At 62.3% G+C, this 123,200-nt stretch overlaps 12 protein-coding genes and 1 non-coding gene across 34 annotated transcripts in view; 8 read left to right on the top strand and 5 right to left on the bottom strand.

Annotated features, from left to right (window-relative positions):
• Nucleotides 1-1,675: 1,675 nt before the first annotated feature.
• CEND1 (cell cycle exit and neuronal differentiation 1) lies at nucleotides 1,676-3,829 on the bottom strand. The gene is made up of 2 exons (XM_047877818.1): nucleotides 3,743-3,829; nucleotides 1,676-2,361 (listed from the first exon to the last, which is right to left on the bottom strand). The coding sequence occupies exon 2, from the start codon at nucleotides 2,261-2,263 to the stop codon at nucleotides 1,814-1,816; it is 450 nt and encodes a 149-aa protein (XP_047733774.1). The 5' UTR covers nucleotides 2,264-2,361; nucleotides 3,743-3,829; the 3' UTR covers nucleotides 1,676-1,813.
• Nucleotides 3,830-4,177: 348 nt separating this feature from the next.
• On the bottom strand, nucleotides 4,178-11,810 carry SLC25A22 (solute carrier family 25 member 22). Of its 3 annotated transcripts, none has more exons than XM_047877813.1 (11): nucleotides 11,750-11,810; nucleotides 9,628-9,798; nucleotides 8,443-8,603; nucleotides 8,216-8,341; nucleotides 7,950-8,005; nucleotides 7,232-7,322; nucleotides 6,623-6,741; nucleotides 6,340-6,514; nucleotides 6,078-6,232; nucleotides 5,893-5,968; nucleotides 4,178-5,822 (listed from the first exon to the last, which is right to left on the bottom strand). In XM_047877813.1, the coding sequence occupies exons 3-11, from the start codon at nucleotides 8,460-8,462 to the stop codon at nucleotides 5,669-5,671; spliced, it is 972 nt and encodes a 323-aa protein (XP_047733769.1). In that variant the 5' UTR covers nucleotides 8,463-8,603; nucleotides 9,628-9,798; nucleotides 11,750-11,810; the 3' UTR covers nucleotides 4,178-5,668. The 3 variants fall into 3 exon arrangements, with proteins under 3 accessions (XP_047733769.1, XP_047733770.1, XP_047733768.1); XM_047877814.1 differs by having other exon boundaries at nucleotides 11,664-11,767; XM_047877812.1 differs by lacking the exon at nucleotides 11,750-11,810 and adding an exon at nucleotides 10,253-10,395.
• Nucleotides 11,811-12,361: 551 nt separating this feature from the next.
• Nucleotides 12,362-18,346, bottom strand: PIDD1 (p53-induced death domain protein 1). 3 transcript variants are annotated; one of them, XM_047823400.1, is made up of 16 exons: nucleotides 17,948-18,346; nucleotides 16,882-17,233; nucleotides 16,186-16,599; nucleotides 15,658-15,867; nucleotides 15,513-15,567; nucleotides 15,140-15,341; nucleotides 14,929-15,054; nucleotides 14,646-14,825; nucleotides 14,421-14,568; nucleotides 14,157-14,292; nucleotides 13,922-14,072; nucleotides 13,726-13,831; nucleotides 13,506-13,624; nucleotides 13,314-13,427; nucleotides 12,988-13,193; nucleotides 12,362-12,724 (listed from the first exon to the last, which is right to left on the bottom strand). In XM_047823400.1, exons 2-16 carry the CDS (start codon nucleotides 17,192-17,194, stop codon nucleotides 12,481-12,483), a joined length of 2,724 nt encoding a protein of 907 aa, XP_047679356.1. In that variant the 5' UTR covers nucleotides 17,195-17,233; nucleotides 17,948-18,346; the 3' UTR covers nucleotides 12,362-12,480. The 3 variants fall into 3 exon arrangements, with proteins under 3 accessions (XP_047679356.1, XP_047679355.1, XP_047679354.1); XM_047823399.1 differs by having other exon boundaries at nucleotides 13,708-13,831; nucleotides 16,882-17,270; nucleotides 17,948-18,345; XM_047823398.1 differs by having other exon boundaries at nucleotides 13,708-13,831; nucleotides 17,948-18,344.
• Nucleotides 18,347-20,097: 1,751 nt separating this feature from the next.
• RPLP2 (ribosomal protein lateral stalk subunit P2) lies at nucleotides 20,098-22,424 on the top strand. 2 transcript variants are annotated; one of them, XM_047823402.1, is made up of 5 exons: nucleotides 20,098-20,258; nucleotides 20,401-20,524; nucleotides 21,102-21,150; nucleotides 22,129-22,227; nucleotides 22,314-22,424. In XM_047823402.1, exons 2-5 carry the CDS (start codon nucleotides 20,402-20,404, stop codon nucleotides 22,385-22,387), a joined length of 345 nt encoding a protein of 114 aa, XP_047679358.1. In that variant the 5' UTR covers nucleotides 20,098-20,258; nucleotide 20,401; the 3' UTR covers nucleotides 22,388-22,424. The 2 variants fall into 2 exon arrangements, with proteins under 2 accessions (XP_047679358.1, XP_047679357.1); XM_047823401.1 differs by having other exon boundaries at nucleotides 22,311-22,424.
• On the top strand, nucleotides 21,183-21,316 carry LOC125147296 (small nucleolar RNA SNORA52). Its single transcript, XR_007145124.1, has one exon. It is a non-coding gene; the product is annotated as a small nucleolar RNA SNORA52 (small nucleolar RNA).
• Nucleotides 22,425-25,815: 3,391 nt separating the features above from the next.
• PNPLA2 (patatin like phospholipase domain containing 2) lies at nucleotides 25,816-31,122 on the top strand. Its single transcript, XM_047878489.1, has 9 exons — nucleotides 25,816-26,133; nucleotides 27,853-28,085; nucleotides 28,174-28,239; nucleotides 28,594-28,803; nucleotides 29,061-29,121; nucleotides 29,232-29,408; nucleotides 29,522-29,654; nucleotides 29,871-29,993; nucleotides 30,087-31,122. Exons 1-9 carry the CDS (start codon nucleotides 25,947-25,949, stop codon nucleotides 30,355-30,357), a joined length of 1,461 nt encoding a protein of 486 aa, XP_047734445.1. The 5' UTR covers nucleotides 25,816-25,946; the 3' UTR covers nucleotides 30,358-31,122.
• Nucleotides 31,123-31,616: 494 nt separating this feature from the next.
• On the top strand, nucleotides 31,617-37,195 carry CRACR2B (calcium release activated channel regulator 2B). Of its 5 annotated transcripts, none has more exons than XM_047878491.1 (10): nucleotides 31,617-31,799; nucleotides 33,894-34,085; nucleotides 34,163-34,274; nucleotides 34,752-34,926; nucleotides 35,229-35,375; nucleotides 35,493-35,583; nucleotides 35,715-35,807; nucleotides 36,040-36,206; nucleotides 36,441-36,512; nucleotides 36,748-37,195. In XM_047878491.1, the coding sequence occupies exons 2-10, from the start codon at nucleotides 33,900-33,902 to the stop codon at nucleotides 36,926-36,928; spliced, it is 1,224 nt and encodes a 407-aa protein (XP_047734447.1). In that variant the 5' UTR covers nucleotides 31,617-31,799; nucleotides 33,894-33,899; the 3' UTR covers nucleotides 36,929-37,195. The 5 variants fall into 5 exon arrangements, with proteins under 5 accessions (XP_047734447.1, XP_047734448.1, XP_047734446.1 ...); XM_047878492.1 differs by lacking the exon at nucleotides 31,617-31,799 and adding an exon at nucleotides 31,874-32,618; XM_047878490.1 differs by lacking the exon at nucleotides 31,617-31,799 and adding an exon at nucleotides 32,752-33,073.
• A 125-nt stretch (nucleotides 37,196-37,320) lies between these two features.
• On the top strand, nucleotides 37,321-39,350 carry LOC125176700 (splicing factor, proline- and glutamine-rich-like). 3 transcript variants are annotated; one of them, XM_047878495.1, is made up of 3 exons: nucleotides 37,321-38,388; nucleotides 38,849-39,005; nucleotides 39,213-39,340. In XM_047878495.1, exons 1-2 carry the CDS (start codon nucleotides 37,678-37,680, stop codon nucleotides 38,996-38,998), a joined length of 861 nt encoding a protein of 286 aa, XP_047734451.1. In that variant the 5' UTR covers nucleotides 37,321-37,677; the 3' UTR covers nucleotides 38,999-39,005; nucleotides 39,213-39,340. The 3 variants fall into 3 exon arrangements, with proteins under 3 accessions (XP_047734451.1, XP_047734452.1, XP_047734453.1); XM_047878496.1 differs by lacking the exon at nucleotides 38,849-39,005 and having other exon boundaries at nucleotides 39,213-39,350; XM_047878497.1 differs by lacking the exon at nucleotides 38,849-39,005 and having other exon boundaries at nucleotides 39,208-39,345.
• On the top strand, nucleotides 39,190-43,087 carry CD151 (CD151 molecule (Raph blood group)). The gene is made up of 8 exons (XM_047878498.1): nucleotides 39,190-39,427; nucleotides 40,298-40,379; nucleotides 40,489-40,680; nucleotides 41,014-41,088; nucleotides 41,549-41,653; nucleotides 41,761-41,919; nucleotides 42,036-42,122; nucleotides 42,211-43,087. The coding sequence occupies exons 2-8, from the start codon at nucleotides 40,299-40,301 to the stop codon at nucleotides 42,268-42,270; spliced, it is 759 nt and encodes a 252-aa protein (XP_047734454.1). The 5' UTR covers nucleotides 39,190-39,427; nucleotide 40,298; the 3' UTR covers nucleotides 42,271-43,087.
• Nucleotides 43,088-44,310: 1,223 nt separating this feature from the next.
• On the bottom strand, nucleotides 44,311-45,921 carry POLR2L (RNA polymerase II, I and III subunit L). Its single transcript, XM_047877090.1, has 2 exons — nucleotides 45,755-45,921; nucleotides 44,311-44,589 (listed from the first exon to the last, which is right to left on the bottom strand). Exons 1-2 carry the CDS (start codon nucleotides 45,847-45,849, stop codon nucleotides 44,481-44,483), a joined length of 204 nt encoding a protein of 67 aa, XP_047733046.1. The 5' UTR covers nucleotides 45,850-45,921; the 3' UTR covers nucleotides 44,311-44,480.
• A 182-nt stretch (nucleotides 45,922-46,103) lies between these two features.
• TSPAN4 (tetraspanin 4) lies at nucleotides 46,104-68,263 on the top strand. 7 transcript variants are annotated; one of them, XM_047877084.1, is made up of 10 exons: nucleotides 47,604-47,690; nucleotides 48,035-48,130; nucleotides 51,236-51,335; nucleotides 54,983-55,062; nucleotides 64,386-64,577; nucleotides 65,775-65,849; nucleotides 66,781-66,882; nucleotides 66,978-67,109; nucleotides 67,207-67,290; nucleotides 67,824-68,263. In XM_047877084.1, the coding sequence occupies exons 4-10, from the start codon at nucleotides 55,000-55,002 to the stop codon at nucleotides 67,890-67,892; spliced, it is 717 nt and encodes a 238-aa protein (XP_047733040.1). In that variant the 5' UTR covers nucleotides 47,604-47,690; nucleotides 48,035-48,130; nucleotides 51,236-51,335; nucleotides 54,983-54,999; the 3' UTR covers nucleotides 67,893-68,263. The 7 variants fall into 7 exon arrangements, with proteins under 7 accessions (XP_047733041.1, XP_047733042.1, XP_047733039.1 ...); XM_047877085.1 differs by lacking the exons at nucleotides 47,604-47,690; nucleotides 48,035-48,130 and adding an exon at nucleotides 46,104-46,216; XM_047877086.1 differs by lacking the exons at nucleotides 47,604-47,690; nucleotides 48,035-48,130 and adding an exon at nucleotides 46,857-47,000.
• A 2,400-nt stretch (nucleotides 68,264-70,663) lies between these two features.
• Nucleotides 70,664-97,006, bottom strand: CHID1 (chitinase domain containing 1). Of its 3 annotated transcripts, none has more exons than XM_047877081.1 (14): nucleotides 96,860-96,908; nucleotides 94,164-94,313; nucleotides 90,371-90,524; nucleotides 89,692-89,841; nucleotides 89,300-89,432; nucleotides 88,535-88,579; nucleotides 87,960-88,066; nucleotides 87,516-87,577; nucleotides 84,649-84,741; nucleotides 79,858-79,959; nucleotides 79,147-79,302; nucleotides 71,319-71,399; nucleotides 71,033-71,075; nucleotides 70,664-70,846 (listed from the first exon to the last, which is right to left on the bottom strand). In XM_047877081.1, the coding sequence occupies exons 3-14, from the start codon at nucleotides 90,479-90,481 to the stop codon at nucleotides 70,748-70,750; spliced, it is 1,182 nt and encodes a 393-aa protein (XP_047733037.1). In that variant the 5' UTR covers nucleotides 90,482-90,524; nucleotides 94,164-94,313; nucleotides 96,860-96,908; the 3' UTR covers nucleotides 70,664-70,747. The 3 variants fall into 3 exon arrangements, with proteins under 3 accessions (XP_047733037.1, XP_047733035.1, XP_047733036.1); XM_047877079.1 differs by lacking the exon at nucleotides 96,860-96,908 and adding an exon at nucleotides 94,680-94,735; XM_047877080.1 differs by lacking the exon at nucleotides 94,164-94,313 and having other exon boundaries at nucleotides 96,860-97,006.
• Nucleotides 97,007-105,150: 8,144 nt separating this feature from the next.
• AP2A2 (adaptor related protein complex 2 subunit alpha 2) overlaps nucleotides 105,151-123,200 on the top strand; it is an 84,910-nt gene continuing 66,860 nt past the window's right edge. For 2 of the 3 annotated variants that reach the window (XM_047877870.1, XM_047877869.1), the window contains exon 1: nucleotides 105,151-105,365. In XM_047877870.1, coding sequence (XP_047733826.1) covers nucleotides 105,299-105,365 — 67 coding nt within the window. In that variant the 5' untranslated portion in view covers nucleotides 105,151-105,298. Of the gene's footprint in view, nucleotides 105,366-112,460; nucleotides 112,550-123,200 lie in introns of those variants that run through there. The other variant, XM_047877871.1, reaches the window with a different exon arrangement.

Below are 123,200 nucleotides of genomic sequence, written 5' to 3'. Positions count from 1 at the left end.
AGATGGGGTGCGCACCCTGGGAGGGCGGGCATGCCAGCTCCACGAGGCTGGGGGCAGGAGGGGCCCAAGGTGGCAGACCCCCGGGAGCACTTCTGGGGCCTGTGGCACCTAGCTCCCTCAGCCCACGCGCCTGCAGCCTTGCCCACAGCCGGGGTCAGTCCAGTGGGACGTCTGGCCAGAGTGGGCTCAGGGAGCTGTGGGCAGCGGGGCGGTAAGAAGGGGAAAGCCCCCCTCCACGGTGTCCTCTGTGCCCCCCACAGACGGGGAGCTCACTGCAGAGAGTGGCGGAGAAAGCACCCCCCACCCGCCCCGCTGGCCAGAGGGTCAGCCTGGGGAGCAAGGTCCCCCTGCCGCCTCCCGTGTCCTCGCTGCTCCAGTCCCAGCCCTGCCCTGTGCACCGTGGCTGGCAGCCCAGGCCTGCGGGCAGGAGCCCATCTAGGGTCAGGGTGGGCAGCGAGGCCTGGCTGTGTGTGCCTGAGGTGGGGCAGGGCGCAGGATCAGAGGCATAGGGGTGGCAGGAGGGGCCAGGGAGGGCCACCTGAAGCTCCCCACTCCTCCCTGGAAAGCCTGCTGGTGTGGATGTGACCACCCCCCACCCTGGATGGGAAGCCTTCCCCCGGCCCCATGCAGGTGAGGACACCAGCCCAGCCATTGAACGATACAGTTCATTTCAGACTTGGCCTCCACTCAGGCCCGGGGTTCCTGTGGTTGGCTGGCCAGGCAAGGACACGTCGGGCTCCCGCAGTGCCCAGGGCCACCCTCCAGAGCCTGCCCGCTGTCCCCGTGCCAGGGGCCAAGCTGGGACCAGATGTGCTAAGGAGGGGCTGCACAGCAGTGTCCCTGCGGGCACAGAGGGGCGATGGACGTGGGTGCTGATCACCCACCAAGCAGCTCTATTCTACCTGTGTTATTGCATGTATACGCTTGTTGGAATCAAAGGGCGCTGGGAGAGGCGGGAGGGACCCCTCCATGCGCCCCCATCCCCGTCCTCCCCGCCAGGCTCCCAGCTGGCCCCAGGGCAAGGAGGAGGCTCAGGGCAGGAAGCGAGGCGGTCCCAGCCTCGGGGGCTCCCCTGGAGCACAAGCCGGGTGAAGTATGGGAGCCCCCCTCCCCAGACCGGCCTTTGGGCTGTGTGTCCACCCAGCCAGGGTTCAGGTGATGGGCAGGGGTGGCATGGAAGGTCTGCCCCTGTGACTATTTGAGTCAGGGCAGCCCCACCACCGGCCCTGCCCAGCTACAAAGGGCAGAAATGGGGTCCCACTGCACCGGCTCCGCCCAGATGGACCTCCCCCAACCTTGCCCAGCTACAAACAAAGAGCAGAAATGGGGAGAGTGAAACAGCCGTACCCTTTAATGTCTCCACACGGGCTGGGCCCTTGCCAGAGCCCGTCCCAGACCCCTACCCGGCCCTGGGGCCTCTCGGCACAAGCTGGCGCACATGAGTGGGTCCGCTGTGGACGCACCTGCCCAGAGGCGGTGGGCCACACTCACAGTCCACTCTTTCCACTGCCCCCGGCCAAGACCCCTGCCCCAAGCTGGAGCTCTGTCTTGTGTTCCTCAGTAAACTCTGGAGCCTGGGCTCCTTCTGCCCCAGAGATTGGGAAGGGAAGGTGCTGGGGGGCCAGTGAGGGGGCCTGGTTTCCATTGCTCGCCTGTCCAGCTCTCTCCCTCTGCATGTATGTGGGGGTAAACGCATATATATATGTATATCATGTATGTACGTATGTATACATAGCTGTGTGTGAGCTCGGCATGCACTACATTCCTGAGGTCTGTACAGGAAGTGGCTGGGCCCCCACCTGGGCACCAGCCATCATTTTTTCCGGGCCAGGAAGGCCACACCAAGAATTAGGGCTGCGGCTGCCACAGCCACACCCCCAGCCACCAGGAACGGGGTCAAGTTCTCAAAGGGGCAAGGGCCTCGGCCCCCTGAGCCCCCGCTGGGGGCTTCGTCCTCCTCAGCGCCGTCCCCGGGGCCCTTGGGCTCGGGGGTTGCATCTGGGCTGCTGGGGGCTGCAGGGGCCGGCTTCAGGTTGCTGTGGTTATTGAGAAGCGTAGGGTCTGCCTTGGCAGGGGTCTTCTTGGCAGTCGGTGGTGTGGGGGCCGCTGGAGGCTCCTGCTTCTCTGCCTGAGCCTCCTTCTTCCCAGGTTTAGCCGAGGGAGCTTTGCCATCCACAGCTGGCGGGGCTCTGGCCTCAGCAGCAGCCTGGGGAGCCTTGGTGTCGGGCTTGGGGCTACTGGTGGACTTCCCTCTGGACTCCATGGCGGATGGTGCTGGCAGGCTTCGTGGGGTGTGCGTGAACAGGCAGGTAGCTGGACCACAGCGGCTCAGGACAGCTCGCTCCTGGGCATTATCTAGGCCTGGAGAGAGACACAATGAGGCTGTGGCCAGAGACTCAGCCCTCCTGTTCAGCCCCTACCACCTTGCCCCCATAGAGACCCTGTCCAGTTCTCCGGACTAACCCCCAGCTCTGGATGCTTGCTCTCCATCTCCCCTCGACCACTCCCTGAGAAGCCCCTCCAACCACACAGGCAGAGCCTCTGGGCCCTGAACAGGCTGGGGGTGCCGGAGGAGACCGGCCAGAGACCTCAGTTTCCTCCTTTGCAAAATGGTCCTGCCCATACATGTGCTGTTTCCATCTGATGCCAGGGTAGGGAGGCCCTTGATGGGGAAGTGAGACCCCACCCGGCCCCGAGGAGGGTATGTGGGCAAAGTAGGGCATGGCAGCTAGGGTGCGCCTGGGGCAGAACCAACCAGATACCGTCTCAGGAAGACTGGGTCCAAGTAGAGAGGGGGCAGGGCAGGAATCCAGAGTCTGGGCTCTCTGGTGCCAGCAGGGTGGGTGTGGGCCCAAGGCTGCCACAGCAGGGATGCAACACACCTGAGGTGTCTCCCCAGGAGGCTGGAGAAGCCAGTCAGACAGGCAGTGACAGGCCTGTGCCTCCTGGAAGGCATCTGCCCCTCCCCAGCCCCTGGTACCCACCCCAAGGACAGCTTCGCCTGCTCCAGTTCAAGGGCAGGGAGTCCTTCCCGAGTCTGAGGCTGTGCCTGCCTCTAGGGCAAGGGGGGCGGTTTCCTGGTGTGAGCCTGGAGTGGACAGACCACGTCAGTCAGTCCCAGCACCCTCAAATCTGGGCCAGGGCAGAGCATCGGGGCTCGGGGCTATAGGAGAGGCCTGGCCCAGACCCTCAGTGTTTGAGTTGGGGGTACCGGCGACACTGGGCTGGGCCCGAGTCCGCTCTCCCCAAAGACCCGGACACCAGCCGTCTGCCTCTCCTCCGTGAGGATTAGAACCCCCCAGCCCCTCCTCCCGCCTCCACCCCCACCTGCACGGGGAGAGGGCGCCCACTGGGAAGCAGCAGCCCAGGTTTTCCACCCAGGCCAGGCACACTAACCACACCTGAAGGTCACCTGTAGGTCACAGCATGATGGGGGTGTCCTGAGAGCAGCCCAGCTGCTGGCCCACTTCCCAGGGAGCTCCAGCGGCCCCGCAAGCCCTGCTGTTCTGGATGGGCATCCAGCTGCTAGGCGCCAAGTTTGCAAAGGGCAGGTGGTCTGCCTCCCCACCCCCCCCCACCCCGTTATTTTTGTCTCACACTGACGTCACCCCCCTCCCCCTCCCAGGAGCCGCCGGGCTGGAGCGAGCCAGGGGCCCGGCACGCGCCCCCAGTGACCTTCAAGGCGAGAGCCCGCGATCCGCCCCGCGGGGCCGCCCCGGCCCCAGAGACCCCAGTGCCTTACGCTGCTGCTCCCGGTGCTCCCACCTCGGCGCTGCGCGCTCTCCGCGGGACCAGGGCCGGCGGCGGGCGGGCGGCGGCTGCGGCTGCGGCTGCGGCTGCGGGGACTGGGAGTTTCCCACAATGCACTGCTCTCAGCGCAGCGAGCCGAGGGGGCGGGGGCTACCTCGCCGCCGGCTCCGCCCGCCAGCAGCCACCCGGGGGCCCCCAAACCCAGCTCCGCCCTTGATCCCTAAGGCGGTTTGCAGTCAGGAAAGCAAGGGGTGGACGCTGCCCTTCCCACACCCCCAACCCAGCCAGAGCAGGAGTCCGGTGGTTAGCCCAGGCCCGGTGCCGGTCAGCGGGTGGGAGGACAGAGGGAGGTCTGCAGGAGGGAGGCCAGTCCCAAAGAGAAGGCTGCCCTCCCCCAGTCGGTTCCAACAGTTCTCAGAGAAGAGGGTATCTACTTAGAATATTTATTTATCTTCTTACAGGACAAGACACAAAAAGTTACAACTTCTTAAATCTCTTCAAAAGAAAAAAATATAATTCTGTAAGCAGCAGCAGCAGCTTCCAAGGTACAGATGTGGTGGGAGAGGACAGCTCCCAGGAACAACCGTGAACTCGGTGGGGGGGGCCCAGGCCTGAACCCCAGGTAGTGTCACTGGGAAGGGGCCTCCGGGGAGGGAGCCCGGGTGGGGGTACACAGCACCAGCACATCAGGATCAATCACCAACACAATCACGTGGCCTGGGGTGGGGCGGAGCAGGGGTGGGGGGCAGGCCGGCTTCAATTCACAACATCAATGAAAGAGGGGGGTTCCGGGAGGGCAGAAGTTCTGGAGTGTGGTCAGGGGCCTTAAGAAGAGGCCCAGAGAGTAGGGTGGGCCCTGGGAGGGCTGAGGGGGCATGTACTGCCCCCAGAAATAAAGTGGGTACCCCCAGGCTCCTACTGGTCCTCATGCCTGCCCTCCCCACTGGCCAATCCCAGACCCAGGGTGGGAGGCAGGGGGGTGTCTCTGAAGAGGGGTCTGCTGAGAGGCAACAAGAACCAGGCTGGAAAAATAAATGCCTGGATGGGGTCAGAGGGGAGCCTAGAGCACACGGCACAAACACGCACACATTGCCTGGCCACGTGGGTAAGGCCGGCGGCCCTGCCACAGCCCCGTCTCTGAGAGGCCAGGCCGGTTGAGGGCTGGTGGACACGATCTGCCCCCCAGAACATTCTCACATGCACACAGACCTTATACACCATGGGTCCCCAGCCTGGGGTGGGGGTAGAGAGGCCCCACCAGGAGGGATGCTGGGTCCCACGGTAGAGTAGGGGGGCTTGCCCTGGGAGTCAGAACCCAGTGACCCCCCTGCACCTGGGACTCCTGGCTCAATATGGGGGGCAGGAGACCTCCTGCAAGGCTGGCTGGGGGGCAATGTGGAGTCCGGGCTGAGGCGAGAAGGGCAACGGCAAGGGGAGGCTGGACGGACGGACACAAGGATGGACAGAGCACTTGTGCTCAGCAAGTTAATAAATAGGTTTGTGCGGGGTCCCCTTTGTAGACTAGGGGCCAAGCCTCGGGGACGAGAGCTGGTAGACTGGAGGGTAGGGTCCCGCTTGCCCAGCCCAGGCCTGGGGGCCCCAGCCCAGAGACCAGCTCTGTCCCTGGGGGTGTTCAGGCCGGGGCGGAGCTGTGGCGGGGGCTGGCTCCAGGAATGTAAAGATTTCTGCGCTTTCTACATAAATACGACGTTGATCCCAATGGTCGTGCAGGCAGGACCCCTCGGGGGCCCCTGTGTGCACCACCCACGTGGACCCTGTGCCCCTCCTCTGCTTCCCCCCCCCAATCCATGTGCGGAGAGGCAGACAGAGACTTCCTCTCGCTCAGTCCTGGGCAGGCCACCCGGCTCCGGCCCCGCTCTGGTCCCACGCGGCTGGAGGGCATGGGTGGCCTCCGGGCTCAGTGCTGGGGTGGCTGCAGCAGCCCCAGCAGGGTCTCGGCGATGCCCAGGAAGTAGACCACTTGAGCGATGCCGAACAGCGGGGCGATGACCAGGGCACGGCAGTAGGCACCCTTCAGGAAGGCCGAGGGGCCCTCGTGCCTCAGGATCTTCCTGTGGGGGACGGGGCGGTCAGGGCTGGGGCCGGCCCACCCCCCACCCCACCCCCACGGGGCCTTCCCACCTGGCACAGTCCAGGAACCCAGTGTAGGTGTCCTCGTTGACTCCGCGCTGCAGCGACTGGAGTCTGGTCTTCACCACTGCGGGGCGGGCGGGGGGAGAGGCGGGTCGTGCAGATCAGCGTGGGGCCCTGCCCACCACCCACCCCGCCCCTGGGCCTGCATCCCCAGCTGTGGCCCCGGCACTGACCGTCACAGGGGTTGACAGCCACGGCAGCCGTGCTCCCAGCCACACAGCCAGCCAGGAAGGACACGTAGAAAGGAGACTTCTCCGCGGATGCCGGACGGCCCAGCTGGTTCAGGTTGGCAAAGAGGGGGAAGTAGACGATGGAGAAGGGGACGTCCCTGTTGGGGGGGGGGGAGGGAGGGACGCTGGTGACCTGCGGGTGTGCGGTGGCCAGGCCTCCCTCCTTCCTCCCCTGACCCTCACCGTCCCCCCCCCCCCCACCGACCTGAGCAGCGTGGCCCCCAGTCCCTTGTAGAGGCCGGCGATGCCCCGGCTCCGAAGCAGGTCCCGGGTCAGCTGGGTGGCTGTGGGCCGGGGGGTGGCCGTGGCCTCCACGGAGGGCTGGGCGCCCCCTTGGGCCGACAGCTGGGCCTGGGCAGCCAGTATCTTCTTCTGGGCGGCTGGGGAGAGAAGGGATGGGCCTGCTTGCGAGGGGGGGTGGGGCGCCGGGAGCAGGGCCCTGGCTGTTGCCCCCGTCCCAGCTCTGCGTCCCCGCCCTGCACCCTCACCGAGGCGGCCGGCGTCCTGAAGCTGGATCTTCAGCATCTCCATGGGGGTGGTCACAATCACCTGGCAGGTGCCAGCTCCACAGCCCGCCAGCATCTCCTTAAACAGGGTCAGTTTCTGCCTGCGGGGAAGGAGTAAGGCCCGCGGCGCAGAAGCTGAAGCCCCTGCCTCCCTGGGGGTGAAGGGTACAGGGAGTGGGAGAGGCGGACGCAGTCCCGTGGGGGTACAGCGCCCTCCAGCCCTGGCACCGAGCCCAACAGACAGATGGCCCCACGAGCAGGGCCTGGGAAGGTGGGAGGACCGTTCTCACGCACGCAGCCCTGGGAAAGCTGGGGGTCTCGAGTACCCAACGGGCCACCCTTTCGGTCCCACCCTCGGGGGATAGGGGAGCTGGTCAGCACCTCCCAAATCCCACCCCGCAAGGGGCAGTTCACAGTGGCCGGGGGCCAGGACCACTGGGGCCTAAGCACCACTGACTCAGCATCCGCTTCCCTCCCTGGGCAGGAGGCGGAGAGGGAGTCGAGGTGAGGGGCACAGGAGGGCAGAGCTTTTGTCCTTTGTCAGGAGACACACACCCCTCCCCCTCACGACCTTGGCCCCCAGCCCCTCACCCGTCCTTGGAGAGCTGATATCGAAAGAAGTCGTTGGCGGCCAGCTTGATGGCCTTCTCCGGGGTGACGAGGGTCAGGTTCACGGCGGCTCCTGTGGGGTTGGGGAGGCTCTCAGCCAGCACTGGCCTCCCAGCTGGCAGAGCCCTGCCCCCGTCACTCCTTGGCCCGCTTCACCTGCCCTCTCACCCACATTGGTGCCAGGCGGGGCAGGACCGGGCAGGGACAGGGGCAGTGCCTCCTCCAGGCTCTCTTCTCCCCCTCCCAGAGGAGCACCTCCCCTGGAGGACGGGGTGCTCACGCTGCTGGGGCCAGGGCTGCTGGGGAGGCAGCGGCGAGCCCCTTGAACGGCGTCTGGGCAGATCCGGGCCTGAGGATTGTCTCCTAATCGGCTTTGCAGCAGCACCCCCACCCCCTCCCGTCTCCCGGCACAGATGGAGCCCCACCTGCCCAGAAGACGAGGGACGAGGCTGCAGCCACCATGGTAGAGACACCGTGTCCTGCCATGCTGGCAGGCAGTGGGGGTGGGGGCGATGCCACAGAGGACTGCCCTCCCCGCGGGTCCCACCCTGTGTCGTTGGCCCAGCACCCAGACCCCCGTGGGTCACGTCCACACCCACACACCTGGCCTAAGTGTGCGGCCCTGCCTGGTGCTGCCACCTGCCTCCCAGCTCCTACAGCCGGGCCCCTCTACCCACGCCTGCCCCACCCCCGGCCTCACCTCGGTACATGCCAAAGTAGCCCTCCGAGCGGACGGTCTTGATGAGGCAGTCAGACCTGCAGCCAAGGGGAGGGGGTGAGCTGGGGACCAGCGACAGAGCTCCCCAGGCCTGCCCTGCCCTCAGTTTCCCCTTTTGTGGAACAGGGTGAGGGAGGCAGGAGCAGGGCTTAGGAGTCTGAGCCTCACCGCACTGCCCGCCCCCCCCCCCCCCCCGCCCCCGCAGCCTCACGAACTCCCCCCCCACCCCCTCCCCCTCGCACACTCACATGCTGCTGTACACACGCTGGCCATTCTGCTGGTTCTGCAGCCTGGTCTTGGCCAGGTCGATGGGGAACACGCAGGTGACCCCGATCAGCCCGGCGATGCCGCCATTGATGAGCTTGGCTGGCAGACTGAGAACAGAGGGAGCGTCAGGAGAGTGGCCTCCCCGGCCATAGGTCAGGACACACGGGGTAGGGTGGAGCCAAGACCAAAGGCAGGGTCGCGTTCTGACCTGATCTGCTTATCAGCCATTTAACTGAGCGCGCCCAGGTAGGAGCCGGAGAGGTGGACGGTGGACGAATGGACGAGGTAGAGGCGGCAGAGGGTGGGCGGGACAGAGGGGGAGGGGCGGTCCTCCACTTTCTGGGGAATTTCAAAACCACCACTTCTCTTCTAGAAGAGGGTGAGGAATCAGCAGAGGGAGGAACAGACCACACAGAGGCACATCAGGGAAGTAAGCTTCCCCCCCAGGCGCCCTCCCCAGCTCTCGTGCCGGGTCACCAAGCCCCTCACCCACCCGTGGCCCCATCTCTAGGGCCACCTGCTTTCCCCGCAGCCACCCCCCTGCCTGTGAGTCCTCCCAGCTGGCCTCGCTCACGCTCACACACACACACACTCACGTGCACACTGAACACACACGTGAGCGCACTCTGCCTTTAAAGGGCCAGGCGCCTCTCCGGGAGTCAATTTCCCGGCCGGCTGGGCGTCTCAGCCCTGGACTGCGGGTGACCCCCTCATCCTTGAGCAGCGGTGGCTGGTGCCTGCCCTCTTCAGGATGGGGCTGGAGGCGCCGAGGAGCCCCCCAGCCCGAGCTCAGCTCACAGCTACCCAGGTAGATGACACCACGCCAGGAGCCGGCTCCACTGCTGTGGCTCCTCTAGGACAGACCCCTCCCCGCGGACAAGCACCATGCTCACCCACCCCAGCCCTGCACCCACTCTCCTGTCCACCCTTCCCAGGAATCTCTCTCCCAGACACACGGACGGACACACACACACACACACACACACACACACACACACAGACCGGGGCTTCGGAAGCTTCAGGGTGTTTGGGGCACAGGCTAGGGGGCAGCTGGGAGGGGATGGCTGGCTCTCTGAGGCTCAATGTGGTTGGTTCCCCCATCCACCCTAGGGGTTGGAGAAGACAGGGCCCCTCTCACTAGGCGCAGGGCAGGAAAGCCAGAGCCGAGCTCAGGAGCCTCCTGTCGGGGGCCCCCCAGAGTCCTGGGGCCGGCCCCGCTGCCTCTGCCGGGGGGCCCCCACCCGCAGCACTGCCGCCCAGGGTCACAAGGCTGGCTCACACCCGTGGTCCCTCTGAGGACTGGTGACCTTCACCTCGGCTTTCCCAGGCCAGCCATCCCCCGTGTCCCCGACCCTCCGACCCCATCACCTCCGAAGCCCCCAGTCCCGCTCACCCCGAGGACGGCACTCAGCTCCTCCAGGACTCCAGCCCGCGGGGCTCACAGAGGAGATCCAGTGGCCGAGGGAGGTGCCGGCGGCACGGATTGGCCGCTGGGCGGGGCGGGGCCGGCCTTGGGGGGGCGACTTTCTCTTTCACTTTGGGCGCGCCTAGGCTCCCCGCAGCCCTAGGAGAAGGGATGGGAAGGGGTGTGACGGCTTCAGAGAGGCAGGGCCAGCCTCAGAGATTTGATCGGCCCAAGGGGCGGTGGGCCTGACTCAAGCCAACCCGGCCAAGTCAAGCCAGCTGCCCACGGCTGCCGCGACCCCAGCTGCCCAGTGGCTTTCCGTCTGCAGCCCACAGGCTGGATTTGTCTAGGACTCCGGGACCCAGAGAATGGGGCGCTCCCTGTGCCCAGGCACCCTGGGCACAGATATGGAGAATATCTGGTCCCTAGGGGGGTGGGGGGAGGAGTCTGTGCCCACTCCTCTTTGTGAAACTTGTGTGTATGTTGGATGAAGACACGTTTCGTGGAAACCTCATCCTAGGGCACAGGAAGACGAACCTGTTTACTAAAAACACCAGAGAAGGGGTGGCTAGGTCTCCAGAGGCCACTGGCTGCCGCCCATAGGACCACTCACCTGCCAGGTCCAGAGGGCATGAGGACTGGCACTCCCAGAGCCCTCTGCCCTGCCAAGGGCCCCCGACGCACACGCCCAGGGCCTCAGTCCTCAGGACCTGCTTCCCCAGGCCCTATCCTACAGATAAGGGTGTGACCTCTGAACTTCAGCCTGACCTTTCCCTCCCCACCCCCACCCCACCCCGCCACGTATAGGCTGGCCACAGCCAGCTCTCTGCCGCCCTAGGCTGTCAGGGGCAGGGTCCGGGTTCTCCCTCCGGTCTCCCAGAGGTCTACTCCTGCCCTCTGGGGAACTGAGTGAGCCCTGCCTCCTGGAGCATCACCAGATCCCACCTCCCATCCAAGGGAAGGGACACCTGGGTGACGGGGGTCCCGAAGTCAGACAGACCGTCAAGATGAGGAGGGGAGCAATGAGGCAGGCCCAGAGATCCCAAGCCTGAGAAGAGAGTGAGTCCTGGGGCCCCACATCACAAGCCACAGGCTGCAGAATGGAACAGGGAAGACGGTCGCTGGACCGACAGCCGTGACATGGAGGGGCTCTGCCTGGGGAGACTGGCCAGGGGTCCAGTGGACCCGAAACCCCCTCTGTCCGTCCTCACTCCGTGGTTCCCACCCCTGCTTATGAGACAGCTGCGGAAGGCCTTCCCTCTGCCCCTCTCGTTGCCACAGAAACCCGGCCTCCAGAGCCAGGCCTGAGGCCCAGGGCTGTCCGTCCTCACTGTCCCCTTCTCCACTTGTGCGGCCAGGTAAACTAAGGACCTGAGCAGGCTGGGGCGGGTGCTGCCCACAGAGACCATTCACGGGATGATTCCGCTACTTCCAGACCCACCCGGGGAGAAAATCTCCCCCCAGGGAAGTCGCGGAGCTCCCCTACCCCCACGAAAGGCGATGCGGGTGACGCTCAGTCTGGCACTGGCCGCAGGCTCCCCATTCAACCCCCCCCCCAGTCCCGTCCCCGTTGGAGGGGGCGCTTTCTATCCTGTCAGAGGGGCCCCAATCCGCAGACAAAGGAGGCTTGGGTTGGGGGCTGCGGACTCCAGCTCAGAGGCCGGCTCAGGCCCCCCTGTCCCTTCCTCTGGAGGGGATGCAGACCGGGCCCGGGCGGTCACGCTGCCCCCACCAGGCGATGGCGACTCCAGCCACGCACGTGTCCACACAAGTCCGGCGGGGGTCCCACGTGTGTGCCCCCCCCGTCCCCGTCCCCCCCCCGCGGCCTGGCCTCTACTGCTTGGGCAGTAGCCCCAGCTGTACCCACCCCGTGGGGACACGTGTGCGCGGGGAGCGCGCCCGGCACCGCCCGGGGTCGCGCACGGCCTCCCACACCCGGGCGGCAGCTGGTCGGAGCATCCGCCGGCCCGGGACACCCCACCCCCCAACCCCGGAGGCGCCTTGTCGGGGCAGCTGTCACCTACCCCGGCCACCTCGGCGCCCCTCGCCCCCGCAGCCGGGCCGCACTCGGGTGGACGCCGCAGAAGGGACAGGCCGGGCGGGCACTCACCGCGCGCTCTGCCGCCGCCGCCGCCGCCGCCGCCGCCGCGCTCGCCTCCCCGCCGTGCCGCGCGCCCGGCTGCTGCGAGGCGCGGAGACGCGTCCGCTCGGCGCTGCGCGCTCCGCCCCCTGCCCCCGGCCCTCGGCAAGCGGGCTCCGGCTCCCCCTCCCGGCCGCCGCGGCCACTGCGCCCGCCCGGCCGCGGCCCGGAGGCCCCAAAAGGCCCTTCCTTCGTCTCTGGGCCTCGCGCCCCCGCAAGGGCCAGGGACCCAGTGATTAGTCCTGCCGGGCCAGCAGGTGGCAGAGAATGCTGCGACGGGGGTGTCCTAGGGCAGGGTGGTGTCCCGGGCCTCGCAGTAGGTGCTTGGAGAGATGGGAGCTGGCCCGGCACCTGCCCGCCAACAGGGCTGACGCACCACCCCGCACACAGGTGACCCTACCCACCGGTGCCTCGCCGTTACTTTGCAGCTGTAGCCCCTCTCCCTCCCGGGCACATGGGAGCAGCAGGCGAGCAGGTAGTGAAGTCTTCACACAGGGCCCCATCCCAGCTGAGCCCAGGCCTCTGATCTCAGGCCACCCGCCTTCCACCCAACAAATAAACTGAGCTCTGAGAAGCCGCCAGAACAGTACATATGTGTTACACGCGGTAGGGGCGAGGGGAACAGGGAGTCACTGTGCCCACGCACAGGGAAGGCACCCACTGGCCAGGGTGCATCAGGGGCCAGCCCAAAGTCATGGGGTCTAGGCCCGGGCAGACTCTGGGGACGGTGATGCTGAAGGGTCCGGTGGGGCCAGGCCTGCGCGCTGGATGCTGTCCTCATACTTCTGGCGGCCGAGCTCCAACACCGCCCTCACCTCTTCGGCTACGTCCAGCCGGTCACTCTGCTCCAAGGCCTGGACGAGGCGCCCCACGGCCCCCGGCTGCCCGGCCTGGCGCTCAGCCCAGGAGAAGAGCATGTGACGGATCTGGCCGTCCAGGTCGTCCCTTTGGGGGGGGGGGGGGGACAGGGGGAGTGGTGACCCAGAGGCCCAGCCACCACACCCAACGTTCTGCTCGCCCTCCTAGGGCGGGTTCCCTGCTCCCCAGGTGGAATGTGGCCAGACCCTCCCTTTCCTGCCCGTTGGCCCTGTCCCCACCCACCTGGGGCAGAACTTCAGCCAGCCTCAGGGAAGGTCCTCCTGGCGGCTGCCAGGACCCAGGCCTGAGGCTGGTCCAAAGCCAGCATTAGCAGGCCCGGAGGAACTCACCGGAACTCATGCCTGATGCGCTGCAGCTCACGGTAGGGCATGCCGAGGTGCAGGGCCACAGCTGGCCAGTCAGGGCCCAAGCGTCCGGCCACATTCAGCAGGTTGCTCTGGGTCAGGAAGCCGGTCTCAGCATCACCCAGGTTCAAAGGTGCCAGGGAGAGGCTAGTCCCCTGCCCCTGCCCTGGCGCCTTGGACCCCCGCAGTCTCTGTGAGGAGGAAGGGGTGCAGTGAGCCCTGCCCTCTGCCCCCCCCCCGGCCTCCCCGCTCCCGGCCTCTGTGCCTCCCCTGCCCCCTTCACACACACTGCCCCCCACCCCAGGCCACACCGGCAGCTTGATGGGCAGAGTGGCCATCCACGGGCTGTCTGTGCCCTTCCGGTGCCGGGCCGCCTCGGCCTCCTCGGCCACGTCCTCGGGCACTGCTCCCCGGTAGAAGGACACCTGGGGATGGGACGAGGTGGGGCTCAGCGTCCTGGCCTCTGCCCAGGCAGCCGGGGGCTCCCTGCCCACTTGGCCCACCTGGCCCCTCACAGCCCGAGCCTGTCGGTCCAGGGTTGTGGTCACATACACCTCCTTCACGTTCTTCAGGTGCGAGTAAAAGACAAAACAGACCCTGCCCCGCACGCAGTCTGGGCGGTCTGGGGGCGGGGATGGGTTCAGCGGGGAGCCTGGGGAACAGACCCCAGCGTCCACCCACCGCCCCCAAGGAGGGGGGGCATACCAGCATCCACGTCAATACCCTTCTCGAAGGCAGCGAAGAATTTTTCGCCCTCGAACATCTCCACCGTGTCAGAGGGCTCGGGGCCTCGGTACCGCTCCAGCAGCCGCCGCAGGGTGGCATCCACCTGGGGGGGGAGGGAGCGCCCGCCGGCTCGGAGCTCCACGCCCGCACGCCCGCACCCGGACCTCACCCCTCGGCCCTGGCAGACGCCCACCTTGCTGAGGGGCAGACACTGCAGCAGCACCTGCTCGGGGTCGCGGCGTCGCTGCAGCGCGATGAGGCTCACGCGGTGCAGCCGCAGCCGCTCCCAGGCCTTGCGAGCCAGGCCCTCCACGCGGGTCTTGGCGGTGTACCAGAGCCAGTACCTGCGGGGCTGCGCGTGAGTGCGGCCGGGACGAGCGTCCTGCGGGGAGGGGCCGAGGGAGCGGGGGGGGGGGGGGGGCACTGACCAGGAGAAGTGCGTGACCCGGAAGCGAGCATACAGGTGGGTGAGCTCCAGGGCCACCTGAGTGGTGATGTCATCCCACGTGGCTTCGGGAGGGGTCCGGTACAGCAGGTGAAGGCACGAGCGATCCAGACTGAGGCCTAGGGACGCGAGGGGGTGGGAGGCTGAGGCCACCCGCGCAGGGGCTCCCCGTCTGAGCGCTGCCCCCTCAACCCAGCGGCCAGGAATTCAGGTGGGCCGGCCGGCCGGCCGGCCGGCCGCCTCTCACCTGTGACGCCGGGGGGCAGAGGCAGCTGCACTGTGACCGGCTGGAGGAAGCTGGGGGGGCCGCTCTGGGAGAGGCAGAGCAGGGGGCTGGCCGCCGCCCCGGGCTCCTCCAGCAGGGCCCGAAGCTCCCCGCTGGCCACGCGCACCACCTGGGGCAAAGAGGCCACCTGAAGGCTCACCTTTGTCTTGAGGCGGCCCCCACCGCCCGCCCCGGCCCTGCCTGTACCTGCATATAGACCTGCCGAGGCTCGTCAGTGGCCCCAGGGGGGAATGTGACCTTGACCCCAGGATGTCCCGAGGAGTACAGCAACGTCCCCTCTGGTGGCACCAGGCAGGCATTGGACGCAGGACGCGAGACCACGAGGAACCATGAGAAGTGGGGCACCTGGCAGTGGGCCCAGAGCCGCTGGGCACGGGGGACGGGAGTCAGAGGGAACAGGGTCAGAGCGGGGACGGGGTCTGGGCAGAGCCGTCGGGCGGAGGCGGGGGAGGGCCACAGTGGCTCTCACCTTGGGTGTCTCTTCTTCCAGATGAGTCTCCAGGTCACTCCAGCTGTCATCATTCAGGGTCCTGACCACCACCTCACGGCAACGCCGGGCCCGCGGGGGCACAAAGAGCAGCCACAGGCCCACCTCCTGCCAGGCAAGGGTGGCGTGAGGGCTGGGCCCAGGCCTGGGCCCTCATCACCTGCACCCCACCCCTGACTTGTTCTGGGCGTGCCTGCTGGAAGGCCACCCCGTGGGGCTGCAGCTCCAGGACGTGGCTGAGCAGAGAGTCGTGGGGACCCAAGGGGACGAGTCGCGGCTCCGGCAGCCGTAGTCGATAGCGGATGCTGACAGGGGTGGCAGTGGCCCCAGCAGGGAACTGCAGGCGGACGCCACAGGCCAAGGTCACCGAGCAGCCTTGGGGGGTCACGAGGAAGCTGCATGACAGGGCGGACATCCAGTCAGACACAGAAGGCATGTGTACATCTGAGTCGGGCACCCCTAGGAAACCGTGGGAGACCCCGGAGGCATGAGCAAGGTGTCCATCAGGGACAGGGTGACAGGGCCAGGACATGCTTGTCTGGCCCCATCTCTCCTCCCCAACACACCTGTCCAAATCTGAGTTCAGGAACAGTCTGGGCATTTCTGGGATCGTCGGTGTCCCTATGGAGGGACAGGAAAGCTGTTAGAACAGCCCTGGCACCTGCCCCCTCGGCCTGTCTGTGGCCTGACCTCCCCCAGCAACAGGCCTACCTGGGGGACTGGGGAGGGCAGGCGGGGCCTCGCCCAGGGGGTTCCCCCGAAGGCGCACAAAGGGGGCGTCCAGTAGCTCAGGGGGCACGTCCCGGAGCTGGTTGTCCCTCAGATCTAGTCGGGTGAGCAGCGGGAGGTGGGCCAGGCTGGTGGGCACCGAGGTCAGGAGGTTGCTGTGCAAAACAAGCAGCCGCAAGGACCGGAGCCCCGCTGCGGGCAGGTGCCAGCTCAGGGCCAGCAGAGGGCTGCGCAGGGCCACCCCAGCCCTGGCCAGGACGGGACACTCGCACTAGTCCTGTCTCTGCCCGCTCCGGCCAGACTCAGGGGGCTTGGGAAGTCTGTGCAGGGGCCTCCACAGCTGGGGAAGGGAAGGCAGGCAACGGTCACCTAGGGGGGTGGAGGCTCCGAGGTGGGCCAAGCCTGTGTGTGCAGGGGCCCCTGTGGAGGACAAGGGGGCCCACGTGAGAGTGGAGGCCAGGCACTCCCCGTCAGGCCCAGGGAGCCAAGAGGGCCACGGCTCCTACTCACCAAGGGAGGCTGGGAGGCTCTGCAGCCGGTTGGAGGCCAGGTTGAGCTCGGTGAGGCTGCTCAGGCCTCCAATCTCAGGGGGCAGAGTGTCCAGAAGGTTCTGTGAGAGATCGAGGCACTGCAGGGTGGACAGGGCTCCCAGCGCTTTGGGCAGCGTTCGCAGGCAGTTGTGGGTCGCATAGAGGAAGGTGAGGGCGGGAAGGGCGCCCAGAGCCTCAGGGAGCTCTGAGAGGTGGTTGTGGGAGAGCAGGAGGGTGCTCAGACCATGCATCTGGGGGATGCAGCCCGGCAGCGTCTCCAGGCTGTTGAAGCTCAGGTCTAGGTGGGCCAAGTGGGTCAGGCCACTCAGGCCAGCAGGCAGTGTGGTCAGGGAGCCCCGGAGGCAGGCACCCAGCACATCCCGCTGTTGCCCACCTGGAAAGGGGAAGAAAGGGGAAAGGGGGAAGGCAGATGTGGCCCTCAGAGCCAGAGTCAGGTCCCCGCTCAGAGGCACAGACTTCTCCTAACCCCACCCACACAGGGACAGACTGAGACGCCAGCAGACGGACACTGCAGGCTCGTCTGGGCTGATAGCCATCACCCACGATCTGCCCCAGGAAAGACAGCCACGCTAGGGTCGGCTGGGAGCTGCGGTGTCCAGGAGCCCGGGCCCAGCCAGCTGCACCCTGTGAGGGGGTGGGACCAGGTGGGGCTCACCTCTGAGGACCAGGGAGCGAAGATGCCGCAAGCTGCACGGCACCTGGGCCAGGGTGGTCTCTAGCAGCCGAGGGTCCTCGTGGCTGCTCAGTTGCATGAACTGCACCTCCAGCAGCTGCGGGGACTGCCGGGCACACAGGTGTCGCAGCCGCTGGCAGCCCCCAGGGTACAGGTCCAGGCTCAGCCGGCTCCCAACCAGGAGAGGGGGGTCCCCGGGTTCTGCGTCCACAGCATCCACAGCATCTACAGCATCTTGTGCAGCATCTTCTGTAGCAGCTGCCTCGGGCTCCAGCCCCTCCGCCACCGCAGCCATCGCCCACTGGCCGTCCTCGGGGGCCAGACATGTCCCAGCCTGCCAAGCAGGCCTGCTCAGGCAGGGCCTGGGAAGGCTGCAGAGTCAGGGGGAGGAGTGGGAGGGAGTGGGACTGGGCCCTCCTTCTGCTCAGGGGAATGGAGACTCCGGCTGGAGGGGAGTCCTTGAGCCAGGCCAGCCGACCCACAGAGCCCAGGGCCTCGGCTGCACAGATCTTTGCCGGAAAAGGGCTGGGAAATGAGGGCCCTAGAGCTGGGCACGGAGACCTGTGCGCGGAGGAGCCTGGGAAACCTGCTGGGCAGGGGTAGTGGGAGAGGAGGGAGAAGTGAGGCTTCCCATCCCAATTCTGGACATTGGCACAAGGGACTCCTCGAGCTGTCAGCTCATCCTGGCTGTCTCCCTTCCCCGCCCCTTTCAGAGTTCTGGGTCCAGCCCCACCTCCAGCCTTCACACCCAGGAGCTTTGACCAGAGGTCAAGGACTCTTATCTGCCGCGTGGAGGCAGTGGCCCAGACGTGGAACAGGGTGATTGTGCTGGCATGTGTCAGAGAAGTGAATGTGTGTGTGGGGTGATGGGACCCCACTTCGTGACCGCTGGAGGAGGGTTCTCCCACGCTTCCCGTTCGCATCTCGGTCGGAAGATGAAGGCAGTGGTCTGCACACTCAGAGCTCCGACCGCCTGGGGGCCGGTCCTGGCCCCGAGAGCACCCCCGACCCCCACCGTCCCCACCGCCCGCCAGCGCCCCGCGCGTACCTGCCTTCCAGGCTGTGCGCGGTCCCCGGTGCGCGTCCGGCGCCGGGTTTCCGCCGGTGAGTTCCCGGAGCGGGCCGGGACTCCCGGTCCCGCCCAGTCAGGACACCCCTAGCTCTGTGGTGGGACCGCAGGCAACGGCCTCGGGGTCCCTCCCCGCCCCGCCTGCCCTCTGCCAGCCTGCAGCCCTGGAGACGCGGCCGCGGACCCCAACCGGCAGCCGCCAGCCCAGCTGCACTCGGCTTCCTGTTAGTCCGTCTCAGTCCAGCCTCTCCCGCCGCGAGGGCCCGCGTAGCGGCTGGGAAACCCGCCCTTTCAGAGGTTCCTGGCCCTCAGGCCCGCCCTGCTCCGGAGCTGGGCATTCTGGGCCCCTGTCAGAGTGAGCTGGTGCAAATCTCGGCACGGAGGAAGGCTTTGGGGGCCGATTGCAGCTGCTGCCAGAAGCCAGAGCTCTAAATGGGCCACTTCCCAGCCAGCCTCAGGGGCCTCCTTCTCCCCGGAGCCTTCCTGGGGCTCCTCTAGAGACCTTGTCCCAGCTCCTGTGATCCCATTAACTGGCAATCGCTCTGGGCCAAGTGACCCAGCAGTGGGCTTCCCCGCACGTTGCCTTTTTCAATCTTTGCACCTCGAAGGAAAGGAAATGGAGGCTATGACAGATTAGATCTTGCCTAAGGACTCATAGCCGGTAACTGCCAAAGCCAAGAACTTCAAACTAGGTCTGACTCTCAGAGCCTGCCGTCCCTGTGTCCATTTGCCCACACTGCCGCACCCTCTTTCCTCCGATTCCCTAGCTATCACCGTCCCTTCCCCCAGGATGGGCAGTTCTGCCAGGCCCCCACTCAGTTTCTACATAGCTGCCGGAAGTCTTAAATGAATCACAGGAATACTATTCAGCTTTAAAAGGGAACAAAATTGGGATACGCGCACACACACATTACAACGCGCATGAACCTTCAGAAGATTGTTAAACGAAATGTCAGATCCAGAAGGGCAAACGCTGTGTGCTTTCTCTAATACAAGGTCCCCAGAGTAGCCAAATTCAGAGACAAAAAATTAAAATGGTGGGAGCCAGGAACTGGAAGAGAGAATAGGGAGTTACTGTCTAATCCAACTTGGGAAGATGAAAAACGGTCTGGTGATGGATGACGGTGACAGTTGTGTAACGTGAATGGACCCAATGTGACTGAATTGGGTGATTAAAATGGTAGGTCTCATGTATTATTTTATCTCTAAAAATAAAAATCACAACCGGCCACTTCCCTAGGTATTGCAAGTCCCCTCCTTGCACGGAGTTTCCCCACTTTACCCCAACTGTGAGACCTTGAACAAGAAAACCTTTCTGCGCCAGACAGCGAGGCCGCCCACAGGAACCGTGTGGTTTGCATGAACACACCCGTGCTTGATGCACTACACCCGAAGGTTGGCCTCGCTGTGACAGCCCCCCACGGGCTGGGCTGGCTCCTGCTTCTGGACCCATCCCCAGCCACGGTGAGGCCTTTGCACCTGACCCTTCTGCCTGGCGCTCGCCCCAGTTCTCAGGGCCACCTCATCCCTTCGAGCTTATCTCGGTCTGGATCGACTCGTTTATTTACTCTGCGTGTTCGCGCGCTCTAAACTTAGGTTCCGGAGAAGCAGGGCCAGGCCTGCTTCCCCTCGCCACGCCAACCGGCGGCGGGGTCCCGGATACCGTGCAGTGAACAAGTGGCACGTGGACACAGAGGTGAGTTCGGAGTCCACACGACCCCGCAGGGGTGCAGCCACCAGGCCCAGGCCGCTCGGCTCCGCAGTGTGAGCGCGGGCCGGACTCGCCCACCTCATTGGCCTGGGTGCGCGGGAATACCGCGGGTCCCCACAGTCCCCGCGGCCAGGAACCAACCGGCAGCCAGCCGGCCGCGTGCGTCGGCACAGAAAGCGCGCCCGCACTTCCGGTAGTGGTGCACCATGGGACTTGGAGTCCTCCCACGGCGACGGCCACGTCTGCCGCACAGAGATGTGTGGCGGGAGTCGCGGCCGCGCTGCAAGCTCGCTCGCCCCGCCATCCCAAGAAGGTCGGGGGACACTCGTCCCCGCGTGGTACAGGAAGGCGGCCCTGGAGCTGCCCTTCGCCTTTGCTGCTGCGGGACTGTGCGAAGCGAGGCCTCTTCGCCTCCGCCGCCTGGGCGCCCTGTGACGTCACTCGGAGGCGCCCTCGCGGCGCGGCACGCGGATCCCGGGGGCTTCTGGGTAGCGGATTACCCCCGCCCCCCGCGCCTGCGACTTCCTTTCCGTCCCTGACGCCGCCGAGGTCGCACGCGTGAGGCTAGTCCGCCGCCGAGTGAGTGGGCGGCGGGGCCAGGGCGCGGGCCGTGGGGGCCGTGGGGGTCCCGGGGAGGGGCGGACAGGCGCCGGCCGGGTCTTGGAGGGGGCCGGGGCGGACGGCCTCCGAGTCACGCCGCCGCCGTCTCCTCCCGCCTCAGGATGCGCTACGTCGCCTCCTATCTGCTGGCCGCCCTCGGGGGCAATGCCTCCCCCAGTGCCAAGGACATCAAGAAGATTCTGGACAGCGTGGGCATCGAGGCGGACGACGACCGGCTCAACAAGGTAGCCGCCCCGCAGGCCCCGCAGCCCCCGCAGCCCCCGGATGGCCCGACGCTGTGCATATGGAGGCCTGTGGCCTCGGCGGCGCGGGTTTCACCCTTGAGAAAGCGCGGCGTGGTGTGCTCGGGGCGGGCGTGGGGCTGCTGCGACCCCAAAGAAGGGACAGTGAGGCGGGGGGGGGGGGGGCGTGAGGCGGACTCCAGCCTGGTTCCGGGGACCCGAGATGGAAGTTACAGCGCAGTTTAAAACGTCCAAGTGACTTTGTGTTAGAGAAGTGGAAAGGGCAGGACGCGTTTTAATGACGTTGTCTTTCATCCGCCTCGCTAACAACGTTCCGGCGTGTGGCTAGGATAAACCGAGATGCTGTGCGATTCTTGCTCGGGAAATGCCGGGAGTGGTCCGGTTCTCGCTAGCGACAGGCTTAGATTAGAGAACGCACGTGCGGGCCATAAGGGTTGGGCTGGACAGGGCAGGGCTTGAGGCTCGGGGGCGTTTTCTCTGTGCTCCTTGGTTCCAGGAGGTGAAGTTAGGGTGTGGGGCGCAGTAGTGAGCCTCTGATAACTGCTGGTTGTGGTTCTAGGTCATCAGTGAGCTGAACGGAAAAAACATCGAAGACGTCATTGCCCAGGGTGAGATTGTGTGCTGGGGGGTTTCGTTCTCGTGGTCCATCCTAATCCCTGCCGGTCAGCCTGTGGCCTGCCAGGTTTCGCTTGTGGACCAGAGCACTCGAGAAGCCTCACCCAGAGAAGTGAGCAGGCTTCAGTGGGCTTGTGCCAGGGATGCTTCTAGACATTCTTCGTGGGAGGGCAGCAGAGGGTGCTGGTGCTGTCACCCGGCCGGCTGCCCACCCCACCTGCAGGGTTCGGAACTGGGTATCATTTCCATCTTTAAATATATTTTTTAATGTTTGTTTCTTTTTTAAGAGAACGTGAGAGGGAGAGGGAGACAGAGGATCTGTGCGCTGTCGGCACAGAGCCCGATGTGTCATGAACTGTAAAATCATGACCTGAGCCGAAGCCGGATTAACTGACTAAGCCACCCAGACAGCCGGGAATTGGGGTTTTATGAACAGATCTCACCATGTGTTCTCGGGGGGTTGGGAGCACCGACTGGGTGTGGGAGAGACCACAGGTCCCTGCCCCTCTTTGCCGGGCAGATGGTTTTCTGGTGGCATGAGGCTGCAGCTGATGGAATTGTTTGGAAGTGGTGCTGTTGGGACGGTGGTTCTATCCCTGTGTGTGTACTTCATGGGGCACAGCCAGCTCGGCAAACAGCTGGGGATGAGGATCTGGACCCAGGTAGCTGACTTAGTCCTGTCCCGGATGTAAATGCATTTGTCCAGCTTCCTTTGGGGTGGGTGCGGTCACCCAGGGGTGTTTGGGGGGGGGGGGCAGGGAGGGATTCCTAGACAGTTTCCAGACAGGACATTGTAGGGGGCTGGGGTGCGTGTATGTGGCAGAGGCAGAGCCGCCTGTGTGGGAGGACAGAGAAGCTTGTGACGCTGGCACTTGGTGATGTCTCCCTATATCGGGCAGACTGTCTTGTCCACCCCCAAGGGGCCTTCAGGCGAGCACCTGCTCTGATCTCCTCTCCCCTGACTTCCATAGGTATTGGCAAGCTGGCCAGTGTGCCTGCTGGTGGGGCGGTGGCCGTCTCTGCTGCCCCAGGATCTGCAGCTCCCGCTGCTGGTTCCACCCCAGCTGCAGGTAAGTGGAGGCTGGGGCAGGGTCTCTGCTGGGAATCTGGCATGCGCTGTGAGCCTTGCTCACTGTGCCCTTCCTCCCCACAGCAGAGGAGAAGAAAGACGAGAAGAAGGAAGAATCAGAGGAGTCGGATGATGACATGGGATTTGGCTTGTTTGATTAGAGTCCTGCTCTCCTGCAAATAAAACCCTTTTTACGTATCTTTTGAGCGACCTGTGAGTGTTTTGTGAGAGTGCGGCCTTGGCACAGGGCAGGTGTGGGGGAAGAGGGGGTCCCACAGTGGGTGGGCAGGCCTTCATCCCAGGAGAAACCCAAACCCTTCCTGGTGACGTGAGGAACTGGGGATCTGGTGCAGAGATGGGTACCTGGGATGGGGGGGCACCTCCTACGGATCTAGGGTGCGCCAATCCTTGAGTAGGCTCTGGAGGGGACGTAAGCCTTCTTGGGCACAGTCCTGACTCCTGAGGACTGCTGGGGCCTCCCCAGGAAGTGAAGCCTTCAGGGGACACACAGGAACACTTCAAAGGCAGCAGTGGGTGGTCTGCAGTGCTCTCAGGGGGCTCTGGCTGGTGGAGGCCAGCAGTTGGTTGCCCCAAGACTGGTAGCATTTTTCAGTCACACACGAGAAAGAGGTGTGGTGGTGCGTGTGCGATCTGTAGGTTTTCCTGTGGAGTCTGGGCTCCAGTTCATGTTCAAGCTCCACTTTTATTTTTTATTTTTTTTTTCAACGTTTATTTTTATTTTTGGGACAGAGAGAGACAGAGCATGAACGGGGGAGGGGCAGAGAGAGAGGGAGACACAGAATCGGAAACAGGCTCCAGGCTTTGAGCCATAGCCCAGAGCCTGACGCGGGGCTCGAACTCACGGACCGCGAGATCGTGACCTGGCTGAAGTCGGACGCTTAACCGACTGCGCCACCCAGGCGCCCCTCAAGCTCCACTTTTAATCTCGGCACCTCGGGGCAGTCACGTTCCTGCTCTGAGGCTTGGTTACCACAGCTATCTGACGGTCTGGCCAGATGAGGAAGGGGCTCGTAGGCAGTGTTGTTGGGCCATGTGCCCCCTAAGTCCAGGGGCAGGCCTGCCCGTGCCCACCCAGCCACCATCCTGGCCCTGCAGTGGTTTATAGTCTCCTGGGCCTTGGGTCCTCTGCCCACCAATGCCAGACCACCCAGTAGACACTCTGATTCTCCCTCTGATGGCTCTGGGTCAGCGCCGGGCTGTACTGTATGTACATCTGGTGCCAGGCTACAGCTCTGACGTCCTCGTGGGTTGTTCTGCAGGGAACAGGTAAGGAAGGAGCACAAAAGGAACGTCTGGGGGTGGAGGGCCTCTCTCAGGGAGGGAGGATGAGGCCTGTGGGACAGGAGTGTGTATGGGATGGATGTAAGAAGGCCTGAGGCCCTCCTGGTTACCCAGAGGAGTGGGGACTAGCGTGGGACTCGGGTTTGGGGGAGGAGGTAGAACCCGCTCCTGTGGTCGGTGGGACACGGGCCACGAGGCATCACCGCACGTGTTCCAGCAGCATGTGCTGCAAGGGGCAGGGAGGGTGGCGTTGTGGATGCCCCAGGTTCCCTGGAGGAGGGGGCCTAAAGTCCGTGGGCAGACCTCAGACCGGGAAGAGAGGGGTCCTGTGTGGGATTGGAAGCATGACACCCGCCTGGCAGAATGATTACACGGCAGGTCAGTACTTACACGCTCGGGTCCCGTACCTCCGCCTGAGTAAAACCACCTTTCAGGGGCGCCTGGGTGGCTCAGATGGTGGAGGGTCCTCTTGATTTCAGCTCCGATCATGATCTCACAGTTCCTGGGATCCAGCCCCACGTCTTGGGATTCTTCCCCTGCCTTCTTCCCCACGTGCTCACATGTGCCCTCTCTCAAAATATTTTTTTTATGTGATTACACAGCAAACAGCAGGGTTTTCATCCACACTGGGAGGGAGGGGGGCCACCTCCCACCCCCAGCCAGGGTTCCTGGAAGTGCTGCTATGTTCCTGGCTCCAGAGCAGACAGTCCCAGGGGCCTGGAGAGAGGGATGTGTATCCAAAACAGTGCAACTCTGATGTGGAAATGGGGGCAGAGGTCTCCCGGCACTGGGGCAGGGCCACCCTTCAAGGCCCCACAGTCCCTCAGAAGCAGGAAGGGCCTGGACCCTGGCTTGTCCTTGGAGCAGGTCCCTGGCTCAGCCTGCACCTCTTGGTGGTCACCCTGGTGAACCCCTGGGCTTTCCAGGCCAGCTTTGGGGTGTGCTTCATCCCCACTGTACCATACCTTCTGCCCCCGGCTGCTTCCAGCAGCTTCCCCAAGGTCTCAGTCAGAAGGGGCCTTGATCATCCTGCTGGGGCCATAGTCTCTGCACTGTACATCCATCCAAGGCACTTGGGGGTTAGGGTCCCCATGTGCAAGAGAAGGTCAACTGGTCTAAGTCAAAGTCCGATAAATATCTCCTGTTTTCCTCTCTTCCAATACCCGGGTCTGGGCTCCCCTCCGCACCCCTTTGTGCATGCTGTCCCGCAGCCTAGGCAGTCCTGTGCCCTCCGCTCCCGGTCCCCCATCAGTCCTCATTTTGAACTTATGTAAACAATGTCTCCCCCGCCCCTCAAATAGGGCTGGGTCTGGACTGACCCTGCTCCACTGCTCTATCCTGTGCAGTCCCTCTGTCAGACACACCGTTGGTGCCAAGTATGGGTGGCTGAGAGCACAGAGGCTGAGGGATGGACAGCATGACCCAGATGGTCCCGTCCTGGGGAAGCCCTGCTCTGGCTTCTCAGCCTGGGCCTGAAGGGGGTGGGGGGTGCAGTCCTGAGCCGCAGCCCAGACCTCCATAGCCCTGGCACCGGCTTCTGCCTAGGGTGTGGGTGTTGCTGAGGAGGCAGAGGCATCCCACCACCCCAGCACAGACCAGCCCCTTGTCTGGAAGGTGGGGTGAGGTGCAGGGCTGGCTCCTGGATTCAAGCCAGACTATGCCTGCCCTACACTCCAGGAGAAAAATGCGGAAGGGTGTGAGGGTGACATCACAGGAGTGCTCCACCTGCTGGGGCAATTAGCAGGGGCGGGGGGGGAGGGGAGGGCCTGACTCTTACCCACGTAGAACCCTGGTTAGCTCCTAGCTATGGAGGGGCCGCCCCCGCGGGCAGCTAGGGCCTGGGCGTCAGGTTGAGGTCTATAGCACTAGTGTTAGCTCTGGGAGTTGTGTGTGATTCGCCTCCAGCCCTAGATACTTATGAGTCAGTCTGTGGATGAGTCCTGGGGTCCCTGCCCTGGGGCAAGCTCCTCAGTGTCCCGAGTGGGTGTTGTAGGTGGGCCCCTCAGGAGCGAGGCGGTGACTGCCCCTCGCAAGTCTCCGGATTTGTACGAGGCTCTCGGGCCCCCAGACTCCGCGCGCCCCAGGCCTGCGCTCCCCCTCCCTACACCCCTGGGCCACTGTGTGTTCCCTCCAGCTTCCCGGCGAGGCCGGGCACTGGGTCTCGGGCCCGGGGGCGGGGCCCCAAGGCCCCCGGAGGGCGCGGCCGTTCCCCGCGCGCTCCGATTGGGCGGCGCGTGCTGGCCCCGCCCCCGCCCGCCCCCACTAAAAACACCGCCTCCGCCACCGCCAGGCACAGCGTCTCCGCCTCCGCAGGCGGGGACCCGAGCTAGAGCGACCGCGGGCCCGGCCCGGTCCGGCCCCGGAACGAGCGGGAGCGCGCGGCGCGCAGCGAGCCCCGGAGCCCGGAGGGCCGCAGCGATGTTCCCCAAGGAGGCGACGTGGAACATCTCGTTCGCGGGCTGCGGCTTCCTGGGCGTCTACCACATCGGCGTGGCCTCCTGCCTCCGCGAGCACGCGCCCTTCCTGGTGGCCAACGCCACGCACATCTACGGCGCCTCGGCCGGGGCGCTCACCGCCACGGCGCTGGTCACCGGCGCCTGCCTGGGTGAGGGGGCGGGGCGGGGATCCGGCGCGGGGTCCTGCCTGGGCGAGGGGGCGGGACAGGGGGCCTGCCTGAACGAGGGGGCCGGACAGGGGTCCTGCCAGGTAAGCGGACGGGACAGGGGGCCTGCCTGGGTGAGGGGACGGGGCCGGGATCCGGCGGGGGTCCTGCCGGGGTGAGCGGAGGCCGGGCGGATGTTCTTCCAGAGGGTAGAGCGTCCCCCGCCCCGCCCCGCCCCGGCCCGTCCGCTCTGGGAAGCTGGCAGGGGCGCGGGTCGGGTGGGGAGGGGTCTTTTGCCCGCGCCCAGGACCCGGGGGGAAGGTCCGAGCTCGGGCGCCGGCCCGGGGGCGGGGCCTGGTTTGTTTTGCATCGAGGTGCCCAGGGATTGGGGTGGGGCCACGCGCGCCTCTGGGGCCGAGGCTCTGGCCTTTCAGGGCGCAAAGGCTGGAGGACGGACAGGTGCAGCAGAAGGTATTTCATTGGAAAGAGAAAGTAACTCGTGGGCGGGACCGTGAGAGTCGGGGGAGGGGCCCCGGTAGCCCGGCAGTGGCCCAGGTCACTGTGTCCTGGGGCTACGCTGTTCCTGGGGCCCTGTATGGGGTGGCCTCTGAAGAGTCTTTGGGTACCGTAGCCTGGTGCCTCCCAGGGCATCTGGAGGAGGAACTTGGCCGGTAGGGCCTGGGCAAGGCAAACTCTTCCCCGCCCTCTCCCTCGTTGCCCGCCGCCCACTGAGGGCCTGGGTTCCCCGGTGTGGCCAACGCACTCTCCTGGGGTGAGGGGTGCTTCCGGGCCCCCCAGCCCCTCCAGCGGCGGTGCAGAGGTGGGTGTGCACCGGGACGGCCTTCTCTGCTCGCAGGCACTTCAGGCAGGCGCGTCAAGTGCTGTTTACGGCACACTGAGTACTTCAGGAGTCCTGGGAGAGGTGCCCAGCCCCCGGCTCCTAGGGCAGCCAGGGTGACAGAAGGGTCAACAGGTCCTTGAATGCCCTGCCCAGCAGGAGCCTGTTCGGGGCTCTCCGCTGCCCCTTCCAGTGACCTTTGCCCTGAGGGGCTGGGGTAGAGCACAGCTCCGCATCCTTGGGCCCCGGGGGCCCTGCCCCGCCCTCTCGAGGCCTTCCAGCCAGCGTCTGTCTACCTGCGTGCTGGCCTCAGGCCACACCTGGCTTACTGCTGTGGAGGTGGCTCCCAGGACACCCCCCCTACCCCCAAGGAGCCTCTTTTTCAGGAGCGGTCTTGGGCAGCTACAGTCTCCACAGCGTGGCGGGCTCTGTCCAAGAAGAGTGTTGGGGGAGCTTTCTCAGGGGCAGTGGGACCCCGCTCCTTCCAATCCCATGCCCACGGGCCTGTGCGGGACTCCCTGGGTCCGGCCAAGTGTGTGAAGGCTAAGGCTGGTCAGGGTTGAGCCTCTGCCTCCCCCCCACCCCCCCTTCACAGGCCGGGGGCCACGCCAGGTCAGGCCCAGTGACTCATGGATCGGGGCAAGCAGTTGGGAAATACTGGGCAGAGGGAAGGCCTTGGCCCCAGCTGTCTGCCCTCCAGGGGTGGTAGCCTACCTCTGTCTCTCTGGGGGCAGGAAGCAAGGTCCCCGTCATGGGCCAGGCCTCGTGATGGATACTGGGAGTTCTCCAGGGTAGATGGCGGTGCCGTGGCTGTGCGCGCTGTGGCTCTGGGCATGGAACCATGGGGTGGTGGCAAGCCCTGACTGTTGGCCCTGCTCACCCAGGCGAGGCAGGTGCCAACATCATCGAGGTGTCTAAGGAGGCCCGGAAGCGGTTCCTGGGTCCACTGCACCCCTCCTTCAACCTGGTAAAGACCATCCGTGGCTGCCTGCTGAAGACCCTGCCTGCTGACAGCCATGAGCGCGCCAGCGGGCGTCTGGGCATCTCCCTGACCCGCGTCTCTGATGGCGAGAACGTCATTATATCCCACTTCGGCTCCAAGGACGAGCTCATCCAGGTGGGCCGTGGTGGGCCGCATCCCGCGTCGGGCACCGTAGGAGCTCAGGGTCCCTGCTCACCACGCCCTCTCTGTCCCTGCCCCACAGGCCAACGTCTGCAGTACCTTCATCCCTGTGTACTGCGGCCTCATCCCTCCGGCCCTCCAGGGCGTAGTGAGTATCCCCGGGGCACCTTTCCTGGGCGACCAGAGTTGTTCCCTGGGCAGGCGGTGGGACGAGGCAGTGGGGAGGAGGAAAGGCAGCGGTGCCTCCCCCCCCCCACCCCCCCCAGCCTGTTGCCTCACTTCCACGTTACTCAAGAGCCAGGCGGGCCCCCTGGAGATGCATACTTCCTGTGGCTGTCTCTGCCCCTCCCCCAAGGTCTGGCCATCTGTTCGGCAGCCCGTGGCCAGTGCCCAGTGGGTGAAAGGCTCGAAGGAAATAGCCACGGGGTGGGGCCCGAGGTGGCCCAGTGGGTTAGCCAGCTCAGTCCTCAGGCCTCTCCCTGTGTGGCCGTGTGTCCTGCAGCGCTATGTTGATGGCGGCATCTCAGACAACCTGCCACTTTACGAGCTCAAGAACACCATCACCGTGTCCCCCTTTTCGGGAGAGAGTGACATCTGCCCACAGGACAGCTCCACCAACATCCACGAGCTCCGGTTCACCAACACCAGCATCCAGTTCAACCTGCGCAATCTCTACCGCCTGTCCAAGGCCCTGTTCCCGCCCGAGCCCACGGTGAGCCCTTCGCCAGGGGGCCCGCTGAGCCTGTCCCGGCCCAGTGCCAGGGGAGCGAGCTGCCGCAAGGCCTCTCCTGAGGGACCAGGCAGAGGTGGGCGCTGCACAGACTCTCCATTGAGGCCCCCCATCCAGCAGCCCGGATCCCTGTCACCTTGACGGAAGGAAGGGGCTGTGGGGGCTCCAGAGGGCGGAGCAGGGCACCCCGGCTCTCTCCTGGTGCCTCCCCGCTCCTATTCATCGTCCCCCTGCCTTAGGTGCTGCGGGAGATGTGCAAGCAGGGTTACAGGGACGGGCTGCGTTTTCTGAGGCGCAACGGTGCGTGGGTGCCCCCTGGAGCAGGCGTGGGTGCGGTGGGCGGACGTGGTGGCTCCTCGCCTTTGCCCCTGCTCCCGTGCTGATCACCTGTCTGGGGGGTCCCCACCCAGGCCTCCTGAACAGGCCCAACCCTCTGCTGGCGCTGCCCCCGGCCCGCCCCCGTGCCCCCGAGGATGAGGATGTGGAGGAGGCCCAGGGGGCCACAGAGAGGGCCCTAGCGGAGGGCCCCTTGCAGCCACCCCTGGAGGACCACATCCTGGAACATCTGCCTGCGAGGCTCAATGAGGGTGTGTGCAGCTGGCGTGGGGGATGGGGGTCCCTGGCTGGTGGGGAGCAGAGGAGCGGGGAGGGCCTGGCTTCCCCGGCTGCTGGTCAGCGTCCCTCCTGCGCCCACCCCCAGCCCTGCTGGAGGCCTGCATAGAGCCCAAGGACCTGCTGACCGCCTTCTCCAACATGCTGCCTGTGCGTCTGGCCACAGCCATGATGGTGCCCTACACTCTGCCGCTGGAGAGCGCTGTGTCCTTCACCATCCGGTGAGGGGAGTAGGGGGCTTGGGCGGGGACCGTGGGGGACCAGACTTCGTCATCCGTGAGTGGTGGACACCGTGGGGAGAAGGCCGCTGGCGGGGGGATGCGGCAGAGTTGCCGGGTTCGGGGTCCCAGAAGCTGGGGCGCAGGCCGGGGTGGGGTGGGCGTGGGGGAGGGGGAGGAGCCATGGGCCCTGAGGCCACGCCTCCCGTCCCCGCCCAGCTTGCTGGAATGGCTGCCTGACGTCCCTGAGGACATCCGGTGGATGAAGGAGCAGACAGGCAGCATCTGCCAGTACCTGGTGATGCGTGCCAAGAGGAAGCTGGGAAGCCACCTGCCGTCCAGGTGAGCCCCCCTCACTGTTGTGTCTCCCCCAGGCCTGAAGCCCCAGGGGCCGCCTCTAAAGCCCTCCCGCCCTCCATCCCTCCCCACCTGCAGGCTGTCGGAGCAGGTGGAGCTGCGCCGCGCCCAGTCACTGCCGTCTGTGCAGCTGTCCTGTGCCACCTACAGCGAGGCACTGCCCAGCTGGATGCGCACCAGCCTCTCGCTAGGGGACGCGCTGGCCAAGTGGGAGGAGTGCCAGCGCCAGCTGCTCCTGGGCCTTTTCTGCACTAACGTGGCCTTCCCACCCGATGCCCTGCGCATGCGCGCCCCCGCCAGTCCTGCCCCTGCGCCCCCACAGCTCCCACCCGGCTCGCCCCCTTGCTGAGTGTTCCCCCCACCCCACCCTGCTCCGCCCTTCCCCAGCCCCCTGGGGTCCCGGTGCTGAGGGCTGGGTCCCCCAGCTTCCCTGCCCCGTGAGGTGGGGGCCCTGGGGCGGGCTGAGATCCCCCCTCCTGGGCCTCTCTCCATGACCAGCGCAGGAGTCAGGACAAGGGGCCCCTCACAGCTGCTAGAAGGGGACTTGCTGTCGACCCCTCCACCGACCACTCTGTTGCTGCGCTGAAGAAAGAGGGGTAGCGAGTACCCCTCCCCTCACCTGTGCCTTTATCTCCCCCTCAGGCCCTGCCCCAGGGCTGGGGAGGAGGGCTGGGCTGTACCCCCCCACCCCCCCCAGCCCAGCCCAGCCCAGCCCAGCGTCCCCCAGTCCATGCAGTATTACTCCCTAGAGCTTTGCACCTGCGCCTCCCTCATTCGGCAAGTTTTGCCAGAGAAAAACGTTTGTGAAGAATTATTTATTTTCGCCAAAGCAGATATAATAAATGCCACAGCTCGGCCCGCCTCTCTCACTGCGTGTGACTCCCGGGCCACAGGGGCCCTACTGTCCTCCAGCCTGGCATTCCGGGCCTGAGGCCTTCCCCTAAAGGCCCTGGTGGGCCCGGGTTCTAGCCCACTTCTCCGCCTGGGACTGCTGTGTTTGCCTCACTTTGCCCGGAGGTGTGCTGCCCGACCCTTGGGCACAGCTTTCCAAGGGCCAGCGGAAATGCCGGGACCAAGATCCTCACTAAATAAAAACTGAGAAATGCTTACCAAAGGTGGTGTCCGCATCTCCACTCCATGGTGACACAGGTGGTGTGGGGCTGACCTCAGGCTGGGAGGGCGGTGGAGGGCGAGGTTCCCAAGCTGAGGCCTGGGGACCTGGGAGCCACGGGCGGGGCCTGCCCCACTGTGGGCATGTGGCACAAGGCTCTTCGCAGGGCGCTGGGCCTCCCCTTATCAAGGCAAACCTCACCGGCCAGTGCACACACATTCTCCATCGCGTGTCCCCCTCCCACCACACCCCCTATGACCCCTGCAGATATGTAGGTCGGGTCTGGAACGTCAGGCAGGGTGAGGTCTGACCCAGAGGAGGCTGGACCTTGTTCTGTGGGACATGGTTTCCTGAAGGCATCCTCTGCCCTGGCCAGTCTGAGGGGGTGCAGCCAGCCCTTCCTGGTGACCAAAAAGGGCCCATGGGGGAGGGGCACTGGAGCAGAGCCGGGTGGTTGGCTGGCTGTCCGGAGCTCTTGGGCGCTGGCAGGCCCCGGCCAACAATAACGGTAGGGACTGCACGACTGGGAGAGCCGGCCGGGCAGGTCCCCGGTGCCGGGAGCCGCCCCCCCGCTCGCTCTCCAGTTCCCGTCCCATCCCGTAGGCCCAACCTGTTCTAGTTCAGCAGGATCCCAGGCCCCTGCAGGAGCAGAGGCCTCCAGACCCCCGACCACCTCCCAGGTGGGTTCAGGGGCGGGGCTGGGGCTGGGGCTGGGGCGGGGGGGGGGGCCTTCGGCAAGAGAATGGGGTCTCTCCCCGGGCAGGAAGGTCAGGTGCAAGAGAATGGGGTCTCTCCCCAGGCAGGAAGGTCAGGTGCGAGTCCCGCCCAGCTCCGTCTCCCAGCTCGCCCGCAAGGGGAACCCGAGTCAAGGCTGTGCCCCAAAAGGACAGCTTGGGGACAGGCCGCGGTGGGTGGGGGTGGGGGCTCCTTTGTGCCCCCACCCCACTTGTACACGCCTTACGCCGAGGCAGCGGATGCACGCACCATTTTGTAATATATTCCCTGCTAACTGTTGAACCACGGGAAAGACCACAACTGGGGAAGCATAGGCAGAGTGCCCGCCCCCACTCCTGGCGATGACCGTTGAAAATACCTTGCTCTGCCTCCTGCCCGGCTTGGTCCTGCACACACTTTTTGGCGCCTTAAATCGGGATCCTCGGGACAGCCCCACCCTCCTCGCCTCGGCCCTGCTCAGGAGGGGTCCCCAAGCCACCGGGGTCATCTCCGCCCCGACGTGAACTCAGCTCTGCCGGGACAGACGCGGGGGGCGGCGGGGGGCCGCACGCGGGGGCCGGGCAAGGAGTAGGCGGCCGGGGCCGCGCGGAGAGGCGGAGACACGGCGACAGTGGCGGCGGCGGCTCCGCCCGGGGCCGCCCACGCCGGGGTCTCCGTTTCCCGCGGGGCAGCAGCAGCCGCTCCGCGCCCGCGCCCCCCGCGCGCCGCCGCCTTCCCGGAGGAGCCGCGGGGCCTCGCGGCAGGTGCGGCGGCGCAGCTCGCAGGTAGGCGCCTCGCGGGTCCCGCCGCCGCGCCCCACCCTGCGGTCGCCGAGGGACGCGCCGACCCTCCGGTGCCCTGGAGGGCCGAGCGGCGGTGCGCGCGGCGGTTGGCGGGACCCGGCCGGCCAGTGGGCCCCGCTCGCCCGGCCCGGCGCCGCGCAGCTTCCGGCTGGGATGGACCTCTGGCCCCGGGGAGCCCGCGGGCCGCCGGTGGGGGTGGCGCTCCCGCAGGGGTGAGGCGACGGCGTGCGGGGGGAGACGACTCCGGTCCCCCGACCGCCTCCTCCCGCCCTTCCTCACACCTGCCCTCTTTGGACACTGCGCCCTCCTGCCGCTCCTGGAGTATGGGCGCGGAGGGAAAATTAGGGTCCCGGACGGAGGGGAGAGGACCCCAGAATCCCCCAGGCTGGGGGTTAGCTTTGGGAAATCCGGGGCCTGGGCGCCCGGGGGGACCACAGGTGGGTCTGATTAGGGGGCGGAGCGCCATGCGGGGGTGGGGGGGGGCCGCTGAGGAGGTTGCAGCGACCCGGAGGGGGCAAGTCTGGCGGAGCAGAAGGGCCTCGTGCCGGGGGGAGGGCCATCAAGCCTAGAATCTGGCGCGTTCCCGACAAGGCCAGTGGAAGTCACCGGTGCTCCAGGCTGAGACCCTGCACCCGCACCCCTTGGGGCCCGGGGCCGGAGGGAGGGGCGGCGGCAGAAGGGCAGGAGCAGACGCCGCCTGCCGGCCGCCCGGAGGCCCGGACTCGGGGGCTAGGACCCGGCCGGGACTGTCTGAACGCTCCAGCTGGCCCGCCCGGTCAGCCAGGTCTCCAGGTGCCCACCTTCAGGGCCTGCTCGGCTCCTCCCCTCGCTGGCCAGTCCGTCACCCAAGCTCTCTCCCCTCAGCCGCCCCGGAGCCCCTACCTCCTTATTTTGCATCACAAGTTTCTCCTGTAGCTGCCTCCCCACCCTCACCACTCCTGGCCACCCCACGGCGGTTGCCCCTCCCCCAGGTCCTCTCCTGAACCGGCTTCCCCCCCCCCCAGGCAGCCTCCACAGGCCGTGAGCCTGCCCCACCCCACCCACGACACCCCTGTCTGCAGCACGGTTCTGCCCCCAGCTACCTTCCTCTCTGGACCTCTGTGGAGCCTTCTCCCGCCTTCCCGCCTGGTGGAAGGAGGCCCCGCTGCTCACTCCGGGACCCCAGCACCCCAGCTTAGCCCTCACCCACAGCCTCTCTGCCTTCCCTTCTCCCTTCTCATTTCTGCTTAGGCCCCGACTCTCCCTTGGCTTTTGCAGCACGTGATGGCCGAGACCCCCACTCCCATGGCCAGGCCCGGGAAGCCCGGGGCCGGGGAGGACCGGCAGGAGGAAGGAGAGGAAGAAGGGGGCTCCGGGAGGCCACGGGCAGAGACGCTGGAGCAGGCCCAGGAGCTGTTTCTGCTGTGTGACAAAGACGCCAAGGGCTTCCTCACACGGCATGACCTGCAGGTGAATCCCCAGTCCCAAGAGGCTGCCCAGCCGGGGGCGACCTCGGCTACTCAGCCCTGCCACCCTTGCCTGGCTAGGGCCTGCAGAACGACGTGCCCCTCACACCGGAGCAGCTAGAGGCTGTGTTCGAGAGCCTGGATCAGGCCGGCACCGGCTTCCTCACCGCTTGGGAGTTCTGCCTCGGCCTGGGTGAGCAGGGCCCCCCTGCCCCGCCCCACCCCGCTGCCCAGAGACCCTCCGGTGGCACATGTGGCTCTGGAGCCCACAGCAGACACAGATGGCAGCCTGTGACTCTCCGTCGTGTCCCTGCGGAACACACACTGGTGTCAGTGCACACAGGCCCCTGAGGAAGCCCCCCCCACAGCCAGGCGATGTATGGAGCTGCCCCTCCTGCTGCCCGACCCCCTCCCATCCGTGCCAAACCCAGGTGGGGCCGGGTGCCAGGCTTGCCCCGTTCTGGCCCGGCTGTCACCTCCCATTCCTAAGCCGCGAGTCTGACCAGGATAAGGAAAGAAAAACAGGAAACTGGGCTCAGAATAAGGACAGGATGTGTGTGTGTGTGTGTGTGTGTGTGTGTGTGTGTGTGTGTGGTGGGGGGTGGTGAGTGGCGGCTGAGCCAGGGTGCTAACCTACAGCTTTGATAATCTTACCTTCCCATGCCCACAGGGAAGTTTGTGGGGGTGGAGTCAGCCCAGAGCACACCGCCCTCCCAGGCTCCAGAGGAAACCTTCGAGTCGGGCTGGTCAGATGTGCAGGGCACTGGGGGCTCCCTGGAAGAAGAGGAGGAGGAGAGATTCCGGGAAGCGCTGGAGCAGCTGGGGGTGGCCCCAGTCCTGGGCCAGTGAGTTGGCGCTGACTCGGCCCCCAGTTCCCTCCTCTGCTGCCTCCCCCTCTGCATGCTGCCTGTCCACACTGCCCGCGTGTCTGTTCCAGGCCGGGGTCCCTAGGCTGAGACGGGCCCAGTCGTTCTCCGTCAGCTGTGACACCTGGGAGGGGCTGAGCGTGATTTCCCGCAAAATTTGCATTTCAGGAGGCGAACGCGGCTGGTCTATCCAGGGCTGCAGGTGTCTCCAGACGGCTTACCCTTAGGGATGGGGTCAGGGAGCCCCAGCTTCAGCCTCAGCCCCTGTCCTCCCCCTGCAGGCAGCGAGCGGTGCGGACATTCTGGACCCGATTGCAGCGCGAGCGACCCGAGCTGCTGGGCTCCTTCGAGGACGTTCTGGTGCGCGCCTCGGCCTGCCTGGAGGAGGCAGCCCGAGAGCGGGACGGTCTGGAGCAGGCGCTGCGGCGGTGAGGAGTGGGGCCTGGGAGGCTGGGGTCGGGAGGCGGTAGAGGCGAGACTGGGGTCTGTGGTGCCGGCGGGCTCAAACAGCAGTCCCCCCCCCCCCCCCGCCTCCGTCCTCGAAGGCGGGAAAGCGAGCACCAGAGGGAGGTGCGGTGTCTGTACGAGGAGACGGAGCAGCAGCTTCGCGAGCAGCGCCAGCGTCTCCGGAGTCAGGTGGGCCCAAAGCCCCGCCCCGCCCCGGCCCAATCCCAGACGCGCTAGTCTCATGGCCCCGCCCCCTCAAATTGGCTCCACCCGGCCCCTCCCCCGCCCGCCTGGGCTCAGGAGCTCCGCGCACATCCCAGGACCTTCCCCGGGAGGAGCGCACAGGCCTCCTGGAGCTGGAGCTGCAGGACCGCGAGCAGGAGCTGGAGCGGGCAGGCCTGCGGCAGCGGGAGGTGAGTGGCCCCCCACCCGCCCCTGCAGGGTTGGGGTGCTGACAGACCCAGCGCGGGGCCCTATCCCCGCCGTCACCCGTGCACTCTCTGGTACACTTGAGGTCCCGGTGCCTCAGTGTCCCCGACCCTGGAATTACTGGGAGTCAGGGGCAAGCGCAGCACCCCGAAGAAGAGGTGGAGGGGTCCTCCCCAGCTTGCACTGCCCCCCCACCCCCCCGCCCACATCCCGCAGCTGGAACAGCAGCTGCAGGCCCGGGCCAGCGAGCAGCTGGAGGTGCAGGCGCAGAACGCCCAGCTGTGGCTAGCCAACGAGGCGCTACGAACGCAGCTGGAGGGGACGCAGGAGCAGCTCCACAGGCTGGAGGGCGACTTGCGGAGCCGCCAGGAGCAAGCCCTACGGTGCCTGGGAAGCGGGGGGGGGGGGGGGGGGGGGGGCGGACCATCAGGGGCGGGCCCGGGGAGGGGCTGCGGCCGGCGGGCGAGGCGGGGCGGGAATAGCTTTGGGGGCTCGGGTCCGGGCCACTCCCATCCCCATCCCCCGGCCCGGCCCGGCCCTCAGGGTCTGCGTGGGTCAGGGTCGTGGGGCGCGCCGAGGAGCCTCCCAGCACCCAGGTCACCACCTCTCTCTTGCAGAGATGTGGTCGCTGTGTCGAGGAACATGCAAAAGGAGAAGCTCAGCCTCCTGCGGCAACTGGGACTCCTCAGGTGCGGTCAGGCGCAGGCCGGAGGGGAGGGGCCCCACACAGTTTGGGGTATCCTAGCTCTCAAACGTTCCCGACCACGGCCTCATCCTGTTGGGAGGCAGTGCGTCCTCATGTCTGTCCCCCATCCCTCGGGGGCATCCGCAGCCAGGCACCCCGTCTGAGGGACAGCAGAGCCCGCATTCCCCCCTTGCCCCAGGAATGCCGCCTCTCAGAGCCCTTGGACTCCCCTTCCCCAGGGAGCTGAATGCGAGGCTACGGGATGAGAGGGATGCCTGCGAGGCCAAGCGGTTAGCCAGCGGTCGAAGGAAAGCTCTGGCCATGGCTCGCATGCCGGGCCCCACCTGCTGCTGTTGCTGCTGCTGCAGCTGGGCTCGCCCCCCAAGATGTGGCTCTGGCCACCTTCCCAGTGCCCGCTGACCATCCCCCAGAGACTCACTGGGCATCCCTCGGAGAGGCCGCCCCTCGAAGGCGAGGCGTCATGGCCCATCCAGCATTCAGGCTCTGCTCCAGGCACTGCAGGCCTGCCTGCATGCAGACATGAAGGAGCTACCCAGGGAGTGGTGGGGCGGGTCGGAGTCTCACGTGCCCCCCTGCGGGGCCTCATCCTGTCCCATCCCATCAAATCCATCTCTGACCAGCAGAAAAACTCCCTCCTCCTAATAAAGTCCATTGACTGCACTGTGACCTTCTCAGCCTATGTGTATGTGCGTCCCAGCATTTCCCTGGTACGCACACGAGGTATCCATGGTACTCTCAAGGCAACTCGACAGTACACGTGTGGCACATGTCCTGAGGTGCCGGGGTTGTGGATGTTCCTGCCTGTCTCTGGTCATGCTTTCAAGCCCTCACTGTCCATTCAAGCTGAAGCCCCGTGGGGCCCTCTGTGGGAACCAGGGGACCGAGGCCCATTGTCTGGGCCCGCTCCCGGCCCCAGTTGACAATCCCCTCCCCATACCCGTCCTCACACAGCCCCAGGTGGACCAGCTCAGCCCACTGGAGTTGAGCCAGTCCTGAGTGGGACCTCCTGGGGCAGTCCTGCGGCCGCTTCCCATGCCCGTCCCTCCTCCACCTCCCCCATCACCCCACCCCGCCCTGCCGCCTCCCTGGAAGTGGGGAGCTGCTGGCCAGACCGTGAACCATGGGCAAGGAGCTGGGGACCACTATCCATGGAGAGCTTCCAAATGACTGCAGAATCTGACCCACCCTGCCTGGGTCTGGGAATGAGCCTGGTGGGTTGGGAGTCCCCTCCCCTTCGTACTCCCACTGCGGGTTTCCCAACCCAGCAGGTCAGAAGGCTCGGCCCTGTCTACCCCACCCCTTTCCACCCCTCCCAGGACCAATGCCTTCCAGACAGGACTGTTCCTGGCAGGGACCCCAGGCCTCCACTCCAGGCTGTCCTCCATACTGCACCTAGAGCAACCGCACTCCTGCATCTGACCGCACCCCCAGACCCTACCCCACCAAGCCAGCATCTGTTCCGCCGGCCCTGCAAGCCTCCGGGTGGCCCCGCGTTGTGGGGAGAGAACGGGCCTGGGCCTGGAGGAGGGCCTGCTGGCCTGGCCGCCGCCTCCACCGCCCCCAGCCCAGCTCCTCGGCCTCCCGAGGGCGTGAGCCCCGGCTGGGCTGCGGGCGCCCCCGGGTGCAGCACGCCCGCCTCCGCAGTCGCGGGCGGACCCCAGCGCCCGCACCGGCGGGCGTCCCCGCCGCCCGCCCTCGCGGAGCACTGCCGAGACCTGCCCTGTGTCTGCCGCCGGGGGCGGGGCCTGCAGGCCGGGGGCGGGGCGCGTCTCACTCCCGGGCCCGCGACCCGCCGCGCAGTCTCCGCGCTCCGAGCCGCCGCCCCCACCCCCCCGCGCCCGGACTCCGACGCGTGGCCGGTGAGTGCGCCGCCTGGCTGGGCGGGCCGGGAGGGGCCGAGTGTCCCGGGACCCTGCGCGGCCCGGCCCCGGAGGCCCGGCTGCGGGCGCCGGGAGGCCTGGTCCCGCCGGCCGGCAGCAGTCCCCTCCCGGCCCTTTCCGGAGCGGGACGGAGTGGGCGCCCGGGGCCGGGCGCCTCCTGGGCCTTCGCACGGGCCTGGCGGCCCCTACGACCCCACCCGAGCATCCTAGTCATTGTCTCTGGACACCGGTGCCCGTCCCTCCGCCGGGGTGCGGGTGGGCGCGCCGCGGGCTCGCCCGGGCGGGGACTCCTCCTCGGGCCTGGCTGGCGCCGAGTGCGGGGCTGCCCTGCTTGGGGCGTGGGCCGCGGGCCGCGGCGGGCCCGGCTGAGTTGCAGGGGCCAGGGCGGGGCGGCTCGGTCCCGGGCCGCGGGAACTATTTCTGGCCGGCGCCTTCCCAGGGGGCTCACATCCGCCAGGCACTCCCGGAAAGAGGGGCCCCTCCTCCGCCCGCCGCCCGCGCGTGGGGGCCGGACCTGTGTCGGGAGAATCAGCCTCCTCAGAAGGCTGGGACCTCACCACGGGCCCAGGGGCAGCCTGCGGGCACGTGAGGCTCCCGTAAGCCCAGCTCCAACCAAGGGGTCTGCGTCTGGTTTTGTTTTGTTTTTCCCTTCCGAGGCCGAAGGGACCGCTGCTTGGTGGGCTAAGGGACGGTGGCGGGTCTGGCAGGAAGGCCCCGGGGCGGGGTGCTTGGAGAAGGCGGGTGGTCCCTCCCCGGATCACACTATGCAGAAATGTTTTCCGCCCTGCCCCGCCCAAGCACAGACCAAAATACCGGGCCTGGCCTCTCCCCTCCCTGACTGCTCTGGAAACCCAGCTGGTCAGAGCCACTGCCAGGGGCGGCTGCAAGGACGGGTGACAGGCCCTTGCTGATCCAGCGTGGGCCAGACCGGTGACCTGTCCCTGCCCTCCCAGTGGAGCCTCCTAGGGAACTTCCGTCCACCTGTCTCAGAGAGGATCCGTCCTCACTAGCCAACCAGGTGAGCGCGGGGTGGGGCAGGTGAAAGTTCGGCTCCGAGTGGTGCTGTGTAGTCTGGAAACGTAGCCTGGGGCACTCAGCTGCCATCTGTGCCCTAGGGCCCTCTCCCCCCACCCCAGTGCGGACACCCCACAGGAGAGCAGGGAAGGGGTCCCTGGGGTGCCACTCGGGAGCTCCTGTAGCTTCACATCTTGCTGGGGCGGGCGGGACCGCCCCCTTTCCAGCAGAGAGGACCAGCAGAGGAAGTACCCCCAGGTCTGGGGGATGGGTTTCTGCGGGCTCCGCATGCCCAGAACCGCCTGTTCTCACCCTGGTGGGGAGGAAGGCAGGCCTGGCTTTTAACAGACACCTGAGGGGCTTCCCTGAGGCCATGGGGCTGGTAAGGGGCAGGTCCGTCCATCTGTGAGTGGCCTCCTCCTCCCCCCAGCAGCCGGTAGGTGCCTGCCAGCCTGCAGGCCTGTGATGTGGAGCCCCGGGAATGCTGTGTGTGTGTGTGGGGAGGCGGGCGGGGCCTGCATGAGCTCACCCTGAGGTACCTGCTGGGGCTTCTGACCCCGGCTGCCAGCAGGGGTGAGTCAGCCGGTGACGGTTGGAACCCTTCATGGCCCCCTGGTGCCCTGGGCTCTGGTCAGGGGAGCCAGGCCCTTTGGCCTTCAGCTTGACTGTGGGCACTAGACATCCACCCTGGCTGCGGTGGGGGGTGGGGGTGGGAAGGGGGCTCCCGAACTGCCCCTGCAGAAAGCGTCCAGGTTCTCACGGATGCGTTGCCAGGACCTTCACTCGGGGCCAGTGGTGGGCTTGGCTTCAGCCAGGGGCTGGCCTGGGTGGCTGTGTCCCCTCCTACTGACCTCCCCTGGCCTCTTGGCCCCAGGATGGGGGAGTTCAACGAGAAGACCACGTGTGGCACCGTCTGCCTCAAGTACCTGCTCTTCGTCTTCAACTGCTGCTTCTGGGTGAGGAGTGGGCACCCCCTCCCGCTGGCCTCCGCCGCTCCCATTCCTGGTCCTTAAGGGGAACCCTGGCCCAGGGGCGGGCATGCCGACCAGTGTGCGCTGCCCACAGCTGGCTGGTCTGGCCGTCATGGCGGTGGGCATCTGGACGCTGGCCCTCAAGAGTGACTACATCAGCTTGCTGGCCTCGGGCACCTACCTGGCCACAGCCTACATCCTGGTGGTGGCTGGCATTGTTGTCATGGTGACCGGCGTTCTGGGCTGCTGCGCTACCTTCAAGGAACGGCGGAACCTGCTGCGCCTGGTTAGCAGGGCACTGGGCTGCTGGGGGGGGGGGGGGGGCTCTGGGGCCCCAGTGAGAAAGGGAATGGTGGGGGTCAAATGTGACGCCGCAGGACAGCCTCTGTGGTGCTCACCTGTGCCAGGGGCGGGGGGCATCCCTGCATCCCAGCTCGGCCAGCCGAGGGGAACTGTCAGGGAGTGCCAGCACCCACCCACTGCCATGAGCCCTCTGTGGCCACTTGGGATCTGAGGTTGGGGGCTCTGCTCTGTCATGCCTGGGCGCCAGGGGTCCTCACGGAACAGGGGTGTCTGCGTCCAACCCCAGCTAACTGTCCCCGCCCCCCCCGCCCCCCAGTACTTCATCCTTCTCCTCCTCATCTTTCTGCTGGAGGTCATCGCTGGCATCCTGGCCTACATCTACTACCAGCAGGTGAGGGGCCTAGACAGGCCACACGGGGATGCACACACGTGGGGACACAGACACACACGCAGAAACGCGCCCGTGCAAGGGCACAGATGGGCACGTGTGAGACAGGCACACACGCTTGGAAGGACACACGCTCCCCCTCCCCCATGTTCCGGAGGCCCCTGTGGGGTAGGGGCTCACAGTGCGGATGGACAACTTGCCTGTAGTGCCCAACAGGCCCACTTGGGGGCTCATGCAGGGAGGAAGGTGTCCATGGGACCTGGAGCTCCCTCCCTGTCCTCAACCCTGTCCACGGCCACGTGGGACACTTGTCCAGCCCAGCCCAGCCCCTCCCCAGCCAGCATCTGGCCCTAGCTCTGCTTGGAGACCCTCCCCCCACCTGCCCCCGGTCTGTCCCTGCCTCCACGTGCCCCAGCTTGGAGGGTCTTGGATTGTTCTGCTGAAGCTGTCCTCTCACCCCCAGCTGAACACAGAACTCAAGGAACACCTGAAGGACACCATGACCAAGCGGTACCACCAGCCAGGACACGAGGGTGTGACCAGTGCGGTGGACAAGCTGCAGCAGGAGGTATGTGGGCACCACGGGGGTGGGTGCGCACACCCCTGCGGGCCCGCCTGGGCCCCTGAGGGAGTCCCTGCCCCAGGGGCTCAGCCCAGGCCGCGTTGCCACTGCAGTTCCGCTGCTGTGGCAGCAACAACTCCCATGACTGGAGGGACAGCGAGTGGATCCGCTCCGGCCAGGCGGGTGGACGCGTGGTTCCCGACAGCTGCTGCAAGACTGTGGTGACCGGGTGCGGGCAGCGGGACCATGCCTCCAACATCTACAAGGTGGAGGTAGGTGCCTGGGCTCCCTGGTGAAGGGCTGAGGAGCCGCGGCAGCCCCGGGTGCTGGGGGCCCACCCGAGGGGCCGGACTCGCCCACCTTTGACACCTTACCCCTCCCCCGCCAGGGTGGCTGCATCACCAAGCTGGAGACCTTCATCCAGGAGCACCTGAGGATCATCGGGGCAGTGGGCATTGGCATCGCCTGTGTGCAGGTTCGGGGGGGGCGGGCAGGCCCCCACGGGTGCAGGGGACACGGGCGGCTGGTGGCCTTGCCCTGCTCACCCCGGCTCTGTGCCGCAGCTCTTCGGCATGATCTTCACGTGCTGCCTGTACAAGAGCCTGAAGCTGGAGCACTACTGACCCTGCCGGGCGCCCCGCGAGTGCCGCAGCTTTGCCGCCTGACTACTGAGCTGACACTACTGATGGCCCCAGGGCCAGAGTCCCAGGACGCTGCTCCGTACCCTCTCCCCACTCTGCCAGGGAGGTGGCGTTCTCACGTGTGCACCCCCGTGCCGCCACTGTGACCTCTGGGGACCCCCTCCCTCAGAGGGAGCTTCAAGTGCCTTTCTCTCCAGACCAGAGGACTGAGGCGGGGCCCTCCGGCTGCGGGGAGGGAGGAATACTCTGCCTGGTGTGGGGACACTGGGTTCTGACAGTCAAGTCCCTCTCTGCTTCTCCTGTGGGGCTGGGGCCCTGGGAGGGGGGGCCACCCCCCATGCCTGTGCTCTGCCAGAGGGGCTGGTTTGGGGTGAACTGGGCAGAAAGGGGCTGGCCCCCCCAGGGTGCTCCTAGACCCCTGGACACACCTCTGCATGGTGGTCAGGGCATTGCCGGGTGGGGACAGCCGCAGGCAAAGAGTCCCAGATGCACCTGCCGCTGGGTTGCCTACCGCCACCCCTGCCACCCCTCCCACCCCCCAGCCCCGCTCAGGAAAGCCAAATGAGCCCGGTCCTGTCCTGCAGGTCCTGTATCTGCCCTCCCAGTCAGGCCTCTGCCGCCCGAACCCCTGCTTGGATTCCCCACCACTCCCCCCACTGAAAGGCCACAAGCTCACTTGTTCACGATCACCTCCCCTTGGCAGAAGCAGGGGGTTGTGGGTTCACTCACTGCTGTATCACAAATGCCTAGAACTGCTGCTGCCATGTGACAGGCACTCAATAAAAGTTTGTGGACTGAGTGGGCTTACTCTGTGAGCGACAGACCTGGTTCTGGTCCTCAGGGCCTTCTCCCCAACAAGGGGGACAGAACCCAGTCCCACCAGGGGCCAGGAGGGCGCATCCTGGTGGTCCCAGGCAGCCACGTGGGAGCCAAGGACTGATGGGACTCCAGGGCCGAGAGGCCAATGGCAGACAGCTGAGCACAGGCTGCTTGCAGAGCCTTGCCGGTTCTGGGACGGAAGAACGGTGGTGTGGCCAGAGCCTCATAGAGGCAACAGAGGCCTCGAACACTGGTTTCTAAACCCCCTTCTGGCTCACGTAGGGATTAGGAAAGGGGGTGTGGGCTCAGGAATGAGGAAGGAGGCCTGAGCTTTGGCAGGACGTGAACTGGCAACAGAAGCCAAGGCTTAGGCCGTCTCCCCTGGGCAGACCCTACCTTCCTGCCACAGGTGTGTTTACTGGTTCTCAGAGGACCCCATGTCAGACATCTGGGCAGTGGGGCTGGCCCTGAAGAAGGTGCCAGAGAAAGTTGCCTCTGTTTCTCTTAACCACAGGCTCCTGCCTTCCGCCTGCCGGAGGGCACCAGGGTTTGCCGACTCCCGTCCAGGGTGATGGCTGCGGGCTCTAAGCCTCAGCCTGAGCTGGAACAGGATGGAAGTCCCCGGAAGACAGCTGTTCGTTGGGGCCACAGGATTAAATGCTAGTGCCCAGGGCCCTGGGAGCTTGACCGGCTCTGACACCCAGCAGAACCTCCTAGGCCCACCCTAAAGCTGCTGTGAGGGTCTCAAGGGTGGCAGTGGAGGCTGGGCCCTCCCCCTGCAGGAACATGGCCAAGGGAAGGAGCCTGCTGGGCTTGGCTGGTGCCTAGAAGCTTCTGGCAGCAAGACCCTCTGGATGGGCAACTGAGACACAGCAGGCACTCTATTCAGGGCCCAGGAAATCTGGTTGTTGAGATCCTGGGAGGGGTTTTGGGGAATTTCTGTACTAGGTCTAAGGAGCACCCAGAACATGGGGGCGGGGACGCCAGTGTCCCCTGGCCCCCTAACCCAAGTGCTGTTGGCCGTCTGTGACTTTGTTGGGCTGCGAGAGCCCACACTCCAGGAACCCCCCACCCCCAGGCTGAATGGCTGTCATTTGAATGGCTCTTCCTCCCCCTGGGCAGTGAGGGCCATGTCCAGCCCTAAGCAGCTTCAGGTATGAGACAAGGGAGTCCCACAAAACCAGGCCAACCGTTAGGACCTTCTTGTTGTTCTGCAAAGACCTTTACTGGACGGTTCCTTCCAGACTGGAAGACACACACCCGCAGGCAATGCACGGGCATGCTCCAGGCTATCCACACCTCACAGGGAGGAACTCTGGGCAAGACTCTGCCGGCCCCTGGTGAGCACAGCGGGCAGGTGGGCTCCAGCGCCCTCACTTCTCCAGAGGTGCATAATTGAGCAGCTTCTCGATCAGGTCCACATGGGCCAGCAGCATGCGACGGCAGCAGTAGCGCTTCAGGCCAAGTGCATCCAGAGCGTCCCTGTGGGCAAGGACAGCAGGCCGTGCTCCGTTCATCCAGGCTCTTCCGGGCAGATGGAGGGCCCTGCCCAGGCTCGGGCAAGCCACACTCGGCTGCCGTGGGATGGTTCCAGCTCAGCTCCACAAGTCAGGGAGGGAGACTCCAGGAGCACCGCCCCACCCCCCGTCTCTGTCTCATTTGTCAAGCCAGTTAGAGTTGTCAATTTTGCCAGGGACTGAGCCCCAGCCACTCTGAACACTGCTCCGGAGGTGGCAGGTTGGGACAGAGCAGGCCAGGTTGGGAGGTCCCTGATGGTGGTGTGCTTGCAAGGGGGTCCTGTGCAGGCTACCAGCCACTCACTCACACTCTGGACATTGGAACAGACTCATTAGTACCCGGCATGAGCACTCAGCCCATCCCGGGCCTCCGCATTCATCCAAAACATTCGAACCCCAGGCCCCAGGGGGTTTGAATGTGGTCAGGACAGGGGACTGTCCACACAGGAGCCAAGAGTCAGACTGTAGTGGCAACAGGGATTCAGACAATATTGTGGTGGTAACTGCAGTGTTAAGGAGCAAAGCCAGAAAAGAGCCCCCGCCGCCCAGCACAGCGTGATACACATGGCTATGTGGCCAGGAAGCTTGTTCTATATCCCCAAGGGGCAAATGGTTTGGCCAAGACACGGGGGTGGGTCTAACGGCAGAGAGAGGAGAGAGAGCAGGAGGACAGGGAGGAAGCTGACGACTTAGGTGCCATGACTTCCCAGGGGATACCTAGAAGTCCCCAAGATACCGGCGGCTTGATACCCAACTCCCCTCCTCTCCCCGAACTGCAAGGAGGGGGTAGGGGGTGGGGGCGGTGGCAAGGCTCCAGTGAGAACACATCAGTGGAGCAGGGTTGGGAGAGAGCCTAGGGATGAAAGCTCCCGAAGAGTCACCTATGTTGATACAAATGCCCGCTCCCACCCTGCCAGGACCCGGGACCCCGTCCCGCCGTTCCCTCGCCCCCGCGCCTAGCAGCAGCCCACCCGCAGACCGGGACCCCTGACCTCGTCCTCCGCCCCTGTCCGCACGCGTCACAGATCGGGACCCCTCGACCCCAGAGCCCCACCCCCCGCCCTTCAGTCCCGCAGGCCGGGACCCCTCGACCCCCGTTCCCCACGCCCCCACCCGGCCCGGCGCCTCACCCCTCGGTGTACTCGGCCTGCAGCAGCCCCAGGTAGGCCTCCCACTTGTTGCCGACGATCTTCCCGCAGGTGAAGCAGCGCACGGGTATGATCATGGCGGCGGCAGCTCAGCGCTCGCTCGGTCTGATCTCGCCGCGCTTCCGCCGCGGAGCCAGCCCCGCTTAGGGCGCGTCCATCGCCGGGGGGGAGCCCAGCCCCGCCCCCAGCCGCCCCCCAGTCCGCCCCGCCGGCCCCGGTGCCGTCGGCGTCCGCTTCCCCCCGTGCCGAGTTCCATTCGCGTGGACCGGGGGTTCCGGGGCCCGCGCGGCCGCGGCAGGAGCAGGCGGACCCCCCCCCCGGCCTTCTCTTTGGTACATCCCGGCCTACGGCGTCCCTAGAGGGCCCGAAAGGCCCCGACGGCGGCCGTTCGCCTTCCTCGTGTCCGCATAACTGACAGCTGCGCGGCGGGCGGACCGCGCGCAGGTACCGAGTCCGCGCGCGGAGGATGAGGCCAGGGTCCCGCCCCCCGCAGCCCCCCAGCCGGGTCCGGGAGCCGAGTTGAGCTGAACCCGCGCGGAGTCGGAGCTCCGAGCCTAGCCGCAGCAACAAGTGGCGGGGCCGGGGGCGCGGCGACCCGCGCGGCGGGGGTGGGGTGGGGTGGGACACGGGGGGCAGAGAGGAGCCGGCCGGTGGCCGGCGGGGACCTGCCGCGGCGGGCGGACACGTACGGGCTTTCCCGCCGCCCCTCCCCGCCTGGAGCCGCTGCCCGCGCGCGCCCGGGGGTCTCTGTGGCAGAGTTTGGCGGTCCCATCCTCAGCCGTGGCCTGGCCCGCTCGTCCGCACCGTGTCGGTCCCGGCCCGGCAGTAGCCTGTAGCCCCGACGGCGGGAGGGCGCGGCGGGCTCAGCGGCAGCTCCTCTCCCCCCAGTGCTGCAGCGATCCGCTTCGGCCCGCGTCCCCCCTCCCTTCCTCCCGAAGAAGGGTCTGGGGGTGGGGTGCGGAATGGGTCTGCACCCAACTTGGGCCAGGCAGTGCTGGGTAGCCTCTGATCTGGGGACGTCAGGCCTCTGAGGACTCGGGAGAGGGGGGAGGCTGGAGAAGGGTGGGTGGTCTGGGAGGGCGTCGTGGAAGAGGTGCCTTTTGAACTGAACTCGAAGATTTCACGGGGGTGAGCCTGAGTGTGTGTAAGGGAGTGGACTGATCCTGGCAAAGGGAACCCTTGGACGGAGGCCTGGAGGCTATACCTGCGCGACAGCTCAAGGCCACAGGTTTGTGCTAGGGCCAGAGGTGGAGCTAGGGGTGAAGGGGCAGGAGCCACAGAGGATTTAGAGGAAGGTCTAGCTGTGTCTCTGGAAATGGGGTGGGTGACGTGAGCTCCTTGATCTTGGTGTGGGAGATGGGGAAGAGCAGTGTACGGTGAGAGGCAGGGAAGGCTCCCTGGAGGAGGTAAACTTTTGGGCTGTGGGGGATGAATGTGTTACAGAGTGGCACCTGTGACGTAGGTATGTGTGTGTGTGGGGAGGGGCTTGTCAGGGTCCCTGGCCTGGGGCCTCTGGATCTCCGGTAGGGGTGAGTAGGGCCTGTGCTGAGTCCCGGGCATCAGTTAACTGTCCTCTCACGGGTGGATGATGGATTCCGGTCTTAGTTGAGGGGCAGGGAGACGCAGGGTCCCCTGAGGCCTGGGTGGGGCTGGCCAGAGCTGCTGCCTGCCTGGCGTCTGTGCCCCCACCTTTGCCTGGGTCCTGGATAGTCTGCCCAGTGCATTTGTCATCCCGCACGCAGCCACGTGCGGAGCCACGAGTGAGGCCACTTCCCTTCCCAGCTGCCCCCCCCCCCCCCCCCCCGCTACTGGACGCACATCCTGTCCCTGGACAGAGGGGCAGGATTGGGGACCTTGAGTCACAGTGGCCTGGGGGCAGACCCAGGCTCAGCTGCAGAGGCTGCTGGCAACTGTGGAGGTGAGGGACTCAGGGGAGGGGATCCAGGCTTCAACTGGGTGGACCTTGGGTAGCTGGTGGGGGTGGAAGGCTTCCTGGAGGAGGAGCCCAGGGCCTGCCCCACCCATGCTCCTACCCGGATCAGTTGTTTACTCTGAAAGAGTGAGGGGAATGAGCCTCCCGCCCTGATCCTGGCTGGAGCCAAGTTGACATTCCTGGAATTCTGAGAGCTGTGTGTAGTTTTGGGGGCGGTGGTGGCCTCCTCTTCCCGGGCTCCTCCCTCCAGCTCTCTGACTTCCGAGGAGAGGAGAGGCCACGGGGAGCATCATGGCTGCCCCACCTTAGTCTGTGTGCCCTCAATATAGGTGTTCACGGAGGCCCCTTCGGGCGTTTGATCCTGTCGTCTGTCTCTACTCTGCCTTGGCTCAGCCCTGACCAGGGGACACTGGGGAGCCTCAGAGGTCAGCCCTGCCCCCTGTCCCCTGCCTCTGTTGTGGGTGACCATGTTCCTCTGTGTGTGTGTGCCATGGGCCAGGCTCTCTTCAGAGAGGGCAGGAGGGAGCCTTGGGGGCCTAGGGCACTGGTGGGAGGTGGGGGGACCTCGCTTCTCCTCTCGGTGTGCAGTGTCAGCACAGATGTGGCCCAGGCCTCCGGCCAGAGAGAGTGCCAATTTCTTGAGAATGGGGCATCCTATCCCCAGTGGTGGGAGGCGTAGGGAGGGAGGAAGGGAGGGCTGTGCTCACATGTGGTTGGGAACCCGTGAGCCACATTTCCTGCTAGAAGAGGGTCACTGCAGGGCACGCAGGGGACAAGGAGAGATCAGCGGCTGAAGTTTTTGCTGCTGAGAGGCTCTGGCCCGGAGCATTGCCCTGTCAACAGGCCAGCCGCAGGGCCAGCTTGGCCTGGGAGTCAGCTGGTCCTGAAATCAGTTTCTCCATCTGTAAAGTGGGTGGAACCAGAAGCTGCCCAGCTGGAGGGTCAAAATCCTGACCTTGCAGACCTGGCCCCTGGCCCCTCTTGTTTGGGTGGATGTGTGCTCATACAGGGGTGCGCAGGGCGGGGTGGGGTCCGTGAACATACATGCTCCGATGCCTCCCCAGGGCCAGGCGGGTCGCTTGCCTGCTGTACCCACACTAGCCCTTGGCCCTGGGGTCGCAGGGGTCATGAGTGGTGCCATTTGCAGGTGTGCTTGAGGCTGGATTGGCCTTAAGCTGACGACCGCCCCCCCTCTGGATGAGCCTGTCTGCCAGCTGGGCTGCCTGGGCCCGACTGGGGCTCCCTGAGGGTCCTGCTCCGTCTGGGTCTTGGTGGCTAGGAGCAGGGGGTGGGCACACACTAGGTTACCAGAGGCAGGAGGCCCCCAGCGCCTGTGGGAGGTGGAAGGGTGCCCCCCGCCCTGGGTCCTAATTGTGTCCCCTTCACCACCACCTCCAGCAGACCTGAGGGTCAGGGGGAGGGGGAGAGGAGCAGAGGTGTGGGGGGAAGACCTGAGGTTGGGGTTGGCATTGCTGGGCCCAGGAGAGCCTGGAGGCCCCTTGGTGGCCTCTTCACAGGGACCCCTCCCCCGGAGCGGGTGTCTCCGAGCCCCGGAGGCGGCTGCAGTTGGGGGGTGGGGGTGGGGTGGCCTTGCCTGGGCTCCGTGTGGGGAGGGTGTGCAGGGTGGGGGCCCGGGTGGGTGTCGGGCCTGCCGGGCTGGGTCAGCAGCTGGAAGGCTGCCAGCACAGGACTGTTTGTGTTGGCCTCCGGGCTCCTCCAAGCTGCCTCCGAGCCTGCTCGGCCGGGGGGCCCCGGGCAGGCCTCGGCTCTGCTCTCCCCGCCGATCTGCCTCTGCTGGGGCTCTGCTGCCCGACCAGGCCCCTGCTGCCTCTCAGCTTCTGGGGCTCAGGGTGGGCCACGCCACTGGGCCTCCCCCCCCCCCCCCCATCTCTGTTTCGGCTTTCGGGCTCGTTCCTCTTTGAGTGCGACTTTGGTCTGGCCAGGTAGGTGCCCACGGCCTTCTCATGGCTTAGGTTCCCTTGGGGTCCCTCACTTGCCCTGCAGAGTCGAGAAGACCCAGCCCAGGATCACCGGTGTGTTTGTCTTGGGGCTCTCCCTCCGCCTTGTCCCTGCTGCGGGTTCCGCTCTGGGGGATGTGGGCGTGCAGACCCTGCATGCAAAGGAAGCCCAGAGCAGGGAATGGGGAGGGAGGCTTCCTGGAGGAGGAGGCTGGGCCTGCAGAGAGACGGAGACAGCTCCCGTCCTGGTCCTGTTCAACCCCTGTGCCCTGCCCCAACCACAGGGTTCTGTCTAGGCTGCCCTAGGTGGGAGCGGGGGGCTCTGGACTCATGGAGGACACTGTGGGGGCCAGAAGGGCTAGAGGTCATTCATGGAGGGTCCCGGGCTGTCTTGGGGGCGAGGGCTGGGAGTGTGGCTGTGCAGTGGTCTCATCCAGCCTCAGCTTTGTGTTGGCCGTGGGACTTCCTCACGTAGGGGCCCCAGGAGGGTTGGGGGGGCTGCTGGTGGATCTGCCCTTTAGGCCCTGCCCAGGAGGCCCTTCTGTACCCCCCACCCCCACCCCTCCCGGTTCCCAGGTCTTGGGTGGGGGCATGGTAGGGTATGATACATGCGTTTTAGCTTCTAGAATGTTGCTGTGGGCTTTGGGCCCCACAGCCCCTGGGTGGGGGGGGCTCATCAAGGAAAGTGGATGAGGTGTGCCCCCACCCACCCCATTGCCCTTGCTGCTTCACCGGGCCTGAAACCCCTCCGTGGACGCTTCATTCCTGGGCACGGGGACTGCTGAGGGGCTGGGAATTGGTCTGCTTGTCGGCCCCAGGCACAGGTGTGGTGGACTGGCGGGCAGTGGGTGGCCCACGGAGGATGGGCGTGAGGGAGTGGATGGCCGCCATGGTGCCGTCCCCCCTTGGGCTGCCGAGAGGACCACCTGCCCCACCCCCAGGCTGCAAGGAGCACCTGGTCTGAGGAGGGAGAATTGGGGGGCCTGGCTGGGATGCCCTCAGAACCGCCCCTCCCCACCCCGTGTGACCTTGGAGTCTCCTTCTCAAAGGAGACTGGCTGGTGGGGGAGGACAGGACCCTCCCGTGAGTGCCGATGGCAGATGAGCGGGCCTGGTGAGTCACCCCCAGCTGGCTCTGTGGGAAGAGAGTGAGGCTGGTGGCTCAGGGAAGGAACGGGCGGGGTGCAGAGCGTCTCGGGGGAAGCGGACCCCGAAGGCTGACCTCAAGGGGGTGGGACAGCACAACACGGCCCGTGTTGTGCTTGAGTTCCTGCTTCTGAACACGTGTGTTCTCCGCGCGCGTGGCCCCCACACGTGCTGTGTGTGTGTGCAAGCCTGCGTCTCAGGACGAGCGACCCAAGGTCGGGAGCAAAGCCCTATTTGACACCCACCCCTGGCTGGTCCCCTGAGTCTGGCAGTGCGCCCCCGCCCCCTAGCTGCTCTCGCCTGCCCCTGCAGGGACCTGGTCCTGCGTGGAGGGTTGCTCTTAACCCCCCAGGAGCCTGTCCCGTCTCGGGGAGCCCCCACGGAGGGCGCGGTGTGGCCTCCATCATGCCCACCTTTCTTTCCACAGGGCTCCCGCCCGCCTTGGCTGTATTGACCGCAGGCCGACCTGCCGGCTCACTTTCAGGAGAATCAAGCACCACCCGGCTTCTTCTCTGTGGCAAGCCCAGGTATGTCACAGCCCGGCCGAGCAGTAGGGGTGCGGCCCTGGGCTGCCTCGTGGTTTCACCCACTCCTGGCCCGGGGGCCTGGCCAGCAGGATGCTCTCCGGGTCCTTAGAGTCTGAGCCAGCCAGATGCCGTCTCCTGAATGTGTCTCATTGGGGCCCCGCCTGCTGGAGGAAGGGGACTCCTATTGGGGAGAGGCTGGACTTCGGGGACAGGGTCCCCCCTACCTGGCTTCAGCCCTGATGCATGCGTGTCCTCATTCCAACTGGCCCCAAGACCCTTGGCTGAGTTTTCCAATGTCGTTTCAGACCGACTCTCGTCACCTGGGGGGGAGTGGGTGTAGGGTTTTGTAGATGGGATGTTGTGGGGGACGTTGGGACGGTGACAGCTGAGTGAGATAGTGAGATAGAGCTGGGTGCTGGGGCCCAGTGGGGGAACCCAGGCTGTCCCCCGTCTGCCCCCTGCCCTGCCCCGCTCCAGCGTGATGGGGGGGTGGTAGAGAGGGGAGCCCAGGGCTCCATGGGGAGTCCCCCTCCCCCCAGCTATGGCCAAGGCCACTTCCGCGTCCTTGGAAGCCTGGCCCAGGGAGCCAGGCTGAAGGAAGGCTCCGGCCCTCAGGCCCTGTCCCCACACATCTCCGGCCCCAGCCTCCTTGGGGACAAAGCTGACAGGCTGGCAGCAGATTTATTTCGGCCCCTGGAGGTCTGACTGTGCTTCCCTGAGTTGTCTGGCCGTGGCGTGCAGGGGTGATGCATGGGTGGGGGGAGGTGGTATCTGTGTGGGGCATGTGGGGTGAGGTGGAGTCACGCCCGGGTCCTCCCTTGGCCCACCTGCGCCCACAAGTGCACTCTGAACACCCAGTCTCACACGTGGGCCTCCCTGAGTGCCCACCCTCGGCCTGGGCTGTGGAGCTGGCTGACGTGGGCCAAGGGGGCACGGGGGTCTCCAGGCTCATCGGCTGCCACTTGTTCCCTGGTTTCTGTAGGGCCTGGGGCCCTCCACCACCTGCTTCTCCACTGGGACCCTGGCACGTCACTGCTGTGTCCCTTTCGTGGGGCCCAGACGTGCCAAAGAACTCTGGGAAAAGAAAAGGGTAGAGGGGCCATGGGAAACCCTGGGTGGGCCAGCAGCGTGAGACAGGCAGAGACTCTGGGACTGTCCTGTTCCCACTCCCTGCCAGCGCCAGCTCTGCTCTGGGGGCAGAGCTGCGGTTCTCAGAAGAGTCGTCAGGGGGCAGCAGAGGGTTCATGCTTGGGGGCCTCAGGGCCCAGCAGGGCTGCCAGAGGGCACTCGGCCTGCAGCCCTCCAGACAGTCCTGCTCTGGCTGCTGCACAGCCCCCCAGACCCGCTGTCTCCCGCGCCACTCAGTCTCTAATTTGTCACCTTGTCAGTGTCACTCCCCACCCCCCTCCCCTGCACCCTTGCTCCTACTTTCCCCTTCCCTTCTCTCCTGACTCCTCCTCCTTCCCCTGTCTCTCCCACCCCCTCCTCTCTCTCCCCTCTGCTACTTGACTCTCAGGGACCTTGAGCCAGCCCTTCCCTCTTTGGACTTCAGAGTCTGGGACCGTCCCGTTGGGGGGACACTGCCAGTGGACTCCCATGGCGACCTGGTAGGCCTCGACTGCAGCCCTGAGCCCAAGGTGTAGGACCCACATCCCCCAGGCCCAGAGCCTTGAGAGGAGGGGGCTCAGCTCTCCTTTGGCCTCTGGGGTGCAGGCCCAGGGTCAGATAGGGAGGAGGCATCGGGCTTACATGCTGATGCGTCCCCCCCCCCCCCAAACACCAGGGGGCCCCAGAGACCATGCTGCCCCCAGCAGTGGGGTGAGTTGTGGGGGTGCAGCTGGGGAGGACAACTGTCCCCATCTGCCATTGGGGGTGTGTGTATGCACCTGTAGACAGTTCCTGGTACGCGTGTCTGTACACGAGCACGTGGCACATCCAGAGTGACAGGCTAGTGTGCACACCAGCAGTGCAAGGGGCACTAGTGCACGTTCCAGCGTGTGTATGTAAGTCACCCAGGGAATCTGTGAGCTTGGCTCGGGCCCACGTCTGCGTGCGAGTGTGGATGTGTCCGGGAGGTGCGGGGTCTGACTTCCAGGCCAGGCTGGTGCACGATGAGCTGTGAGGCCCCTTCAAAAATGACCAGGAATGCCAAGACAGTGGCGCCAGGGCATCAAAGCAGTGAGGGGCTCTATGTGGCTGCGTGTGACCTACGGCAGGGAAGCCGAGGGCCAGGGCAGGGGGTCTGCCCTCAGCAGCCCTGCCAGCACACCCTGGCTGAGTTGAAGGAGCAAAGGGCCGCGGAAGTGGGGATCCGCGCCTGTTTTCAGGTGCCCGGTGATCACCCACACCCTCTTGTGTGTTCCCGCCCCTCTCTGTAAGTCTGAAAGCCTCCCCACGGGTCTTGCCGAGTAACCTGCCCTCGTGGGCACCCTCCCCACTTGCCCTTCCTCGTCCCAGCCCCTCTGAGGGGCTCGTCCTTTAAGCTGCAGTCCTGCCTCCTGCCCCAGCAAGATCCCCTCCCCCTCCCCCCCCCCCCCCCCCGCCCAGGTTGGGTACCCCAGGCTGATTCCGGTGCCCACAGACGCCTCTCCCCATCCAGGCTGTGAGCCGCCCGGGTTTTGGGGTCCCCGCGCGGCCGTCACCAGCCCGGGCTGGAGGTGAGGGATGCTGCTTGGAGAAAGCACACCCCAGGGCGTGCTCGGGGCTACATTGTAAGGCGCTCTCTCGCTGTGGGAATCAAAGTCGAAGCCGCCCCAGGTCACCACCAGAAAGCAACTGGGCCATCCCTTCATTTGCATAGCGCTGTGGTATCTCGAGCGCGGTCGGGGGTCTCCAGGCCCGGCGTGGGGGGGGGGGGGGAGGGGGAGGTGGAAGGCTGGGGGCCTCGTTCCCGGGGCTGAGCGCTGCCTGGGCCGTGGCCTTCGGCCCCCTCCAAGGCTGCCCCTGCCCTACGAGAGCATCTTCCTCCCGAGCCCGGGGACCCGGAGAGCCAGGGGCGCCGGCGCGGGCGGAGCAGCCGGGGCCGGGGGCGGGGCGGGGGTCGTCGCCCCGGGAATGCGATTGGCGGGCGCCCGCGGAGCAGTAGGATTGGCGGGGCGGGGCGGCCTGGAGGGGGGCGGAGGGGAGCGAGGGGAGGGGTCCGCGGGGCGGGGCGGCGAGGGGGGGAGGGGGGCGCGGGCGAGGCGGGCCGGCGGGGAGGGGAGGGGTCCTCGTGGGGCGGGGCCGGCGCGGATTGGCGGGGCGCGGGGCGCGGGGCGGGGGCCGGGGCTGCGGCGCGCGGACCGGGCAGGTGTCCGGGGCCGCCGCCGGGGCGGAGAGGAGCTGCGCGCCCGGCTGCCGGGGCGGGGGGCCGGGGCGGGGGGCGCGGGGCGCTGAGCCCGGCGGCGGCCCTGGCGCCATGCGCCGCTCGAGCACGGACGAGTCCACCTACCGGCGCAGCCCGTCGCCGGAGGGCAAGGAGCCGGGCTTCGCGCGCGGCGGCCCCTTCCGGCGCTACAGCAGCCTGTGCGGGCACGGCGGGGACGGCGGCCCCTTCTTCGGCCTGCACGCCAACCCCGGCCCCAGGGCGGCCCCGGCGCGCTGCGCGTCGCCCAAGGGCAGCAAGTACGTGTTCTTCTACCTGGACCTCTCCTTCGTCTTCCTCCTAGAGCTGAAGCGTTGCAGCATGGCGCGCGGCTGCCTCCAGGGCGTCAAGTTCCTCATGTTCGCCTTCAACCTGCTCTTCTGGGTGAGTGGCGGCGGGCCCGGGGCGCCCGGGGCGCCCGGGGCTGCGGCGCCGGCCCGGCCCGACTCTCAGCACGGTCCAGAGTCGCTGCTCCGGCAGGGATGGGGGGCGAGGCTCCAGGACGCAGACGGGCGGGGCGGGGTGGCGGCGGTGGCGGTGGCGTGCCCGGGGTCGCTGCTCCAGCGGGGGGCCCGGTGGACCGGCCCTTGGGGCGCGCTTCCGGTACCGCGGGGCTGTGGCCGAGGCTCTGCCCGCGTCCTCTCCCCCTCTTTCTGGGGCCGGACGTGTCCCGCACCTGCGCCCGCCTGCGCCGAGGTTCGCGTGCTGGTCGTGGCCGGCAGTGCGCTGGAGCTCCGGCGCTCCCCCTCCCTCCCCTCCCCTTCTCTCCCTCCGCGCCGCCAGCCGGCGTCCTTTCTTCGACCCCCCTCGCCCTCCCAGTGGAGTAACCCACCAGGCCTAAGGACTGTGGTCGCCGAGGGGCTGTTGGGGGCCCGGTGGTCCCCCCCAAGTCTCTGCAGGCGCTGTGGGAAGGGAGAGGGGGGTGTGTGCGCATGGGTGAGTTCCCTGGCTGGGGCTGACACTGAACAGGATGCTGGGCCACCCACCGTGAGTGCTGGGGAGGTGTCTGGCCTCCCTGCTGACTCTTCCTCCTACGCGGTGTGCATGTGTGTGGGCTGGTGCCCAGAACTTTTGCTGAATGGGTTGGGTTTGCTCAGACGGGATGTGGTGGCCCAGGGTCAGAGGCGATGGTGCCACAGGGTGGCCCCTTCCTCCTCCAGAGGAGAGTAGGCACGAAGACGGAGTTGACAAAATTGCCACCCGGCCCCAGCCCCATAATGGTTGGGAGCATGGTGGGTTCTGGCTGTGACAGGTGTCCCACCCCACCAGGCTGGGGTCCCCTGGCTGGGCTACCCGAGGCTTGGTGGAGGGAGGATGCCAAGGTCACTCTCTGCTCCATGGTGAATTCTTGAGCCAGCCCTCCTTCCCACAGCTAGGAGGAAGGGGGTGTGGCGTTAGCTGCAGCCTGGACCCCACGAGGTGAGGCGGCTGTCCTGCACACGCTCATTTGCACGCAGTCCCGTTAAGGCCAAATGACCAGAATCCCGGGTCCGTCTTTCTTCACCTCCCTTCCATCCTGGGCTGTAGTTTTCTCTTCCCAGCTTGTGGAGGGGGGGCATCAGGGGTCGCTGGGAGGCAGGGGCAGCCAGCCCGGGCTGCATTCGGGGTGAGACCCAAGGCTCCGGGCCCAGATGCCCGCTTCGAGGTGGCCGCCCTGAGGGCTTGCTCTCTCTCTACAAGGGGATCCTGGGAGGGATGAGGCCCAGGTCTGGGGTGAAGTACCCCTGAGGCCAGCAGCCAGGAAGGGGGTGTTGGCGGCGGGAGCTCGGGCCCAGGTGTGTGGAGGGGCGAACATCTTGGTGCGGGATGTTGACCAGCTGCAGCGGGCGCCCGTGTGGAGTGGCTGGCAGGGTCGGCACGTCCAGGGCAACCTGATGGGAGATACCGCAGGTGACCAGATCTGACCGTGGTGACCGTGTAGTTGGTGGACTGACTGGAGGGAGCGGCGGTGGGGGGTGGGATGGGGGACAGAGATAGTCTGGTCCCGGGAGGTAGGCAAGACTTGGCTTTGTCCCTGGTCTGCCATCCTCGGTGGTCTGAGAGCTGCCCACCCTAACGGGTCCCCAGGCAGAGCTGTGTCTGCCCTGTGAACCCTAAAGGAGGGACCATACTGGCTGCAGGACAGACATGCTTCGCCAGTCCCTGCCATGGATGACGTCCTCAACCTGGAAACGAGTAAATCGGAAACCCCTTTGGGACCCCCTCCTGGGCTGGAAAATTCAATTCCCTTTTATTATACAATTATAGCTCCCTGCCCAGCAAACTGGGCCCCTGCTGCTGGCATGTGCCCCTCCCTGTGCCAGCGTGGTGCCCAGACAGGGTCTGAGACCAGTGGGTCAGGAAGGGCATCCGGGCCTGCCCACAGTGCACAGGAAGCACCCAAGGTGAGGCGTGGTGAGAAGTCAGGAGTCTGGGTCCCTGTGAAGGTGCCACGTAAGTGCAGGTGGCCAGAGGCTACAGCACCGCTTCCCTGGGACCCCAGCCCCTTGGCTACCTGGGGGTGCTGGCCCCTCAGCCCATTTCCCACGGTCACTGGGAGACCAGGGGACGGACCACACCGGCACCCACTGGAGCTCACTGTAAGATCAGGGCCCAGGTAGTGGGAGGGGCGTCCCCGGGGCAGGACCTCAAGATGCTCACCTGTGCCAGTCCTGACCTCACCCTGCAGAGCCCCGCCGGGCCACCGTGGACGCCCTGGCTAGTGGGGAGGTCATCAGCTGCAGCGTGGGGGTGGGATGGGGGCCTTGTGTCTGGTGGGGGGTGGGGGAGCGGTGCTCTGAGGATGGGGAAGGGGCTGGCTCGGGAGACGCTTGGCCTAAGCGTTTTACTTAAGACTTAAGACCCTTTTTTACTTAAGACTCTTGTTCATGTGCCGGGTTTGAGGGTGCTCCTTCGGGTCTGGGCGGGCAGGACTGAGGCCTCCAGCCTTGGGTCCTTGCAGAGCAGGAAAGAGTCACCGCTTGTTTGTCCTGGTCCTGTGTAGCCTGCCTGGGTCACTGGCTTGTCTCAGGGAAGGAAACAGGCCTGCTTATTGTCACCAGTGCCTGGAGCTGGGGTGCCCTGGGACAGGGGAGCTGGGAAGGCACAGGTGACACTCGCAGGGGAGGAACAGAGGTGCTGGGGGTGGCGGCCCCTGTCCTGCCTCCCCGCGGCAGATGAGGCCTTCCTATGGCACAGGGAGCTCTTCTGAGATGTGCACAGAGTCCCTAAAATGGGGCCAGGGGGCAGGTGGGGTGTGCAGCCCCTACGCGGCCCCTGGGGAGTTCAGGCCTCCACCATGACAGAGGTAGAGGTGGAGGCCGCAGGGGGTGGGAGAGAGGAAAGCGGTTCTTGGCTCTTCCCTGCCTGGGTCAGAGTGCTCAGGGCTACCCCCAGGGGGCAGTCCCTGTGGCCCAGGTGGTCCTGGGGGTGGACCTGGGGGGAGGCAGGGCTGAGCTCAGCAAGGTAAGGTTGCTTCTGTGTCCCCCCACAGCCAGGGCCCGCGCCCGGGCCTCAGCCTTGTGGCCTAACTCCTCCCCAGTTTGGATCAGCCAAGCTGAGGGCCCCTGCTCTCCACACCTCCCCTACTTCTGAGCTGCTCCCTGCTCTCCTCTCCCTGCACTTGTGCTCAGGGGCCCTCCGCGTGGCTGGGGTGGGGGGTCGGAGCCCTGCCTGCCGTCTCCTGCTGCCCAGGATGCACTTTGTCCACCGGCACCACGTGTGGGCCCCTGAGTTTTCCTCTTTGATGAGCCGCGGGTGACGTCCAAGTGGGTGGCGCGGTCTGCTGTCACTGGCCTTTGGGCAAGGCCCCTAAGACTGCTGGAGGAGGGGACCCGTGGTGGCAAGGGCTCTGCAGAGCTGGGGGCCGTGACCTTCCCCCAGTCCTCCCTACAGCTGGGGGAACAGGCATGCCGCGGGGACCTGCTTGAGGTCACAGTCCTCAGACCCTGTGCCTCCTCTTGGCTCCGGCCTCCTGGTGGTGCTGGGGGCATCCTCGTATCCTGGCTTCTGTTTCTTTCTGCGACAGGGCTGGGCAGGGGTGTCCCGCTGCCTGCGGGCTGCAAGTAGGGGTAGGTGGGCAGTCTTGTGATGGGCGGAGGGAGGGCAGGTAGATTCTGGGATGGGAGCAGGTGCTGGGGTGGGGGTGCTTGACTGCCCTGGTCAAGTCAAGGGTCAGGACGCTCTCATCCCTCAGGCCAGATGCTGGCTGATGGGACAGACCGGGACCCTGGGGCCCGGCAGGTGCCAGTTCTCTGGGCCCAGCCCCCTAGACCAAGCCTCGCTCCCACGGTGGGGACAGTAGGCACGCCCTCTAAGCGGCAGCAATCCGTTTCTGAACAGAGGCCCTGACGCCGGAGGCCCCGTGTGCCTGTTGGGGAGCTGGCGGCTCCCCTGATAGCTTTGGGGGAGCTGGGGGACCCTGCCTTCCCTGCCGGGGGGTCCAGGCAGCTGCAGCTCTGTGCTGGGTGCTTATTGGGCCCGTCCACCCAAGTGACCCGGACGGGCTCTGTGAGTGTCCCTTGAGTCCAGCTGCTGGGAGGGAGGGCCAGGGACAGAACCTTTTACGTGTAAGGCAGGGGTGGAGTGGGCTCTGTCTGGGGCAGAGATGTGGCCTCAGCCATTAAGGGCTGGGGCGGGTCTTGGAGGTCAGGAGGCCCATGCAGCAGCCAGGGGGGCTGTGTCCCTGTTGCACCGGCCATCTGCAGCCCTGGTCCCGTCTTTCTACCTGCGGTGGGGCGCCTCCCACCCCCCCAGCCCCATCCCCGCTGCCCCAGGTACCTGGCAATGGCCTCTCCCTCCCCTCCCCGCCCCGCAAGCAGTGTTGCTGTGGTTCTTTTTTTTTTTTAATTGAACTTTATTAATATATTTTTAAAATTTTATTTAATTATTTTTGAGAGAGAAACAGAGACAGCGTGAGCAGGGGAGGGGCAGAGAGAAAGAATCCTCAGCAGGCTCCGTGCTGTCAGCACAGAGCCGGACTCAGGGCCTGAACCCGTGAAACCCCGAGGTTGTGACCTGAGCCAAAACCAAGAGTCGGACGCCTAATTGCCTGGGCCACCCAGGCGCCCCTTAATTTGTTTTCTAAAGATTCTTTTTAAACAATTTATCTATTTTGAGAGAGAGGGAGAGAGAGAGAGAATCCCAAGCAGGATCCACACTGTCAGCACAGAGACCGACCTGGGGCTTGAACTCAACAGTGAGATCATGACGAGCCGAAATCGAGAGTCAGGACGCTTAACCGGCGGAGCCATCCAGGCGCCCCCTGAATTTATTTTTAAGTAATCTCTACACCCCACGTGGGGCTCGAAGTCACAGCCCCGAGGTCAAGAGTCCCACGCTCCACCGACCGAGCCCGCCGGCCCCCCCCCCCCCCCCCCCCCACCGGCTGCTGTGGTTCTTACCTGGCCCCTGGAGACCCTTTTGAGGTCCAGTGAGCAACTCCTCACCTTGGACCTTGCCGAAGCCTCCGGCCAGGGCTGTTCTGCTCCCCGGCCCAACCCCTCCTCTTTGGACAGTGGCTTCAGGGGGTCCCTGGGCGGTGGGGCTGTCCCCTGATGGGCCGGGGTGGGGGGCTGCCGCGGCTGGGGGTGAGCCAATGGGGCTGGTGATGGCGCCGGGAGCTTGCTGGCGGTTAAGAAAATTAACTGCAGGCAATTGTGTAGATTTTAAGCGAGCGGCCTGCTGAGTTTTCACCCAGATGACAATCTCCAGCCAAGGTAGGGAGCGCGTCTGTGAGCCCGGAAGGTACCCCAGGCCACGTCACCCAGTGTCCCTGATCCCCGGCCTTGGGCAGCTGCAGACCTGGTCTCCGGCATGGCGGACAAAGGTTGCCATTCCTGAACTTCGTGCAGACGGGGTCCCCTCCTGGCGGCTCTTGGCCTGGAATGGTAGAACACCTCGCCGTGCCCAGGCCCCCCCAAGGCCATGCCGGCTGCCAGGCGAGGGGCTTCCAGGCACAGCGTGGCCCCTGTGGGCGCCCAGCCCTCCGCTGTGTTCCGAGGACGTGGCCAGCTGTCCTGCCATCTGCTGGCCGGAGGGGCAGTGGCAGAGGGCCTCCTGACACCTGCCCCTTCATGGGCCTGGAGGGGGCGGCATCGCTGACCATGCGGTCCCTGTGCCCCAGCCCTGGGCCAACCTGAAAAATGCAGACGAGGGAGGGGACCGCAGGACGGGGAGCGTAAGCCAGGGACCGGGCTGGGGCCGGTGACAGGTGAGGACACGAGGCAAGGCATGTGCTCGGGGTGCATGGGAGGCAGTCGGGGAGGCCACGGCTGACCGTGGGGCTGGGCTCCTGCTTCAGGCCTCGTGGGCTCTGCTCCTGGGACCCAGCTGGGCTGGGGAGGAGGGTCCAGCCAGTGCCCCGGGCAGCGAGCGCGGCTGGACATCTGCAGGGTCGTGGTGGGGTCCTGGCCTCCCGGCGACCGCAGCCCCACTTACCCCGTGTTTGATGTTCTGCATCCGAGTCTAACAGGGGCTTGTTTCTTCCTGCACTCGGAGGCTGTAATTTTCCTGCCAAAATGTTTTAAAAGCTGCGTATGCAGAAACATTTTCAAAATTACAGATAATTTTATTAACTACGTGTATGCGTTCTATTAGTGTGTGCGTCTTGAGTTTTTGGTGACTGGTCTGCATGAACACGGAGGGCCTTGGAGCTTATGGGGTTGACAGGTCGTACGGCAGCACGTCTGTGAGATGAGCCTGTGTGGCAGTGACGGTGAGGGTATCTGTGTGTGACAGTGACGGTGAGGGGTGACTGTGACGGTGATGTGTGACAGTGACGGTGAGGGTGTCTGTGTGTGTGACAGTGACGGCGAGGGTATCTGTGACAGCGTGGGGTGACATGGTGACAGTGTGGGCTGTGTGTGTCACCGTGTGGATCTCCCCTGCCATCTCAGGGTGGACAGGTGGGGACGTTTTGTGGTGTTGATTAAGGAAATCTGTTTCCAGCAGGGCTGGGGGTGGGGACTCCGGGGACCCGGACCGCCCCTCCCTCACAGGTGCCTGCCCGCGATGTCCTCCCCACGCCCTTCCACGTGTCCCCATGGGGCGAGGGCGCTCAGATGGGCTCATTTTCCTGCTGACGGAGCCGTCCGCCGATGTCCTTGAAGGCAGACAGTCGGGCTGTGAAGCACAGGGAACGGTTCTGTCCTCTGCCCGGGGACCTGCCGCACGGGACTGCCCACCGTCCTGGGGGCTCAGCTCAGAGATGTGACTCCCCCAAAGTGGGGGACAAGCTGGTGTGAGGCCTGGAGATGGCAGCCGTCACTGTGTCCCCCTCCAGGGGGAGGTGGCCTGCCCTCACACCCTCCCTGACCCGGGCCCCTCCCCAGTCACCTTACTCGGTGGCCCCAGCTTCAACCCTCCCCTGGGGCTTTGGGGATCCCAGAGGCCGTGGGGACGAGGTGTTGGCGGTCCCAACAGGCACGGGGGAGGGGCTTGGCTCCGCTTCTCACCTGTAGGTGGGGCGGGAGGCGGGCCAGGGCCTGTCCGGCTGCTTCTGTGCCCCGTGGCGCCGAGTGGTGCCCGTCGCAGGCGGGCGTGGGGTGCCCAGAGGCGCCGGGTGTCCCCTCTGCGGCCCCGCCTGAGGCCAGCACCATGGCTGGGGGCCTGTCTGCATCCCGCATGGAAGTCACGCCCATCCTGCAGGTGTGGGCACACGTGCGTCCCCATAGAGCCAGCGGACCCTGTCCTGCTCTGGAGCTGTGCCCCGCCCCCCCCCCCACCCCCCCAGGCAGCTGGGTCCTCACATGGGGCACACATCCAGGCCTAGGGAGCCCCTCCTCTGGGCGGGTCCCCGGCTGCCCTCCCACCTCTGAGCCTCCCCTGACCCCCTGGCCTCTGGCACCTGGTCATGGCCCCGGGTTTGGTTACGGCACAGAGGTGGCCTCCCAGGTGCAAACCCTGGCCACAGGCAGAGGTCACCGTCCATGGTGGGCAGGTCAGCCCCTGCACCAGGGTCCCCCGAACCTGGTAGGTACCCGGCAGCACAGCCCCCCCCCCCCTCCGCCCCCAGCGCACCTTGCCTGAGCTGCAGACCCCCACCCTTACTCTGGGAGGGGCTCAAACAAGCAGGATGACCTCAGACCAGAAGCAGGAGCCCCAGCTTCCTGGATGCTGTCCCGGGCCAACAGCATTCAGAGCAGGTGTCGTTTACAATTTCTAGACAGAAGTTCTCGCTTCTGTCGAAGGTGCCAAGAGGGGCGGGGAGGGGGTGGTGCAGAACCCCGCGTGTTCACCCTGTGCTGACTGGTTCCCCCCCTGATGGTGGTGGCCATTTCAGCTGGGGGGCTGTCCTGCCCCACTCGGCCCGAGGTGAGGCCCAGACGGATCCCCCCCATAATCACAGTCTCCCGCCAGCTTGGCTTACTGCATGGTGTGCGCAGTCCCCAGGGAGTCGTGGAGACCCTGGGGCAGGCTGACCTGCTGGTGGGGGAAGGGGCAAGCCAGCGCACTTGGGGTTAGGCCTCTCAGGCAGGGGCCTCAGAGCCCGTGGGGTCTGCTGTGTCACGGGGTCCCGGCGAGGCTCGGGGAGGCGCTGTGTGCGGGTAGTCCCGGCTCCCCCTGGCTCTGCCTCTGACCGACAGGGCAGGTGGCTCATTTCCCAGCCTCAGTTTACTTGTCTGGGAAATGGGGTGGAATCTGGCCATCTGGGCTCAGGAAGCTCGTGCGGGGTGTGCAGGGCTTGTGGTAGCCCTGGGTGGATGCCGTATACCCTGGGGTCTGCGACCCAGCCTGTCCTGGGCATTTAGGGTGATTTTAGAGGGACGTCATGCCCAGGAGTGTGCTGGGGGCTGAGGCCGTGTGGGCCTGGTCAGATGGTGAGGAGGCTGGCCTTTCCCAGAGCCTGGGAAAGCCTTGGGTCCCCAAGCGGTCTCATTGAAGCCCAGGTTTTGGGGTCTAGGTGCTGGTCAGTGTTAGTGGGGCTAACCGCCTCCAGCCCGCACCCTGGAACACATTCTCCCGTCCCGTTCTGAGACCACCCAGGGCCCTAGCCCCAGCGTCTGAGGGGTGGGGGCCGGAGCCCGGGGCCCCCTAGCCAGCCCTGGCCCACCTTGCTCTCCTGTCACCATGCGAGGCCGAGGGCCCTCTCCCGACTCTTCACTCTGCCTTCTCCTCCTCCTTTCTGTCGTTTTGTTTTTGTAATAAGAGCAATGATGACATTCAGTAAAAGCTCCAGTGGTTGAGAGGGGCAGCCAGGGTCGGGATCGGGCTCCCTGCTGCACTCTGGTGCTGGCCTCCACGTGGGGGCCCGAGGGGTGCTTTGGCGCTCACACTTAGAAGGGACAGCTGGGGACACCAGAGGGGCCCGTGGGGAGGTGGTTTTAGGACCAGGGGAGCGTGGGGTCCGGCAGGGTCTGCAGGGATGGTCTCCCTGACTGTCCAGGTCCAGAGAGGCTGTGGGGGCAGAGGGGGGTGCCTCCTGGAGGGGTGGTGTTCGGGGGAGCCCTGGGGCCCCCTGCCCAGGCTGCCTCACCAGGGTCATTGGGACAGAGTATCCCCAGCGCCACAGGTGGGGGACCTCGGGGTCCGTATCACTGATGCCGTGGATTGGGGGTGTGTTGAGGGGGGAACGGCTGGGTGCTGGGATGACACCGGGAGGGGTGGCTGGTCCTGGGAGGTCAGCAGGGTGGGCGAGGGTGTGCAGGGCCCCTCGGGTGTCGCTCTGGGTGGTGTGGGGCACACAGACGTCGGCCTCACCGCCCTCTCCCCTGTCCCGGCGGTGCCAGCTGGGGGGCTGCGGCATCCTTGGGGTTGGCATCTGGCTGGCTGCCACGCAGGGGAACTTTGCTACCCTGTCCTCCTCCTTCCCGTCCCTGTCGGCTGCCAACCTGCTCATCGTGACCGGCACCTTCGTCATGGCCATCGGCTTCGTGGGCTGCATCGGGGCCATCAAGGAGAACAAGTGCCTGCTGCTCACCGTGAGTGCCCCTGACACCGTGGCCCGTGGCAGCCCCTTGACAAGACAGACGCACGCGGGTGCAGCCTGTACCGGGCCTGTTTCCTCTGAGAACACCCTTCCTGGGACTCCCTGCCCCCGCACCCTCAGCTGAGAGGCTCGCGGTCCCCACCTCCGCCTCGGAGGCCCATTTACAGGCAGGCTGCGTCTCCCCTCTGTCGTTCGGAACATTAATCACAGATAACGGAGGCGGAGAAGGATCCCCGGGCCGGGCTCCTCACCTATTAATATGTCTGGCCGAGGCCTCGGGCAGCTCCAAGTCCTAAATCACACGCTCATCGATCTTGTCTGAGGAGCCCTTGCCCAGGGTGGGGCCTCAGAGGGCACAGCTCCCCCAGGTGTTCAGTGTGTCCAGATGCTCCCATCAAGGCTTGGGGCCCCTCTGGTCCCTTGGAGCGGCAGGTGGGGGTGTGGCTGCGTCCCCAGCTGCCCTGGGGCAGGAAGCCGTGGTGTGTGTGGGGCCCTGACCTCAGCCTTCCCCACAGGGTGACTTGGGAGTTCAGGGCCCGGGGCCTTCTGGGGGCAGGGTGGGTCCGGAGTCCTGAGCCCACACCGAGGAGAGGCCAGATCGGGGACCCCAGGAGAGGACAGGGCCTGCTCCGCATGGTCCCACCTCCTGGCCCCGTCCCTGTCTGCAGGAAAGGCACGGCGGACAAAGGATGCCTCTGCTGCTCTGCTGGCCTGGGGCCTCTGTGGCCAAGGTCAGGGCTGTGCCTCAGGGGGTGCTTCAGTCGGGGACTGACACCCAGTGGGCAAGCTTTGTGCAGTCAGGTGGGGCCGCTTCTTGAGAAGCGTGACCCTGGGCTCAGGGCCATTGCATTCGGACACCCCCTCCCCAGGGCCCCCCTAGGCATCGCCCCACCCACCCGCCCACCACAGGGACACAGGCACGTGGCACAGGTGCCTGCTTGCAGGTGTGAGGTTGTGCTCCTGAGCAAGACCGGAGGCCCCCCCCCCCCCCCCAGCCGGAGGGGAGGGTTCCGAGGCGGGTGTGGCAGCATCAGGGGACGTGCTGGTCTCTGGGAGCCGACACCCGGCTGGGGCTCCCCCCAGCACTGGGGCATCTGAGGTTCGCAGCCCCACCCTCGGAAGGCTCCAGGGGCCGGGGCGCAGCCAGGGGCCGAGGGGGCCAAGTCGCTGGGGCCTGTCTCCCCTGCAGTTCTTTGTGCTGCTGCTGCTGGTGTTCCTGCTGGAGGCCACCATCACCATCCTCTTCTTCGCCTACACGGACAAGGTCGGCCACCTCCTCCCTCCCTCTGTCCTCACCACCCAGCAAGGGCCATGGCACCGTGGGTGACGGGTACAGGCGGGGCTGACAATGGCAGTCACAAGCCCTGTGCCCGGCGTGGACGCTCTGTATGGACAGGCAGCGGTCCCAGGCATCCCACCCACTGGGGACTCAGCTTTAAGCACAGCTGCCAGAGGCCAGGCCTGGAGGGGACTCCAGGACTCCCTGGAGGCTCCGGGAGTGGGTGGCAGGGGAGCTGTGCTGAGCTCCTACTGTCCTCAGCGCCATGCTTGTTGGGTGGGAAAATCTCCTGCCTCCATTTACTTGCTTAATCATTTATTTACATTACTGAGGGCTCTTTTGCGTGTTTCACACTCTGGGTTATACTCTAGGCCTTACTTTGCTCACATGTGGGCTTCTCTGCCCCTTGGAAGCTCGCCTCTGGCTCCTCCTGTGTCCCTCTGGCGACCTCCCCTCAGTGCACTTGCTGGTGGGCACTTCCTTCCTTCCTGGCGTCTCCTGCCCCGGGCCCGGGCCCAGCCGTTTCTCCGGGCGCCACGGCTCCTTCCCTGGAGGATGGTCCCGGGAGCCACGTTCTGGGGCTGGCGTGCTCCTTGTCACTCTGGGCCTCTCGGCCAACAGTCGGAGCCACGTGTGCAAACGACCCGTGTGTACAGACGGCTCTCGGGTTTCTGCACCTGTCTGTCGGTATCCGGACCTTGAGCGGACACCGGTTCATGCTGGCCTGTCTCATTCTGGTCCAGACCACAGAGTTCACCCCAGGGGGCAGGGGCAAAGTCCCTGGCACAGGGACGGGTGTTCTGGCAGGAGAGGACTCCAAGGAGGGGGGGGGGGGGCACAGGGCACCTGCAGGGTCTGGATGAGGGAGGCGGGGCTGGCCGTGGGGGTGGCCCTGCTGACCCCGCTGCACCTGCAGATTGACAGGTACGCCCAGCGAGACCTTAAGAAGGGTCTGCACCTGTATGGCACCCCAGGAAACGTGGGCCTCACTAATGCCTGGAGCATCATACAGACCGATGTGAGTCTGGGGAGTGGGGTGGGGTGGGCCAGGTCGGGTGAGGGGGACAGGGACCACCTGCCTCCCCAGCCCTCCTAGCGCCTGCCCCTCTGCAGTTCCGCTGCTGTGGGGTCTCCAACTACACCGACTGGTTCGAGGTCTATAATGCCACCCGTGTGCCCGACTCCTGCTGCCTGGAGTTCAGTGACAGCTGTGGACTCCACGCACCTGGCACCTGGTGGAAGGCGGTGAGTGCCTGCATCGCCCCTCCCTCCTGTCCTGGCCCCGGGACCTGGGGGTGGAGGGCTGATCTCGAAGCCCCTGTGACACCCTCTCTTCCTCCAGCCGTGTTACGAGACCGTGAAGATGTGGCTCCAGGAGAACCTCCTGGCTGTGGGTATCTTTGGGCTGTGCACGGCACTGGTACAGGTACGCTGGGTGCCCAGACCCACCCCGGCCTCCAACCTAGCACCCCAGCTCGTCAGCACCCGGGTTCAGGCTCCCTGAGCCCACACGGCTGATGGAGGATGCTCAGGGACCAGTCCCTGGGGAGGTGACCTTTGACATCTCAGGCACAGGCAGGCCAGCCTTGTTCTGCGGTCCTAGGCCTGCCCGGTGGCTGTGGTGGGTGGGAGTCATGGGACTGCCCAGTGCAGAGTGAGGGTGGTCTTCCCGGCCCCCGGGGAAGTCCTGAGTGAAATGGACGTGAAAAAGCCGCCAGCGGAACCCACGGGAGCCAAGCTGAGGGAGAGGCAGGTTCCGGGGCTGAGCCCCAGGAAGCCCCGTCTGCCCGTGGTGGGCGGGCCCTGCGATGGCTCGCGGATGTGGCCGGGATGGGCCTGACTGCCAGGGCTGGGGGGCACCCCCAGAGAAGTGGGGTGCAGGCCATCCGGGAAGCTGGGGGGTAGGCCCGTGCTTCTGGCTTCCTGGAGTCCTGCCCAGCCCCCCTTCATGTCCCGCAGATCCTGGGTCTGACCTTCGCCATGACCATGTACTGCCAGGTGGTGAAGGCTGATACCTACTGTGCGTAGGCTCCGCTCCTGCCACCCCCGCCCCCCACCTCATTGCCGAAGGATGTAGCCCACCTGCCTCTCCCTGCTGCAGGACTCAGCACCATCCTGGGCACAGGGAAGGGGACCCTCAGCTAGCCCCGTGAGCACCGCGCTGCAGCAGGGCAGCAGGCGCGGGGCTGGGGGTGGGAGGGGCTTCTGGCGCTTCTCGGATCCGTGTGTCCTGCAGAGCAGTGTTTTCCCCCAGGGCCGGGGCCATTCGCAGTTGGGGGGGGGGGGGGTGAAGGGCCGCCCGCTGGTCCTGGTGCTCGTGGCGGACAGCCCCGCCAACCACATTCCACAGCGGAGCCAGGGTGGGCTCTGGGATGTCTTAATAAAGCGCGTGGACAGCAGCCGCCTCCCTGTGTCTGTTGCCGCCGTGACCCCTGGAGGGGGTGCTGTGCCCAGACAGACCCTGTGCGGCCGTGGCCCCCCACCAAGTGCCCGGAGTGCAGTTCCCGGACGTGCATGGGTGCAGCCACCAAACTCCACGAGATCAGATGCACAAAGTGGCACAGTGGTGCCTCGGAACGGCCCTGTGCCTCCCTGACCCACTCTCGGCTCTTCCAGTCCTGTCCCCTGCCGCGGGGAGGCCCCTCCATCTAGCCCCAGGGCCTTGCCTGCCCCCCGGGGGTCTGATGCTGTGAACTTTGCCCCTTAACTGTTATCTGTACGGGGGGCCAGGGGGCCATCAGGAGCCGGACAAGGATCCCTGGGCCCAGTCAGAGGGGCAGCTGGTCTCCTGGAGGAGCCCCTGAATCTGTTTCCAGCCCCCACTCCTGCTGGCTCCAGGGTGCTGCCCTCTGCCTGCTCCTCCCAGGGACGCCCCCGAGTGTCACTGTTCTCGTGTGGTGGACACACTGCTGACGCGCAGCCAAACGCTGACCACGGCCACAGACACAACCCAGACTGCCGAGTCCTCCCTCCCCCCGTCTCCCAACCTGTCCTCACTCCACGGAAACCACCAGTGAACCTACCACCAGAACCAACATGAGCCCGTCATCTCTGGGCACACGGTTAACCCACCAGCAGCAAACTCCCGGAGTGCCAACAGAAACAGCCCACGTCCAGCAGGGCGGTCCCCATCTGACCCCGTGTTCCCAGGAGCCCTCGGGCTGTTCCCCGAGCTCACCCCCACCCCCCGTCCAAGTATGTGACCAGACACACCTGTCCCACCGCCAGGTTGCTCCTATGGACAGACCCGCGTGCAAGCTCCTCGCTGGACTGACGGAGGAGGCTTGTCCCTCGCTCGCAGCCCACGTGAGCCCTCAGGCTCCAGCCCGCATCCCACTTCCCCCGGGGCCCGCAAACTGCCTTGGCAGCCATGCTCCCCAGGGTCCCCACCCTCCGGCCAAACCCCACCTGCTGCCTGTACTTGGTCTCCAGATTCACTTTTCTCACTGGGCACCCCGGGGGTCTGACCTCAGGGCCCCTCTCCTGGCTCCCACCCCCCCTTCACTGGTCCCGTCTTCCGAAGCCCCACTGAGGAGCTCCCCCCACGCACACCCAGTGTCTTGTCACCTGCCTGGCTCCACGCCCACTGATCCTGACATCCCGTGAGCCCCAACTCCGGAGCGGACTTCCAGACACCCTACAACCCAGCACCCCAGCCCTGGCGGGGGGAGGGGACTGGCCTGTGCCTACAGCTCCGTCCAGTGCTCCTGCCTGTTGCCAGGGTGTCTGTGTGGGGCCCTATGTGCCGGTCAGCGTCCCCGTCCCACAAGCAGACAGGCACACGTGCGAACACGTGCACACAGGCACATACGCACTTGTGGAAGCCGGGCACATGGACTTCTGGTACAACACTTCCCCCACCAGTCCTCTTATTCAGGCCCCACCCTGTGAGCAGGTCTGGGGGTCAGGAGTTGGGTAGCTGGCAGAGCCCGTCCCCCTGGAGACGGGGTTCCTCCTTAGGGCAGCTGCAGGAGGGGAGGGTGGGTCCAGCAAGGAACTGGAAGACCCAAGGCCCTGCCCCTCCTAACACACAACCTCCCCCTTGGGGCCCTTCTGCCTTCTCGTCCACCCCACGACCCCCAGCTTGGGGCTCTAAGCCCAAGGGTGTGAGGGAAACCAGAGCCGTGGGGCGGCCGCACACTCACATACGGCGTCTGGCCAGTTGGTCTGGGCGGGGAAGGGCTCTGGCTCCGGGCCCTGGACTGTCATGGTTCCCAAGGGGTTCTGCTGCTTGGAGCCCACGAAGGTTAATTACTGGGGAGGAGGCGTGAGCAGCCCTTCTGGGTGGGGGGCCGGGGGGCAGAGTCTTTGGCTACCGGCAATCCCAGCATTTCTCCTGATGTTTCATACTGGGAGCCAGGTTACCCTGTGGGTGGAAACTGATCACACGGCCCATGGGTGCCAGAGGGCTCCCAGGGGTCCTTCTGTTGCCCCCGTGGGGTCCAGGGCCTCCGGGGACAGGAAGAACCTTTCTGAGCCCAGCTTTCTACAGCGACGCCTACACCCTTGCCGTGTGCAGCCTGGTAAGCGGACTGAGCCAGCGCGGGCGGTGAGAGGCCAAGGCCCCTCTGTGAAGCCCTGGGCTGACACTAGGTCCTACCAGGGGCCTGGGGTCCACACGTGAGAGGGCCTCCTGGTCCTGCCCCAACCTGGCCAACGACCGGCAGCAGTGAGGGCTGGGTGGAAGGGGCCTGGGTTCTCAGGCACCGCCCCCCCCCCCCGACTACCCCTCCCCACATCGCTCACGAGGCCTGGGTCCCGGGCCCCCTCTACCACCGCTCGAGGACCACAGCAGAAACTGAACAGAAAAGAAGAGTCTGTATTTTGCTTATCAACTGGTCACTCCGCTGCTGAGGAAAGCACACGTCCGCTTGGAGCCAGGCCTAGAGCAGGTCGTAGAAGTAATCCAGGCCCTGGCCCAGCTCCCACATGGACACTCCGACGCCCAGCTCCCTGGCCAGCTCCAGCCGCACCTGCACAGACTGCAGGCCCCGGGAAGCGTCAGCTCCACCTGTCACCCCCTGGCAGCCCCCCACCCCGGCCGCCAGGGAGTAGCAGGTCAGGCCCCGAGCTGACCTCCGCTGCTCACCGAGGGTAAGGGTCACTGTGGGGGGAGGGGTGTGGTACCTGCGCCCCCACCCCCAGCACACAGGCGGGCCCGTGAGTACCTTCAGAGTCGGGTAGAAGACGATGTGCCTCCCTCCACGGCTTCTGCAAAAGGATGAGCCTTCTGCCTCTGCCCACCGCAGCTTCTCCCAACCCCACCCAACGTGGAAGTGCGGGGCCCTCCTCCCTGTCAGCAGAAGCCTCAGGTCCTGCTGGAAACGCCGCCCCACGGGTCCGCTCCTTGGGCCGGATCAGCCCTCGGGGGCAGGGGTCGAGCGCAAGGCCCTGGGGCCCTTGGCCAGCCTGGGCATGCACAGCCCTCAGCTGGGGCCTCCTCCGGACACTCACTTCTTGTACTCGAAGAAGTGTTCTGCTGCCTGGCTGTCCCACACGATCCGGGGCCTGTGGTCCTTCAGCATCTGGATGTACCTGCAGGAAACCGGGCACAGGTGTGGGAGTCCTCGAGACAGCCTGACACCGGGAGGGTCACGGTGGCTGAGGCTGTCACAGTCGGGCGAGGACCACACGTGTGCCCCGGACACAAGTACAGGAACACAGGATGGGGCACGGGACACTGCCCCCCGTGAATGTGCACTAGGGGTGGGGGACGGTCAGAGACGCGACAGACGGCTCCGATCTCAGGAGCCTGTGAGCTCACTGCTCTGGGCTGCGCAGGTGGGAGAGAGACTGCACCAAGGGGCTGGGTGTCCTGACCAGGCCTCTTGCTGTGACATCTGCACCATGAGTGTCCAAGTGGACAGAGTGAGGGCACCTGCACTCAGGGTGTGGCCTCTGTAAGGTACACGGAGCAGACCAGGCACGCGACTGCCCTGAGCGCCACAGGAGGTGTGCGGGGCATTCAGGTCAAACCACAGGCCTCTGAGGAAGAGCGGGCCTGGGGACAGTCCCCGGAGGTCCCCAGCCCAGCTCTCTGGGGCCAGCAGGCAGGGGCAGTGGTTTCCGTGCCCTTCCGGAGGCCAGGCTGCCCCAGCGTTGCCTTTCTCGCCGTGGACAGGGCTGCCTCACACCCACAGCAGTCCTTTCTGACTACCAGGAGCCAGGGGCTTGAGCCTGCGCCCCCCCCCCGGCCCCCTAGACGCATGCAGAGGACAGGTGACTTCCCAAGGTGCCGTGGGGCCAGGAGGGCCGGGCCTCCCAGTAGCGGGTTCATGAGTGCCCCCTGGCAGACAAGTGCCGGACAGGAGGGGATGGGTACCTGCTGGCAAGGGGGGCGCCCTGCAAGTCCAACCACCCAACATTAGCGGATTACCCTTAATTAAAACAAGGTTCTCGGTTCGCTCACATTATTTGCAATTTTTGGTCTGAGGTCTCTGTGAGAATCCAGGACGTGCAGGGCGGAGCATGCAGGGCCAGACGGGAGGGTGTGTGTGTGTGTGGGGGGGTAAAGGACAGGGCATTTGACCCAGGCTGCCCCTGAGTCCCCAGGGTCCCAAGCCAGGGTAGTGGGCAGATGCTGCAGGATGGGCCCTGGCTGGGGGGTGGAGGGCACGGAGGCTGGGGTCGCTCCCCTCTAGGTGACATGATTGGGGGCACACAGGACCCCGTGCTCACCTTAGTGCAGCCCCGGGCACACAGAGAGGCCAGTGGGGAGCAAACCCTGGGGAGGGCACAGTTGGGCACAGACCAGAGCTGGGAGGGGAGGGTCTGAGAGGGAGAGGAGACAAACGAGGAGGTGGGAGCCAGAGAGAGAAGCAAGCGGGGAAATACTTCAAAAGTGAGGGTGGCAGCATTCCCCCAAACTGACCCAAGTGAGCCCTCAGCCGCACACCGCACGGCTCTGGTTGCAAGAACCGCCCAGACCGGGCGAGCCCGCAGAAAGAACGCAGACTGGGGTCGCTGGGGTGGGGGTGGGGGGTACTGCCAAGAGGGCCCAAGGGTGCTTTTTGGGGGAGGAAAGCGTGGAATTTGAGGTGCCGGCTGCACAATTTTGAGACAAACGCCCCGGCACCCACCCTCTGAAACGGCAAGTTTATGGAGTGTGGAACCCCCCCCCCCCAAAAAAAAAGGTACAAGACCTAGCCTAAGGGTTCCAGGAACGTCAGGGAGAGAACATTCCTCACCAGGATGAGGACATTCCTGGGCCTTATGGGGGAGCGGGGTGGGGGTGGGGGTGGGACAGGGACACCCATGGAGACCAACCAGCAGTGGCTCAGAGAAAGGGTCCGACGGAAATGGCAATGAGGGTGCACGTGTGCGGGACCACCACAGAGGGAGGGGGGTGCCTCCCACCCCAAAGGAAACTGGCATGTGGCTTCTCACCTTCACCGGTGGGACCTGAGGTCTCCCTGCACTCAGTGCAGGAGCCCTGCCCCACGAGACCAGAGGCACAGGACGGGCTGGACCGAGTCTAAGCCACCCACTCGTGCCGGACCCGCCCACACCCCAGCCTCGGGAGGGGTCCCTGACAGCTCAGACCCAACCTCCCATTGGCAAGGGGGCCTGATAAACACGCAGAGGGGGACCCACGTGCCCAGTGGCCTCTCCTTGTTACTGTTCCCACTGCCCACTGCCGCCAGAGTGCCCCGAGCTGCCCCCACCCCCACCGCCCCGGCAGCTATGTCACTGGGGCTGGGCCCTTGCTGCGTCTTCTCGGGCTAGATGTGGACGGGGTAGGGTCTCCCTGACGCAGACCTGTGCCATGAGCCGCTCCTCTGTGGGTGACACGAGGACCCTCGCCTGCAGGCCCCACCCACAGGCAGCAGGGCTCCTCCCCAGCTGCCTTTCACGGGCTGGGCCTGGAGGAAAACCTCCAAAGTGAGACAGGCCCACAGCAGAAGACCCCTGGGGAGCCGAGCAGGGACAAAGGCAACTCTAAAGCCAAGCAGGGCACACAAGGAGGCCAGGGCTGAGACACAAGACCAGGGTGCCCGGAGGCGGGACCTAGCAGAAGGAAAGGAAGACACAGACCAAGGCGCGAAGACAGAGAGAAGGCACAGAGCCACAGGAAGGCGGCCGTGAGAAGCCACCCAGGGAGGCTGCCGAAGGGAGACCGGGCACAGGACAGCGACACCCACGGAGCAGGCATCCCCACGAGGTTCCCCGACAGCTCCCTGCCCATGGGGCCTCACACAGACCTGCTGTCCTCAACTGGGGGGAGCTGGGTGCCCAGCACCGTCGTCTGGGGCTGGCAGGTCACAGGGACTGGCCTCACTGGGAAGCATCCTTCCCTGAGCCCCTGGCACCCTGGCTCTCACGGAGACTTCCAAGCATGACCCGCCCTTTCCGGACCCAGCTGGCTGTGCTCCAGCTGGGGATCCCCAGGCAGGGGCAGGAGATGGCCCAGCAGGGTGGGGATTGCCGGCCCCGAAGGTACATAACAGGGGCCCACGTGGATTGGTGCCGGGTATCTTGTGGGGCCAGGCTGGGCCTGCCAAGGAAGCAGGACAGCCTCTCAGGAGAGGGGCTTTGCAGGCACGGGGACCCGCAGACGAGCACCTAGACTCATGCTACCTCCTGGGGCGTTTCACAGCTGCCCAAACTCCCTGAAGTTAGGGAGTGAGCAGGCCATACAGAGGAGCCTGGACACGGTCAGGACAAGGCCCACGTGTGGCCCAGGGATGGCCAACAGAGACTAGTGAGTTGGGAGGGAGGGAAACTCAGGATGTGAAGCAACAGCCACTGCAGACTGGGGCCCCCTGAGGTCCCTTTGGCGGGCACAGAACACTAGCCTGGCTGGCAGAGGCCGGGAGACCACATGCCGGGCCTGAGGGGGCTGGCCTCCTGCCCACCACGGGGTCCTGGCTCTGTCTGAGGCCGAGCAGATGGTGAGGCGGCCGATCCCCCACTGCCCTGGAAGAGGCAGAGGACACCTGCCACAAAGGGCCAGGTCTCCGTGCCGGAGCGGCCAAGACAGGGAGGGCACACAATCCCGGAGCAGGCTGCAGGGGCTTCCGTCAGCACCAAAGCTGGAGAGAGCCTGAGTGACCGTGGGGCTCACCAGCGGCCTACACCTGGCCCGATGTCACCTGCATGGGGAGCAGGGCCTGCCGCAGCAGGTTTCGCAGGGGAGCGGGGGAGCTGGGGTGGGGGGGGAACTGGCCAGGGTGGCATCCTGGTGAACTGCATTTCTAGGGTGCTGCTCCTGAGCCCTCCCCTCCCCCCGCAAACAAAGGCATCAGTGTAGAGCCAGCTGAGCTCTTCCGTCTGGCTCGCTGGATCAGAGGGACGCGGCCCTGAGAGGGGCATGTGTGTCAGGCCTTCCTTCCCTGAAGGCCAGGAGGACTGCCCGCAAGAGTCAGGCTGTGGGCAGAGGACCCCCACGGGGGCCCAAGGGGTGCTTCACTGTTGGCGTCCCTGTTGGTGTTGCAGGGGCCGGGGGCACTTGGGGGCAGGGGGGCCTCTGCCGGGTGTGGGGAGAAGGCTCACACCACATTGGGGCCAGCGTCCATCACCCCATCTGGGTGTGTCCTCCGTTTGCACCAGGAGCTGCTGTCATTCTACGACATCCTTCCTGGACTGCAGCTCTCACCCTGGGACTGGCCTGTAGGGGAGGTGACCCCTCTCCAGGCTGGGCTCCCCTCTCCTGGAGGGGGTGCCCCTCCTGATCCCCCTCAGTCCTGCAAGTCCTCCACGGGGCCAGCTCCCTGTGACGTGAACCCCAGGGAAGGTGCTGCACCGGGGATCGTGCTCCGCTTGAGACCCCGCTTTGGCAAAGGTCCCCCATCGCTGAGTCTGGCCGCGTTGGGGGGCCTGTGGGGAGTGGCCTCGGGAGGGCTGCGTGCCTGCCCCTCCCCCATCTTATCTGGGGCCGAGGCTCCCTCCTTAGAACAGCAGCTCTCTCTGCCCTGGGGAGCCTGTGCCCTGAGGCCCTTTGACCCGCAGCCTGAGGTGGCCCGGGGGATAAGGAGAGTCCCAGGAGCCACCATCAGGATGGCAGAGTCTCTTGCCGGGTCTCAGGGCACCAAGCCGGGCCCCATTCTACAGCTCGGCAGGAAGGGGCCTGGGGTGGAGAAGAACACAGCCGGGTCCGTGCAGGGGACCCTGGGGCAGCCCTCCACTATGGCCCTCCCCGGAAGCAGACTCAACCCCTCCTCTGCTCCAAGTCCCCAGGCGAGGCAGCGCCTGGTGCCCGGAGGCTGTGGCACTGACCCTCTCTGCTTGCCACAGGCCTCTCACTTCTGTGAGGCCCCTTAGCCCCTCTCTGTGGGGCAAACCCACCAAGTAGGGCCTGTGAGGTGTGTAAGCCGTGGCCCTGCTGAGCGGAAGCTGGGGGTGGAGCTGCTGTCTGCTCGAGGGATCCTGGGAGGCGAGGCGGGGGAGGGGGGTGAGCACTCACACCCCTGGGCCGTGTATGCGGGGTTAACAAGCCTGACACTCCACCTGCCATTGTGCTGCAGGGCCGAAGTTTAGTGAATAAACAGTAACTCTCCACCCTTCAGGTGGGGACAGAGATGAACCGTGTCCCCCAGATTCCTATGTTGGGGTCCTGACCCCCAGTACCCCAGAATATGACTGTACATGAAGATGGAGACTTTACGTAGGTGACTGAGGTAATACGGGGTCATTGGGGTGGGCCCTGATGCCAGGTGATGGGGATCTTTAGGAGAAGTGGGGATCAGGACACAGACACGAGCAGAGGTTTGACCCCGTGAGGACACTGGGAGAGGGCAGCCATCCACACCCAAGGAGAGAGGCCTCTGGAGACCCCGGCCCGGCCCACGCCTGGACCTGGGGCTCCGGCCTCCAGGACTGGGGGACGGTGACCACTGAGGTTCAAGCCCCACGTGTGGTGTGCGCACGGCAGCACAGGTGGCTGAGCGGCACCGCAAGGCTAAGTCCCCTGCCCCCCACAGGCCTGGGCCAGCGGAGCCCGAGGCTGGAGCAGAGGCGGGTGGGGGCGTGGGGGCCCTGCATGATGCCTCCCTCAGCAGCAGGGGGTTCATCCTCCTATCCCTGGCTGACCGGTCGGCAGCTCCCTGGAATCCTGGGGCCCGGTGCTGGGAGCCCGAGCTCTGGATGGGGCTCTGCCTACTGCCTCCTTGGGCCAGGCACCGGGTGAAGGCTGTGGGGAAGAGCGGAGACACCAGCAAAGCTTCTGGAATTTTCTCAGCAATCCCATGTCAGAGAAGTGCATTAGGGGACCCGACCAGAAGGACAGATAGACAGGAAGGGGGAGCTCTCAGGGAGGGGTGGCTGGGTGCCGAGAAGCCCACTCTGCTGTTGGGAGATGGGGCAACGCCCCAGCGATTGGCCAGGCACCACAGCAGCCCTCCCGGAGCCAGGGAGCTGCTCCTCGGCCTTCTCTCTCCAGCTCCTGCCATTCACGTCACATCCACGCCGTGTCCACGCCACTTCCCAAGGCCCTTCTCAGCAGAGAGGGGCAGATCCAGGTTTAGGGATACAGAATGTGCCCAATGCCAGGGGCCAGGACAGGGGTGGGCAGCACAGACCCCAGCACCAGCTGTGTACCCAGAGGACACGGTCCTGGCAGAGTGACCACTTCCGAGCGTGGCCGATCTCGGGGTTCGTGGAGGGGCCGTGGAGGGACAGCTGAGGTGAGGGGTGGCTTTGGGCCCTCATGGGCACTGTTCCTTGTCCTGGAGGCCCAGCCCACAGAGCAGGAGGGGCCTAGAGGAAACAGAAGCCCCCCAGCCCGCTGGGCAAGTGACTGGGAGCAGCCCCTTCAAACCCACGAGTACAGTCAAGGGCCAACCAGGCAGCCCCCGTCCCTCCACCGAGGCACAGCAACGGGAGCAGCCACGGACGGCAGCCCACCCCCTGCCCCCCGCACCCGCTTGGCTGACATGCCGTGTGCCTGATGGTGTCAGCCCAACTGGTGACCCACAGAGACCCCCCCTGCAAGGACAGCAGGCTGCAACAGGCGTGCACCCAGGTCACAGCGTCTGGACCCGCTCTCCATGGCTGGCTCACACGGTTCCCAGGCACCCGAACAAAGATTGAGAAGATTCAGCGCCAAGGCGCCCAGTGCCCAACAAGGCAAAATCCACAATGTCTGGCGTCCCACCTAGGGGCCCCAGTCTGCAGAGCTCGGGCCAGTCGGGAGCCTGGGAAGGAGAGCCACCAGCTGAGCAGACCCAGGACGGGCCCGCCTCGGAGTGCGAATGTCACAGCCCAGCCCACACGTGCGAAGTGCAGGACACGCGGAAGAGAAAACCCAGTGTGAACTTCAGGATGTGACGGGGAAGCACAGGCTGCAACACCACGGAAGGCGCGACAGAGACACCAGTCAGCGCCCCTGACAAGGCCGACAAACATCCCACAAAAGGGAAAACAAAACGAGTATCGGCGGCAGGAGACAAATCAAGTGACCTCACACATGCTTGAGGGCCCGAAAAAGAAGACAAAGGGAGAGAAAAAAACGTTTGAAGAAACCAGCCAAAAATTTTCCAAATTTCACGAAAAGTACAAATACACAGGTCCCAAAAGCTCAATGAAAACCAAGTGCAAAACACATAAAACCCCAGGAAGGCGCGTGATAATCAAATCCCACCGGGCGTGGGGGGGGGGGCGGTCTGGCTGGACAGGACAGCTTAGAACCACACCCCTAGCAACAGTATCTTCCAGAAAACCAACGCAAAACAAAGCTGAAAAGAATTCGATACCAGCCAGGGCACCTGGGTGACAGTCAGTTAAGCATCTGACTCTTAATTTCGGCTCAGGTTATGGGTTGGAGCCCTCCGTCGGGCTCTGTGCTGACACCGCGGGGCCTGCTTGGGACTCTTTCTCTACCCCTCCCCTGCTCACGCCCTCTCTTTCTCTCAAAATAAAGAAAGTTAAAAAGAAAAACAAAAAAACACCATTAAGGAAAACAACTTTGATACCAACGGACTCGAAAGGCAAGAGACCTCGGGGGCTGTCGGGCAGGAGACGATGGCAAGTGCAAGTGCGGATGTGCACGAGCGCCTCTCAGGCCAGGCCCACATGCCCCTCGCTGTCGGGAGGTGGTCTGCGTGCCCACGGACGGGGGGTGATCTCAAGGCGGGGGTCCCAGCTGCGGTGCTGGGATGGGGCCCCCAAACCAACAGGCTCAGAGGCTCCGCCTACAGGCACCAGGCGTGTGGGGTCAGACTGCCCCAGGCCTTCTCTCTTGCTCTAAGCCACCACCTCCAGGAGACACACAGACCCACTGGAATGAGGGCCAGGGGCGCAGGACAGCACCGGAGGTCACCCACGTAGTGGGGAGCCCTGGGCTCACCTGGTTCCGACAACAGGCTCACGGGCATCCCTGGAGGCTGCATAGTCCATGCCGTAGAGGTTGAGCCCCAGGAGGATCTTGCTCCGCCACTTGGACTTGGGGTCCAGGACCTGGACGCAGGCTCGAACCCAAGACAATGGTGCATTGGGACCGGGCCTGCAGGGGTGAGAGGGGAGTGGGATTCAGCAGCAGGCAGGTGTCAGGCAGGGGCAGGGTGGGAAGGAGGGTAGCAGACAGCAGGCCTCCCACAGTGGCTTCCAGCTGGACCCGTGCCGGCATTTGCTACGCCCGGGGCTTCCACGGGGGACAGAAACGGCAGTGGGCAGCACCGTGACATGTCTGCACCCGAGGCTCCCTTCGAGGCAGTGACCCCCGCCCACGGGAGCAACTTCTTGGCGATAAGGCGGGTCTGGTGCCAGCGGCCACTGTGCTGGCACAGGTGGACAACCCAGGACGGTGGTCCTGTGAGGGCTGCCCACTGCCCTCTCTCACAGGCCCCCAAAACGTGAAGGCTGCCCAATGCAGGGGCAATCGTGGGCTTCGGGTCCTCTGTGACCCTGGAGCCAAGAGCTGACAGCGGCACAGCCCCAAGCACGCCGGCAGGAAGCCAGGCCTTGTCCCTCTGAGTGTCCAGCGTCCAGGCCTCAGAGGAGGCAAGCACCTCTGCGCCAAGCCATGGAGCTCACGGGGTCCCTTGGTGCCCACACTCACTGCTGCACTGTGGGGTAGTCATAGGTCATAAGGCTGAAGCCATCCAGCACGGGGGCCAGCTGCTCGAACTCCTTGTGAGTGAACATGCCCAGCTGGTCAGTCCTGCAGAGAGAAGCATGGCTGTCACTGCCCACCTCTCACAGCCCAGCTGACACCTGAGTCCAACTGAGGACAGAGCCAGCTGCCTGGGGGGGGGGGGTGGGGTGGGGTGGGGAGAGAAGGGAGAGCTCCCAGACCATGCTGCTTCCACCCTATACCCTGGGAGGGGGGCAGTCACTTTCCCTGAAAGGTAACTTGTCACTCAGTTATAGGACAGCGCCCACAGCGGTCAGGGCCACATTCCCAGAGCAGGGGTGGGCCGGGAAGGTCAGCAGGTGGAGCCCAATGTCGAAGGTCAAGCAAAGGCTCATTTCTCTCTCTGTCCCCGCCCTCCATGCCATGCATCCAAGGGCGCCACGAGATCAGCCCAGCTCCGGGACAGCCCCATTCCCACCAGTGGGCATGGGTGCCCCAGGTAAGCCGAGAGCCCAGGTGGTCCATCATCTAGCCCACGGCTGTGCCCGCAGCAATGCTGGAGACTGCAGCATCCCCAGGAGGACTCTCCACCTGAGACAGGACCCCCCTTCTCAGCCTGCACCCCCAAAACCCTGGTCAAGCATGTCTGCAGGGACCTCAGTGATGGTCATCCCTTCCACAGGACCCTGTCTCAAGGCCGCCCCACTCCAGCCCAGAGCAAAGCTTCTCCAGCTGCCTTTGGGGGGAGCAGCTAGGACGCCAGGCCCAGGCCCCCCAGAGACACGGGGCACCTGCAAGACCTGAAGAGAAGCAGAGCCAGCAGACGATGGCCTCACAGTCCCGACTCTGATGAGCACCAGACACAAAGAGGCACCCTGGGATGCACCTGGAGGCAAATACTTTGCTGGGCAACAACAGCCATGCTCCCCAATGGCCACACTTGGGACAGGCCCCCGAAGTGGACCAGAAGATGCCAGGTCCCAGCAAAAAGAAGACAGGCCACGGGCAGCCATGTGAATATATCGTGTACCCTTCGGGCCTTGGCCTGGAGCACCACAAGAACAGCGGGCGCATCAGCTTTAGGAAAACGCTTCCCATTTCGAAGGCTCACCTGTCTCGAGGTAGGACATTCACTTAAGGACCCATGGACACCTAGGTCCTGCCATTTCTGGATTCAGTGGCTCAGGAGGGAAAGCAGGGCTGTGGGCTGCTGTAGCATGGTCCAGCAGGGGGTGCACCTCTTAGGCCCATGTCTCAGTTGCTGCAGTACCCAAGGGGCTTCTGGGGGGCCTGGCACCTTCCCTGCTCCACTGGGAGAGGGGACCCACCCAGGTGTGCAGGGAAGGCCAGCTTGCGGCAGGACCCAGGCGGGCATGAAGCCCAGAGAAATGAGCTGGAGAAGGCCCTACCAGACCCGCTTTCGTGCCCGCCACTGCTTGGAGCAGACACACCTGATGACAAGCCACGGGGGACAGGGAGCTATGGGTTTTCAATACTCTGCCCCGAGAAGCGCACAGTTTAGGGAGGACTGCTGAGGTCTGGAGCAGACGTGACTCCTTGAGCCTCTCCTCCTTTGCTAATTCCAGTGGCTGCCCTGTGAGGGGTGGTTTCTAGAAGCTTCATGGAGTCCATCCCACAGTCTGCCCTCCCCTGTGCCCACCATACCCTTCCTGGGTTATCTAGCTCTTCCGGGCTGGTCCTCCATATGGTCGCCTGCCACAAACTGGACTCCCACACCTTCCTGGGACGGCCCTGGTCTGCAGACGCTTGTTCCCAAATCACTTTCTTCCCAGCGTGGGCATTCCTCCTTTCTGGAAGGCTGAGACCCCACAGCTGCCAGCCACGAGGCAGGAGGGCACTGCAGATGAGGGGTGGGCCCAGCAAACCTCGTGCGGCCCTGGCCTCCCTCTCCAGGCTGCCAGATGGCGGACGTGCAGTGCGCCTCTAAACAGTTTCTCCTGGACACTGACATCACTGGCCTGGATGGGGGCTGGCCCACTGTCCCACCTGGCGGTCTATCTTCTGCTCAACCTTCTTCCTGGCAGCTCCCTTCTGTGTGCCTCTAGGGCCTGGTCCCTCCCCCAGGACTCCCAGCCCTCTGTCCCTCATTCCCTCCCGCTTCACCCCCATGTGGTGGACACCTCCCTCCTTCATCACCCTGACTGGCTGCCATGTCGGGGGCTGAGCCCCGTTGCTGCAGTCACCCCCACCTCTCATGGGGCCAACTGGTCTCTTCTCCAGAAAGGGTCCTGTCCTATCTCCCCAGTTCTCAAACCCCCCATGGCCCTGCGCAAGTAGCTTTACCCTCTACCTCCCTCCCCTGCTGGTATCTTCCCCCAGACACCACAGATCAGCCACCTACCAGCAGTCAACCTCAAGTCCTCCCCCTGACCAGCCCTCCCCAGGCTGACCCTCCCTGGGGTCGGTGCAGGCTCTGCGAACGGCCACTGGCTCCCGCCACCAGCCACGCTGCCCAGCCCCTGAACACCAGCCACAGAGCTGCCCCCATAGTAGCCCTGATGGGGCACCTAACTGGTGACGTGTGGAAGGCGGGGTCACCGTCCACATTCTTGCTGTTGGAGCACGCACGCCTGCCCCCCCATGGGCCCGGTCACCCAGCCCCTGCCTGCCTCTCGCCTACTCAGCCCTGTGGCTCCTCCTCCACCCGGAGCTGGTGTCTCCACCTGCACGTGAGGCTGACGAAAAGTTCCAGAGTACCAGGTCTGCTGGAGGCAAGGCTGTGACCTTGAGGGCAGGGCTCAAGGTCAACGTGGCTACCTGAGCCAACAGTCCCAGACATGGCCCACAGCAGGAAAAAGGCACCGCAGACTCCCTCCGGGAGCTGCTGTTCTGTGGGCTGCAGCCAGTCCCCTGCCGAGAATGCCAAGAGGCACTGGGCTTGTCCGTTGGGGCGGTCACCTGCGAGCGTGTGGGGTAAACGCCAACAAGACGGACGAGCTCCTGTGGGGCACCGCCAGCCGGAGCCTCGGGGGGAAAAGGCTGGGCTGGCTCACAGCTGGGACAGCACAGCCTGTGAGCCCATCAGTGCCCAGAACCCCCCACCCTCAGTGCTGACCACACTGGCCACGGTCCCTCCCTCTGGGCAGCCCCCCTCAGCCGCCACTGTCCTCTCACGGTGGCTGCGGGATGAGGGGCCGGTCACGCACTTTCTGCCTAGGTGCCAGGAGCCCAGGTAAGGTAAGAGTAAGATACCTGGGCACAGAGGGCACCAGCGGGAAAGCCAGGCCCGGGGGTGGCCCCTCAGGGGGCTCCAGCCCCTTTACCTTCCCACAGTCCAGCACACCCTCTGAGACCCTGCCCCACACATGCGTCAGACACTGCCAGGCTCTGGGGAGGGGTGCGGGGGGCAGGGGCGCTGCAGGACTGGGTAGCACCTGCTCTTAGCCTAAGATGCCCCCAGCCTCTAGGAGCTTACCTTTGCCGATAGCACCTCCTGCACCCATCCCACAGATGGCTCCTGAGCCCAGAGGACAACAGGGTCTCCACTCGGCCAAGTACCTCCCACCCCCAAACTACCCACAGAAACTGGGAGACCTAGGAAATGGGCACCAAGCACCTATAGCCATGCCCACAGGCTCTAGAGAGTCTGCCATTCGGCCTTCCCAGGGCACGAGCTCCTCTTCCAGCCCCAGGTCCAGCTCCAACCTCAGAGTCCCAAGAGCCCACCCCGGGGCCGCCCCATGACACACGTGCACCCCCCACATATTCACAAACATGCACACACACTCTGTGTGTGGGAGGAAGGACAGACAGGTGGGGCTCTGGCTGGGCTCCCTCCTGGGCTGAGCACTACCCTCCCTGCTCCATGAGGGAGATGCCGGCCTGTGGGACCCTCCCCACCCACAGTGGGGCCTGGGGACACAGGTGTGAACCCCACTCCCACTGCAGCCCACCCTGATGGACCAAGGACCCTGAAAGTGTCGGGGGGAAACTCAGATGGTAGGCTGACGCCCAGGAGATGCAAAGGGCATGGGGTACCACAGCCCTAAACCACGTGCCCAGGCCTCGGGTGGCATGTGCTGGCTGCCAGGGGGCATGAAGGCCAGGCAGGCCTGCCCCCAGGGAACATCTGTCTCAGTTGCTGGAGTGACCCGCAGACTCCGGATGAGCGTCAACTGGCACTTCTACAAGCCCGTCAGCCTGTGAACCACGGCGGGACGTCACAGGCCCCAGAGGCCCACCCGTGCTGCTCCCGCTCAACAGCTGGGTGGGCCAGCTGCTTCCTTCCAGGGCAGCAGGTGGGAGCCCAGTGGGTACCTGTGGGCTGAAGGGCTGGGCTGGCAAAGGCCAGACAGAGGCCCCTGTTGGTCCCGCCTGGGCCTTTGTGGTCCCCTCCCCTGCCATTTGACCCTGGGTCTGCCCTCAGTCCTCACCATAGATCTGGAGCCTCTCTGGTGCCCAGCACTGGGTAATACCCTGGGCAGAGGGGCCATGGTCCCAACAACTAGGGCCTGGGCAGCTCCACCTCCCTGTTCCCTAGGTTCCAGAAGGGTTGCCCTATTGGGCTGGGAAGGGGGAACAGTCAGGCTTTGGGAAGGTGCTGTGACCACAGCCCTGACCTCCCAAGGGCACAGCAGGTGTGGACTCGTCCTAAAGCTCTACACTGTGGCAAGACTACACCTGACAATGGGAGTATCTATAAGATGCAGCCCCTCAAATTCAGGAACTTCCAGCACCTTCCAACATTTGGGGAAAGGGTAGCGCGTGCCCAGGGGGTTGACCTGGGTCCCCAGCCACAGCGAGCATGGCACTTACCCGGGAGTGACGGCCGGCGGGATGACCAGGATGGCCAGCAGCCGGGCCTGGTGCAGGGCTTCAGCCAGGTGGGTGAGCATGTGGATGAGGCCCCTGCAAAGAACCAGGAGATCAAGAACAGGAAGTCAACGGGTTTGACCCAGACCTGCTACAGGGCAGGAGCCCCGTCATGGGCACCTTCTGCCCTGGAGGTATGGGCTCCAGAGGCCCTGTGCACTTCACACACTCGAGCACCAGGGCAGCCCAGCAGGCCCCGTGGGGGTCACCTTCCACCCGAAGCGGGCTGATCCCTGGCCTTCCCTGCCCAGGATCACCCTGAGAATGACATGGGGAACAAAGGGCTGTCTGGGCAGCACCCCATCACATCTCCCAGACACACCGTCTGGCCAGGGGGTGACCTGCTGGTGGCTGGGTCAGCCCAGGCCATCAAACACTCAGGACCGGAACACTGAGGGCAGCTCCACCAACCAGGTCTTGTGCTGAGGGGGGAGCCCAGCCCCCTCACGTGGCCACCCTCAGCCTGGAAGACACAGCCGTCTGTCCCAGGCAGGGATGCACCTCCAGTCCTGGGACACACAGGAGGAGCACCTGTGGGTAGGTGTCATGTGGCACTCTCCACTTGTGCCTGGACATGTCTCAGCAGCGAGTGGGCCACCAGATGGGGGACAGGGAGGGAGGCGGTGCCATGGGCTCCTCCGGGCCCTAGAGTCACAGCAGGGATGCCCAGTGGAACGGAGACTAGCGCAGCTCCAAGCATCACCTGGAAGCGTCTGTCAGGCACCCCAGTCCCCCTCATGCCACCGACAGGTTCTGGGATGGCCCCATGCTCTGGGCGTTCACTCTGGCCTGGCCCTGCCAACACTGTGAGAGCACAGCGAGCCCTCCCCCCAGAGGGTCCGGGGCACTCTCACTTTCACCGGCCCCCCGTGTGGCCAGGGCATGGCGCCCAGTGCCCGCCTGCAGGCCCCACCAGCATGGCCCTGGTGGTCTTGATGGGAACGGGTGGTCACTGACCACCAGACCGGGCTCAGTGGGGGTGATCCCTGCTACCACGGTGACTCTCCCAGAAGGAGGCAACTTGGGCTGTGGTCAGGCTCACCCCTGGGGAGCACATGCTTCCATCAGCTCTGCCAACAGCTGTCACATTGAAACACAATCACTGTCACTTGCTCTCCTGGCTTTCTGGATGGCCCCGGGGCTGCATCTTTGTGGGACGGAAAGGGTGGTGTCGTGCCTCTGGGGCAGCACCCACCAACTGGGAACCTACGGTCACCCCTGTGCCGGGGAACAGGCCTGCCACACCCTGGGTATGCATGGAGGGCACCTGGCCACTCGCTAGGTCTGGGCATCATCCCTGCCTGCTCTACTGGCTCAGGTCACTTGCTCCTCCCCACAGGACTTCTGTGGGACACGGGTGTCACGGAGCTGCTCTGCCACTGTCCCCATCATACACAGGCCATGTGCCCCAGAGCATCTGCCACAATGGCCTTTCCAGGCTGACCTTTGCAGAAGGAAACAGTGCCCTTGGACGCCTCGTCAGAAGCCCCGACGAGGGTGACAGGTGGGGACGGCCTCGTGAAATGTTCCCATCATGCCTCGCCACAGCCAGGCCCATTCCATCCTGGGAGACGGCTCCCAGGCAGCAACGTGCCCACGGCCATCTGCCAGACTGGCTCCTCTCTGCCCTACTCCACCTGGCCCCCTGCCTGCCCTGCCAACCGCCCCCTCATCACGTGCCTGCTACATCCTGGCTGTGGCTCAGGTAAACCCCCGCCCCGTGCTGCGAGCCCAGGCAGAATGCAGCTGTCTGGTGAGAAGCTGAATCAGAAGATGCTGGAAGGTCACCTTGGTAGGGCCTCTGCCCTGCAAAGATCACAACAGATCCTGGGGAGGAGAGGTGTGTGTTGGGGGGGGGGGGGGGTCTGCCAACAGCCAGAGCCCCTGATACGCTGGCCCTGTGCCAGCTCCCGATAAACACAGCAAGTCACTCGACTCAGCTCTTGTCGTCTCCATGCGTCGTCCTGCACAAACTGGGCCTCGGGGCCCTCCCAGGGCTAGGGGCTTGCACCCAAGCAGGGTGGGAGTCACAGCTGCCCGGACAGGCCCGCCGCTGCATAGCTGGGCAGGGAGCCCCAGACACAGGCCAGAGCCAACAACATGCCCTCCCCCTGCGCGTGGAGGCCAGAGACCGGCTTGGGGACACCATCTCTGAGTGGCAGAGAAGGGACTGCGGCCGCAGGACAGGAGGGGGGACGCCTTGCGGGGGGCCCTAGCCCAGTGTTCGCTGCTGGGGAAGCAAGGGCGGGGGGGCTCAGGCTTTGAGCTGGGACTCCTTCAGGCGGGGACGTGGGGGGAGGCCGCTTTCGGAACTGCCGGTGGCCGGATGCCAGCCTCTGCCGCCCCCAGCACCACGCAGGCCTCCCCACCGCTCTGCCCCCACATCCCCGACAGAGGCAGGCAGTGGCTGCCACAGAAGACACTGCACCACTCCCCGGTCACTCGGGTGCCCCTGCGAGGCGCGCAGGCAGTGTCTGTGGGCCTGGGCGGCCGGCTTTCCTCCCAGATGACTCCGCCGCCCGGCTGACCGCTTTTCCTTGTCCCCAGGAAGGCTCTGTGGGGCTCGGCAGAGGCATCTGGGCTGGTGTCACCGCCCAGGCCCCCATCTTCCCATAGGGTACTCTTGGGTGACGTCGATCACGTGGCCTTTACCACCCACACAGGCGTCCGGGCCCTCAGAGCAGCACGGTCAGAGCCAGACGCTGGCCCCTGGCTGTTCTTGAGGTGCTGTCCCTGTCCCCCTATGATGGCCCTCCCTCAGTCCTCCCTCCAGGACACTTGGGGGCCAGGAGAGCACAGAGCCCACTCACGTGTGCTTTTGGCTCAGCAGCTGGCTCCAGACCTCCACCACGAAGCCGTCAAAGTGCTGGCTCTGAAAAGGCACAGGGCGGGTGAATGCGGGTCCGATGACGCTGGTGGGGACGGGTGGGAAGGCAACGCGGAGCCAGCCACCAGCACCCATGCAGTGAGGTCACGGCAGGCCCAGAAGCCCCTCTTAGAAGGAGGCAATGTGGGGGTCCCCAAAGGAGCCGGGAGCAGAGGGGCCAGGTGCTCACGTGTCTTGTCCCCTCACACGCCTCCTCCCCAACCCCAACCCTGGGGACCTGAAGAACCAGCAGGGCGGGCGCCCTCCTAGGAGGGCAGCTGGCCGTCACCCGAGGGAAGCCTTCCTGGCCCAGGCGAAGACCAGGGCAGCAGGCCTCACCCCAGGGGACGTCTGTGGTCAAGGCGAAGACCAGGGCAGCCGGCCTCACCTTGGCCACCTGGACGATGGTCTTGCCCAGCTCCTCTACCTCGTCCTCGCTGTCCAAGACACTCCCAAAGTCCTCGTGAGTCCAGTCCTCGAATAGGAGTCGGGGCACTTGGGGGACAGACCCGCACACAGATGGTGACCCTTCTGTGCTTGGCCCTGCCCCCAGAGCGACCCTTGGCCGTCAGAGCAGGGTGAGCACACAGCTAGGCACCCACAAGGCCTGGTGGGGGGAGGGGGGGCGGTAGGTGGTACTGACCTCTTCCCCCTCACACCCCACGTCCCCGAGTGCCCGGACCCCCAGCTCCTTCAGCAACTCGCTGCCTGGCTCTTGCTGTCCCGTCCTCCCCACCGGAACCCCCCCACCCCTGCCACGGCTCCTCCTGCTCGGCCATCACCTGCTCCTTTGCTCCAATCCCCACACCCTGCTAGTCCCATCTGCACTCTGGGAACACCCTGGCCAGCTGCATGCTCCAGGACGGGTGGGGCTGATGTCATTCTGTCTAGTCCTGCCAGGGACACACACGGTGTGTGGCTGAAGGGCTGGGAGCCCCGCCAACCCAGGCCCACCAGACTTACCTATACGTAAGCCCTTGGCCTGTTTCCTGACTGCCCGCATCCACCCTGTGGGACGGGGAGAGGACAGTCGGTGCAGGGACACAGCCCCTTGCCCGCATGAAGACCCAGCCCACCCCCAAGGAAGAAAACGCTGGGCCCCATGCGACGGGGGTGCAGAAAGGCAGAACCGGGAGAGAATCTGCGGGTCCAGCCCCCTCCTCCTCCCACTCCTGCCCCCCCCTTCCCCCCCTCCTCCCTATGCAGAGCAGTCAGGACGGGTCAGACCCCTGGGCCAGTAGGGGGGACATCGTGGCATCGGCCCCATCTGGGGAAAAGTGGCCTCCAAGGGGGCTGGGACTGTTTCTCGGAGCTGAGGGGGGCCCGAGGCCCCAGTCCCAGTGCTACCCAGTGTGTCCTCGGGCACTGCCCTCCCAGCATCGAAGAGCGGCTTCGGGGCTCAGATCTCCACAAGTAGCTAACGCACCCTCTCTCCAAACCCGAAAGGGGACAGTTAAGGGAATTCGGGTGCATGCTCACGGAAGCGGCTGTCGTGGCTGTCGAGACAGCCACGCCCTCCGAGACACCTCCTCCCTGGACCGGTGTACAAACTGCCGAGGGGAGCAAGGCTGTGGCCGATGCCAGACAGTGGTCACACTGACACACATCCTCAGCTCCACACGCACTTCCAGACACGCAGAATCACATCCTCGTGCTCACACACACGGACGGGCACTCACACCCTTCTGGGCCCTCGGGACGAGCACAGATGGGCAGCAACGTGAGAACCTTGGTCTACGTCGTGAAGGCCTGTGACTTCGAACATCTCCCGACCGCGCCGCTTAAGCTGCAGCCACACGGGCGAGATCTGCGTGAATTTGCCCCCGAAGACCTTTGCAACATCATAGCCGTGGCTGTTCCACTGGCAGAAAATGGAGAACAGGTGAACAGGCTTGCAGCTGGGGACAGAGGGCCCTTGAGACACCTCTGCAATGGGACACCACAGAACCGCCTGTGCTGTGCAGGACAAGTCCCAGAAAACCCTCGGCATGACTCTCACTTCTTCGGGAGGCCTCTCTCCCGCTGCACCTGCACGGCGGTAGCCCGGGGAGGTGAGGACAAAGACCCCAGTGGCCGCCTCGCCCTCGGGACCTCCCCATCCACCCCAGGGCCTGGCTTACTGGAGTGACGTAGCCCAGGACGTCCCCAGCAAAGTGCCTCTCCCGGGCCTTAGGTGAGCAGTAGCTACGATGCTCCAGAACCACATCCTCAGCCCTAAGGTCCGTCACCACCAGACCCCGGTCTTGGACCGGCTTCTCTGAAAACTGGGTCTGAAACAAAAGCGACAGGAGAAGGTGGTCAGGGTCTGTCGTCAGGCAGGACACGGGGCCCTTAGCAGCAGCAGCGGTCTTCTCCTGAGCCAGGCGCCACATCCTGGGGTCAACATGGTGCCGCTGACCAGAGCCCACCAGACAGGCCCACCCTTGGAGGCTCCCTCTCCCATCCCAGAAAAATGGCGCAAGGGCACAGTGCATCTCATGTCCGATCCGTTCGACCGCTGTGAACATCACAGAACTGCGCCAGGCAAGACGAGAGAGCGCAGGCATGGGAAAAAGCAGAGGACGGGTGAGGGCTGAAATTTGGGCCGGTGGGGGAGGTGGGCACACCCTCGGCCCCAGCACCAGAAGCCGCTCGCTCCCTCCCAGGCCATCCGGCCAGAGCCCCTGGCAGCGCTGGCCAGCTGCCAAGAAGGCCAAGGCCCCAGCATCCTGGCTCACAGACCGCCGCATCACAGGCCTTGGCCCATGGCTCCTGTGGGCAGGAAGAAGGCACGGAGGGCCAGCCCCTAACCACGCTTACCTTCTCCAGCAGTGTCTTCGAGGCGGCCTTCTTGGCATCTGACTTGGACAGAGTAGTATGAACAGAGCTGCAGGCCAGAGCGAGCCAGAGTGTGCCGAGGAGAGCCCTCATGGTGGCAGTGTCACAGTGCAGTCCGATCTCGGGGCCCGGGGGGCTGCAGAGAGAGCAGACCACATGACCACCAGCAGTGGGGTGCCCCCTCTGTCAAATGGAGCATCCAACGGGGCCGGGGTCCTCGTGGCACTGGGCCAGGCACTGGCCTCAGGGCAGAGCCCTACCCTGGGGCAGCCCCAGTGGCCTACCCAGCTTCCAGCACTGCTGCGCCCCTCGTTCCCCTCAGGCGCCCCAGAAAGGGGCCTCCCTACTGCTAGTCAGCCTTCCCCATCGCCTCAGCCATCTAGGAAAACGGTGACTGCCCTCCACCAACCCAAAGAAATTGGGCTACTGGAAGGTTTAAGAGTAAAATAAGAACCACAGAAAGGACTAGAAGAAAATATGTAACTCGGGGCGGAGAAGGCTTCTCCAAGTGTATCCGCAACGACGGAGGTTAGGAAAGAAAATGCCAACAGAATTCATCACGTCAAAATGTGACACTTTCAGAGCACCTGGGTGGCTCAGTCAGTTGGGCGTCTGATTCTTGATCTCAGTTCAGGTCATGATCTCACAGTCAGTTTGTGAGTTCCAGCCCTGCATCAGGCTCTGTGCCGACAGTGTGGAGCCTGCTTGGAATTCTGTCTCTCCTTCTCTCTGCCCCTTCCCCCACTTGCACGCTCTCTTTTTTCAAAATAAATGGATGAATTTTAAGGAAAAAAAAAGTGACACTTTCATTTAGGAAACAAAAAAGAAATTTAAAGCAATAAACCAGAAAAAAAAAATTAGAATATACTTCACAACACATTTCTACCCATTATCTACCCGTAACAAACAAAGAACTCTTATAAGTCAACGACACTCCAATAAACACCCCATTATAAAAGGAAAACGAAGAGATACACTCGTATGTCCTAATGCACAAAAACCCCTAACTCTATAATACGCAGGTACCTCATACATACGTCCTATCGTAAAGACACCCTGTAAAAAGGAATACCCCAGAATAGGAATACTCTAATACAGATATCCTGTAATAAAAATCCCATAATGTATAGAAGTACCCCATATTATACATACCCCAAAATACAAAAATACCCTGTACTATAGAGATGCCTTATAATAGACAAGACACCCCGCAACACCCAGAGATGCCCTGTAGTAAGTACACTAAATACTCTGTAATACGCAGAGGTGCCCTGTAATACAGAGATACCCTGACAGATCCAGAGGTGCCCTGTAATATACGGAGATACTCTGCAATACTCAGAGATACTTTGTAACACCCAGAGGTGCCCTGTAATACCCAGAGATACCTTGTAATTCTCAGAGGTGCCCTGTAATACCCAGAGGTGCCCTGTAATACAGAGATACCCTGACAGATCCAGAGGTGCCCTGTAATATACGGAGATACTCTGCAATACCCAGAGATACTTTGTAACACCCAGAGGTGCCCTGTAATACCCAGAGATACCTTGTAATTCTCAGAGGTGCCCTGTAATACCTAGAGGTGCGCTGTAATACCCAGAGGTGCCTTGTAATACCAAGGTACCCTGTAATACACAGGGGTGCCCTGTAATACCCAGAGATACCTTGTAATTCTCAGAGGTGCCCTGTAATACCCAGAGGTGCCCTGTAATACAGAGATACCCTGACAGATCCAGAGGTGCCCTGTAATATACGGAGATACTCTGCAATACTCAGAGATACTTTGTAACACCCAGAGGTGCCCTGTAATACCCAGAGGTGCCCTGTAATACAGAGATACCCTGACAGATCCAGAGGTGCCCTGTAATATATGGAGATGCTCTGCAATACCCAGAGATACTTTGTAATACCCAGAGGTGCCCTGTAATACCCAGAGATACCTTGTAATTCTCAGAGATGCCCTGTAATACCTAGAGGTGCCCGGTAATATGCAGAGGTGCCCTGTAATACCGAGGTACCCTGTAATACCCAGAGGTGCCCTGTAATACAGAGATACCCTGAAGATCCAGAGGTGCCCTGTAATATATGGAGATACTCTGCAATACCCAGAGATACTTTGTAACACCCAGAGGTGCCCTGTAATACCCAGAGATACCTTGTAATTCTCAGAGATGCCCTGTAATACCCAGAGATACCTTGTAATTCTCAGAGGTGCCCTGTAATACCCAGAGGTGCTCTGTAATATGCAGAGGTGCCCTGTAATACCCAAAGATATCCTGTAATACCCAGAGGTGCCCTGTAGTACCTAGAGATGCCCTGCAATACGCAGAGATACCCAGTAATACAGAGGTGCCCTAAGCCTGAGAAACAGCACCTCAGCTTCACAAGCAATCAAGGGAACAGACACTCAGTGTCGGGGAGGCCTAAAGAGAATGAAGCTAATGGCGTAACCCGGGCAGCAGCAATTCTCCCAAGCTCTTCCTGGGAATTCAAGTTGCAAAAATCTTTTTGGATGACAATCTGGTTGTAAATACACTTTCCAACATGTGTTTCCTGTTACAAATTACACTTTGAGGGACTTCCCCACTTATGTGAAAAATGCACGAGAAGGTTCACTGCCACTCTGTTTAAATGGTAACACAGGGGCGCCTGGGTGGCGCAGTCGGTTAAGCGTCCGACTCCAGCCAGGTCACGATCTCGCGGTCCGGGAGTTCGAGCCCCGCGTCGGGCTCTGGGCTGATGGCTCAGAGCCTGGAGCCTGTTTCCGATTCTGTGTCTCCCTCTCTCTCTGCCCCTCCCCCGTTCATGCTCTGTCTCTCTCTGTCCCAAAAATAAAATAAAAAACGTTGAAAAAAAAAATTAAAAAAAAAATGGTAACACACATTTCCCTACACGAGAATACCGACAGACGCTGTGAGGCTTGCAATGCACTGTTGGTGCAAATGCTACAAAATGTAAACACACACACACACCACAATACCATCTTTACTGAAAAATTCCTGTGTATCGGGTGCCTGGGTGGCTCAGCCCATTAAGCATCTGACAATTTTGGCTCAGGTCATGATCTCATGGCACTGGGATCGAGTTCCACATCGGGCTCTGCACCTCTCTCAAAAATAAGGTTACGTACACACCATACAGAAAGTACGAAAGGGGACGCTAGAAAGTAAGTGAGCAGGCTATTCGGACTGCTGATCATTCTGATGTTGGCGTCAGCTGCTACTTTTTGGCTTTCCTGCACTGGACTTTCAGGAGCTGTGCAGTTCATTTTTGGGTTCTGCCCCCACTCCCAGCCCCCCGCGATTCTACTTCATGGCAGCGGAGTACCAGGTGGGCCCAGACTGGCTGGGGTCTTTCCCGAGGCTTTAAGGTGTGCAGGTGTGAAGTGTGCCGGTTGACAGACAGCCCCTTCCAGACCAGCTAAGGAGCCACTTGGTGGCAGAGCCAGAGGAGACCCAGCAGGTCCTGGGGAACCAGCCCAGCTTCCTGCCCAGCAGGCAGGCACGTGGCCTCTCCCTCTGACTATGGGCATCCCTGGGGTCACCAGAGCTCTAGCCAGGCAGGGCGTGCCCTGTCAGGAGCTGCCAAAGTCAGGCCCTCTGCAGCACTCACCCCTTGATCCCCTCCACCCCGTTGACCTCCTGGCCAGGAGCCTGTTTCTACCCCTCCAAAGCCCTCCTCCCTGCTTCACAGAGCAGCACAGCAGCACAACTTTGGGCTGTCACTTCCCTGGGCAGGTTTCTACACTGCGGCACCTGATACACCTACAGCATACCTGCGTGGGGCCACCTGGGGTGGCCTGGGGTGAGGAGCCCTGGAGGTCCCTCCCCACGAGGCAGGGAGGCACAGACAGCTGGCCCAAGGGCTTCGCAGGACAGAAGGGACAAAGCCGTGCAGAGGTGCAACAGGGGCAGCTCTGAAGGGGCTATGGGGAGGGAGACAAAGACCAGGTCAGACTGCCATCCTCTGCCCCCTCCCCACCCCTCCCCAGCAGCCCCTCTGCTGGGTGACTTTGTGGTATCAGAATCATCAAGGACAACAGCTCCTGCCGCCCTCCCTTCTGGTGACAACAGCTCGGACTTGGGCTCCCTCAGTCACAGCAGGGGCAGGTGGACAATACTGATCCGGTCAGGCTGAGACTACGGCCGCCAAGCTAGGAGGAGCTGGGGCTAGGAAGCCCAGCCACCATGAGGCCAGAAAGGCACCTGAACCAATGTGCTTCCAGAACACAGGCCTTGCACAAGGGGCTGCAGAGCTGGGGTGGGTTCTACGCATGCAGGGACGCCTGTACCTGCTGGCTGAGCCACAGGGAGTGGGGGGGAGGCCCCCCATTTTTGACCCCAGCCCCTCTGGGTCTGCTCCATGACCTCAGGCTCCTTCTCAGCTCCAGGATAGAGGTCTGGGTCGCTGAGGATGGAAGGGGACGAGAAACCAAGCGGGAGGGTGGTCCTCAAGCAATCCACAGTGGCCCAGGGTGTGCCCCAGCGGCCTTCTTGCCCTCTGTCCACGGCCTGCCACCCCGCCTGCTGCCCACCCACCCAGAGACCCTTCGGCCAGTGACTTGCCCGGCCCCTGACCTGAGGAAAGGGTGGAGATGGGGCCAGTCTGGGGAAGGACGACGGACCCCGCCAGCCTCTGTGCACAGCGGAGGGGAAAGTGGAAGGGGAGCCACACTGAGCTCAAGGCCTGAACTGGGACTGCCACACCATCCTGGCAGCAACGCGAGCAGGCTACTCACGAGCGCTGGGGACACAGCGTGAGCTACCGTGACACGCGGGGGGCTCAAGCGGCAGCAACGCCCGGCCCCCTGCTGTGCAGCGTGGGCCCGGCCACCCTACCCCACGCCTGCGCCCCCTCGCGTCGGTGTTTCTTCCACACACACCAATGATCTCTGGGAGGCGCGGGTCCCGCAGGGTGCGGTGCATAGCGACCCCTTCATGTCTGGGTCGCCCACAGGGCCCTTGGGAGGCAGGGGTCTCAGATCTGCGCTAACAACCGACAGCCCCACTATTCCAGGGGCTCCGAGCTCTGGGAGGACTGTCAGCAGCGTGTTGACCAAAGGACGGCAAGTCACAGCAGTGACTTTCAGGTGGTTTTTGAGACCCAGGGTAAGAGTCGGCCGCGGCCCGGTGCACGTGTGCACCAGGGGGAAGCCGCTCATCAGAGCTAACCCTGCTCCGTGGCGCACGCACAATCCCTCTATTTCATTTTTAAGAAACGGAGATTTAGGGGCGCCTGGGTGGCTCAGTCAGTCACATGTCCGACACTTGATCTCGGCTCACGTCGTGGTCTCAGGGTTCACGAGATCGAGCCCCGTGGCGAGCTCTGCGCTGACAGTGTGGAACGTGGTTGGGATTCTCTCTCTGCCCCTCCCCCTGCTTGTGCTAGGTCTCTCTCAGAATAAACAAACATGAAAAAAAAAAATTGATTTTACCATCAAGTTGCTCTCACTATTCAGTGGTGTGCAGTTTGAGAACCGTGGACTGGTGGCGCCCCGGGGGGCGTGATCTACACGTGGCTGGACCCCGAGCCAACTTGCTGGCTTACAGAGTGCTGCTGTTCCCCGGGGCAGGTCACGGCCACACCAGCCGTGGAGCCAACCGCATTCCTTGTCGAGGGCGAGGGCGAGGGCGAGGGCGAGGGCGAGCACGCTCTGGGGAGCAAAGGCCGCGGTGGGACAACCACAGCCCTGGTGACATCTATTGACATCTATGGACCACGTGCTCCGCGTCGGGGTCTCGGACACAGGAACTGGGGTTCATGGCGCTCAGAGATGAAGAGTACGTGGCGCGTGGCCACCGTGCCACCCTAACTCAACAGAGCTACGGACACAGGACCCCACCCGTGGCTCGAGGTCCAGTTCTGCCACCAGCCCACCCTCGCCGGCTCTGTGGGAAGCGAGGGGCCACCAGCCACCTCCTGCGTGGAAAGTCTACAGCTTTCAAGACACCGGGCTGAGCGAAGAGGGGTCCAGCCAAGTGCGCCCCAACCCAACCCGCACAGGGACACCTGGCCCGCGCTCCGGGGACCGGGCGGCCGCCACCCTCGGTGTCCCCCACCTCAGCCACACCGAGCGTGCTGGTCACACTCGCTGCCTCCAACTCGGGCCCCTACTCTCACGCCCTCGTGCCCAAATCTCACACCTCCACTCGCTCACACACCCGCTCACACCTGCCGTCTCACTCCCGGCCCACACTCACGCCCCCCACCCGCTCACACCTGCTCTCACCCCCCCACACCCACCCCTCACACTCGCACCCGCTCTCACACCCATCCACACGCTCACTCCCGCCTCTCACACCTATCCCCCCACACCCACTCTCTCACACCCGCGCTCCCCCGCGCCCCCTGCCCGCACGCGCCCCCGGCGCGCCCACTTCGCGGCGCGGAACTGAGGCCGTGCGAGGAGGAGGAGCGGGCGCCGAGACGCGGGGCGCGGACGCCACCCCAGCCGGCCGCCGCGGGGCTCACCTTCATGTCCCGGAGGCCGGCCGGACCACCCTCGCGCGCGGACGGAAATCGCTCGCAGGCGCCGCCGGAAGTCCCGCCCCAGGACGCTGGCGCGACGCCGCCGCGCACGGCACGCTGGGCCGGGGGCGGGGCCGAAGCCGGAGGTTGGGGGGTGGTCAAGGTAGCGGACTGGGGTACGGGCGGCTGCTGGGGCCGGGGACCCGGGACCCGCGGTCGGGGCAGGGGGCGGGGTGGGGGTCGGGGCAGGGGGCGGGGTGGGGGTAAGGGCCGGGGCCGAGGGCAGGAGTAGGGCCGGGGCCCGGGTAGCGGCCAAAGCAGGGGGTCGAGGTAGGGGATGGGGCCCGGGCCGGGGCAGGAGCCGTGGCGGGGACAGGGGTCGGGGTAGGGGCCGGGGCAGTGAGGGGGCAGGGGGAGGGACCGAGGCTGGCGCTTCTGGGGAGGGCGGCACCCCGGCGATGCAGCGAGGCGGCCACGCAAGGACCGTCGGGAATCGCCTGACCCGGCGCCCCTCCTTCCCCACTGGTGGCCGCCCTCCAGCCTGTCCGTCCCCGACATCCCCCCACATGTCCCTGAGTGAGCTCGGCCCAGTCCCCTGTCTCAGGACGCGTCCGTGGGCCGGTGGTGCCCTAGGCCTCTGGATGGCCCCTGGATATCGAAAAGCCCGCAAAGCCAACACCCAGCGCTCTCTGTCCTGCCTCCAGGATCTGTGGCACCACCTCACAGTTCTCACAAGCTGGAGCCGCCCCCCCCCCCCCCCCCCCCCGCCCGGCCCCAGAGGCAAACAGAACCCCTCCGTCTCAGCCCGGGGCCGCAACGTGGCCAGCAGTTTTCAACACAAGGCATTTTACACTTGATACAAGCTGACAGACGCCCCCCCCCCTCCCCCGCATCCCTAGCTGTTCCCAGCAGTTTCCTGCAGAAAACCACACAGCCGTCCCCACCCTGGCTCTGCACCAGCCCCAGGACGCACTGCCTGGCTTGTTTCCCCATTTCTGCTGCTTAGGAGGCTTCTTCCTGAACTGAACTTTGTTCTCTTTCTTCCTAGTCATGTTTCCTTCTTTCTCTTCCCCATATTTCCTGCCAGCTGACCGCCCCCCCCCCCCCCCCACCAACTCCAGTCTTCCCAGAAGGGCCTGGGGGCTGCTGTGTGTGCTGAGGCATGTGCCAGCTGCTGCTGGGCAGCTCTGTTCCTGGCAGCCAGCTCAGCCCTGAGGCCTGACCTTTGGCGTAGTGACCCCAAGTCAGGCAGAGCTGTGGAGAGGACCCCAGTAAGCTCTGCTGGAGATGCACGGGTGGTTGTTCAGTCCCAGGAATGCTGAGACCCCAGCAGGGTCACGGGTGTAGTGAGAAAGGCTTATAGTCATCACACAGTGGCTGCCTGAGCTCCTATAGAGTTCAGAGGTCTTCGGAGCCCAAGTACTACAAAGTTCGCTCAGGGCTCACTCTCAGCCAGCATTGCCCTACACCCAAGAGCAAGCAGGAAGGAGGGACAGCGCCAGCCCCTTCGGCAGAGCCCCCACTGGGCACGGTTCTGGGGGCCCTAGAACCTGGGTTGAAAACTGACTTCTTTAAGTGGGAGCACATCTTTCAGCCACAGTAAGATTTAGAATGACACATAGAACGTTTTAAGAGAATCAGAACTAAAGTGTTCATTCTTACATGGTAAGTTAAACCTCAACACAGTTGGTATTTCAAGTTTCTGGACCATTGACACAACTTGGGGTTCACCACGTTCAAAATTTTAATCTATTGGGTATATGAGTTCTTGGCACGCCCAAGATTGTGTTGTCAATTCAGACAAGCTACAGCACTTTAAAAGGAATTAAAAGATACTGAATGTATAAATTCAGTTTAAAATGTTAGGAATGTGGGGCGCCTGGGTGGCTTAGTCAGTGAAACATCCGACTTATGCTCAGGTCATGATCTCACGGTTCGTGGGTTCCAGCCCCGCATCGGGCTCTGTGCTGACAGCTCAGAGCCTGGAGCCTGCTTCAGATTGTGTCTCCCTCTCTCTCTTGCCCCTCACCTGCTCTCTCTCTCTCAAAATAAATACATGTTAAAAAAAATAATAATACATTTAATATTAGAAATGCTTAATTCACTGGGTTTGTAGAGGAGTCCAAACATTTTGACAGACCCCTGAAAAATGACTATAAATCTTCTAGGCTTATAAAGGAAATGACAGGGTTTGTGAAATTGAACTTAACAGGTTAAAAACTTAAGTTTTGATCAACAATAGCCAAAGGATGGAAAGAGCCCAAATGTCCATCAACTGATGGATGAATAGATAAAGAAGATGTGGTATATGTACACAATGGAGTATTACTCGGCAAGCAAAAAGAATGAAATCTTGTCATTTGCAACTATGTGGATGGAACTGGAGGGTATTATGCTAAGCGAAATTAGTCAGAGAAAGACAAGTATCATATGACTTCACTCCTATGAGGACTTGAAGACACAGAACAGATTAACATATGGGAAGCAAAAATAATATAAAAATCGGGAGGGGGACAAAACATAAGAGACTCTCAAATGTGGAGAACAAACAGGGTTACTGGAGGGGTGCTGGGAGCGGGGATGGGCTAAATGGGTCAAGGGCACTAAGGAATCTACTCCTGAAATCACTGTTGCACTAGATGCTCCCTAACTTGATGTGTACTAAAAAAATAAATTAAAAAAAAACCCCAAAACTAAAGTTTTGAATTTATAGCTTCAATAAGTCAAATCCTAATTATTTTAATTTGATGTAAATCTGAGCATATAACCCCCTTGCCCGGTCCCTAAAGCCAGTCCTCAGCCCCAAATTCTGGCCATCTTGCCTGTGAGGCAGCCCACACCACCAGGGCTGAGTGTGGGGTACCCAGCCAGAGGTTCTAGCTCTGAGTTTCAAGCCCAGGTCTGGCCCATCGTCACACTGTCCTCCTCCTTGTCCCCTACTTGTTTGCACTGGGGGACAGAGGAGGGCAGACACATGCCGACGTGCAGCAATGGGGTCTGCAGAGACAGGCCTTCCTGCTGCCCACTGAACCCCCTCGCCCCCACGCTCTGGGGAACGCCCTCAGAGCCAGAGCTCCCCACCCAGATGCACTTGGCAAGCTGGGGGTCCCTAACCTGAGGCTGCCTCTCTGGGACGGCTTCACAAGTGTCCCTAAGTGAGGCGTTTGGCTGGTCAGTCGGCAGAGCATGTGACTCTTTATCTCAGGGTCATGAGTTCAAGCCCCAGGTTGGGCATAGAGATTACTTAAAAAACGAAAAAAAAAGAAAAAAAGTAACCCTAAGTAACTATGGGGAGCTCGTTATACAACCCAAGAGCACTTGCCCCTGGCTGTTAGATGTGCCTGGCAGCTGTCGGGCTGCTGGGGGCCAGGCTTGTGTGTTCCTGGGGTGGGGTGAGGGCGGGGTGCCCTCATCTCACAAGTAGCCCCGGGCCTCTCCTCATTTGCCGAGTCAGCACAAGGCAAGGCTCTTCCCAGCAGTGGCAACCCGTGACTTGTCCTGTTTCAATGGGGAAGGCCTAAGCCAGGGGTTGCCCTGAGGGCAGGGCCCAGGCCACTATCAGTCCGCGCACTATCACTCCTGAACCTCAAAACATTCCAGTTTTGAGGCCGGAAGCCCAGGAAGAGGGACACACACCAGGATATCCTGCTGCCGAGCCCTCCCTCTGCTCATGGATGGGGACATCCTCCCTGGGTGCTGGGATAAGCAAAGTCCAGAGCAAGAAGGAAGGAGTGGGGCACACTCACGTGCAGTGGAAGCTTTCAGATTTAGCTCCAGAGCCAGCACAGCAGGTTTTTTTGTCCGTGTCTCCCATGTGAGACCCTGCCACCCTGGCTTTGGCCAGGGTGATGGCTGTGACCTGGGTATCATGGGCTGTCTGGTGTATTGGTATCCACTCAGAGGTCAGGCAGGTGTCAGGTCCTAAGGCAGGTGCCTGTGATGGGTGGGTGGCCCTGCAGAAGGCGGTGCGCTTTGTGGCATCAGTGCCAGGTTTTATGCTTCTCATCGTCCCACGACCAACCTTAAAATACCCCGATGCCAAAGGGAGGGGCAGTTTGTGTGTGATGAGGCCAACGGGGCAGAATTTCTTAGTGTTGTACCAGGGCAAATGGTGGACCCCAGAAGGTGACCCCTGTCCCAAACCCCAGCGCCTGGGAAGGTGACCTTATTTGGAAATAGGGTCTCTGCAGATGTGATTAAGGATCTCAGGATGAGATCATCTTGGATTTAGGGCGAGCCCCAAATCCAGTGACAGGGATCTTCATAAGAGAAAAGAGGGAGATTTGAGACACACAGATACAGGGGAGGAGACCCCTTCTCGATGACACAGGCAGAGATTGGGGTTACGCAGCCTCAGGCCGAGGGTGCCGGCGGCCTTCAGCGACTGGAAGAAAGGTAAAGACAGTCTCCCTCGGAGGCTCCAGGGGAACCCTCTGCTGACACCTTGATCTTGGAATTCTGGCCTCTAGGACTGCAAGGGGATCAGTTTCTCTTGTTTGGGGTCATTTGTCACGGCTGCCCCAGGACACTGAGGCAACGCGGTGGTGTGGAAAGGCCCGAACCGGTGTCTGTAGGCGTGTTTTCTTTCCTAACGCTGTTTCTCCTAGGCCGCTCTTGAAAGTGACATATATTCCGTCAGCTCTCACGGCTGGGTGGACACTGGCCTGGGATGGATGCCTTGCCACAAAACACCCAACGCCATGCAGTGCTGGGCAGCCGGCTGGCTGTTGGCATGGTTGGTCTGGCCTTTGAAGTCAAAGGGTGTAGTTTTCGACAGGTCACTTAGAGAAACTGGAGGGTATGGATCCCTACTCTGGGAGTGAACGGAGTGCCTGCTCTGGCAGCATCCTGTGGGGACAGCTGCATTTTCCTGGCTGCCTCCTTCACCTCTCCCCTGGCTGCTGTCACCAGCTGCATCGCTCCTGTGGCCATTTACTGATGATTGACAACGTTCGTTGAGCCCCTGTGAGCTCCCCCGGGGGGTGGATGTGAGGTGGTCTTAAAGACAAGCGGCCGGACAAGATGGGGACGGTGGGGGGGGGGGGCAGCATGACATGCCCGTACACCCTGGGGACTCAATGACACAGAACTCTCAGGCATGGGAATAGGTGTTAATTAGGATCCAGCTGGGGAGTAACAGAGCCCCCAGTCATGGTGGCAGGGGCGTGAACACAGGAGGTTTGAGGGCTGGTGCGGGGGGGGGGGGGGGGGGATCATCGTCATCTGAGACAGAGTTCCAGCCAGCAAAATCATGTTCCAAGTAATCAGGATGGAAAAGGGGACACTGACTCAAAATCCTGCCCCTATGTGCTCACATCATGCTCTGTTATGGGAAGGATCATGTCCCCTAAAAGTTCACATGTTGGAGTCCCTCAGAATGTGGCATTATTGGGGTGCCTGGGTGGCTCACTCGGTTCAGCGTTGGACTTTTGATTTCGGCTCACAAACTGAGATCGAGCCCCGCATCCAGCTCTGCCTGGAGCCTCCTTGGGAGACTCACTCTCTCTCTCTCTCTCTCTCTCTCTCTCTCTCTCTCTCTCTCCCCCTCTCTGCCCCTCCCCCACGCTCTCAAAATAAATAAATCAACATTAAAAAAAAAAAAGACTGTGGCCTTATTTGGGTCACTGCAGATGTAATTAATTGAGTTCATACTGGGTAGGGCAGATCCCCTATCCGGTGTGACTGGTGTCCTTGTGAAAAGGGGAAATTTGGGCAGGGAGATGATCACAGAGGGGAGGCAGCATGAGCTCACGCTGGGAGCAGACAGCCATCTGCCAGCGGAGAGAAGCCTGGGCCAGATCCTCAGTCACAGCCTCAGCAGGAACCAGCCCTGCCCACCTGGGACTTCCAGCTCCTGGAAGCGGGGGAAAAGAAATCTCTGAGTTCCCTTCTCTGCATTACATTCGGAAATTTCTGGCATCTTGACCCTAGTTTAGCATAGGCCACCCGAGTCCACTTCCAAGCTGCCGGCTGCTCGAGCTGCCCCTGCTGCCCCAGATGGGGGGGGTGCCCCGTGGGACAGGTGTGCTCGCTCAGGTTTCATCCTGCACACACTCCGAAGAGCTCTGCCGGCATAAACTCAGCTTCTTGTGTTCTCTTGCTGGCTAAGCCTTTCCCACCGGGGTGTGACTTTTTGTGACCCCATCCTGGTTCTCTGGACCCTGCCCGGGCCACACTAGTGCTCCAGCTTTTCCGTGAGACATCTGGGGAGGCAGTAGAGTCGACTTCTGTGGTTATTTTGCAATAACCCGAATCCAGCTGTGTGGCTCTGGGCTCAGTTTGATGGCTGCAAAAAACAGGGTCCACGGACACGGGTGGCCTCCTGTCAGGAGTTGGAGCTCCTTGCTCCCCTTCCCTAGGTGGTTCGTTTCATTCAAAACACCGCCCACCACCGAGTTCTCGAACCCCTAAAGCTCAGCACGCCATCCAAGGCAGGGGACACGCTCGGTTCCCAGAGCGCGGCCTTCCCCAAGCGTGTCGCTCCTGGTGACCGCATGCCTGGCGCGACCAGGTACCGAGGGTTGCCACACCTCTGTCCCTGGACCCACATGGGTGCGCAGGCCTCTAGCCACATCTGGACCAGGCCACCAACCCCAGTTATCTGGAAGGGTCATTGTCTGCAACCCACTCCAGAGACCGTGGGAAGCAATTCTTGTCAACCTGACAGGAGGCCTGAGCCAGGACAGCCAGCGAATGGTGCCGGATGCCCCTAGGCACCGTGGCCATGCTGCAGGCTCTGGGCTCCCCAGCCTTTGTTTCCTCCTTCATGATGCCAGTGTTGGGCTTGTGTCTGCGGGGGCCCTTGCCTGTCAGTGGCCGGGGGTGCTGGAAAGAGACTCTCAGCTCCACCCTTGCCCTTGGAAACAGAGTTGAGACCACAAGTAGCTAAAATGTGACAGGTGTCCAAGTCACAGAACTTAAGAAATGAAACTGTTTCCAAGCACTTCTTACAAGTAAAGGCAGCCTGCCCCTCGCTGGGCATAACCTGGTTAGGGAGGGCCAGGTGGACTCAGGCCTGATTCTAATAAATGACCTGAGGGCTTGCAGGAGCCGAGAGGCAGGCAGTGTGGGGTCTTTCTCATGGCCACCTGTGTGCCTCACCATGCTCTGGGACCCCCCGCCCCAAACACACACATACTTTTGGGAATCCCAGGAGGCCTGGGAAGCCCAGCAGCAGCACTGAAAGGAGATAGGATGTCTGTCCTACTCCAAGCCCCTCTTCAGAGAAGCCCACCACCTCGGCCTGAGCTGGCACTCTGTCCATTCCCCACGTGGGTCCCCGCAGCCTCTGGGCATTGCCCTGTTCTGTGAGTGGCTGCTGGGGGTGGGTCAGGGTCTGCTTGCCGGAGTCCCCTGGCTTGGCCATGGGAGGGATATCTCGTGGCATGAGGATGTGGGCCCTGGGGATCTCCCCTCCTCCAGGAAGCCCTCTGCTGGCCCAGCTCTTTGAAAGGTCTTGGAAGGTGGTGAAATAGCTCTCTTACAAAGATTCCAGCCGCCAGGGTTCCGGTTTCCCCCAGGGGGTCTTGGAGGCCCAGAGCATGGGTGGGGTGTCTGGTCTGTGGGAGGGGCCCCGCCCCTTCCTCCTCCTGGTCAGGGTCCAGCTGGGCCTGACCTCTCACTGGGAACTGAGGAAGTGAGCCAGGGTGGGGCAGAGGTCTCTTTTGTGGGTCTGGGCCAGGATCAGGTTCAGGGCCCAGATACTGCTCCCCCCCCCCCCGCCCCCCACCTGCCCCATAAGGAGGAAGCTTCCTTTTCAAAGCCATGTGGCTTCATGAAGGCCAGCTCAGCAGGGCCACCTGCTCTCCAAACACACTCCTTGGGTGTAGCAATGCGGGAGGTTGACCCACGGGGGGGCCCTCTGCCTTCACCTCGGGGTGCAGAGGTGGGTGGTGGCAGATTGGCAAAGGGTCCTGGCTGGGCTTCGAGGGATCAAAGTCTAGACTGGGCCCTGCGGTCACCGGGTGCTGTCTCGGGGTGGGGGTGGGCCGTCCTTTCTCTGCAGGCCTCAGTGGCCCTCTTTGTTAAGAAAGGACTGTCGGGTGATGTGCAGCAGACCCTTAGGGCTCTGGACGCAGACCAGCCCGCGACGTGGGCAGCAAGTACCCCAGAACCTGGGCCAGGTCAAAGCCGTGGGGGAGATGATCCTGTCGCGGCACGGCGCGTCGGCCCGCCTGCAGGGGGCGCCCCCGCTCCTGCCTTTACGCGCCCGCCCTCGACGTGCTCGTCCCCGCGCCGCCTGCCGCCGCGCGAGCGAGCGTGTGCGTGCCCGCAGCTGCGAGCGTGAGTGCGTGCGCGCGCGCGCGGCGGCGGCCCTGAAAGCGGCGCTCGGAGCCTGAGGCGGCTCCGGCTGAGGCGGCTCCAGAGGCGGCGGCGACCCGCTTCCCGCTCCCCGCTCGTCCTCCGGGCGCGCCAGCCCAGGCCGCTCCCCGGGGCCCGAAGATGCCGGCCGTGTCGAAGGGGGACGGGATGCGGGGCTTGGCGGTCTTCATCTCCGACATTCGCAACTGTGAGTGGCCGCGGCGCGGGACCGGCCTGTGGGGTGCGGGGGTGCGGGGGTGCGGGGCGGGGGTCCGGGTGCGGGGCGCGGGGCGGGGTCCGCGTGCGGACCCGGGGGATGGGAGTGCGGGGCGGGAGTCTGGGTGCGGACCCAGAAGGCAGCGATGGGGCGGGGGGGGGGGGGGGCGGCGCGGGGCGGGGCGGAGGTCCGGGGTCGCAGGCCCGGAGCGCTGGGTGGGAGTCCGCGGGCGCAGGCTCGAGGTGCGGGGGGTACGGGCCAGGGGTCGGGGTGCAGGGGCAGGGGGCGCGGGGAGGGGTCCCGGGTGAGGACCTGGAGGGCGGGGGTCCGGGGGCGCCCCCCTGGGGTGGGGCGGGAGTCTGGGTGCCGACCCAGAAGGCAGGGGGCAGGGGGCGCGGGGCGGGGTGGGGATCTGGGGACGCAGGCGGGGTTGGTCTGGGTGCAGACCCAGATGGCAGGGGGCAGGGGGCGCAGGCTGGGGGTGCGAGGGTCCCGGGTGCGGACCTAGAGGGCGGGTGAGGAGGGCGCAGCAGGCCTCTGGTAGGCGGGATCGGGGGCTCCGACTGGAGTGCGGGGGCCGCGGGTCGGGGAGCAGTGGCGGCAGGGGTGCGGGGTGCAGGGTGGTGTTCGTCGACCCCGTAGGGGGCTGTGGTATCGTCGGCCCGGTTCCGGCGAAGACCCCCCTCCCCCCCCCCCCCCAGCATGATGTCATGTCGAGCAATCTGCTCCGTCTTTCTAGTAATGGAGCATTTAACCCAGCGTTTTCCAAAACAGCGTGGACTTTCGCTCAGGGAGTGGGAAGAGCGAACCCTGGGAAGCGGCTCTGCGCGGGCTGTGGCGGCTTACTGCGCCCTGATTAAAATGACTCATTCCCCGGGGGAATCCAGACACTGGGGCCCTAGAGGGTGGGCTGGCTGCAGGGAAACTGCTCTGGCTGCCGTCTCCGTTCCGGGACACGCGTGCCCTCCCCGGAGCGGAAAAAAATCACGCGGCAAGGTGAAACAGGCGGGGAGGCTGCTGGGTGCCCCGTGGGTCCTGCAGTGAGTTTGGCTGTGGTCGGCAGAGGAGCTCTTGGCATTCAGAGGACGTCTCCTTTACTCGCTTAAAAAAAAATAAACACAAACCCGGTTTCCTGCTGGTGCGTTTTATTGTTTTCGGTACCCACCAGATAGTTGACTGATTTTTATTGCCTTGGGTTCAGTGCATATTTTGATGGTAAATGCCGTTGTGTTGAACCCCTCACCTCCTTGCACCGGGGGCCCCGGTGTCCCCAGACCGTGGAAGTCTGGATCTTCTGGCCCTCCGCTTACTCTGCAGGAAGTCGGGGTGGTATCGCACTCTTGGATTGGTGCCTTCACAAGTAGGCAGCGTTTGTCTGTTCCTTTGCTGTTCGCTGTGACTTCAGGACGGTGGCACTCTTAATCCGGGCGCGTCTTGTAACGCCAGGTGCATGTGCACTACTGCTGCAGGGGACCCTTGGCCGAAGGCTTAGCAGCCTTAAGTTGGGCGTGATGTCAGCCCTTCCATTTTGGTAGAAACACGCATTGGGCAAGAAAGACCTCGAGGCTGAAACCCGTTTTCTCGGCCAGCCGTCACCCGCGTGCCAGACCTGTGACCCTGCTAGGTCTGCGCTTGGCTGCAAGGAGGCGCCTGCCCCGGACTGAGGACTCAGCCGGTGCTCGTTGACTGACTGGAGACCGGACTTTGCCCTCCGCCGCGCTGTTGACACCTGGGCCCACCGTCTGTGGTGCAGAAGCGTCCGTTGGTGGCGGACAGCAGCGTCCCTGGCCTCTCTACGACCAGATGCCTCCGTTGTGACGCCCAAGGCCACGTCCAGACGTTGCCCCGTGGGGGAGTTTTCTCGGCTGGAGGGCCGCCGGTGTGGACCAAAGAGGAAGACAGCCTCTCCCCCGAAGTCTTATATGGGGGGGAGGGGTGCCTGGTCCTTCTCGGGGCCAGCTCTCCGTTTAGTGCGGCCCCCTCCTCAGAAACCCCTTCCCAGCCTCGCTGTGCCCCTGCCCTTTCTTCCGTCAGTCGTGGTGCCGTGCTCCTTCAGAGCAGTGTCGGCGATCGTGGCCCCGCAGGGCGGGGACCGCGTCTGTCGCGTCACACTCCTCCGCTGCTTGCACAGTGCCTGGCGTGAGGCATGTGCCGAGGAAACGAGTAGACCGTGAGCCAGAGAGGACTTTGCTAGAAGATGATTCTTGCACCGATTTTCTCTGAAGGGCCCTGCAGGCAGAGGGCCAAGACGTGCCTGGAACAGCAGGGAGCTAACGTAAACACGGGCAACACGTGCGGGCTGGTGCCTGGAGGCTGACTGAGGCCCGAGGGCTAACCGAGGACCGAGGGCTAACCGAGGACCGACCGAGGACTCTGGTGGGACTGGTCTGGGCTTACGCCTGTGGGGAGGGAGAGGGGTCCCTGCTTCCCCTTCTCCCCGCCCACCTCTGATCTCATGTGCTTACTGGTCTCTTGTGAGCTGTGATGGCTGCAGCCAGGCTCTGAGGAGAGAGGGCACTGAGCTGGCAGCCAGGGTCTGGACTCAGCCCGCCTCTCCCCTGTGCCATGACCCACAGCCCGTGGCCGCTGAGTTAGGTTTCGCAGCTGACAGAGGGGTTGGTTTGAGCAGGAGCACCACTGAGGTCTGTTTCAGTTCTAAAATTGCAGCTCCCTTTGCCTTTCTGAGCTAGTCTTAAATTTCCCCCCTTTAAGACGTTCAGGAGCGAGCTCTGCATCTGTCTGCACCTTATGTAAGTTATGGGCTTCAGGCGGCTGGCTGGGAACGTTGCTTAGCACAGCCACGGCGAATACCCTCCGGGATTTGAAAAGGTGCTCTTGTCATGCTGTGTTCCTCAAGCCTGTAGCTTTTGTGGCTCAGGTAGCAAACTAATTCAGTGCCTCATAAAATTAACTGGATTCTTTTTGATGAACTTCAGCCCAGGGCCACTGAATTTGGCTAGTGTGACTTCAGGGTGTGGGAGTTAGGAGTTGTTTCTTTCTCTCTGTTTTTAAGTTGGTATTGAAAAATTCGAGGGGCGCTTACGTGGCTCAGTCAGTTAAGTGTCTGACCTCGGCTCACCGTCATGATCTTGTGGCTCTTGAGTTTTGAGCCCCACATGGGGCTCTGTGTTGACGGCTCAGAGCCTCTCTGCCCCTCGCCCACTCACGCTCTCTCTCAAAACATGAATAAAACATGAACAAATTCAAAGAAAAATTCTCATCCTTTTACTTAGTCCCAAATTTTAAATAAATCTTTATTTTGAAATAAAAATAGATTTGCAGGAAGTTGCAAAGAAATGGACAGAGAGGTCCCGGCACGCTTCACCCCACCTCTTCAAAGGGGGATTTCTGACATGACAGTACAATTTCAACACCAGGAAACTGACATTGGTACATTCCACAGGGCGTAGTCACATTTTATCGGTTTTACCTACACTGGTGTGTGTGTGTGTGTGTGTGTGTGTGTGTGTGTGTGTGTGTAGGTCTTTGTGCTTTTGTCACAGGTAGCTACGTGTCACTGCCACCTTCATCAAGACACAGAGCTGTTCCATCATCACAAAGCCCCCTCGCCTTACCCCTTTAGCCAGCGTACCCACTCCCGACTGCTAGTCTGTTCTGTCTGCATAGCATCTCAGGGGCGTCATGTGAATGGAGTTGTGTAATGTGACCTGTTGATTGGCTTTTCTCACTCCGTACAATCCCCTTGAGGTCTGTCCGAGCTGTTGCATTGACTGATAACACATTCAAGTGATGGGTTTAAACAAAACAAAAGCCCTGCTGAAATTGGGAAAATAATAGTTAAATTTGTTATTTGGTTATTTTGGAACTTTTGTTTACTTTTACACGTGTGATGTGTCATTGGACAGGCATGTCTAAGTTAATGCATGTCTTTTTTAAAAAGTATTTTTTAATGTTTATTTTTTTTTGAGAGAGGGAGAGAGAGAGAGAGACAGCAAGCAGGGGAGGGGCAGAGAGAGAGGGAGACACGGAATCTGAAGCAGGCTCCAAGCTCTGAGCTGCCAGCACAGAGCCCGATGTGAGCCTTGAACCCAGGAACGGTGAGATCATGACCTGAGCTAAAGTTGGCCACTGAACCAACTGAGCCACCCAGGCGCCCCAGTTAATGCATGTTTTTATGCATTACCATTGACATGTCAACACGAGAACAGTGTTGAGAATATGAAACACTGCTGAAAATGTTGACAGACTCCTCATTGGCTGCAAAATAACCAAGACTGAGGAGCGCCTGGGTGGCTCAGTCGGCTGAGCTACCGACTTTGGCTCAGATCATGACCTCATGGCTCGTGGGTGCGAGTCCCACACCGGGCTCTCTGCTGTCAGCGGGGAGCCCACTTTGGTTCCTGTCTTCCTCTCTCTCTGCCCCTCTCCAGCTCGTGCTTTCTCTGTCTCAAAAAAACAAAACAAAACAAAACAAAACAAAACAAAACAAAAACAACCAAGACTGCAATGAAAGAGAGCGATGGGTCTTTACTCTTGTGAGACCAGTCACGTTGCCAATGGGCAGGAAATTGTCATTTATTCCTCCAAGCGGGAGGTGGCGGGGGCGGGGGCCGTGCAGGTGAAGGAGACACTCGCATTGTGCTTGCGGGTGTTTTATTTACTCCCTCCAGGCACTCACTCAAATGAAGGGGAACAAGTGGAGATGTGTAATTAGCTATTTGGCGAAAACGCATTTCCCGTGTTCTTGGTGAAAGCATGCAGTTCTGCCGCAGGTGCAGTGATGAACTGGCAGAATGAGTATCGCTGCTCGGCTCATTGTGTTGGTCACGAAACTCTGTCCTCTCCATTTCCGTTAACTTCGTTGAAATTGGGCACCCCTTTGAATTATATTTTAACATGACTAGAGTTCAAAACATTTAGTTCATAAAATTCCGTTTGTTATGAGTCATAAATTGGATGTGGAGAACTGAACGTAAAACGCTAAGTTCAGGTTATGCATCTGTGTAGGAAATGGAACGGAAAGGTGATACTTGATTTTCCTGAGTAATAATAAGGAGCAGAACCAGAATTTGTCGGTCTGCTTTTTAACTTTTAAAGTCCTTGAAAAAATTTAAGGTTCGTTTTAGTCTTGACTGGACATTTAAAAAAATGATGACTTTTTGAAAAAGAATGCTCTTCTTGCGAATTTTCTTTTGCATAATATATACTCTTTAGAAACTGATTTAGGGAGCGTGTGACGGACGGCAAAGGGAGGGACGATCCCCCGTGCTGGGCGAGGGGAGGAAGTCTTTGATCCAGGTTGAATTTGTCTGCCAAGGTTGGTGGTTATTGCTTCGAGGAAATACCTGTGCATCCCCTTGTTTTCCTTCTGGCTCCTCTGAAGTCGGGGACTCTCTCTGTTTCTCTTATGACACGTTGAAATGTCCTGGTGATGAGTGTTTTCTTGTGCCGGATACTTAGCATTACTTCTCTCTCCTCTTAAAATGACTTTTCACTCTGTTGTTTTGGCAACAGTGTGTGTCAGGATTTTGTAGTTGCGGAGTTATTGGGAAGGCTGTCTTTGTGGGGCTGAATAACATTTCCTTGGCTTTTAAAAACTAGAGTCAGATCAGAGGGGAGGGTTCCAGTGCGACGTTTCACGCTGTTTCACGCTAACGCAGAATGTGACTCCCTGGTGTGAGCTCCTGAGTGGGCGGGGCTCTGGGTGCCTCAGAATTTCGTGGGTCTATTTTGCAGGTTCTTGGGCTCGAGGCCGGCTTCCCTTAGCTCAAATTTCAAAACTTATGAGACTCCCAGAACCAGAAGTCTTTTTTTGTAAGTCTTCGGTGAACTCCTTTGGCCACAACCCTGGCCTTGCAGAGCCGGGAAGCTGTGTGTGGTCTCCCTCCTGTGTGAGTGAGTGTTCACAAGCGTGTGCTTCCAGGACACGATGGCCACGTGCTCTGCTTCCTCCCGAAGTCTTACCGGTTCTGGATCTTGGGGCAGATCGGGCCTCAGGTTTGGGGCAAGGGGTGGCATCTGATCTGTTATGTGAAATCTGTGGGGTTCGGAGAAACAGGACATGTGGTCCCTGTCCCCCTAAAGAGTTTGCAGACAAATAGGGAGGTGCGTTCATCTTTATTGAGCACCTCCTACGTTGCGGACTCCTGAATGTAGTATGCAGAGAATGAGAGGCTGTCAGGTGGACGAGATGAGTCCTTGCCCGAAAGCAAGGTGGAGAGGTCCTAGGGGACAGAGGGCACCAGGTGCGCAGACACCTAAGAAAGGTAGGTCTGCGTCAGCCTTTGGAATGTCTCATGTTTGCCTGTGGCCTTGTCGAGCATTCTTTTTTTTTTTTTTTTTCGCTTAAAGTGTGTCAGTCCACTCCCTGCCTGGACTCGGTGTGTGAAATGAATGTAAGACAGATACGTAGGACAGGCACCCTCCTGTCTTGCCCTTTCATTGTGATCAGCACAGAGGTTTGATACGGAAACCACAAGTGCGGGAGTTAGAAAGTTGATGGTTTTCGTCAGCTTCCAGTGCACTGTGAAGTAGATCAAAGAAGTCTGCCCTCAGCTTAACCAAATGAGTGGTACACTTAAGAAAATAGAAATGAACAGTTTTCACCGGGCCGCGTAATGTCTGAGGTTGGGATGATAAGACTGTATTTACTGATTCTCCTCTTGGCCTTTTGCACGATAACTGACTTTGGGATGACGTTGCCATGGTTGAAATATCATGGAAAGTTGCATGTGCCATTTGATTATGAGAGCTTCAGGGTGGGTAGTTCAAGTGGGAGTCGCCACCGGGAGCTGGGGGCTGAGGCCGAGCGATAAGACCAGCCCTGGCGCTCTGTGGGAGAGAGGGCCCTGCACGCCACGCCATGTCTGGAATCAGAAGCGTGCAGGGAGGAGGAGGTGGCCTGTTTTAAAACAGCGCCCTGGCGACTGAGCGGGGGACGGCCAGATGCACAGATGCACAGTGCCAGAGAGGGAGAGGCGAGTCCGAGCCTCGCCCAAAATGTTGCGGTTGCCCAGAAGATGCAGTTTAAACCTGTGGCGACACTCTTGTCCCTGCCTGCCTTCTCACGTCACTTCCTGCCGCCCTTCATTCTTTTTCCTTCAGTGTTACTGCCGAAGAGGATTAGGACTGGGGCCCACAGTCGCCCAATAGGGAAAGTGTGGGAAGTGGAGTCAGAAAGACTTCGGTGGGAGTCGAGAGCCACCAGTGGGAAGGTGAGAGGCACACAGGGTGTGGGGATGGGGCCTGTGGTCTGGCCCTTGGAGTTTGTTGTCTGTGTTAGTGGGGGTGCAGCAGAAGGGTAGCGACGTGCCCACAGCTGCTCTGGGCCCCACAGGGACAGGAAGGTCTTTGCCGTGAGGCGGAGACCCACTTCCCTTGCTAGGTTCTGGCCCCACACGGCTCCCTCAGCTCTCGGCCGCCTCAGGAAACGGGGAGTTGAGTGATGCTGGATGTGTTCATTTAGCATAAGACGTTGCTGACCAGCGGTTTGGGTCAGATCCTGATACTGTACCCTTTGATTCCTCACCTTTGCAAATTGTGGCCTAGTAGAGTCTGGAGTCTTTGTTTTCACCCCCCAGTTTAAACCCAGCGAGAGCTGCGGTGGTTTTGTGTATCCTTGTACTCAAGACGTTTCCCATTTACCTTCTCACCTACCCCAGGACCTGGTGTCTGTTTTACAGTGTTGCTTAAAAGTGTGGAGACCAGCATCCAAGTAGGGTTGCCTGGTTTTTGTTTTGGGTGGTAAGGTGTTTTTCTTGCCTTTAAAATCCCTTCTGGTGGCAACTCAAGAGTGTAATGAGGATTAGTTATTCAGTGTACCTAAAGCCCTTGGAGCTGAGCCTTAGGACGTCAGTGCTGCGCTGCGATTTGTGTTTTGCCTTTTCTTTTTAAAAATATTTTTATTCATTTGTTTTGGGAGAAGAAAGAGCACATGTGAGTGTGCACACGTGAGAGGGGAGGAGGGACAGAGAGAGAGAGGGAGAGAAAGAATCCCAAGCAGGCTCCGCACCGTCAGTGTGGAGCCCGATGTAAGGTTCCATCTCACAAACTGTGGTGTCCTGACCTGAGCCAAGATCAAGAATCGGATGCTCAACCGGGGTGCCTGGGGGGCTCAGTCGGTTGAGCGTCTGACTTCAGCTCAGGTCACGATCTCACCGTTTGCGGGTTCGAGCCCCGTGTCGGGCTCTGTGCTGACAGCTTGGAGCCTGGAGCCTGCTTTGGATTCTGTGTCTCCCTCTCTCTCCGCCCCTCCCCTGCTCGTGTTCTGTCTCCCTCTGTCTCAAAAATAAATAAAAACATTAAAAAAAAAAAAAAAAAAAAAGAATCGGATGCTCAACCAACCAAGCCATCCAGGTGCTCCCGTTATGCTTGCTTGTTTTCTTTCTTTCTTTCTTTCTTTCTTTCTTCAATGTTTATTAGTTTTTTTTTTTTTTTTTTTTTGAGAGAGAGAGAGAGAGAGAGACAGACAGACAGACAGAGAATGAGCAGGGGAGGGGCAGAGGGAGAGGGAGACACAGAATCCGAAGCAGGCTCCAGGTCTGAGCTGTCAGCACAGAGCCTGATGTGGGGCTCGAACCCATGAACTGCGAGATCATGACCTGAGCCGAAGTTGGACGCTTAACCGACTGAGCCACCCGGGCGCCCTATAGCCTTTTTTTCCTTTATGTCAGGCACAGCACAACCAAATCAGAACCTGATTTTGAACCTCGCACCCATGAGAGTCAGAGCCTTCTGTGGTTGAGTTCATAATGAATCTTGCTGGGGGTGTGCCTCCATCTACAAGTAGTTTTCGGTAGGTCTTCCTTCTGTAGGACACGCTCCTCACAAACTCAGTTACGTTTAGTTAGCTTGTAGCTTCTGCTCAATTATCCTTTTTAAACTTTGTTGCCACCTTCTTTTTTTTTAAGCTTAAAAATATTTATTTTTGGGAGAACGCAAGTGGGGGCGGGGCAGAGAAAGGGGGACAGGGGACCCGAAACGGTCTCTGTGCTGACAGGCTGACAGCAGACAGCCCGATGTGGGGCTTGAATTCACGAACCGTGAGATCATAACCTGAGCCAAAGTTGGACACTCAACTGACTGAGCCTCCCAGGTGCCCCTTTGTTGCCTTATTCTTTCGCCACAATTTGAGCCGTCCTTGGGTAACATAGTACATACAGCTTTCCCAAGTGCTGAGAATGGAGGAAGAGGGAGGTGGGAAGGGTCCGTTTGTACTGAGTTGTTCAGTTCCTGAGGCTTGGCCTTTTTGAGATTGTCATCCACAGGATGGAGATGTGGGCCCCTCGCACGGATGCTGGTCACAGAGGGACAGGAGATGCTCCTCTGCTGGGGGCTGATGTCTGGTGTATATTCTCTAATGTAGCATTTGCTGTAGATCTAATTTAAATCTGTTTAATATTAAGTAGCGAAGAAAACGTATTTCTTTGTGTAATGTTCTTGTTTTGCTATACTTTTGGTGCAGCGCTAAGAGTGAAGTGTATTTTGTAGTTGTATATTTCAAAATTTATTTATTTTTCTGGATTCTGTTTTCTGGTAGAATCGTACCATTTATTCATTCAATAAATCTATTTTTTTTAAGTTTATTTTTTATTTTGAGAGATGGAGAATGAGCATGAGTTGGGGAGGTGCAAAGAGAAGGAGAAAGAGAATCACAAGCGGGCTGTGTGCTGATGTGGGGCTCGATCCCACAAACTGTGAGTTCATGACCTGCCCCCAAGCCAGGAGTTAGACGCTTAAGTGACTGAGGGCAACCGGGCGGCCCCAAGAAATCTATTGAGTGCCTGCTGTGTGCCAGGCACTATTCTACTCTAGGTACCAGGGATTCGGTGGTTAACCAAATGGACAAAATCCCTGTACTTTCAGAACTTAAATTCTTGTGAGACTAGATGGACAAAATAAATGAGAAAAACAGGTATCTATTTATCTCCATTCATCTTTTTGTTGCTCTGTCGTGGAGAAAAATACAGTAGGGAAGAGGGACAGAGAGTGTGGACGGTTCTCAGCTTCAAAGCCTGTGGTCAGGTCAGGTCAGGTAGCCTGGAGAAGGTGTATTCTAAGGAAGCTTGGAGGAGATGTGGAAGTAAGTTCTGCAGGTGGAGGTGCGGAGGCCCTCGGTGAGCATGGGCCGCGGGCGCGGAGGGCGGAGCATGTCAGGCCTTGTAGGAATCCTGGGAAGTTTTCAGCACACACGATCTCACCCAAATTACTTTTGCTTTTAATGAGATCATTTGCTTCTGTATAGAGAGTGAGCAGCGGGGACAAGGGTTGAAGTGGGAGGCAGTTTGGGTGGCTGTTGTATTAACCGTGGAAGGTGAGGCTGGGTTGAACCAGACGGAGACCACAAGGTAGATCTTCCGTCCCCTGATGTTAAAGGTGCGGCTGTGTCTCAGGCTTTTGCCCTGTTTCCAGAGGTACGTCTGCCACCGTGTTTACCACTGTTCGCCTGTGTGTGATGTGGCTTTTTCCTCTGGCTGCTTTTCATGTATGTTCCCTGGCTTTAGTCAGTTTTATTTGTTATGTGCCTTGTCATTTGCTTCATGTTTCTTGTGCTTGGGGTTCGAGCTTCTGAGATCAGTGGGTTTCTAGCTTTCACCAAATTTGAAAAGATTTGGCCGTTATTCTTCAAATACTTTTTCTGTCCCCGTCCTGCCTTTGAGGACTCTGTTACACACAAGTCAGGCCACCGGAGGGTGCCCCACAGCTCAGTGATGCTCTCTCAGATCATGTTTTTCGGTCTGGTTTTCTCTCTTTGTTTCACTCGGGCTCATTTCTGGGCTGTGTCTTCAGGTGCACTGATCTGTGGTGTCCGATCTTCTATTAATCTTGTCCAGCATATTTTCCCTCTCAGACATCGTAGGTCTCGTGTCTTGAACTTCACTTCGGGTCTTTCATGTGTCGTCTGTACCGATTCACATGCTTGTGATACTGTCCCCCTCCGTGAGCATATGGGGTATAGTTATGATGACTTCTAATGTTACTGTCCCCTGATTTTATGTTCTGTCATTTCTTGTTTTTTTTTTTTTTTTTTCCTTAATCATCTGTCATCTCTGGGTCTGTTTTTATTGATAGATCTCCCCCCACCCCCATTATGGGTTGTATTTTTCTGTTTCTTTGCATGCCTGTAATTAAAAAAAAAATTTTTTTTAACGTTTGTTAATTTTTGAGACAGAGCATGAGCGGGGGAGGGCAGAGAGAGAGAGGGAGACTCAGAATCTGAAGCAGGGCCAGGCTCCGAGCTGTCAGCACAGAGCCTGACATGGGGCACGAACGCTGAGATCACATCCTGAGCCAAAGTCAACACTTAACTGAGCAACTTAGGCACCCCTGCATTCCTGTAATTTTTTATTGGATGTCAGACATCATGAATTTCACCTTGCCCTGAATATTATTGTATTTCTTTAAATATCCTTGAGCTTTTTCCTGGGCTGAAGCTCAGCAACTTGGACACTGTTTGGTCTTAAAGGAGGGGCCGGAGCAGCCTTTGGTCTGGGGCTGATTTCACCCCCCTCTTGAGGTGGGTTCCTTCTCATTTTTTTTTTTTAACGTTTTTATTTATTTTTGAGACAGAGAGCATGAACGGGGAGGGGCAGAGAGAGAGGGAGACACAGAATTGGAAGCAGGCTCCAGGCTCTGAGCCATCAGCCCAGAGCCTGACGTGGGGCTCGAACTCACAGACCGTGAGATCGTGACCTGAGCTGAAGTCAGACACTTAACCGACTGAGCCACCCAGGCGCCCCGAGGTGGGTTCCTTCTCAGAACTCTGCTTGATGCCCTGGGTTTTATGAGGTTCCCTGCCCCCCGCCCCCCCCCCCCCCCCCGCCGGCTTACTGGCCCTGTGCCAGCATCCATGGCTTACCCTCCAGCTGCTTTCCAGCGGCTCTTTCCACAGCCGCGGGAGCTGGTGGTCGTGCCTGGGGAGATGAGTGATGAGGCAGAGATTCGAGGACCCCTCTGTGGCTCTGCTCTGCACATTCTGGCCCCCTTTGTCTGTCTCCTCACTTTAGGGAGACCTGCCCCTCTCATCTTGTTTGTTTTCTGTCTCTCGGAGGTCATGGTCTGCCAGAACCTCTTGTCCAGTTTCTGGAGACTGTTGTTTCGTGTATTTTCATCTATTTAGTTGTGTGAGGTGGGAAGATAAATCATGTCCCTGTTTGTCACCATTAGCGTTGGGGAGAGACACTGAGTACGCAGGTGGATACCCAAGACTGGAATGCAGAGAAGAGGTCTGGGCAAGAGGTAAACGTATGGGGGCAGAACTTCTAGGTGTTGTTTAGAACCATGAGACAGGGAGCTAGCTCACCGAGGAGGCGAGTGGAAATGATCGAAACCTAGCTCTGGCTCCTACAGCTCTTCTGTGTGTCTGGCATGCTTCCAAGCACGTTACCTGTGTTTACACATCTGACATTCATGATGATACTTGAACAGTAGGTGCTGTGATCCTCCTGTTTTGTAGATGAGGAGGAAAAGTGGGGCCCTGAGCCCGGGGCCACGTGACTGCCTAGAAAGTGGTAGAACAGGAATTCAGACTCTGGCTGCCTGGTTCCAAGTCTCTTCTCTGAGCCACGGTGCTGGACCAGCTCTCTAGGAAGGTGGCCAGAGCTCCAGGCTCGCAGACCCTAAGCAGTAAGGGGGAGACATGTCCAGGTGGGAGGAGCACAGGCCAGTAAGGAGGGAGCACGGTAGTAGGTCCCTTGAGTGGGGTGAGCAGAGGTGAATCCGATGGGGTAGTTTAAGGGAGAATAATTGGAAAATGTGAGTCTCAACCCTTTTGCGGAGTTTGGCTGTAAAGAGGAGAGAGGTGAGATGGTGACTGGGGAGTGTAGAGGGTGTGTTAGCTTTCTATTGTTGCTGTGACAAAGGAACACAAATTTAGCAGCCGAGACCAGAACTCCTGTATTATCTCCTGTAGATCAGAAGCCGTGCGCAGCCTGGCTCGGCGGGGTCCTCTGCCTAGAATCTCACGAGGCGGAGATGAAGGTGTCAGCAGAGCTGCAGTCCCTCCTGGAGACTCTGGAGGTGAGGCTGCTTCCAATCAGTCCTTGTAGTGTGGGGGCCGCGGCCCCCTTTTCTTGCTGGCTTGCCTCCTGCAGCCTGCTCACGGTCCTTCTCCTGCTTCCCGTGAGGCCCGCCAGCGAATCCCTCTCGAGACAGGATCTTTCTGACTTGGTCAGCCTGTCTCCTGCCTCCAGAGTCTCTCCTTTTAAGGGCTTATGTGATTATATTGGGCCCATCTGCCTGATCCAGGATAATTCCCCTATCTTAATTACATCTGCAGAGTTCTTTTTGCTATGGAAGGTATCTTACAAGGTCCAGGTATTAGAGTGTGGGCATTTTTGGGGGAGTATTCTGCTTATCACAGTGGGATAAAGAAAAAGGAAGCTTTTTTTTTTTTTTTTTTTAAGTTTAATTGATTTCTTCATCAAATTTACAGAGTTGCGCGGTGGACAAAACAGACAAGAATACCTTCGTGTGGCTTACGTTCTAGTGAAGTAGACATAAAATAAGTATGATATATAGTGCATGATATAGTGTATTAAGGGGAAATAAGGCAGGAAAAGGGGATTGCAGTCTAGCTTGTGCAGCTGGGGGTCAGGCATGCCCTGCAATGCTGGTGGACAGCGTGGCTGGGGTATGAGTTGCAGACAGACCCTGGGGTTCCGGAGTCAGGCGCAGGGGGCAAGGCAGGTGATGGGGGTCTCGTAGGCTGTTCTGAGAAGTCTAGTTTTCCTCCTGAGTGACAGGTGTAGCCGGTGGAGGGTGAGCAGAGAAGGGAGGCACCTTGGGAGGAATTACTGCGATGCTGGGAATAGGGGTGGGGGGGAAGCAGACTGTGAGCCGGATGAAGAAGGCGAGGACTCCTGGCTGGTGGGCGAGGCAGAGCATGTCTGTAGGCTGCCAGAAAGGAAAGAAGGGCTAGGGAGAAGGTGGAGGGGTGAAGAAAAGTGGAGATGCAGGGGGAGGTGGTGCCAAGGGTAGCCTGAGCGCTTAAGGGCTGCAGGTGAGGGGAGGGAGGAGGTGTGGGGTGGAGGTGAAGGTGTTGAGGAGAGATGGTAGGGCCTCCCTGGGCTCCACAAGTGAGGCCAGCCCAGCGATCGCTCGCGGGTGTAGTTTTACCAGGACACTCAGCAATCCAGGCTCTGGATTGGCCAGAACTGGATTCAGCAGGGAGGGGTTTGCCAGCCAAGCGCACAGACAGAGAAGGAAGGTCGGGGCTTAGTTTATGCCATGGAATTGAGGCTGGCTCAGAGGAGGTGGGGATGGGGGAGGGAGGGGAGAGGAAGACTGTAATCGTCGGTCCCGGGATGGGGGTGGCTGATGGGTGTCGGAATTTGCTTACCTGATTGAGTGAGCTGAAAGGTTGGGGCTGGTGGGATGCCTGCAGTGAGTATTGGGGGGATGGCCATGGTGGGGACCAGATCGTCCACGGAGCTGGGGCTGAAGCCAGAGGGTGGTGTGGGGGTCATGTGCATGGACACTCATCACCGATGATGGAGAGGGGTAGTGTTCTAGTAACTGGGCAGGTCTTTTCAATTGTGTGCATTTTTCTTATTGTTTTTGTCTAGTCTTGCCCTTAATTGTTTTTTTTAAATTGTTTTTAAATGTTTATTTTTATTTTTGAGAGAGAGAGAGAGAGAGAGAGCGCGCGCGTGCGAGCGAGCAGGGGGAGGGGCAGAGAGTGAGAGGGACGCAGAATCCGAAGCAGGCTCCAGGCTCCAGGCTCTGAGCTGTCAGCACAGAGCCTGACGTAGGACTTGAACTCACAGACCGGGAGATCATGACCTGAGCTAAAGTCAGACACTCAACCGACTGAGCCACCCAGGTGCCCCAAGTGTTTTTTTTTTTTTTCTTTTTAAAGCAATGCATTTTACTTTTAGTTTTTAAAGTTTATTTATTTATTTTGAGAGAGAGACAGAGCACATGAGTGGAGGAGGGGCAGAGAGAAGGAGAGAGAGAGAATCCTAAGCGGGCTTCACATTGTCAGCATGGAGCCTAATGTGGGGCTCGAACCCATGAACCGTGAGATCGTGACCTGAGCCGAAGTCAAGAGCCAGATGTTTAACCAGCTGAGCCACCCAAGTGCCCCTTTCATTGTTTTAAAAAGTTAAAACTCGAGAATGTAGTTTAAGAAGTTAATTATAAAACACTTGACATCTGCCTTATCTCCCCGTTCCTAAACTTAGAGTTAATTTTGATTTTATAGCCAATTGTTCTCATATTTACTTTAAGAAATGTGATTACTAAGTTAATGTTTATACTATTTGTGGGTGTTTTCCCCCATTTAATTATTATTTATTGACTTCTTACTGTGGAAGACGAGGACTTAATATACCTGAGCTTTCATTTACTCATTCTCTAATATGTCATTTTATTTAATCAGTGTATAGTAATTAACATCTGGAAATATTCTTCTCAGCTGAGATGATAGTTCAACTTAAAAAAATTTTTTTCTTAATGTTTATTTATTTTTTAATGTTTATTTTTGAGAGAGAGAGAGAGAGAGAGTGTGAGCAGGGGAGGGGCAGAGAGAGAGAGACACACAGAATCCGAAGCAGGTTCCAGACTCCGAGCCATCAGCACAGAGCCTGATGTGGGGCTCGAACCCATGAACTGTGAGATCATGACCTCAGCTGAAGTCAGACACTCAATGGACTGAGCCACCCAGGCATCCCAGTAGTTCAACTTTTTATTTTTATTTTTATTTTAAAAAATGGTTATTTTTGAGAGAGAGTGAGAGAGTAGGGAAGGGGCAGAGAGAGAGGGCGAGGACAGAGGATCTGAATTGGGGTCTGAACTCAGGAACCTTGAGATCCTGACCTGAGCTGAAGTGGGACACTTAACTGACTGAGCCACCCAGGTGCCCCCTGACAGTTTAACTTTTAATGTGTTTAGTGTTAACTATTGTTGTTTTTATACTTTTGTATTTTTTAAAAAAATATTTTATGTATGTTTGTATGTATGTATTTGAGAGAAAGAGAGAGGGAGAGGGAGAGAGAAAGAATATAAAGCAGGCTCCATGCTCAGTGCAGAGCCTGATGTGGGGATAGATCCCACAACCCTGGGATCATGAGCCAAAATCAAGAGTCATACGTTCAACCTACTGAGCCACCCAGGGGCCCCAAGATACTATTTTTAAGTAATCTCTACGTCCAGTGTGGGGCTCGAACTTGGAACCCTGAGGTCAACAACAGTCAAGTGCTCCACAGACTGAGCCAGCCAGGTGCCCGAATCCTTTTGTACTTTTTAATGCACCTGTTGCTTTTCAGCCCTAAGCTTCTGGATATGACTGTGAGATCCACCTTTGCGTGGTTGGACACAGCAGGTGGCCTGTCAGCCCCTTCTTTCCATGTTGAGGTGTCCTTCCTGGAGCGGTCAGTTGTGCTGTCGTCTGGACGGATTGTTGGTGCTGCCCTCCGGGGACTTCCCTTCACCATAGTCTGGAGGGGCTTGTCTCTGGCTGGACCTCGGTTCTTCCGAGTCCACGTGTGTGTGCTCCGGGCTTGTGCTCACTTGAACTCGGTAGGAGTGCATAGCAGGCGAAATTCTTTTGAGATACTGCATTTTTTTTTTTTTTTAAGTATTTTTTACCTTTGTACTTAATTGAGAATTTGGCTCTGATAGAATTCTGGCTGAAGTTAACTTTTCCTCAATTTTGAAGGTATGGCTCTATTTCTATTCTTAGTTTCTAGTGGTCTGAAAGTTTAATTTTTTTTTTTTTTTTTTTTTTTTTAAGTAGGCAGAGCCCATTGTGGGGCTTGAACTCACGACCCTGAGGTCAGGACCTGAGGCCAAGATCAAGAGTCAGATGCTTAACTGACTGAGCCACCCAGGTGTCCCTTTAGTCATTTGAAATTTTAAGATGCTGTGCCCACGTGTGGCATTTGGTGGCATGATTCAATCTGAATGTCAGAAATGTTTTGGGAAATGTTCTTTTTTTTTTTTTTTTTTTTAATTTTTAAAAAATGTTTATTATTTTTGAGAGACAGAGACTGAGCGTGAGCAGGCAAGGGGCAAAGAGAGAGGGAGACCCAGAATCCAAAGCAGGCTCCGGGCTCCGAGCTGTCAGCACAGAGCCCAACGCGGGGCTCGAACTCACAAACCACGAGATCGTGACCTGAGCTGAAGTCGGTCGCTTAACTGACTGACTGAGCCACCCAGGCACCCCAGGAAATGTTGTTTTATTTCTTTGGTAGTTTCCTTTCACTTTCTCCTTTTTGAATGATCCTCTAATAAGAGGTGAAACCTGGACCTCTTGGCTTACATTTTCTTACCTTATCTCTCATTTTCCATTTCTTGGTCTTTGTGGTGTTCTATTTTCCACGACGTTCAACTTTGTCCTCCAGCCCTTTTGAATTCTTTTATTTCTGCTAGTAGGTTTATCATTTGAGGCCTTCTTCTTGTCTGAGTTGTCCTTTTTTGGTGTCATCTGCTTCTTAAAGCTGTGTTTCTCTGTGTGAGACTATGCATTGCTTTGGAGTGCCCTCCTCCACGTAGCTCTTTGCTCTGAATTCCTTTTCTGGGGCTTGTTTTGGTGTCTGGCTCGTGCCGTGCGAGCTTCCTGATGCCTGCTCCTTGGAGTCCGTCCACTCGCATGCGCCAGCATTGGCCAGCACGGTCAGGGCCCCGGGGGGAGGGCTCCTTGCATGGTGACGGATGTGCGGTCTCCGTCATTGGGGGAACCCGCACGCCATTGGTTTTTTCGGTCTCTCCCAGAACCACCCTTCAGTCTCAATTCCTGCTTGGGGAAGGAGGTGAGTATTGCAAGCCCAGCTGCCACTGTTCTGGGAAGGGGGTGTCTCACCGTCAGTGGGTGTCACTCAGTTGTGCTTTTCTTAGTGTGGCGCCTTATCCCAGCATTCAGTGGTG

Source organism: Prionailurus viverrinus, chromosome D1 (genome assembly GCF_022837055.1).
Source record: "Prionailurus viverrinus isolate Anna chromosome D1, UM_Priviv_1.0, whole genome shotgun sequence".
Lineage (NCBI taxonomy): Eukaryota > Metazoa > Chordata > Mammalia > Carnivora > Felidae > Prionailurus > Prionailurus viverrinus.
The sequence above is the reverse complement of the archived record's forward strand: the minus strand, read 5'-3'. Positions and strand labels throughout refer to the sequence as shown.

Excerpts from the sequence above, each read along its gene's own strand:
- CEND1 (XM_047877818.1), bottom strand. The coding sequence starts at position 2,263 with ATGGAGTCCAGAGGGAAGTCCACCAGTAGCCCCAAGCCCGACACCAAG.
- SLC25A22 (XM_047877813.1), bottom strand. The coding sequence starts at position 8,462 with ATGGCTGATAAGCAGATCAG. Across the intron at positions 8,006-8,215 it reads CAGCGTGTGTACAGCAGCAT|GTCTGACTGCCTCATCAAGA; the intron begins GTGAGTGTGCGA and ends CCTTGGCTGCAG. Across the intron at positions 6,233-6,339 it reads CTGGGGGCCACGCTGCTCAG|GGACGTCCCCTTCTCCATCG; the intron begins GTCGGTGGGGGG and ends CCCCCCCAACAG.
- PNPLA2 (XM_047878489.1), top strand. The coding sequence starts at position 25,947 with ATGTTCCCCAAGGAGGCGACGTGGAACATCTCGTTCGCGGGCTGCGGC. Across the intron at positions 26,134-27,852 it reads GGTCACCGGCGCCTGCCTGG|GCGAGGCAGGTGCCAACATC; the intron begins GTGAGGGGGCGG and ends CTGCTCACCCAG. Across the intron at positions 28,240-28,593 it reads CTCCGGCCCTCCAGGGCGTA|CGCTATGTTGATGGCGGCAT; the intron begins GTGAGTATCCCC and ends TGTGTCCTGCAG.
- RPLP2 (XM_047823401.1), top strand. The coding sequence starts at position 20,402 with ATGCGCTACGTCGCCTCCTATCTGCTGGCCGCCCTCGGGGGCAATGCC. Across the intron at positions 21,151-22,128 it reads CGAAGACGTCATTGCCCAGG|GTATTGGCAAGCTGGCCAGT; the intron begins GTGAGATTGTGT and ends TGACTTCCATAG. Across the intron at positions 22,228-22,310 it reads TGGTTCCACCCCAGCTGCAG|CAGAGGAGAAGAAAGACGAG; the intron begins GTAAGTGGAGGC and ends TCCTCCCCACAG.
- POLR2L (XM_047877090.1), bottom strand. The coding sequence starts at position 45,849 with ATGATCATACCCGTGCGCTGCTTCACCTGCGGGAAGATCGTCGGCAAC. Across the intron at positions 44,590-45,754 it reads CAGGCCGAGTACACCGAGGG|GGACGCTCTGGATGCACTTG; the intron begins GTGAGGCGCCGG and ends CCTTGCCCACAG.
- CD151 (XM_047878498.1), top strand. The coding sequence starts at position 40,299 with ATGGGGGAGTTCAACGAGAAGACCACGTGTGGCACCGTCTGCCTCAAG. Across the intron at positions 40,681-41,013 it reads GGCGGAACCTGCTGCGCCTG|TACTTCATCCTTCTCCTCCT; the intron begins GTTAGCAGGGCA and ends CCCGCCCCCCAG. Across the intron at positions 41,654-41,760 it reads TGGACAAGCTGCAGCAGGAG|TTCCGCTGCTGTGGCAGCAA; the intron begins GTATGTGGGCAC and ends TTGCCACTGCAG.
- LOC125176700 (XM_047878495.1), top strand. The coding sequence starts at position 37,678 with ATGGAGAGCTTCCAAATGACTGCAGAATCTGACCCACCCTGCCTGGGT. Across the intron at positions 38,389-38,848 it reads CGGACTCCGACGCGTGGCCG|GGGGCTCACATCCGCCAGGC; the intron begins GTGAGTGCGCCG and ends GCGCCTTCCCAG.
- PIDD1 (XM_047823399.1), bottom strand. The coding sequence starts at position 17,194 with ATGGCTGCGGTGGCGGAGGGGCTGGAGCCCGAGGCAGCTGCTACAGAA. Across the intron at positions 15,055-15,139 it reads ACGGGGTGGCCTTCCAGCAG|GAGGTGGGCCTGTGGCTGCT; the intron begins GCACGCCCAGAA and ends CTTGCCTGGCAG. Across the intron at positions 13,832-13,921 it reads AGTGTCTGCCCCTCAGCAAG|GTGGATGCCACCCTGCGGCG; the intron begins GTGGGCGTCTGC and ends CTCCCCCCCCAG.
- TSPAN4 (XM_047877085.1), top strand. The coding sequence starts at position 55,000 with ATGGCGCGCGGCTGCCTCCAGGGCGTCAAGTTCCTCATGTTCGCCTTC. Across the intron at positions 66,883-66,977 it reads GGAGCATCATACAGACCGAT|TTCCGCTGCTGTGGGGTCTC; the intron begins GTGAGTCTGGGG and ends GCCCCTCTGCAG. Across the intron at positions 67,110-67,206 it reads CTGGCACCTGGTGGAAGGCG|CCGTGTTACGAGACCGTGAA; the intron begins GTGAGTGCCTGC and ends CTCTTCCTCCAG.
- CHID1 (XM_047877079.1), bottom strand. The coding sequence starts at position 94,720 with ATGGGGGGCCTCCCCCCCACTCCCTGTGGCTCAGCCAGCAG. Across the intron at positions 84,742-87,515 it reads CTGCTGAGCCAAAAGCACAC|GGGCCTCATCCACATGCTCA; the intron begins GTGAGTGGGCTC and ends GGTTCTTTGCAG. Across the intron at positions 70,847-71,032 it reads TCTTCTACCCGACTCTGAAG|TCTGTGCAGGTGCGGCTGGA; the intron begins GTACTCACGGGC and ends CGGGGCCTGCAG.
- CRACR2B (XM_047878490.1), top strand. The coding sequence starts at position 32,960 with ATGGGCGCGGAGGGAAAATTAGGGTCCCGGACGGAGGGGAGAGGACCC. Across the intron at positions 35,584-35,714 it reads GCCAGCGTCTCCGGAGTCAG|GACCTTCCCCGGGAGGAGCG; the intron begins GTGGGCCCAAAG and ends CGCACATCCCAG. Across the intron at positions 36,207-36,440 it reads CGCCAGGAGCAAGCCCTACG|AGATGTGGTCGCTGTGTCGA; the intron begins GTGCCTGGGAAG and ends TCTCTCTTGCAG.